The 141,917-nt window shown below is 41.8% G+C and overlaps 3 protein-coding genes across 6 annotated transcripts; 2 read left to right on the plus strand and 1 right to left on the minus strand.

The window, feature by feature from the left end:
* Positions 1–7,401: 7,401 nt before the first annotated feature.
* LOC116872105 (olfactory receptor-like protein OLF3) lies at positions 7,402–8,355 on the minus strand. The gene has a single exon (XM_032865159.1). The coding sequence runs from the start codon at positions 8,353–8,355 to the stop codon at positions 7,402–7,404; it is 954 nt and encodes a 317-aa protein (XP_032721050.1).
* A 32,436-nt stretch (positions 8,356–40,791) lies between these two features.
* On the plus strand, positions 40,792–85,150 carry TCAF1 (TRPM8 channel associated factor 1). 4 transcript variants are annotated; one of them, XM_032866893.1, is made up of 9 exons: positions 40,792–40,935; positions 61,267–61,900; positions 76,097–77,091; positions 77,360–77,457; positions 78,956–79,169; positions 79,482–79,721; positions 80,721–81,058; positions 82,352–82,602; positions 84,824–85,150. In XM_032866893.1, the coding sequence occupies exons 2-9, from the start codon at positions 61,281–61,283 to the stop codon at positions 84,831–84,833; spliced, it is 2,766 nt and encodes a 921-aa protein (XP_032722784.1). In that variant the 5' UTR covers positions 40,792–40,935; positions 61,267–61,280; the 3' UTR covers positions 84,834–85,150. The 4 variants fall into 4 exon arrangements, with proteins under 4 accessions (XP_032722784.1, XP_032722809.1, XP_032722801.1 ...); XM_032866918.1 differs by having other exon boundaries at positions 82,352–82,628; positions 84,824–84,868; XM_032866910.1 differs by lacking the exon at positions 40,792–40,935 and adding an exon at positions 52,021–52,180.
* A 10,878-nt stretch (positions 85,151–96,028) lies between these two features.
* On the plus strand, positions 96,029–113,007 carry LOC116873232 (TRPM8 channel-associated factor 2-like). Its single transcript, XM_032866968.1, has 7 exons — positions 96,029–96,651; positions 105,307–106,283; positions 106,577–106,674; positions 107,741–107,954; positions 108,499–108,738; positions 109,592–109,929; positions 112,535–113,007. The coding sequence occupies exons 1-7, from the start codon at positions 96,029–96,031 to the stop codon at positions 112,781–112,783; spliced, it is 2,739 nt and encodes a 912-aa protein (XP_032722859.1). The 3' UTR covers positions 112,784–113,007.
* Positions 113,008–141,917: the final 28,910 nt, after the last annotated feature.

The following is a 141,917-nucleotide window of genomic DNA, read 5'->3' on the forward strand; positions in this document are numbered from 1 at the left end:
ACCTGTTCTTTCTCATCCTCCTCAACCACAGTAACCTCCTAAAGCCAAAGGTCATTCTAAAAAGCCAAAGATTCCAGATATCTAAGGTTCTAGGATATTCTATAGCCCAAACCTGACATTTAGCATTCATGCCCCTATTCTACTGAGCAGTGATTAGGTCTGCAACAAAACTTGTGAAAAAACAGTCATCCCCTTTGGCTCCAGAATACCCTCATCTCTCCTTATGAACACAGGAACACTGTGCCTCACTCCCAGGATTTCTACCAAACATTTAAAGAAGAATTAATACCTATTCTCCTGAAACTGTTCCAAAAAAATAGACATAGGAGGAAAACTTCCAAATTTATTTTATGAGGCCAGCATTATCTTGATCCCAAAACCAGACAAAGACCCCATCAAATAGGGTAATTACAGACCAATATCCTGATGAAAATGGATGCAAAAATTCTCACCAAAGTACTAGCCAATAGGATCCAACAGTACATTAAAAGGATTATTTGCCAAGACCAAATGCAATTTATTCAGGGCTGCAAAGTTGGTTCAACATCCACAAATCAATCAATGTGAAATGATACATTAATAAAAGAAAGAACAAGACCCATATCACACTCTCAACAGATGCTGAAAAAGCATTTGACAAAGTACAGCATCCTTTCTTGATCAAAACTCTTCATAGTGTAGGGATAGAAGGTACATACCTCAATATCATCAACGCCATCTATGAAAAACACACAACGAATGTCATTCTCAATGGGGAAAAACTGAGAGCTTTTCCCCTAACGTTGGAAACACGGCAGGGATGTCCACTATCACCACTGCTTATTCAACATAGTACTAGAAGTCCTCGCTTCAGCAATCAGAGAACAAAAAGAAATAAGGCATCCCAATCAGGAGAGAAGTTAAACTCTCACTCTTTGCAGATGATATGATATTTCATGTGGAAAACCCAAAAGACTCCACTCCAACACTGCTAGAACTCATATAGGAATTCAGTCAAGTGTCAGGATATAAAATCAATGCACAGAAATCAGTTGCATTTCCATAGACCAACATCAAGGCAGAAGAAAGAGAAATTAAGGAGCTGATCCCATTTACAACTGCACCCAAAACCATAAGATATCTAGGAATAAACCTAACAAAAGAGGCAAAGAATCTGTACTCAGAAAACGTTATAAAGTATTCATGAAAGAAACTGAGGAAGACACAAACAAATGGAAAAATGTTCCATACTCATGGATTGGAAGAACAAACATTGTGAAAAAGTCTATGCTACACATAAATCTACACATTTAATACAATCCCTATCAAAATACCATCCATTTTTTTCAAAGAAATGGAACACATAATCCTAAAATTTATATGGAACCAGAAAAGACCCCAAATAGCCAGATAAATGTTGAAAAACAAAACCAAAGTTGGCAGCATCACAATTCCAGACTTCAAGCTCTATTAGAATGCTATAATCATTAAGGCAGTATGATACTGGCACAAAAACAGACACATACATCAATGGAAAAGAATAGACAGCCCACAAATGGACCTTCAATGCTATGGTCAACTAATCTTGGACAAAGCAAGAAAGAATGTCCAATGGAAAAAAAGACACTCTCTAAAACAAATGGAGTTGGGAAAGTTGGACAGCCCCTTGCAGAAGAATGAAACTGGACCATTTCCTTACACCACACACGAAAATAGACTCCAAATGGATGAAAGACCTCAATGTGAGACAGAAATCCATCAAAATCCTTGAGGAGAACACAGGCAGCAACCTTTTTGACCTCAGCCGCAGCAACTTCTTCCTAGAAACATCGCCAAAAGCAAGGGAAGCAAGGCAAAAAATGAACTACTGGGACTTCATCAAGATCAAACGCTTTTGCATAGCAAAGGAAACAGTCAACAAAACCAAAAGACAACTGACAGAATGGGAGAAGATATTTGCAAATGACCTATCAGATAAGGAGCTAATATCCAAAATCTATAAAGAACTTATCAAACTCAACACCCAAAGAACAAATAATCCAATCAAGAAATGGGCAGGGGACATGAACAGACATTTCTGCAACAAAGACATCCAAATGTCCAACAGACACATGAAAAAGTGTTCAACATCACTCAACATCAGGTAAATACAAATCAAAACCACAGTGAGATGCCACTTCACAGCAGTCAGAATGGCTATAATTAACTAGTCAGGAAACGACAGATGCTGGCGAGGATGAGGAGAAAGGGGAACCCTCCTACACTGTTGGTGGAAATGCAAGCTGGTGCAGCCACTCTGGAAAACAGCATGGAGGTTCCTCAAAAAGTTGAAAATAGAGCTACCCTCTATTGAAAACTGAACTACCTTAATTACACTACTGGGTATTTACCCTAAAGATACAAATGTAGTGATCTAAAGGGGCACATGCACCCGAGTTTTATAGAAGCAATGTGCACAATAGCCAAACTATAGAAAGAACCTTGATGTCCATCAAGAGACAAATGTATAATTAAGAAGTGGCATATATGTGTGTGTGTGTGTGTCTATATATATATGTATATATACATATATATGTATGTATATATGCAGTAGAATACTATGCAGCCATCAAAATCCCCCTGAAATCTTGCCATTTGCAATGACATGGATGCAACTAGATGGTATTATGCTCAGCAAAATAAGTCAATCAGAGAAAGACAATTATCATAAGATCTCTCTAATATGAGGAATTTGAGAGACAGGGCTGGGGGTCTTGGGGGAATGGAGGGAAAAAAATGAAACAAGATGGGACCAGGGAGGGAGACAAACCATAAGAGACTCTTAATCTCAAGGAAGAAACTGGGGGTTGCTGGAGGGGATGGAAGTAGGACGGATGGTGTGCCTGGGGTATGGACATTGGGGAGGTTACGTGCTATGGTGAGTTCTGTGAATTGTGTAAGACTGATGATTCACAGACCTATATTCCTGAAGCAAATAATACATTATATGTTAATAAAGTAAAATTTAAAAAAAATAAAGGTAAGTGAAAATGTACTACCCTGGTACGGGATGTTTCTGGGGCAAAGCGAAGAGGGGGACAGGGAAGCGGTACTTTCTGCTCAACTGTGCTATGAATCTAAAACTGCTCTAAAGAACACAGTCTCCTTTAAAGGAAAAGATATAAAGTATTTGAGCATGTTCCAGCTTTCATTTAGGCTGTAAAAACCTGGAAAGAACAATGCTTCCCTCCTAAAACAAGTTAGTTTAAACCACAGAATCATAGCTATTCTCAGAATCATCAGAGAGCTGAGATTACAGGCAACCCAAAAGCATGAAATCTCAGGGAAGATCGGCACATCCATGGAGAGAGAGGATGTGCCCTCTTACTCACCCAGCCAGAGCCTGGTGGTAAACAAGAACAGCAAACGGGTCCATGAGAATGGCCTTAACAAATGGCTAAAGTTTGAGGGTGGGTTACTAGAAGCATAGAATGGCTGAGAGCCACAGCAAATAGAGGAGCGCCCACCAGTCCTCAAGATTTTCTCCACAGACTTGGGGCAGCACCGCAAGGATGTTCAGGGAAAAGTGGAGAGCAGAGAAAGCCTCCTTCATGGTGCAGGTTTGTTGAAGGCACCACAGCTGTGCAGCAGCAGAAGGCACGCTCTGGGCACAGGCTCTGCCTGCATCCTGAACAAAAGCCTGAGCCACTGGGGGAAGGGCAGCAAACTGCTTCCCTCAGAGACAGGTGGAGACTCATTACCAAGGGAGGAGAACAGAAAACTAAACAAAACACTCTTTCTCGAGGGTCCTTGGGACAGGAAACCACTCTGTTCAGTGAGCCATCTCCTCAGGCTGCAGAGGTGGAAAGAACACTAAGGAGACCCCAACCCTGAGACACAGGGGCAAAGGATGTGCCTGAGACTGAGAAAGAGCCAGCACAAAGGCACAAAGCCCCACCTTCCACCCCAGGCCCGCAGGATTGAGGAACAAGTCACAGCTGTGGACCAGGGGGCAGGAGCAGCCTGTGCACAGATGCTCTCTCTACATGCAGCGTCACAGCTTAGAACCTACAACTCAGGGTGGTTCAGCGACACTGGGAAAAGCCCTCCAAGCTCTGGACACCCCACATTAAGCACAAGTCCTGATACAGAAACTTAATTTGTTGGTAGAGGGGGGTGATCACAGCAAAACAAAACTCAAGCCCCACTCAACCCCTGAGTGCATTGCCTCCCACACTCTCCTCACCAAGCAAGACCACAGCATGGACAGAAGAGATGTGCCCATTTCAAGGCATAATGCTACGTATCTTAGTTTATTATTCTACGCTCAAAATACTCAGTTGCCCGTCCAAACGAGAGGTCAGAGGAAAAGGCAAAAAAAATGTCAGTGTCGTTGAACAAAGGAATTAACAGAACCAGAATCAGATGTACTTGGTTATAGGAACAATCACACAGGGGTTTTAAATAACTTTCACAAATAAGTTTAAGGATCTAGGAGAAGAGATGGACAGGGTCATAAGTGCATGAGAATTTCCATAAAGATTGATGCTGCACAGAGGAATTAAGTAAACAGGCTGGATATGAAGAACACAGAAACAGAAATGAAGTTTGCTTTGACTTGGTTGAGCTGAGAAACAATCAGTGAGCATGGAAGCAGAGGAGCAGGACCAGAGAGGTCACCTGGGCTGCTGACCTTGTGGCCAAGGGAAGGCAAAGGGATCCTGGGAAGAAAAGTGAGAAAGAGTCCAAACATGTCCACCAGATGCAGAAATGAGTGTACAGCATCTTCACACTTTCCTTCTTTGTGTGTCATGGGTACATTTGTATTTTTGACTGATTTTCTGCTTCTTTCATGTCTTTTTCCTACCATTTAAAAAAAAGATTTTATTTATTTGACAGAGAGAGAGATTACAAGAAGGAAAAGAGGCAGGCAGAGAGAGAGGGGAAAGCAGGCTCCCAGCTGAGTAGAGAGCTGGATGTGGGCCTCGATCCCAGGACCCTGAGATCATGACCTGAGCTAAAGGCTTAGAGCCTTTAGCACTGAGCCACCCAGGTGCCCCTCTCCTACCATTTTACATATAGTTGTTCATGGTGGTAAAATTTACACTTTACTCCATGATTTACATAATATTTATCCCAGGAGAATGAGGTTTTAGAGGGGGAATGTAGTCCATACCTCCTTCCATACCTGGAACTGCCATCCAGCAGAAGTGCAATGTCCCTCTAAAATCTCTTTTATTTTTTATTTATTTATGTATTTATTTTAGAGTTTATTTATTTATTTGACAGACAGAGATCACAGGTAGGCAGAGAGGCAGGCAGAGAGAGAGGAGGGAAAGCAGGCTCCCCGCCGAGCAGAGAGCCTGATGCGGGGCTCAAACCCAGGACCCTGAGATCATGACCTGAGCCGAAAGCAGAGGTTATAACCCACTGAGCCACCCAGCAACCCCTGAAATCTCTTTTAAATCATGTGACTTGGCTTGTCTTTTCTCTTTCATTCAGATTCCTCTAATGTCTCAATAGTGTCACTGGAGCAGTCAGCCAGCTGGTCTCCTGTCCTCTAACCTCTTCTTCCTCTGAATCATTGGCAAGAGTAGTAATTCTAAAATGTAAATTTTATCAAGTCATATCCCTGCTTAAAAATCCTTGCTAGTTACACATTGATATTAAATAAAGTTAAAATATAATTTGGCATTCAGTGCCCTCTGTTTTCTGACCCTCTTTACCTGCCTGTTACATTGTCACTATTTCCTCTTCTTTTCTGCCCTGCAATCATGGCTTTAGGGAATTTTTGAACTCTTGTGCTCTCGTCCAGCTCTGTATTTTTCACTGGCTGTCCTCTTTTGGGTTGTCGTCATTTCAATAACTGGTACTACTTTTCTGGTCTCCAGCTAAACCTTTTCTGGTTCTTTCATACAGGAAGACTTCTGCAATCACCCCCAAAGTCTTACTCTAACTACTCCACCTCACTGGGGTACAAGGACCAACTAGGGTCCTGTTGTACATGGGAGGAGAGATGGGAGAAGGTGTTCAATATAGAGACTAGAAGGAGATAGTGCATGGCTACCCTGATTCATCTAATGCATATAAAGTTTTATCTTTCTTTGGCTTTGGCTGAGGAATCTGTACTTTCTAAGATTCACTACTTCTTTTACATTTTATACATTATGTAAAAATTTATGTGTTATTCTGCATATAAAGTCTAGGAAAAGAGTTAATACTTATTTCAGAAATGGGATGGTTTTAACATTTAAGTAGTACTCCTTATATAATTCCTCTCAAACTGTTTGTAGTGCCCCAGATGTGGCTTTTCCATGGCTTTGCCTTGTACAAACACTTTTAGTTATATTCCTATCACTATAAAGCAAGATGTTCAGTTGATGCTCCTCTCCTGAGGTACCTTCCACACTCAGACAAGATGCTATGTGCACAGGCAGCAGGTCCAGCAAAAGGACATTTTAGCAGCCTTGATAGCATCTCTTTCCTCAGAACAGGGACTCACACAGTTACCGGATGTGGACACATATGTTGTGCAGTATTTGATTCTAAAATGGGAAAATGTGATTGTGGCCTTTGTGCTATGAACATTGGGATACACATGGAAAGAGCCAAGATGCCCTTCAACAGACAAATGGATAAAGAAGATATGGTCCTTATATACCATGGAATATTACTCAGACATCAGAAAGGATGAATACCCAACTTTTATATCAACATGGACAGGACTAGAGGAGATTATGCTGAGTGAAATAAGTCAAGCAGAGAAATTCAATTATCATATGGTTTCACTTACTTGGGAAGCATAAGGAATAACATGGAGGACATAAGGAAAAGGAAAGGAAAAGAGAATTGGGGGAAATCTGAGGGCGAGATGAACCATAAGAGACTGTGGTTTTGGAAGGGAGGTGGTAGAGAATGGATTAGCCTGGTGGTGGGTATTAAGGAGGGCACGTATTGCATGGAGCACTGGGTGTGGTGCATAAACAATGAATCTTGGAACACTGAAAAAATAAAATTAAAAAAATAATAAAATGTGAAAATGCTTTTCCCCCCAGTGGAAACGTGGTAACTTCATACAAAATTTGGATGAGTAAGAACCAGTGGTCCAAAGTAAGATCCATGAGTAGGTCCATAATTACAAACAATGTGTAACAAATCAAAACAGCAAACTGTACTCTCAGGCCATATGAATGGAGATTGAGTAAGGGTGGGAAGACCAATTACAGCTGTGCTCAACTCCACTGAACATGCTGCTTTGACATAAAAATAGACCCACACCCCACACCCCAATCCAACCTCCAGCTTCCTACCCAGCATCACCAGTATATGTATTGTCATCTCCTTCCTGGTTTCCAAGGCAATGCAGATGATGACTGCCATATCTGAGCCAAGTGGAAGAAAACACAGGCAAAGCTCCTTTCTCTAAGTGATGCTCAGGATTCATCAAGTTGCCAGTTTTGATGTTAACACAGATAATTGCCCTAGTAGTTTCTGCCAGGCCCCCTTCACCTCCTTATTCCTTACACTATAAATCATGGGGTTCAGCATGGGCATTAAAATGGCATAGAAGACAGAAATTAACTTCTCCTGAAGGACAGTGGGGCTGGAGTGAGGCTGGATGTAAGTGAAAATGGTCATGCCATAGCACAGGACAACCACTGTGAGGTGAGAGGCACATGTGTGGAAGGCTTTCTTTCTTCCCTCTGTGGATCGGATCTTTAGGATGGTGGAGATGATCTGGATGTAGGACAGGAGAACCAGGCAGAAAGGTGTCATCAGCAGAACAATGCTAGAAACCATGATTGCAATCTCATTGGAGGAGGTGTCCACACAAGCCAGTCTGACCACAGCTAGGAGTTCACAGGATATGTGATCAATATATTTGTTTGTGCACATAGGCAGCTGAAAGGTGATTATAGTCTGCATGAGAGAGTTGACAGAACCACTGATCCAGGATGTGATGGCCAACCTAATACAGAGGCCTCCATGCATGATGACAGAGTATCTCAGGGGGTTACACACGGCCACATAGCGGTCATAGGCCATCACTGCCAGTAGAACAAACTCAATCCCACCCAAGCCCAGGGAGAAAAATAACTGGGCTGCACAGCTCACAAATGGGATTGCTTTATGCACTGCAAGGAAATGCGCCAGCATCTGAGGAACGATGCTTGTGGCATAGGAGACATCAACAATGGAGAGGTTGGTGAGAAAGAAGTACATGGGAGTGTGGAGTCGGCTGTCCAGTCTGATGAGAAGAATGATGAGGAAGTTCCCCAGCACTGTCACCATGTATGTGATCAAGAAGAGGATGAAGAGGGACACCCGTGTGTCCCAGTCACTGGACAGGCCAAGGAGAATAAACTCTCTCACCCATGTCCGGTTGTCTGTTTCCATTAACAAATGTGAAGATTATTAGTCTGCAGAGAGTCAGAGAGAAGAGAATCTCTTGAATTAAAGAACATAAGAATAACTTCTTAAGAGAATGAACATCTTAATGATCTGCCATAGCTAGACATTTTTGATCATATGGGCCAAGATGATAGGCTTGATCCTGATACCCATTGTGTAAACATGGGCCAAAGTTCAAGGACAACCCTACCCATATTTATTGCACAAAACATGATGAAATGTATAAATAAATTAGAAAAGAAATAAATAAAGCTAATGTCTCATGGAAAAATCTGGAATTAAAGGACCTGCTTATGAATCTTATTTTAATGACTTAACAGAGATGAGATTGAGTTAGATATTTAAACTTCTACGTACAAAATGGGCAACATTGCATAACTCACAGGCATGTTTAAGTTCAAATGTAGATAACTATGGGGAAAGTACTTCATAAACTCTTCTGACAATAGCACTCCATTTATGGGTATGAGTTATAGCAGGAGCCCCACTCTGGCAGAGACAGAGTAACCATTTCTGTGTTCTCCTCTCATATCCTGTCCACAATTTCAGACTTAAAAAAGGAAGCAAAACCTTTAGTAGATTGGAAATCTAGAAGGTGGGAAAATAAGGGTCTTTTGAGAATTTGGTGTCTTTGGTCTTTGGAAGGAAAGGCAGAAGAGTGGTTGTTTCATCTTGTTCTTTTTATTTTGCTACCCTTTTTCCCCACTCATTCTGACTTGCTTTGTATTTTTCTACAACTCCAGCCCGTGTATGGTCTCAGTAAAAAGGGCAGTATGTAAATGGCTGCTTTGGCTTTCTAGTATAAAAAGGGGAAGAGAAAACAAATCTGTTAACTTTTGTTGACTATTTAGCAGATCTGCATAGGAAGTAGACATTTGTTTTTGATTTTTGGCAAATATCTCTAAGTGCCATCTTTGCCAGACGCTGGGATTTCAAGGGCAATATTACACTTTCCTGTTCTAATGCTCAAGAGGAAGAAAAAGACACAGAACAGATTGTCTTCCCATCACTGTCCCCCTGTTGTCTGTGCAAGCTGCCTGGACAACAGGCCAGCCTATGACTCACTCTGCTCCTCTCGCCCACCTTGCACATCTCTTTATTACAGCCTTTGTCTCATGACAAATGAGTGACAGTGTCACACCCCAGAGAAAGCAGGACCTTTAGAGCCTGGAAATTCTTGCTTTAAATCTCTTCTCTCCTGCTTACTGAAAGATAGAGCAAGCTACTTAGCCTCTTTCAGCTTTATATTTTTTAATTTGTAGAATGTGAGAAAATTTGGCCAACTGAAAGCGTCATTGGTGAACTCAAATGTCTGGCAAATCTACAGTAGTAGTAGTACAGTTAGTTGCCATTAGTGACTGAATAGGCAGGTCTCCATCATTTAGTGAGGATAGCTGGTTGACCTTTCATTTCACATTGATCACAATTGGGATCTTGATCCTTTGTTCATTCCCCTTTCTACCATCCTGGGTTTCTCTTGCTCCTGGTTGATTCCTTTTCCCTCATTATAGATACTCAATCTTTGCTACATAATTACCATCCCGATTCTCTCTTCCTTTCATACCCAGAGTTCTTACATGACTGGTATCCACTAGCAAGGTTTATTTCCTCACAACATTCATCCTTCAGGCCATGGAAATCTGGTTTCCATCTTCACTAGTCCATGAACGCTGCATTCTTGAAGGGCACTCATGGCTGTCTAATCATCAGATTCAGAGATCTTATTCTACTTTATTTCTTTATTGTTTAAACAACTGAACTATTTGTTCCTTCTAATTCTCCACTCTGTGATGCTCTTCTGTCCTGCTTTTCTTCCAAACTAATGGCTTTGTCTGTAGTCTATGATAATTATTTTGAACTCTGTTCCTGTATTACTGTGAGGATTTTCTAAGGTTCTGTGCACAGGGCTTGTACTCTTCCTATAGCTTCTGCTTGGAGGACTTGTATCTAATACTGGATCTTCCATATCAAGCCCACAATGACCTCCTAGACATCTCTGCAAAGTCCAGATGCTTCTTCAACAGCATAATGAATGATTCCTAAATATCTCACCATTCATTCAACTCATATGTCCACAAAATGTATGCCCTCCAGATTCCTTTATCTCTAGCAATAGACTAAAATTCCTCCTCTCTCCCACGAAATCATGTTTAATTTTTCCTTCTTCCTTACACTCCACAAAATAAGTCCTCTTCTTTCATTGTTTAATTACAATTCTCCCATCTATCCCTTCGACTTCATTTACACTGCTAATATAACACCACTGCCTTATCTCCCTCCATCTGGTCAGTGCAATTACTTGCTTTTGAATCTCGCTAATCCACCCATTGTCCACTGTTGCTAATACTTAAATATCCTTCATGGATACATCAGTTAATTAGTTTTAACCCATCAAACGTATATATATTTCTAAAAAGTCCTTTGCCTTGGATTTAAAATCTTTAAATTTTGGTTAATTGATATCCAAATATTTCTGTTTTCTACAGTGATAAAATCCATTCGAATACCTGGTAGATTAAGAAAATAAAAATAACATCTGTGTTTATTCTTTTTGTGTGGAAATTATCTTTTTTGTGAATTTTACAGCTGTAATTATTCTAAATGGGATTTTTAAAATATAAATTACCTGACCTTACTGGGACCATTAAAATAGGTCACATAATAGTAGAAAACTGAGACCCTTAAAAATGGAGGAGGGATCAGAAATGACACTGATATTATAGGGAAAATCAGGTCTCCGGAGTGAATGCACACAGCAGCTCTTCATTGTTAAAACAGAACCTTTGGCCCCAGTTAAAGTACCTCCATGTGCCATTATCCAGTTATTAATACAAACAGCAAATAGATCCAAAATTCTTTCTCTCTAGGACAGAGATATGCAAACAAAAAACAAGTGTTCAGATTCCTAATAAAACATATTTTATCTAACTTAATACAACTAATTAGAAAGCTCCACTTTAACCAGTTACTTTTTTTTATTTAAATAAAGAAAATTCATCCATTTCCCTGAAACTGACATGACCTTGGATTTTCGGGAGCTAAACAGTCTTGTCTGGGACAAGTGGAAGTTCCAAATACAGAAGCAGAACACATGAAGGCAGGTCCCACAACCTACAGATAGCTCTCTCACGCTGCTCAAAATAACTCAGAGCCATACCTTCAACAAGGTGGCCTGTCCATGGAAATGGCACTTTCATTTAGGGAGAGATTTCTCTGATTCATGACTGAAGTGTTGGTTGATGTGGGCACTGAGAACATCCATCCAGAACAGGAATGCTTACATCATACTAATGTATGAAAAGAGACAACCTATGGGTGGCTGGGGTGGCCGGTATCTCAAAGAGGGGTTTGACATCCTGAAAGAAAAAAAAAAAATTTTATTCTCTTTGTGGTCTTGTTAACTTCTTCTATCCAGATTTGGTAACCAGACTTTTCACTTAATCTGAGACTAATTACCAAGACCAAGTTTCTCAAACATGTATGAACCTGACATTCACTTTTGGTGACATATTTTATTATGGTATCATGTAAATTCTTGTCTTCTTTATACTTCTTATTCCCTGTGGCTAAGACGAGGGTTTTCATGGCAATATAGTTACCTCTGTCTGGCAAGTCTCCACAGTGCAATCTCGCAGCCAGTTCTAGAAAAACCAGCCCTGGAATGAGTTAGGACACCTGAATCTTACCTCCAGTTCAGTGCCAAAGATTTTTGAGTAAGTCCTTAATTGCCTTACATCTTCACTTATCTATTTTTTTTTTTTTAAAGAAAATCACAATATTGTGAGAGCCACTATTCAGAAAGACCTGAAATAGGAGGAGTTAAAGCAATTGATAATGTATCTTTTCTTGTCTGGAAATGTAATATTCTAATATTGCCACCACCTGCTAGTCAATATCAATATCTAACAAAAGATATCATCATACTTGTGGTCTTCTTCCCTCTTTCTTTCTCTCTCTACATCAGTACTAAGCTTTAGAATTAAGAATCCTGTTGTAAAATTATACCCAAGCTTCATGCTCCTGCAAAATACACAGTCATTTAATCACATTTGCTATAATACTTAAGATGAGAAGATTTCACCAGTCATATTTCATGCCTCCCATTCAAGTCCCTAACAAGTCACATCATTTCTGTCTCTGTCCCTGCCAAGGCCACACTCCCACAGGCTGTGGATGCCATTCAGATGTTCATCATGCTCACAGAGGAGATGTGTCTGCTTCCCTCTAGGTTCAAACTGGTCTCAAGAGCTCTCCCTCCAACACAGGGATGGACACATAGAAGAGATACCCCAAATTCCTTGGGTCCCCAGGGTGCTTCAGTCACCTGGGACTAGTTGCCATTGCTAGGGACACTACTGGGAGGACGCTGATGAGAGCTCAGAAACAGCTCACACACAGACCTAATGAGCTTTGGCAGCCACTGCATTTGCGGGGGCGGGGGGGCGGCGGCTGACACATTCCCCCCAGGAGCCTCCTGCGTGGCAGTGTTAATTGCTGCCACCATTCCCAATGCACAGGACAGGGTCTCCACCCTGCCCTTCTCCCCGTGGAAGGCTCTTCTCCATCCCTTTGCCTCTCACATCTTCATTATAGCCTTAGGTCATTCCAGACAGTCAGAGAAGCCAGCCTTCTGAGGTTGGAAGATGTCCTCCTAGAGCCCAAACCAAACGTTAGCCTTCAAGGCCCCAATCCAGGGAGCAGTGACTGAGGCTGCATCTAAGTCTGCTGGAAACACCAATTCTCCCCTTTTGGCTCCAGATGCCCTTACTTCTTCTGGAAACAGAAGAGATGTGCTTCCCTCCCCTGATGTATACACCATGTCCAGTGGGATTCTGTGATCATTGCAAGTCTGATGGATATCCTAGCACATTCCTCATGATACTATTTAAGCTCCAAAAATAAGAGCATCACATAGATAGATTTAAAAATCTAAATGTACAGACAGTTGATAAAGGAAGTATTAGCAACTACTGAAAAAAAATAGAAAAGAATTAAGATCATCCAAGATTGAAAAAACAGAAGAGTGAAACTTCTACCCCTCTTCAAACTTTTTTTTTAGGTTTCTAAACATGTAATTGACAAATAAAATTGTAAAATATTAAAAGTCCACAACATGATGTCATATATGTATACATTGTGCAGGGATTCAAAGTTTATTTTTAATTAAACATTGTACTTAAGATCATTATGGATATACATGCTGTTTTAGGAAATACTATGAGTATCCTTGTGCCTTTTCCCAGTTTCCCCATGGTAAGTAACATCCTGCAAAGCTACACTGCCATGTCAAAAGATAATATGATATATAAAAGCATATAACTATATACATATTAAATTTTAATGATATGCCAATGTGGTATTATAATGTCACAAGATATTAGCATTAGTATAGTTAAGAATACTCCATCACCACAAAAATCCCTCATGTTGTCCTTTTATAGCCATACCACTTCCGTGAGGCCCCTACCCTCTCCTTGACATCTGGTAACCACTATCTGTTCTCTATATCTAGAATTTTGGCAGCTCAAGAGTTATATATAAATGGAATCATCTAGTATATTTCTTCTAGAACTGGCTTTTTCATTCAACATAATTCTCTGGAGTTTCATCCAAGTTGTATCTATCAATTGTTTATTCTTTTTTATTGTTGATGAATATTCTATGATGTGTATGCACCACCTTTTACTTAATTGCCCACATTATGAAGGAGAACCAGATTGTTTCTGGATGGTGTTTTATAGATAAAGTATTTGTAAACACTAATATTTAAGTTTTTGTGTGAGAATAAATGTTCATTTTATTAGGATAAATGGCCAGCAGTGCTGTGGCTGCTCATAAGAGGATACAAATCAAACTAACATATATACAAATGGAATCCCAGAAGGAGAACAGAAATAAAAGAATAAAGAATAAATATCTAAAAATATAATGATGGGAGATTTTCCATAAATCACTAAGTACATCAAACCACAGATATTCAGAGAACACTAAGGAGGATAACTACAAAAAGAAGGAAACAAATTAAAAAAAAAAAAAAACTAGAGATATCATATTCCAACTGCTTTAAAGAAAAAAGATGAAAATCTTGGAAGTAACAAGAAAAACAGGTATGTTATATGCAAAAGAATAAATATATGAATTAAAAGACTTCTCTTTTACAATATGCAGGCTGGGGGCACCTGGCTGACTCGGTTGCTGGACTTTGTGACCCTTGATCTCGGGGTTGTAAGTTCGAGCCCTACACTGGGTGTGGAGATTACTTAAAATAAAATCTTAAAAAGTATAAGTTAAAAAAATGAAACAATGCAGGCTGGAAGGCAATGGAGTGATGATTAGAAAGTGCTGCTAAGAAAGAATAGTTGTCAACTCAAATTTCTATACCCAGAGAAAATATCTTCCGAAGATGAAGGAGAAACAGGAGTTCATCAGACAAACCAAAATAGAGTGTACTTCCAGAAAATCCACACTACAAAATATGTTCATGGAGATTTCTCAGACAAAGGGAACTTGATACCACACAGAATTTGGAAAGATTTCACAGAAAGATGTGAAAAGTGCTAGAAATGGTAAAATTGAAGATAAACATAATGCTCATTTTTTAAGGATTTAACAGACAACAAGATAACAGTGTAAAGTAGAGGCTGCTTGGTGTCAGCTCACAAGAAGGACCAGGAGCTGCACATGACCTCCAGCTTCAACAGACCAGACACAGAATGTGGTCCAGACTGGAGATTCAGTTTGCTTCTAATTTCATTTTCTTTTAATTTGTTTTGCTCCTGATGTAGCAAATATATAGTACAAAGAATATTTTTTAAAAACCAGGATATAAGGGGCACCTGGATGGCTCAGTCATCCAGCTCTTAATTTCAGTCATAATCTCATGGGTTGTGAGATGGAGCCCTACATTCCTCAGTGAAGAATCTGCTTGAGATTTTCTCCCTCTCCCTTTTCCTCTGAACCTCCCCCTCCATGCACTATCTCTAAATAAAATATATATACATGTATATGTATATATGTATATTTTTAAAATATATTTTAATAATCAGGATGCAAGTGGAAGAAAGGTAGTCATGAGAACATTTAGTGAATAATTGATACTTAGGATTTTTAAAATTTTATTAAGTATAATGATAGTATTTGGTTATAAATTTAAGAAGTTTTTATCTTTTAGAAGTTCAAGTAAGATATCACTTCAGAATGATTGAGGCAAGGGGAAATGGTGAGGTTGTATATAAAACAAGATTGGCCACGATTTGATCATTTTGAGGTTGAGTGTGTTTAAGGGGACTATACACACACATATATACTATGTGTGCCTTGAAAAAAAGACTGCAGTGGATGTGTGAAGAGATTTATAGTTTATAATGTACCCTTTGGTACTATTGGAAAAGTTTTGCCAGGAACAAGTAATTCAAAAAAAAAGTAATAAAGTAATAAAAATCAATTTTCAAAATCTTGGCTTTATGCCCTACTAGCAGTGTGGTCTTAAGGATGTTTCTTAACCTCTCTGTGACTCTGGTGACTCTTCTTTGAAATAGGCCTAATAAAAGTGTCTTCCCCCAGGGATAAAACTGAGCACCAAATTAGTTAACATGTGAAAGTGGTTCCTGCCTTGCTTATAAGAACTCAAATTTCATCGTTTTACTTGTGTTGTTGAGAAAAAGAAATAAGGAAATGGTCTAATGCTTGAGGATTCACAAGTCTCACCACATTAACACATTACTCAGGTAGAATAAATTGTTGAAGAGTTTGGACGTCTTCCACTGGGAAACAATAACTTGTGGGTTGCTTTGTTGTATATGCTCTAACCCAGTGGCTCTTCACTGGGAGGGGGGCAATTATATCCATTGGGGGACACTTGGTTCTAGTGGGTAGAGGCCAGGGGTGCTACCAAAGACCCCACAATGGACAGGACAGTCCCCTACAACAAAGTATATGGCTCAAAACATCAACAGCATCAAGGTTGAGAAACTGTTCTAATCTGTGACCAGCATGTGGAACTGTTTCTTCCAGAGCCAGAAGAACACTCAGATCTAGGTTCCGAACGGTAAATCAGAGAGTAGCATTTTTCATAGTTAGACCTGTCATGTCAAAAATCACTTAAATGTCTCCCTTTTAAGATTAAAAATCTACCAAAATCCTTTATTTGCTTTTGTATGCATAGAGAAAATAGATAAATCAAGTTTTTTGACTAAAAGACATGTGTTCACAGATGTTCTAAGATTCCACACATGTATTTAAGTACCTCTATCCTGGTGACTAATTACCCTAAAGCCCTGTGGAGATTAAATGTTATGGTCCAGCAGAGAAACAAGACAACCTTTCATACCCAGATGTCCCCAAAGGGCTTTTGTTTTACAGACAAACTTTAAGGATGCCTTTATGGTTATTAAATATTAAATCAGATTTTTATTCTCAAATATTTCTCAGTGCCCAACATTAAAAACAAGTTTCCCCTTAATGGCTCTAGTGTAGTATTTCCTCTTATGTTGCCCTTCATCAACAGCCCTTCCTCTCTCCTGTGTGTCCAGATTGTCCTTCATGAGCATCTACTAATCAGGAATGCCTGTGGTCTCCAGGTGGCCCACTAGGATTTAATGTATTGGCACTGGCTGAGAAAATGTTGCCCTGAAAAATATACAGTCAATGCAACGGAAAAGAGAAAAACAGAAATTTAACCAGTAGACTCTGAGGTACGTGATATGTTTCCACATACCTAATGCCCACTCTCAACATTTCTGCTTTCTCAAAAGGAAGACTAGATGACCCTTTGGGTGAAGAAGGTCAACAAGCTCTGCAGCTGGGGGAAGGTGAGGGATCACGGCATGGAAAGTGAACAGAAGTCACACTGTAACTACATTCCAATCACAAAATGGAGTGCAGTGTTTTCAGCTATTCTCCTCCTGGCTGTTGCTAATTTTCTTCTTTCATCTCCTTTCCTGTACCACTTTACACAGGCTATGTTTATAGTGTCGTGTTTTTCACATTAGTACACAGGTAGCAGACTGCCCATGCAGGACTTTGACATCCTAGAGGAAGAGTGGAGTAAACATGGGAGGAAGGTGATATGTTCATTTGGGCAGCTGAAGCTGTGAAATGTAAGCAATTAACCTCTCATGATTTTTTTTTTCAACCAGTGTCCAAACCTTCCTTCTGTGTTTGGGGTATCCTACCCCCCAAAAGAGGCTAACATGTTTTCAGCATTCCTGGCAGCAAGAGCACAGAGTGTGACCCAGGCTCTGTCACTCGGGGGTGTTTATGCTGGATTTGGGACAAGGAACCAACAATCCAAAAAGGGAGGAACTTACCAGAGTTAAACACTGTGAGGCTGGCACTGGAGGCAGAGCAAATGTCACTTCTAGAATCAGCAGTGGTACTGGTGCGCTAGGGGTATCTGCAGCACACACTACACTCTCAGACCCAGAAAAGGCTGGTGGTGTCTGCCAGGGACTACTTCCGTAGGATTTTAGACCATTTTTCGTAATGTTGGTCAATTCCATGCCTGATTTCAGAGAATCTGTGAGCTATTTAGTCCCCTTTAATAACTGTGTTTTCTGCTTACATTAACCAAACTTTTCCTCTACGGCTTGTAACTATGATCATTGGATGAAGATATATGGAAATTTGGTAAATAATAGGAATAGTACAATGAGTGGGTTTTTTTCCTTCTTTCCATTTTTCTGTTTCACTATCATAAGAGGAGAAGGGGAAAAAAAGGGTTTCCTTTTGTGTTTGCTTCTCTGCTTTTTCCTTTAAAAGCTTGGCTCAGGCTATAACCACAGGGAGGAGGCCTTCAAAGAAAGGTCATGAAGATTAACTCTTGAAGCTTCAAGGCACCAACCTCAACTCACTCACCTGCCATGACCTGTTTTGCACCAAGATGATAGCTTTGCCCTATAAAAGGATGACTCACCACAGAGAATCAGGAAAAGCACTTCAAGCTGTCTGTCAGCAATTGCCTCTCTGGACACCTTTCAAAGCCAGCCTTCTGTCCCTGGCAAGGTCAATTTTTCTAGCTTAAGCATTTAGAACTAATTGAAAAGATATATTTGGTTTGCTTTTCTAGCTACCTTTATTTTCTGGGAAAGTCTTTAGTATTTCCCTCCCTCTCAATCCTCTCAGTCTTTTTGTCCTACTCACCTGAAACCCAGAAGGTAGCTTGTTAGGTCTGTAGAGGCATGTCACTCCTCAGATCATGAAAGCACCTTGACTAGTTCTTTCAGTTGTAAAGGCCTTTAGGTTTTCTATTTCCTTTTTGAAGAAATGAGATGTAATTCCCTTCCCTTTGTCAAATGGATTTTTCTGACTATCCCTGGTTTAAAGTTCCTTGGCATTTATGAGTACTTCTCAAAAACCTTTGGAATTAATAACCAACAACTTCTGCAAATTCTTTACCATAGTTCTTCTATAAGAGATGTGTCTAAAAGTTTGGATCCCTCCCAAAACAAAACATTTTAGTGTAATATTCAAATACTATTTTTAAATTAGCAGATACAGTTTTAGCTCCCCAAATTTTCTAAGAACAGAAACTCATGAAAGTGCATCTATAAACCTTAAATAACTAATCTAGCACAATTACAGTCAGCAAAATAGCCATAATATGCAAACTGCACATTCACATGATAGGCAGCAGGGAAGTTTTTCTGGAAAAAATGGACTTAATCGCTGATATATAAAATATAAGCAGGAGTTAATATGATGTGTGTGGAGAGGGTGTCCTGGGGAGTGGAGAAGTGAAAAAGAACTTGATGTCTGTGAAAGAGAATGGTCTCTGTACAGCTCTGGCTGTGGGAGGTATCACAGAGCTATGTGTTACCACAGGAGCCTGGATAGGTGAGTGAAATCAAAACATAAGATATGAAAAATTTTAGTCTCTCACAACCCAAAAGGACATGATTATATGTGCCTGGCTACAGTGTGGAGAGAGGATTGTTGGATACAGGAATAGATAGAGGGCCAACCAGTTTAGAGGTATGGCCATCCTTGAAGAGCACTGAAAGAAGGCTGGACTTGAACAAGGTAGTGTCCATGGAGAAAAGGAAATGAATTTGAAATCTGGGAGGTGAAATTCATGTGGCTTAATTATGCATTGCCTTGATGCTCATCAGCAAATTCTTGATTCTTATCTTGGATGGTTCTGTGCAACTCAGCCACCCTTGTGACTTGACCTCATCTCCCTCACTCTCTCAGCACCTGCTGTTTTCTGACCATGTTTGGCACTTTCACCTCAGATCTTTGCCTGGGTTGCTCTCTTGACCAGGACCTTCTTCTCCAAATACCCACATGGCTCATTCAACATCTCCTTTAAAGATCTGCCCAAATAATTGCATTTTCACTGAGACAACCAAGATCTCCCTTTCCTCCACACAACTGATCTTCCTCCTTTTCTTTTTTCTATAGACTGATCATCTTTGAACATCTTTTAAAGTTAACATATCCTTTTCTTACTACTGTGTTTGCTAAATCTCTTCCCAGTCGAAAGTAAGCACAATGAGGAAAAAGATTTTAGTCTCTTTCACTCACTGATCTATCACCAGCTCCTAGAACACAACTAGAATACATAAATTCACAATAAGTATTCGATGAAGGAATGAATAAATGAAGAAGGAATATATTAATTATCACCATTGTTTTGATGATGACACCCACTAAATACCAAAGAAATCTTTTTTATTGCCTTCAAGTCTCATCTGAACTTTCTTAGCACGTTTGTTTCCAGGTTGCTGACTGTTATACATGCCAAAGCCAGCTGCCTATATTTTCTGAACTAAAATGACATAAACTCAAATTCTATAGCATTTTCAAATCTGCTAAATCCTTTAATCCACAGCTTGAAGAACATGGTAATAAAAAGCATCCTATAAGGAGAATTAAGGTCAAAATGCAAGGCCATCCATGAGTGAAGTCATCCAAACTCATTTTAAATGTGCATTTGCTTGGGGACTACATTGCAAAAACTGTATCACCTTGCTTTTCATGGTCAAAATCAAGACACACTTGAAAGACAACTTGTAGCCTCTGGAATCTAGAATATAAATGTTGACCAAAAGACTAATCATTTGCCTATAACTGATTACCTTGAACATTCTAACCTAATATGCTCAGTGGCTTAAGGATTAATATTAGCACAGTATTTTCTATCACTGTATGTTACTTTTTAAAAATGAGATATGGAGGAGTCAAGATGGAGGAGGAATAGCAGACTGAGATGACATCAGGTAGCAGGAGTACAGCTAGATAGATATCAAACCATTCCGAGCACCTACAAACCCAACAGGAGACGGAAGAGAAGAAGAGCGGCAATTCTAGAAATAAAAACTGACCACTTTCTGAAAGGTAGGACGTGCAGAGAAGCAATCTGAAGCGACAGGAAGATAGACCACAGGGGGAGGGGCCGGCTCCCAGAAAGCGGTGGAGCAATGGAGCACAAAATTCAAACTTTTAAAAGTCTGCCCCACTGAGGGACATCACTCCAGAGGCTAATCGTGGTGGAGCCCTCACAGAGACAGTGTGGTCTCAGGTCCCGTGGGGTCACAGAAGGATCGTGGGTGTCTGAGTGTAGCAGAGCTTGCAGGTATTAGAGCAGGGAAGCCAACTACAGAGACGGAGACGAGGAGTGAGCTCTCAGCTTGGGATTACCTTAAACTGTGTTCTGTGACACAATCAGTCCACTGCTCTTTGAGCAGGGACCCCACAAGTAGCAGACTGGGGAGAGCCACAGGAAGAGCAGACCAGGAGGAATCTGATGGGTTTGGAAACTCCAAATGGGGCTCTGTGCCAGAGACAGAAATGCTTGGTCACAGGTCAGGTGAGCTCGGAGTGTGGCTGGAGACCAGGGAGATGGGAGTGATTGAGCGCTCTTCTCGGAGGCCGCACTGAAGAGTGGGACCCCAAGCTCTCAGCTCCTCCTGGCCGGAGATTGGGAGGCCAGCATCTTCATTTCCATCCTCCAGAACTCTATGGAAAGTGTTCAGGGAACAAAAGCTCCAGAGGGTGAACTCAAGCAGATTACTTAGCCCGGCCCCTGGCAAGGGCAGGGCAATTCTGCCTCAGGCAAAGACATTTGAGAATCACTACAACAGGCCCCTACCCCAGAAGATCAGCAAGAACATCCAGCCAAGACCAAGCTCACTGATCAAGGACAGCAGAATTCCAGAGGAAGGGAAAGCAAAGCATGGAATTCATGGCTTTCTCCCCATGATTCTTTAATCTTACAAAGTTAATTAAATTTTTTCATTTTTTTTTCTTATTCTAATTTTTTAAACTTTTCCTCTTTCTTCTTTTAACATTTTTAAACTAGTTTATCTTAACAATGCCTTTCTTTTATATATTTATATATTTATATTTTAATTTCTTTCCAGTGTAACAGTATTCATTGTTTTTGCACCACACCCAGTGCTCCATGCAATACACGCCCTCCCCAGTACCCACCACCTGGTTCCCCCAACCTCCCACCCCCTGCCCCTACAAAACCCTTAGGTTGTTTTTCAGAGTCCATAGTCTTTCATGGTTCACCTCCCCTTCCAATTTCCCTCAACTCCCTTCTCTTCTCCATTTCCCCATGTCCTCCGTGTTATTTGTTATGCTCCACAAATAAGTGAAACCATATGATAATTGACTCTCTCTGCTTGACTTATTTCACTCAGCATAATCTCTTCCAGTCCCATCCATGTTGCTACAAAAGTGGGGTATTCATCCTTTCTGATGGAGGCATAATACTCCATAGTGTATATGGACCACATCTTCCTTATCCATTCGTCCATTGAAGGGCATCTTGGTTCTTTCCACAGTTTGGTAACCATGGCCATTAGTGCTATAAACATTGGGGTACAGATGGCCCTTCTTTTCACTATATCTGTATCTTTGGGGTAAATATCCAGTAGTGCAATTGCATGGTCATAGGGAAGCTCTATTTTTACTTTCTTGAGGAATCTCCACATTGTTCTCCAAAGAGGCTGCACCAACTTGCATTCCCACCAACAATGTAAGAGGGTCCCCCTTTCTCCACATCCCCTCCCACACACGTTGTTTCCTGTCTTGCTAATTTTGGCCATTCTAACTGGTGTAAGGTGGTATCTCAATGTGGTTTTAATTTGAATCTCCTGATGGCTAGTGATGATGAACATTTTTTCATGTGTCTGATAGCCATTTGTATGTCTTCATTGGAGAGGTGTCTGTTCATATCTTCTTCCCATTTTTTGATATGATTATCAGTTTTGTGTGTGTTGAGTTTGAGGAGTTCTTTATAGATCCTGGATATCAACCTTTTGTCTGTACTGTCATTTGCAAATATCTTCTCCCATTCCGTGGGTTGCATCTTTGTTTTGTTGACTGTTTCCTTTGCTGTGCAGAAGCTTTTGATCTTGATGAAGTCCCAAAAGTTCATTTTCACTTTTGTTTCCTTAGTCTTTGGAGACATATCTTTTTATTTATTTATTTGTTTGTTTATTTATTTATTTGACAGAGAGAGATCACAAGTAGGCAGAGATACAGGCGGGCGGGGTGGGGGGGAGCAGGCTCCCTGCTGAGCAGAGAGCCCGATGCAGGGCTTGATCCCAAGACCCTGAGATCATGACCTGAGCTGAAGGCAGAGGCCTAACGCACTGAGCCACCCAGGCGCCCCTGGAGACATATCTTGAAAGAAGTTGCTGTGGCTGATATCGAAGAGGTTACTGCCTATGTTCTCCTCAAGGATTCTGATGGATTCCTGTCTCAGGTAGAGGCTTTTTATCCATTTCGAGTTTATCTTTGAGTACGGTGTAAGAGAATGGTCGAGTTTCATTCTGCTGCATATAGCTGTTCAGTTTTCCCAGCACCATTTATTGAAGAGACTTTTTTCCACTGTATATTTTTTCCTGTTTTGTCAAAGATTATTTGCCCATAGAGTTGAGGGTCCATATCTGGGCTCTCTATTCTGTTCCACTGGTCTATGTGTCTGTTTTTATGCCAGTACCATGCTGTCTTGGTGATCACAGCTTTGTAGTAAAGCTTGAAATCAGGTGACGTGATGCCACCAGTTTTATTTTTGTTTTTCAATATTTCCTTAGCAATTTGGGGTCTCTATGAAAGACCCACAGCAAATATCATCCTCAATGGGAAAAAGCTTACAGCCTTCCCGCTGAGATCAGGAACACGACAAGGATGCCCACTCTCACCACTCTTGTTCAACATAGTATTAGAAGTCCTAGCAACAGCAATCAGACAACAAGGAGAAATAAAAGGTATCCAAATTGGCAAGGAAGAAGTCAAACTCTCTCTCTTCACAGATGACATGATTCTTTATATGGAAAACCCAAAAGACTCCACCCTCAAACTACTAGAACTCATACAGCAATTCATTAACGTGGTAGAATACAAAGTCAATGCACAGAAATCAGTGGCTTTCTTATACACTAACAATGAAAATACAGAAAGGGAAATTAGAGAATCGATTCTATTTGCTATAGCACCAAGAACCATAAGATACCTGGGAATAAACCTAACCAAAGAGGTAAAGGATCTGTACTCGAGGAACTACAGAACACTCATGAAAGAAATTGAAGAAGACACAAAAAGATGGAAGACCATTCCATGCTCTTGGATCGGAAGAATAAACATTGTTAAAACATCTATACTGCCTAGAGGAATATATACTTTTAATGCTATTCCGATCAAAATTCCACCGGTATTTTAGAAAGAGCTGAAGCAAATAATCCTAAAATTTGTATGGAAACAATGCCTTTCTTAAAAAAAAAATCTTTTTAAACCTTTATTATTATTGTCATATTTATTTGTGTCTAACTTTATTTTTTGTATACATATGGGGTTTTTCTTCTAAAAATTTTTGGGATACAACACTTCTAATAGATCAAAATATACCCTAAATCTAGCACAGGGCTTTGTTCTAGTCTCCAGCCTGAGAAAATTCTCTCCACTTTATTTTTCTTTCTTTTCCCAACCAATTTATCTTATCAATTCTATTTTTAGAATTTTTAGAATTTAAAATTTTTTAAAATTTTTCATCTTTACAGTCATATTCCATCCCTTCATCATGTTTATTTACCCTTATTTTTGTATATACATAAGTTATTCTTTCTTTAAAAATTTGGGAGGTAGTTCCTTCTAAGAGACCAAATACACCCCAAATCAACTGGGTAGCCCTATTCTAGTCACCAGTCTAATATATATAATATATATATATATATATGTATATATATATATGTATGTATGTATGTATGTGTATATATATATATATATATATATATATATTTTTTTTTTTTTTTTAATATATCCAGAAGGCAACCAGAGGGTGTAAAGAGGCAACCAGAGCTGGATTGGAGAAGGAGAGGGCCAAGGTGGAGAAGGCCGAGGAGGTGCTGGCTGGAGAGGAGGCTCCCACGGAGAGGGCGGAGGTCGAGGCGAGCATGGATCTTTCAGTCCCGGTGAACGGCGGGGCCATGTCCCAGAAGGGGGAGATCATGGAAGACAAGGAGCAGGAGGAAGGACAGAATTCCGAGGAGGGGCCGGGGTGTGGCTCCTCTGAAGAGCCATTACACAATGACTTCTCTTTACACCCTTTACATCTTTTTCTACCCTGCCATATTATCCAGATAAGAATATTGAATGAGGGAATAAAATACTAAAAGGGTGGCAAAGACCCCAGAAAAACGTATGCTAAACAAATCAGAAGAGACCCCCAAGTTGGAGGAAGAAGACAGGGTGTAAAGAGATGTTTTACACAGTGACAGCTCACAGGAGGGCCCCGAGCTGGACATGTCTGGGAAGGAGCGTCAGGAGCACACGAGGGGGCGGATGGACTTGGAGTCCCTGGACTCGCAGGACAGCTGAGCCCTGGCGGCCAGGCCTACCCGTCCCACGTAGATGCCCCAGGCCTGCCCCGGCCCCCACCCACCACCCACGGAGCAGAGACCTGTTGGGGAAGCACCGTGCTGTCCCTTTGTATCTGTCCCCTGGGTTGTTTTTCTGCCTAACTTCTGTGATTTCCAACCAACATGAAATTACTATAAAGGGTTTTTTTAATGAAAAAAAAAAAAAAAACTCACCACACAAAAAGGAACAAAAGGGAGTACCAAAGGCTAGGGACCTAATCTATATGGAGATTGGTAATATGTCAAATCTAGAGTTCAGAATGACAATTCTCAATGTGCTAGCTGGGCTCAAAAAAGGCATGGAAGATACTAGAGAAACGCTGTCTGGAGAAATAAAAGCCCTTTCTGGAGAAATGAAAGAACTCAAATACATGGAAGACAAAGAGCATCCTACTAAAGAATGAATGCATCAACCAGGAACTTAAAGAAGAAATGAAAAAATTCTTGGAAAGAAATGAAAATGAAAACACAACTGTTCAAAATCTTTGGGACATGAGGCACCTGGGTGGCTCAGTTGGTTGAGCGACTGCCTTGGGCTCAGATTTTATCCCGGACTTCTAAGATCAAGTCCCGCATAGGGCTCCCAGCTCCTTGGGGAGTCTGCTTCTCCCTCTGACCTTCTCCTCTTTCATGCTCTCTCTCACTCATTCTCTCTCAAATAAATAAATAAAATCTTAAAAAAAATATTTGGGACACAGCAAAGGCACTCCTGAGAAGAAAATATATAGCTATACAAGCCTTCCTCAAGAAACAAGAAAGGTCTCAAGTACACAACCTAACCCTACACCTAAAGGCGCTGGAGAAAGAATGGCAAAAAAAGACTAAATCCAGCAGAAGAAGAGACATAATAAAGATCACAGCAGAAATCAATGAAATAGAAACCCAAAAAACCACATTAGAACAAATCAACAAAACTAGGAGCTGTTTCTTTGAAAGGATTAATAAGATTGATAAACCCCTGGCCAGACTTCTCAAAAAGTAAAGAGAAAGGACCCAAATAAATAAAATCATGAATGAAAGAGGAGAGATCACAACCAACACCAAAGAAATGCAAACAATTATAAGAACATATTAGGAACAACTACATACCAGCAAATTTGACAATCTGGAAGAAACAGACATTCCTAGAGACATATAAACTTACCAAAACTGAACCAGGAAGAAATAGAAAACTGGAACAGATGCATAACCAGGAGGAGATTGAAGTAGTCATCAAAAATATCCCAACAAACAAGAGCCCAGGGCCAGACGGCTTCCCAGGGTAATTCTACCAAGCATTTAAAGAAGAATTAATTCCTATTCTCCTGAAACTGTTCCAAAAAATAGAAATAGAAGGAAAATTTCCAAACTAGTTTTATGAGGCCAACATTACCTTGATCCCAAAACCAGACAAAGACCCATCAAAAAAGAATTACAGACCAATATCCTTGATGAACACAGATGTGAAAATTCTCACCAAAATACTAGCCAATAGGATCCAACAGTACATTAAAAGGATTATTCACCACGACCAAGTGGGATTTATTCCAGGGCTGCAAGGTTGGTTCAACATCCACAAATCAATCAATGTGATACAATACATTAAAAAAAGAAAGAACAAGAACCATATGATACTCTCAATAGATGCTGGAAAGCATTTGACAAAGTACAGCATCCTTCCTTGATCAAAACTCTTCAAAGTGTAGGGATAGAGGGTACATACCTCAATATCATCAAAATCATCTATGAAAACTCCATAGCGAATATCATTCTCAACGGAGAAAAACTGAGAGCTTTTCTACTAAGGTCAAGAACACCGTTATCACCACTGCTATTCAACATAGTACTAGAAGTCCTACCCTCAGCAATCAGACAACAAAAAGAAATGAAAGGCATCTGAATTGGCAAAGAAAAAGTCAAACTCTCACTCTTTGCAGATGATAGGATACTTTATGTGGAAAACCCAAGAGACTCCACTCCAAATCTGCTAGAACTTGTATAGGAATTCAGTAAAGTGTCAGGATATAAAATCAATGCACAGAAATCAGTTGCATTTCTTTACACCAACAACAAGACAGAAGAAAGAGAAATTTAGGAGCCAATCCCATTTACAATTGCATCCAAAACCATAAGATACCTAGGAATAAACCTAACCAAAGAGGCAAAGAATCTGTACTCAGAAAAATGATAAAGTACTCATGAAAGAAATTGAGGAAGACACAAAGAAATAGAAAAATGTTCCATGCTCGTGGATTGCAAGAACAAATATTGTGAAAAGGTCTATGCTACCTAAGGAAATCTACACATTTAATGCAATCCCTATCAAAATACCATCCATTTTTCTCAAAGAAATGGAACAAATAATCCTAAAATTTATATGGAACCAGAAAAGACCCCAAATAGCCAGAGGAATATTGAAAAAGGAAGCCAAAGTTGTTGGTATCACAATTCCAGACTTCAAGCTCCATTACAAAGCTGTCATCACCAAGACAGTATGATACTGGCATAAAAACAGATGCATAGATCAATGGAACAGAATAGAGAGCCCAAAAATAGATCCTCAACTCTACCGTCAACTAATCTTGGACAAAGCAAGAAAGAATGTCCAGTGGAAAAAAGACAGTCTCTAAAACAAAGGGTGTTGGGAAAGTTGGACATCCCCTTGCAGAAGAATGAAACTGGACCATTTCCTTACACCACACACAAAAATAGACTCCAGATGGATGAAAGACCTCAATGTGAGACAGGAATCCATCAAAATCCTTGAGCAGAACACAGGCAGCAACCTCTTTGACCTCAGCTGCAGCAACTTCTTCCGAGAAACATCGCCAAAGGCAAGGGAAGCAAGGGCAAAAATGAACTATTGGTACTTCTTCAAGATCCAAAACTTTTACACAGCAAAGGAAACAGTCTACAAAACCAAAAGACAATTGATAGAATGGGAGAGAATATTTGCAAATGATATTTCAGATAAAGAGCTAGTATCCAAAATCTATAGAGATTATCAAACTCAACACCCAAAGAACAAATAATCCAATCAAGAAATGGGCAGGGGACATAGACAGACATTTCTGCAAAGAAGACATCCAGATGGCCAACAGACACATAAAAAAGTGCTCCATATCACTCGGCATCAGGGAAATAGAAATCAAAATCACAATGAGATACCACCTCACACCAGTCAGAATGCCTAAAATTAACCAGTCAGGTAATGACAGATGCTGGCGAGGATGTGGAGACAGGGGAACCCTCCTACAGTGTTGGTGGGAATGCAAGCTGGTGCGGCCACTCTGGAAAACAGCATGGAGGTTCCTCAAAAAGCTGAAAATAGAGCTACCCCATGACCCAACAATCACACTACTGGGTATTTACCCTAAAGTACAAATGTAGTGATCCAAAGGGGCACGTGCATCCAAATGTTTATAGCAGCAATGTCTACAATAGCCAAACTATGGGAAGAACCTAGATGTCCATCAACAGATGAACGGATAAAGAAGAAGTGGTATATATATATACAACGGAATACTATGCAGCCATCAAAAGAAATGAAATCTTGCCATTTGCGATGACGTGGATAGAACTAGAGGGTATTATGCTGAGCAAAATAAGTCAATCAGAGAAAGACAATTATATGATCTCCCTGATATGAGGAATTTGAGAGGCGATATTGGAGGCTTGGCGGTATGGAAGGAAAAAATGAAACAAGATGGGATTGGGAGGGAGACAAACCACAAGATACTCTTAATCTCACAAAAGACACTGAGGGTTGCTGAGAGAAGGGGGGTAGGGAGAGCGTGGTTGGGTTAAGGACATTAGGGAGGATATGTGCTATTGTGAGTGCTGTGAAGTGTGTAAGCCTGACGATTCACATACCTGTACCCCTGGGGCTAATAATAATTATATGCTAGCAAAATAAATAAATAAATAAATAAATAAAAATGAGGTATGACTTTTGTAGAATAAAATGTATAGATCTGAATGTTCAGTGCTGTGAGTCTTGACATATATACCCACATAAGCTGCACCCGAATAAGATATAAAACATTTCTAGAAACACCTTTTGTACCTCTTGCTCCTTTGTAGCCCATATACTCCCTCAGGGGCAACCTCTTTCTGGTCTTTATCACAACAGATACTAGTCTTCCTGTTCTTGCAATTCATTAAAATGAAATCTCCAGTGTCTAGTCTTTTGGGTCTCACTTTTTTCACTCATCACCTAACATATTTGTTTATTTTTAAGAATTGTTTATTTTCTGTCTCTTCTCAATAAAGCAGGGATCTGTATTTGTTCAACACTGCATTCTGGGTGCCCTAAACAGGGCCTGGCATATGGAAAGTACACAAAATTATAATATGTTGTTAGGGTGCAGGTAGTTATAAAAGGGTAGGATAAGGGAAGCTTTGTGGTGGAGTTCTGTATCTCGATCACAATCAAGATACACAAGTCTACATGTGTGATGCAATGGCATAGAGCTGTACACACAGACACACACACACACAGGAGTGCATATAAAACATGAAATCTGAGAAAAACTAGGTGAAGGGTACACAAGACTTCCGGTACACTTTTTTTTTTTATGACTTCTTGTGAATCTATAATTATTTCAAACTAAAAACTTTTTCAAGTTGTTGATTTGATGAATGAATTCAGCACAGCATGCAGCTGTGTTTTTTAAAATTAGGGGCCGAAAAAAGAAGAAAATATTTAATAATGCTAAGAGTAGCTTTCTTTGGACCTTGTTATGATGGCAGACTTATTTTTATCTATCTAGATATTTAAGTTCCTAATGGAAAAATAATTTAACTTAGGGTTTCATTTTTTTTGTTTTGTTTTGTCCTCCTTTACATATTCTTCGAGTCTCCTGGCACAGAAAGAAAGAGGTTTCAAATAATCTTTGAAATGTAAAGACCTCAACCCTGCCTCACTCCCAGACCCCTAAGCTGAACTCCCAGGTTGCCTTAAGGTGAGAATATGTCCCTGGAACAGAGGGAACCACATGGATGGCTAACAAAGCTATTTTGGGCTTTAAAAAACAATGGTCTCTCCAACCAGCCTTCCTAAACTGCTTGTGTCTTCTGGCACCAGAGTAGTCAATTTGTATTATTTGGCATTGGAAGCTCAATGAAAGATCAGATTGGGTTCGTGGCTTTTAGGTAGTTTGCCTAAAGGAAATATTTTCTCCTTGCCCCTCCCACCTGAAACAGAAAGAGAAGTTTTGTGAGCATGTAAGGGCACAGGGCTCCTAATGCCACTGGAAAGCCATGCCCATGACTCATTCTTTCCATTCCTAGAAGGCAGCTCAGCTTTTTAATTTGTAGTTCTTTATTTTAATGCAAAACAACCTCCTTCCTTCTTTTTGCTTCTTTACCAGATAGCCCCTTGGTAATAATTCTCAGAAGCCTTTTGGAACTAGCAACCTCTAATTGTGCAAAATGTCTCTGACAGCACTTCAGTGAGAAAGGTGTGTCAAAACCAACAGCTAAGAAAGAATTAAATCCTTTAAGAGGAAAAAAGTCACATTTTAACGAGACTAAAATATTTGTAAGTGGTTTTGTAATTTCTTTTCACCCAGCTCTGTGAATTCCTGAGCCTAGGAGCTCCACAAGCCACGTCTATAAATCTTACTGAGTCAGGAGCATCTCCACTGCAAAGCTCCAGCCCCTCAGGCCCCCAGTGAAGCCCAGAAGGAAGAATGGGGGCTTCCATGGACAATAATTCTCCTTTTCACTCTCTTTTCCTACTTTAAAAACTCTAGGCTATTTTTCTGTCCTTAGCATTTCTCTGAGTATGACCCTACTTCTAAGCATGTTCTGAACTGAAATTGTAAGTAGTGTAGACAAGGGAGTTTTTACCTTTCAGAGTTTCTGGAATATGCAAGATCAGCTTACCAGGCATCGAGGATGAGAGGGCAGGAGGACCTTTCCTTGGGCAGAGCGGCAGGGAGGGGAGCGCAGTCAGAACCAGTGCACGTGGTTACAGTGGATCTTTGTGAACTTGTGAGGATAGGAAGCTATGTCTACAAGGTAAAGACTTTCTTTGAACCCAAGGGGGCCAAAGTTTTCTTGAGGATTATCTTTTTCTATTTTACTTCACTTGTGTTATGCTCGTACCTTATTTCTCATCTCAGAATATCATCATCCTGACACATTCCTTTTTTCTTTAGCTGTGTTGAAAGAAATTGTCTCTGTTCATTTCCACGACATGAAAACTGAGCTCCAGGGAAGAATGAGGATGGCTCAGCGTCACGCAACAAATTAATGACAGAGCTCACGCCCAGCTCTCCAGGTTCTCTGCCTCCACGTGGTTTTCCATTGCATAAGCCCTGAAGCTAAGCATACTCACTCACCAGCTCCACATGCTGGCAGGACAGACAAGAGTGACCCACCAGCCAGCACTTACACACTTGGCACCCAGGCTTGGGTGCAAGCTTGATTCATGACCCTGGGTCCGAGCTTGATTAACGACAGCAGATGCAGACACTGCCCTTTTTCTCCCAACCACTTTTGTCATCCCACCTTCTCCTTACCCTCCCATCAAAAAAAGCAAACAGAAATCTTCTAAATAATCAAATAAAAAAGGCTAACATGATACAAAAACTATGCCAATATGAATAAAGCCAGGCCAGTAGCCTGAGGTATACCACTGTTACCACATTTTGTAATAAGTGAATTTATGGGGTTATAAAATGGGTGCACTAAATTAAAATAGCATTGGAAGACTGTATTACAGGGGAGTTAAATGAGAGATTTTGCTAAACTGCTTGGCAGACATCACCTTAATCAAGGAATGGGCACGAACACATTTGTAATGGGAGAGGTTGAAATAATGTGACATCTGATAGGATGAAGAATTCCCTGTTGCTTCTGTGATACTCTGGCCAAAATGCATAACCTGAAACTCAAGATAAGGAAATAGCCGAGAAATTCAAATTGAGGATACAGAAAGTAACTGGCTGTAGTTGTCAAAAGTGTCAAGGTCATAACATGAGGGAAAGACTAAAACAATGACAAATATAACAAGTATGATACTTTGGAATGGGCACCGCCAAGTCCTTCCTGGGGTTCATGGATCTCCAAAGGTCAGGAGGGCTGTGGGATCAATAATGAGTCAGCAAGACTCTGACTCAAATGTCCAACATCTTTCTACCGAAATCATCCAGTTGGTTATTAAGACATTTTGTTTAATTCAACATGAGAGTAAAGTCCCTCCAGGAGAGTAAAGTTTGTGATCTCCGGACCATTGGGTTTTCATCAATAACAAAAACTGAGGCGTCCTTTCTACCTCATCCTCCCTGGGGCAACATGGGTTTTGCTGCCTCTCGGGGCTCTCTGTCCTTAGAAGAGTAGAGCCACCTGTTCAACCTGTCAGCTCGTTCATCATCCTCCAAGACGTGAGCCAGGGTCCAAGATGCAGTCTCAGCTGTTCCATCCTGAGTCTTGTAATTCTCCCTGGCTCTGCTTTCCTCTTCTGCCTCTTCCATTACACATCAGCAAAAAGAATTCCAGGCAGTTCTCAGGCTGGTTTTGCAAGCAGAGTCATGAGTCAAGCTGGACTCTGTGCTTGCCTGAACCAGGCCATATTTTTGGGGTCTCGATTATTGCCTTACAGAAAACTTTTTGTAATCTCGTCCCCTGACAGACAGTCAGAAATCTGGCATGCATTTATTCAGCCCTCTCTACCCTTCCACAGACCCTAAGACCAATATCTAATAATGCGCTAAGCTATTGCTTTCACAGCTTTCAATTCAGGCATCACCTTTAGATTCTGCCTGCCATTAAGTGTCCTTTGTCTCTCTAATGTATTTGTTCCATAGTTTAAACTCCTTACTTCTGCCCTGCCTTTCTGCACCTTATAAACACCCTTGGCTTTCTGTACTGGTAGAAAGATGTGAATGTGACCCCAGGGGGATGTGATTGCTTGTCCTGTTGCCCATCATAGACCCAAAGCCCAGGATTCTCAAAATGAAACCAGCAAATCCCATTCTGTTTGGATTTGTCATATTATCCATTGATCTAATGTTTTCCTCCAAAATATGTTAATTGACATCGAACCATCCTCACCAGCACACATCGCCCACCAAGCTATGAGCTATCATTCCCTGGCATCTTTCACAACTCAGAATAATCCTGACTCTGAAATTGAACCATCAGTTTTAAATTATAGACTTAATTTTTAGAAATGAGAGCGTGGCATCCTTTTTTGCCCTCAGAACACATTTTAAGTACCATTATCACTTTCAGAGAGTCTACTTCAGCTTCTTGAAACTATTTTTCCAACAGTTTAGCTGCCATGGTTAACCAATGCCATTAGCTCAGTTCTATGACCTGATGGTATTCAAACACTGTAGGGTAAGGCACAAAAAGAGAACAGCCTTCATGTTACCCAATCCAACTCATAACTCATAATCCCAGAGAAAGACTAATCATTTCTTATTAGTCTTATTAGTCTATTTTGGTACACTAGAAATAAAAATATATTTCTTTAACATGATACGTATTATCTCTCCATTTTAAATCAACAGCCAATATCACACTTAATAGTTTCTTTAAAGAAAAGATCAGTAGAGAGGCATCTGGGTGGCTCAGTGAATGAAGTGTCTGCCTTCAGCTCAGGTCATGATCCTGGGGTCCTGGAATCCCCCAGAGTTGGGCTCCCTGCTGAGCAGGAAGCCTGTTTCTCCCTCTCCTTCTGCCCCTCCCCACTGTTTGTGCTCTCTCGGTGTCTGTCTCTCCCAATAAATAAATGAAATATTAAAAAAAATTCAGTAGCACTCCTTCAGACCAGTATGATCAGTTAGGAAATGTAATAATAATAAAAAAAGATATTTTAGGTGAACAAAATACATCAGCTATAAATAGGATTTATATCAGTTCTAATGTCAAAACCTCACATAATCACAGTGATTACATACCTGGGTTTGTGCCTGACTTTTTCAGCCCTGCTGCAATTGCCGATGAAAATACACCAGTCCATTTCTTGAGGATATTTTTCAGTAATCCAACAGGTATCCAACTTTGTGGGCATTTTAGTTTTCTATCTACAAGCAAATAAAATGTAGGGGCTATGGTTTTTTTGTTTACTCTTTGGCAGGAGCAGAGGTTGAGGACAGGCCCCAGTACCTTCCAGGTAGGAAGACATCACCAAGAGCATCTCCTGGCCATCGGCTAGACCTCCTCAGGGCTTCCAGATCAGAAAGAGGCCTAGAGTAGGTTAGGGGCAGAACTGGCAGTTAGCTCAAGGGGTGTGATTGGGTTGAGCAAAGAGGTTTCCTCACACCCAAGGATCTGTTGGAGTCTATTTCTTTTCAGAATGCATGAACCTAGGTCAGCTTCCAGCCTCTCTGGGGCTTCCAGCCTAGCATCTAGGCCGTGGAAGAAAAGGGATGAGGAGAACATCTGCCAGGCTGAGGAGGGGTGGATGGGCTGGGAGGCTTCTGCTGCCCCTGGCTCTGCTGCGACCATCTCCTAGTGTCTTCAGGATATGGGAGCTTCCTCCACAAATGGCCAGCCTGAATCTGACTTGCCCAGGGGTTATACACTTGAAATCCAGGCCCTGGATCTGAGGGAATTGGGGCCCAGCAGGAGGCTAGCTGAAGGAAATGGGTGGCTTTGGAGGCTCTGTTAGTGTCATCACTAGGGAACACCATGTAAGCCAAGGAGGGTCTACAAGTGCCCCCTAAGAGTGTCTGGGCCTGTGTCAGATCTGTCAAGACTTGTTTCTGGATCCCTTAAAATAGCTTATTTTTCTTCATTTAGAAGGATGATAGCATATTTTACTTTTCTTTCTCCACACCACCCTATTTCAATTTCCTAAATGGGATTAAAGAGAGACAGACAAAGGGAGAGAAGCCACAGATTTAGGGTGTGGAGGCTATATATTTCAGTGACCAGGAGAAAAAAGCCCTATGAATTTTTTTAAGTTAAATGTAAAAGCTGAACATTTGATAATTCTATAAAGGAAAACAGGGGAAATCCTTCCAGGAACATGCTGGTTAGCATAAATGCTGGCTTCTGTTAGAAGGCAGAAACAAGAATTTCCCTATAAAAATGGCAGAAGGAGGCCAGATCACAAAATTCCCTTTCATCAATATCTACTGAAATTAGTTTGAAGAAAATTGTAAGAGCAATCAAAACCATACTGAGATACCATTTCACATCAGTCAGAACAGCTAAAATTAGTAACTCAGGAAACAACAGATGTTTTTGAGGATGCTGAAAAAGGGGAACTGTCCTACACTGCCGGTGGGAATGCAAACTGGTGCAGTCACTCTGGAAAACAGTATGGAAGTTCCTCAAAAAGTTAAAAATAGAGCTACCCTATCACCCAGCAATTTCACTGCTAGGTATTTACCGAAAGGATACAAACATAATGACCCGAAGGAGCACTGCACCCCAATGTTTATAGCAGCAATGTCCACAATAGCCAAACTATGGAAAGAGCCCAGATTTTCATCAACAGATGAATAGATAAAGAAGATGTGGTATATATACACAATGGAATATTACTCAGACATCAAAAATATAATCTTAACATTTGCAATGCTGTGGATGGAACTAGAGGGTATTATGCTAAGCGAAATAAGTCAATCAGAGAAAGATAATTATTATATGATTTCACTCATATGTAGAATTTAAGAAACAAAACAGAGGATCATAGGGAAAGGAAGGGAAAAATAAAGTAAGATAAATCAGAGAGGGAGAAAAACCATGAGACTCTTAACTGTAGGGGACAAACTGAGGTTACTGGAGGGGAGGTGAGTAGGGTGATGGGGTAACAGGGTGATGGGCATTAGGGGGGCATGTGATGTATGAGCACTGGGTGTTATGTGCAACTGATGAATCCCTGAACTCTACCTCTGAAACTATACATTTTATGTGAATTAATTGAATTAAAATAAAAAAAAGAAAGTTGTAAGAGCATAAAAAATATACTTCTTAGTATAAATCAAAGAGGGAATGGGGGTATGACATCATTCCATAAAACCTAACAGTGAATATAATTTAATAAATGCACGGCATTTACTGAGACCTTCTACGTACCAGGCTCTCTTCAAGCCCTGTCTTATATAAGAATGGGTATTTGAAGCCAGGATGCTTGGCTCCAAATCCTCTGCAAAAAAATAAGATTCTTCATCTTGGAAGGATGTTTAAACACCATCCCCCGCTAGTTCTGCCTAAGGCTCCTTCACAGCCTGAGAAACTGTACTAAGGGAAGAAGGTGAGTTGATAAAATGCTAAGAATTCTTGCTGTTATTGGCCAATCCTGAGATAATGGACTGATGAGGTGGGTAGCCCTGGAAAAAGAGTAAAATCCTTCAAGGTAAAAATGTCTCTCTACCTCCAACTTAGTCTGTGGAGACACCATAGAAAGCTGCAGCACTAGCAGCTTCCTGGGGTTCAAAAGTGCTGCAACCCAAGAAGAGAATACATCCAATCAAATGCAGAAAACTCAGAACACTCTGCAATATTTCAAATATTCATGCTGTGGAGAAGCGTTTACCTGAGCAATTCTTTGGTATCTCAGTTGAATCCAAATTAACTTAAAAGTTACACGGTTGGGATGTCTGGGTGGCTCAGTAGGTTAAGCATCTGCCTTCAGCTCAGGTTATGATCTCAGGGCCCTGGAATCAAGCCCTGGGAATCTGTTTCTCCCTCTCCCTCTGCTGTCTCCCTGCCCCCAACTTGTGCGCGCGCTCTCTCTCTCAAACAAATAAATAAAATCTTTAAAAAAAGAAAAAAAGTGACACTGTTGTGGACTGAATGTTTGTGGCCCTCTAGAATTCATATATTGAAATTCTAACCCAACCTGATGTTGGTAATATTAGCAGAGAGAGCCATGGGGAGGTAATAGGTCATAAGGGTGCCCTTGAAAGGTGATGAAGAAATCCACGCTCTCTCTTTCTGCCATGTGAGAAAGTGCTCTTGCACTTCCTAGCCTCTAGAAAATTGTGAGAAAAGACATATTTGTTCTTCAAGCCACCCAGCTACAATATTTTTGCTAGAGCAGCCCAAAGTGACTTTTTAAATTAAAAATAGCATGTGCAGAGGTGCCTGGCTGGCCCAATCAGTGGAGTGTGCCACTCTTGATCTTGGGGTCATGAGTTCGAGCCCCATGTAGGGTGCAGAGATTACTTAAATAAGTAAAACTTTAAAAAATAAAAATAGCATATACACTTTAATCCTTCCTTTTTTCTTGTATTCCCATCTATTAATGCACTGCATTACTTTCACAAAAATAAGTCATTGTCCTTAAAACAGAAGACAGCACTTAACTGTTCTTTAAAAAAATCTCCTGCTTTACCAGTCTTCCCTCAGTTTTCCCCCATTCTCCCACTGTTCCTATTTTGATTCTATTTATCTCTCAATGAAGTTCCTACACTTGATTTCTAAACACAAAATGTTCCAAGCATAAGCTTTAAACATGTTTTTGTTTGCACACGTGTTTGTAATAATTCCATTTAAAAAATTGATTTTAGTCCTGTTAAAGCCCACAGGGAGGGACATATGAGGACATGGGGAGAAAATGCGGAGAGATGGAATCAACCATAAATGCCCCCCAGTAGCTGATTTATTTTCCTCGAGGCTTTTATCACAGACTACAGTGAAGAGTTACTTTCAGTGTTCTAAAATGTCCCCCTCCCACACTAGAAGTCCCTTTGTTATGCAACATAGTGCTTTTAGGGGTGGTGAGGAGAGGAAAAAAAGCTTAGGAAAACACACAAGGAGCAAGGCCTGCCTGATAAATAAAGAAAAGCCCCAGTGAGGGGCTACAGATAGGTAAATCTGTATAGATAGGGATAGAGGACATTGATTTATTGCAAGGAGTTGGCTCAGGCGATGGCAGAGGCCAGGGAGTTTTGAGCTCTACAATCAGCCAGCTGCAGACAGGAGAGCACATGGTGGAATTCCAGTCCAGAGGCCAACAGGCTCAAGATTCTGGAAAAAGGACAGGAGGATCCGTTCAAAGGAAGGAAGAATTCTCTGACTCAGGAGAGGGTCAGCCTTTCTGTTCATGGGTACAACCACTGTCCCTTTCTCCCTGGAAATCTGCAAGCTACCTGTCCTCTTCTTGCCTCCCTGTGGAAACCTAGCCTCCCTCAGAACTGCCCCACCAGGCCTGGCCACAGATGGAGGGCAGATGTGGGGTTCAGTTCTCAGAGGTGTCTAGAAATGAGCAACTGGCTTCCCGTACACAGAGGGGTAGTTTCTGACTAGAAAGTTCTCCGAGGGTGAAAGACAGAGGCAGCATCCGGGGTGTCTGGAGGCTTCTATGGAGGCAGACTGGGTGTTCCTAAAAGACCCAAGGTGCCTTGGCCTTGAGCTTTCTCTCTTTCTCATTCTCTTTGCCAAGGCAGCTGCATTTCTCTCTTGCCATATTCCTCCTCCTCTCAGAAATTCAGAGTCAACAGCACACATGCCTGCCCTTCCCCACTCCCTCCCCTGACACTCACAAAACCCACCATTTTTAGTTTTTTTTTTTTTTTGCTGTGCAATTGGTCACAGAGTTTGGGAGCTAAAGCATCTTGTCCAATCTCCTACATTCTTAAAAAGGAATACTGAATGCAGACAGAAGAAAGGGTTAGCACAGGTGGAGAAGGTGCATGACCTTGACATTTCTAGGCTTTGATGTGTGTGTGTGTGTGTGTGTGTGTGTGTGTGTGTGTCTTGGGGGAGACAGGGCGGCAGCAGCCTGCAAACCTCCTCCGCCCATACAGGCAGACATCACCTACCTCGGCCAGCAAATTCCCTGCCAATGGGGGCACCCAGCCGTTTTCCTCAGCTTCTCTCCTCTCACAGCTGCCTCCCTTATCCCCCTCTCCTCGCCCCTCCTTCTCTGACGTCACCCACAAGTTCTTTGAGGACTGGCTCTGGCCCTGGAAGGAAAGTCAGGCCTGGGGTGAGGAGTGGGAGAAGAAAGGCAGAGAGGTGGGGTACTAGGACTGACAGGCCTCAGAGTCAAGAATGCCAGTATCACACACAAGGTATCGTGTGTGTTTCCACAACCCCAAAAAGCAGCAGAGCTTTAAGTGGTAGTAAGAGAGCACAACCAAGTATTCTGTTGACAAGGTGCTCTACCCACTACACTTTCTACCTGCAAAGAAGGAATTATCTTCTTTAGATGAACAAATTCAGAAGAGAAGATGAACAGAAAGAGAAATAAGCATAAAAAGGGAAGTGAGATTCAGAACTGAGGGTGGTCTGTGGGGTCCAGGGCGGAAAGGGAGCTAACAGGTCAAAGTCGCTCAGAAATAAGTGAAAGAGAAGCAAGAGAAATAGGAGGACAGGCAGAGAGATCCAGGTGGAGAGATGGCTGGCTTTGAAGATGGAACCCCAAAACCAAAGAATTTGGGCAGCCTCCAGGAGCTGAAAAAGTCAAGGAAATGATTTCTCCCCCCAGGTCCTCCAGAAGAACACAGCCCTGTCAATACCTTGATCACAGCCGGTGGCTTCTGAGCTACAGCAGTATATGATAATAAATGTATTCTTTCAAGTCACTAAATTTGCGGGGCATTTGTTGCTGCAGCCATAGGAAAGGAATGCACTTCGCGGATCCTAAGGAGGAGCCCTGCCAGACGCTTCAAAGTCTAGGTTTGTAACAGCCACAGCTTTCTTTCTCTCATGCCCAGTGTCTGTCACCTATTGTTGATTAGCAAAATTTTTAACACCTTCCTCTTTTTTTTAACTTACAAAACAATATATGTGCTATTTTAAAATAATTCAGTGGTTTTTTTAAAAGATTTTATTTATTTGACAGACAGAGATCACAAGCAGGCTGAGAGGCGGGCAGAGAGAGAGGAGAAAGCAGCTCCCTGCTGAGCAGAGAGCCCGATACGGGTCTCGATCCCAGGACCCTGAGATCATGACCTAAGCTGAAGGCAGAGGCTATAACCCACTGAACCACCCAGGTGCCCCAATTCAGTGGCTTTAAAAAAAAAAAAAAAAAGATTTTTATTTACTTATTTGACAGAATATCACATGCAGGGGGAGCAGCAGAGAGAGAAGCAGACCATCCACTAAGCAGGGAGCCTGATACCTGGCTGGATCCCAGGACCCTGAGATCATGACCTGAGCCAAAGGCAGACACTTAACAACTGAGCCACCCAGGCGCCCTAACTCAGTGGTTATGAAGGTAAGTATCAATACCCAACTCCTCTCTTAGCTCTGCCCGGTGTATAAGCAATGTAAGATGGTTTTCTTCCTAAAGAATGTAATCATATGCTCCATTCTAATGCAACCTGACGCTTTTAATTAAAAATATCTAGGACCCGTAGTAGATTTACTTCGTCTTTAAAAATAATCCCTTATTATCGTCTATAAAAAATATATTATATCGATTGCTCACTTGTTCATAAATTGTCTCAGATTTATTTCTCAACAAACTGCCCTGCCGCACTCCCCGGATGGATGCTGGAGTCCCCATCCCAGATCCAGGGCCGCATCTCCCTGCAGAAATGGATACAAAGCGAGGCTTCTACGGTCCGGGGACTGAGGGCTAGGCTCCGCCCCAGCGCTACAGCCACCAATCAGCTCCTGGGTCGCCCCCTGTCCCCCGCCCCGCTCGCCCCCCTGTCTTCCTGAGACTTTCCACGTCCCCAGCCTCATCCGCCGCCCACTCCCTTCTCACCTGAGAAGCTCCTTGCCTTAGGGAACGGCCGCGGCCCTTCCGAGCCAGTCCTCTCCGCCCCGAACCCGCGCTGCAGAAAAAGCCGGGCAAACGGTAAGTGAGAGTCAGCGATGGATTCTGGACCCAAGGAGGCCTGGGATCGACAGAGGCCACCGCCCGGAGCGCTGCGACCCAGGGGTGGGGTGGGATGGGGGAGACCCGGAGACAGAGGGAATGCCCGAGGAGACCGTGTGTGCTGTGGGGTAGAGAAGAATGGGGACTGGTACGGGGCCTCCGTTTGTCCCCAAGGGGAGGATGGCAGACGTGTTTAATAGAATTTCTTTCTGTTTACCTCTCGGATCCTTCTCTGCTGTCTCCCTGCAACTCGGTCTGTGTTTTCTTCTTGCTGCAGTGTTTGTCACCCTTGCTTGTCAGGAGGCGATGAGCTTCCCCCTACCCATTTTCTTGTGCTTTTTTTGTGCGTGTGCTCTGCAAGGAGCTATTGAGATTTGAGCTAAAAGGAACCCTGGAGGTAATGTTACCCATCTCCTGGGGCCTGGCTCTTAAATTATCTGGGTGTTGCTGGTCTCTGCAGGACTACTCCCACCGCCCCCCAACCCCCAACTTTGACCCTTGAAAGGTCAAAGTCCTGACATGCTCCAGGGCTCTAGGTGCCCAAAGGCTCTGAGTGTGTCTGCGGTGGGTGAGGGAGGTGCGCTGGGTGAGGGCGGTGCGGGTGCTGGAGGGGTGGTGGTGGTAAGAGTAGGTGCAGTGAAACCTGCAGAACATTTAGTCTGGAATGTGTTTGGCCTGAAGCTGTAAATACTGGATTCTACAGTTCCCAGGTAAACCGCAGGAGCTGGCCAATGAGTTGGGTAAACCTGCAATGGAAGGAGAAGGCTTTAATTATAGGAGAAAAAGACTTATGAATCAGATAATAATTAAACTTCTTGAAAGAAGTGCAAGTTCAATTAGACATAAAGGACCGAATGACCTGTCTAGCAAACCATGCATGCATGCATCCATCCATCCATCCTCCATCCATCCATCCATCCTTTCATACTCCAAATTATTTATTTGTCCACCGACTTCATTCCAGTATCTTGTTTTCTTTTTTGCTTTGGTTTGGTTTTTTTAAAATTTATTAGAAAGGGGTATATAAAACATCTAAACAGTCTAAAGAATAATGAACAGAATGCCTGACCATCTCCTAGACTGAAAAAATGACATTGCAGTACCACAGTAGCTCCTTAAGCCCTTCTCCCTTCCATGAGAGGTGACAGCTGATTTTTGGATTAATCATTACCTTGCTTTTCTTTATAGTTTTGTGATTTGTGTGTGTATTCCAAAAACATATACATGTTTGCTTTCCCTATTTTTTAAGTTTTCATATTAATGACATTATACCGTAGATACTCAAGTTTTTGAGATTCACCCTTGAGGATTCCTTCATTTTCACTGTTTTGGTAGGAGTACACCATAACTTATCCATTCTACATTTAGGTTTTGCTAGTTTGGGAAATGTATTAGTTATCTATTGCTGTGTGACAAATTATCCCAACACTTAGCAGCTTAAAACAAAAACCCAATATCTCACAGTTTCTGTGGGTCAGGAATCCAGGAGGAGCTTGGCGGGGAGTGTCTGATGTAGTATCTCTCACTGGCTGTAAGCAGCATTGGCTGGGACTACAGTCTTCTCAAGGCTGAGAGTAGAGGGAACCCCTTCCAAGCTCCCTCAAGTAACGGTTGGCAAGCCTCTTGGCCTCTGGCTTTGGTTGGACACATCATTTCTTTGCCAAATGGGCTTCTGTTTAGAAACCAGTCAAAACATGGCAGCTTGCTTTCTCCAGGATAAAGGCTCCCTGAGAGAAGAAGAGATAAAGATGAAGGTCAGATTCTTGTTGTAACCTAATCTCAAAAGTGACATGTGATCTTCTGTTTATTAGAAGTGAATCACTAGTTGTAGACAACACTCAAGAGAAAGGGCTTACACAAAACCATGAATATCTGGAGGCAGGGATTATTGGGGGCCATTTTAAAGGCTGCCTACTACAGGGGATATTAACAAATAATGTTCTCTAGCATTCCTACACGTGGCTTCTGGTTCACATCCACAGGCTCACTCTGGTTCCCTCAATTGCACACTCAGGCATAGAATTACCAAGTTATAAGATTTGTGTATGTGCAAATTTATTAGGTTATTTCCAATCTGTTTCCGAAGTATTGAGCTGGTTTTTACTCCCTCTTGCAAGACATGAGAGTTCCTATTACTCCACATACTTGTTATAACTTGATATTATCAAATTTCATTTTTAGCCTGTCTGGTGCACATGAAATAGTGTTCCACTGTAATTTTAATTAGCATTTCTCTCATAACTAATGAGGTGTCCATCTCTTCAGACATTGGTGAAATATTGTGGTTTCTCTCTGAAATCCTGATTCCTGTCTTTTACTCATTTTCATATTGGGTTGTTTGCTTTTTTTCTTATTGCCTCATTGGAATGCTTTCCTTATATAATGTGGATGATAACCAATTCGTTGTCAGCTATATATGCTGCAAATATCTTCTTCCAATTTGGTGCTTAGTTTTTCTTTCTCTTTATGTCCATTTCTTTCAATGAACCAAGTTTTGAATTTTAATTGCAAGTTACCAATATTTTCTTTTATAAAATGAATACATTAATTTTAGTACATTTACCTCTTAAAGCATTTATAGTTTTGCATTTGGCGATTTGTCTTAATCTACCTGGAAACTGATTGTTATATTGTTTATTCAATATGAATAATCAATTGTCCCAGCACCAGTGATCGGCAAGAATTCAGATTTTCATATACATGAATTTGTTTTAAGTTTCCTAGTCCTGTAGTTATCTATTTCCTTAATGATTCTAGGTTTATAAGAAGTCTTAAAATATGGTAGTAAAATTCTTCCCATTTTTTTATTCTTCTTCAAGAGTTTTTAGCAATTCTTGGATCTTTGATCTTCCATATAAATATATTTTTTAAAGATTTTATTTGTTTTAGAGAGAGCACGTGCAAGCAGGGGGAGGGGCAGAGGGAGAGAGAAAGAGAGAGAGAGAGAGAAAAATCTCAAGTAGACTCTGCACTGAGCATGGAGCCTGATGTGGGGTTCAACCATGTGGCCCTGTGATCATGACCCAACCAACCAAGAGTCAGACACTCAACCAACTGAGCCAACCAGATGCCTCCATCTAAATATTTAAATAAACTTATCAAGTTCTCCAAAACAAGGAACAAACGTGTAAACAAACCTGTTGGAATTTTGGTTGATATTGCATTAATTTTATATATCAGTTTGGGGAGACAAGTCCTCTTTAAGATGTTGCCTTTTTCCATCTATGAACTTGGTACATAATGCTATTTATTTAGTTCAACTTCAATGTTTTTTATAATATTTTTTATTTTTTTTCTGCTATGTTTATTAAATTTATTTCTAAATACATTATATTTTTACTGTGATTGTAAATGTTTTCTTTTATAAAATTATATTTTGTAGCTTATTGTTCCTGGTGTATAGAAAATCAGTTGCCTTTTATATATTGACTCTATATAAAATGTGACAAACTCTATTAGTAATTCTAAATTTACCTGTATAGTCTTTCAGATTTGTTACACAGGCAGTCATATCACCTAAAAATTGGCAGTATTGTTTCTTCCTTTCCAATCCTTATACCTTTAATTTCTTTTTCTTGTCTTAACTGCATTGGCTAGGACTTTCAGTATAAAGTTGAATAAAGGTTTTATCCTTTTTTTATCCTTAAGATAAAAAGAAAGATTTCATTATGTAAACTTTGGCATTTGCAATGGTTAGTTTATAAATGCCTTGTTCAATAATAAGAAAGTTTGATTCTTTTTCTGGGAAGCACTTATTTTAAATGAGTAGATATTTTATTATAGAATGCTTCTTCTATAGCTATCGATTTTCTCATATGTTTTTTCCATTTAAATATGTTAATATGATGAAGATAGTCTTCAGTCTTAAATATTTAATCAACTTTGCATCCCTGGAATAAACTGTCTTTTGTAAATATGCAATAATTTTTACATAATGATATAGAGATAAGCATTAGATATTTGCAATTATATATGTGAATTGAGATTGGCATGCAATTATCCTCTTTGGTTCTAACTTTATTATTTGTTGATGTCACCTCATAAAATAAGATGGGTAATATTCTCACTATTGCTATTCTGTGGAAGAATTTGGGTTAGGTTGGAATTATCTGGTCCTTGAATATCTCCTCAAATCACCAGCAAAACCCCAGAGTGTGGAGTTTATGTTATCAAAAGGTATTAAACTTATTGGTTCAATTACTTTAAGGATTATAGGACTATCTAGGTTTTCTTATGAGTCAACTTTCATGAATTTATTTTCTAAGATATTTAACTGTTCTATATCTATATCTATATCATATATATTTCAAGCTTAATAGAATAAAATTGCTCATAATATTCTCTCACTATGTTTAGTTTATCATTATTATGACCTGTACACTTTCTCATTTTGTTTTGACTAATTTTGCCAGAATTTAGACTACTTTATTAGCTCTTTCATTTACTTATACACACATACGTAAAACTTAGATTTTTTCCATTGATATTTATTTTATTAGTTCTTCTTCTTTGAATTTTTGTTATTTATTTTCTAAGCTTTTAAGGTATATGCTTAGCTCATATGCTTAACTCATTAAGCTCTTAAATTTGTGTCACTGCTTTTTAGCTGTATCTCATAAGTTTTGATATGAATATTTTGCAATCATGTAGCTGTAAGTATCTATAATTTTCATTATGGTTTCTTATTTAAGCCATGAATTTTTTTACAACAATGTATTTTATTTCTAGTTACTCACATGAAAATTCTTTTATTATCTTGCAGTAAATGTTGCCTAATTCATTATGTAGTCAGAGAATGTGTGATATCAGTTCCTTTGGACTTTTGAAGCTAGCTTTATGACCTAGCACCTGGTCCATTACATTTGTGCACTTGAAGATAATGTGTAGTGTCTAATTAATTAACAAGTGTGGCAATTATACAATCCAGATCTGCCATATCTTACCAATTTTTTATCTGTTTGAATTGTCAATTACCAAAAAAAAAAAAAAAGTATGTTACAATCTCTCACTGTGATGGTAGATTTTGAAATTTCTCATTGTAGATGTGTATTGTTTTACTTTATGTATTTTGAGGCTACGTTATTAGTGAATTGGAGTAAATTGAAAAATTTAACATTATGTAACGATTCATTATTATGGCTACCTATTAATGCTTTTAGTCTTAAACTCTTAATTTGCTCAGCTATAAAGTCAAGGTTTCTTTGACTAGTGTTGACCCTGACTGGTGATTACCTTTAAGAAAGATTTATCTTTTGGGCTCCTGGGATCGAGCCCCACATCCGGCTCTCTGCTCAGCGGGGAGCCTGCTTCCCCCTCTCTCTCTGCCTGCCTCTCTGCCTACTTGTGATTTCTGTCTGTCAAATGAATAAATAAAAAAAATCTTAAAAAAAAAAAAAGAAAGATTTATCTTTCATCCTTTGACTTTAAATCTTTCTAAATCTGTTTTAAGTCATATATAGGTCACAAACTTACCTGTAGTTTTTCATTGCCGGTTTTGAAATTATTGCTTGAGTGGTGCCTGGGTGGTTCGGTTGGTTGGGCATCTGACTCTTGATTTTGGCTCAGGTTATTATCTCAGAGTCATGAGATTGAGCTCGGCATCAGGCCCCACACTCAGCAGAGATTCTGTTTGAGAGTCTCTCCCTTTCCCTTGACCCCTCCCCTTCCCAAACAAATAAATCTTAAAAAATAAGTACATAAAATAAAAAAATAAAATTAGTGTTTGACAATTTATAACTTACCATTGAATAATTTATTCCAATTACATTTATTGTGATTAGTAGTGCAAACAGATTTATTTCTGTCTCTCTCTCTCTCTTTTTTTTTTTTTTTTTGCTAATTATTTTTTTGTGTGCTTTATCTGTCTCTTTTATTCCTTTGTTTCCCCATTTTACTACTACTCTTATTTGGAAATTATGTGTTGTAATGTTTTAGGCTGAATGTTTTAGGAATACTCTAGTTGTATAACACATTTAATTCATAATATTTATTGGGGTATAATTGAGAAAATTTTCATATATATAAGATGCACAATGTGATGTTTAGATATATGTATACATTGTGAAATGATTACCACATCAAGCTAATTAATATATTGATCACCTCACACAGTTTACCTTTTGTTTGTGTGTGTGTGTGAACAATTGAGATGTATTATCTTAGCAAATTTCAAGTATATAATACGATATTATTAACTATAGTCCCTGTAATATACATTAGATCTCCAGAACTTATTTATGTTACATACCTTAATTTTGCAGCCTTTGATCTATACTTCTCTTCATTTCTCCCACCTCCCAGCACCATGCTATTTTCTGCTTCTGAGTTTGACTATTTTAGATTCTACATATAAAGGAGGTCACACATACTTGTCTTTGAATTATTTTGAAACTTTGAAACATTATAATGCCCTCAAAGTTCATCCATGTTGTCACAAATGGCCAGGTTTTCTTCTTTTTTTATGGCTAAATAAATTCCATTGTATATACATACAACAATTTATTTATCCATTCATTCATTGGATAATGACTTAAGTCATTTTCATTTTTCATATCTTGACTACTGCAAATAGTGCTGCAATGAACATGGGAGTGCAAACATTACTTCCAGATCCTGATTTCATTTTCTTTGAATATATACCCAGAAGTTGGGTTCCTGGATAATATGGTAGTTCTATTTTCAGTTTGGGGAGGAACCTCTATGCTGTTTTCCATAATGACTTTACCAATGTACATTCACATCAACAGTACATAAGTGTTTCCTTTTTTCCCTTACCCTCACCAATACTTGTTATCTTTTTGATAGTAGTCCTTCCAACAGGTGTGAGATAATATGTCATGGTTTAGATTTGTATATCCTGATAATTAGTGGATTTGAGTACTTTTTCGTATACCTATTGGCCATTTGTATGTCTTCTTTTGAGAAATGTCCATTTAGGTCCTTTGCTCATTTTTTAATTGGATTATTTATTTTCTTGCTAGTGAGTTGTTTGAATTCCTTATTTATTTTTTGTATTAACCCTTACTGGGGATATAAAGTTTACAAACATTTTCTCCCATTCCATAGGTTATCCCTTCCTTCTGTTGATTATTTCTTTTGCTGTGCAGATGCTTTTTAGTTTTAAGTAGTCCCACTTGTGTACTTTTGCTCATTACCTGTGTTTTTGGAGTGATATCCAAAAATGTGTTGCCCAGACCAATATCAAGAAGTTTATTCCCTATGTTTTCTTCTAGTAGCTTTCCAATTTCAGATCTTAACATTTAAGTCTTTAAGACATTTAGAGTTGATTTGCATATATGCTATGAGACAAGAGTCCAGTTGCATTTTCTGCATGTGGATATCCAGTTATTCCAACACCATTTATTGAAGAGCCTATCCTTTCCCTATTTCTTTGTACCTTTGTTGACAGTGAGTTGAATGTAAATGTGTGGGCTTATTTCTGGAGTCTTCATTTTTTTTTCCCATTGGCCTATGTGTTTGTTTTTATGCAAGTACCATAATACTTTAATTCCTATAGCTTTGTAATATAATTAGAAATCAGGCATTTGTAATGCCTCAAGTTTTATTCTTCTAGCTGAAGCATGCCTTGGCAATTGGAGTTCTTTTCTGGTTTATATGATGTTTAGGATTTCTTTTTTCTAGTGTTGTAAGAAATGCCATTGGAATTTTGATAGGGATTGTATTAAATCTGTAGATAATTTTGGTTAGTATGAACATTTTAACATTACTAATTCTTCCAATCCATGAACATGGAATATCTTTTAATTTATTTGTGTCTTCACTTTCTTTCTTCAATGTTTTGTAGATGTCAGTGTAGAGATCTTTTACTTCCTTGGTTAAATTGGTTCCTAAGTATTTTATTGTTTTTAATGATATTGCAAATGGGATTGTTTTCTTATGGTTTTCTATATATGAGTTTTATGAATTTTCATCCTATAGTGAAATTCTCCAGCCTTGCTTCTATAATTTTTCAACATATTGACTCAGTTAAAGTCAATCCCTAAGAATGCAAATGTCCAAATCACCCATGAGTCTATTTCTATTATTTGTTGTTTCTTCTGAGTTCTTGGCAATGTAATCGGATTTTTAGCCTCTCCCTAAATTTTTTATTGGGTAAAGGACATCATGAATGAAAAATTATAAAGTTATACTTGATGTTATTGTTACTCAAAGAGGATTTTTTGGGGGATGAGAAATGATAAAGCACCAGAAGATTACTTTTATGCTATCAAACATTAGTTTTAAGCTTTCTTAAAACTGATGCATTTTAAGTTTTTACTTTACTCAAGACCATATTCTTTACTCCAAAGGTGTCATTATTTTGATATGCCATGAATCCTCTCATGTCTCAACTGAAAGCAGAGTGTGTTGACAAGAGTATATTGTTTTTGTTGGACTTGACCTCCATTGCTTTATTCCCAGAACAGTATAGCTACTGAAATAACTGCCACCTGTTTAACATTTAACCACCGTTTTCAACAAGTTTTGGTGGATTTTTGGAGGTAGCAGTCCCTCTCTGTATGTGCATAGCTTAAGAGTCAGCCAGTGACAAATTAAGGGGAATTTGTATATAGATTTTTTTATATTCAGTTCTCAGAGATACCTTCTCGTCTGAAATTTTGCCCTATGAGTTCAGTTGGTTTGAGAATCTTGAATCACTAAGACTGACACTTTCTGCTTGGCCTCACATTATCTGCATTGTGAACTAGAAAATGCCCTAAATGGAAAATCCCCAGCAGATGTGGAGCTCATGTCCTGTGTGTTTCTTCCCTTGGGATTATAGCTTCTCAAGTTCTCCTTGTGTTGTTTGCTCTTCAGAATCTTCCTTTGTCTCCTATATTTGTCCAACTTTTACTGCTGTGAGTTTTCAGTGGAAGGGTTGTTCCAAATAAGGTATTCTCTCAATGCCAGATTTAAAAATCTCTTATCATTTTGTCTTGCATTTCAGGTAATTTATCTAAGATTATTGTATTTCTTCTTGAGATACATCCTTTAGAATTTCCTTAAAAATCTTTTGAAAATAAATTCTCAAATATATCTGAAAATAATCTTATCTTTGTTTTTAAGACACTTGTAATGGAAGATAGTGCCAGGTCAGCACTAGGGGTAAGAAAGAAGGGAGGGTAGTATCCAGTTTTAGATTATTATAGATGCCGCTGCCTTGAACATCCTAGTATGTGTCTTTCTGTGATGCATATATATACATTTCTTTTTGGCATAAAACTAAGAGTGGTATTACCAAATAGTCCTTTTTACCTCCAAATTATATTTGTAATATCTTAAAAATACAAAAAGTTTAAAGAAAAAAATTAGTAGCCAACCCTCTCCACTTCCAGAGGTAACCAAATATGTCCATATTTTTCCTGCTTAGATAAACATAAAAGCTCAAGAGAAGCATTACAAATTTTTAGCTGAAAATATATATGGAGAGCATTCCTCAAGATATGACTTGAGCTTGTCCTTTTTAAGAACTGCATAATATTTTATAGTATGGATTTTTAATAAATTGTTCATGCCGATTTAGCTGAGTATTTATAGAACGTAATATTTCAAAAGTTATTTCATTACATTCAGGATTTCATGGCAATCTCATGGTAGAAACTGGAAAAACAGAAACTCTAGAAGGATACAGGATTTAAAATGGTGCTAGTGATGTGAAGTCTGAAACAGAGAGAGGCTAGAACTAGCTGAAATGTTAGCAGATACAGGAAGAAAGCGAAGTGCTTATTGAAGATTAAATAAGAGAAGATGAAGAAAAGGAGAAAACCTACAACATAGGAAAGCTGTGATTTGATTCATTCTCACTGTTAAGCTGCTCTTTGTCTTGTTGAGGAGTGTGCTAAGAGTTCCTCATCCCACATTCATGTATCTTGTCCATCCATCCACCAAACAGACATTACCAAACACCTGTTCGTGGCCACATGATGAAGTGGAGAATCTGAAGAAGAATAAAATAAAGTTCTTGACTTATGTTTAGTCTAGTTTGGAGACTTTTAATGAAACCCTGAAGTGATACAGGATATAGGAATCTATCCCCTTTACCACTGAATCCACACTCCTGTGGAAGGTCCAGCCTGGACACTGTTTTGTGGTAGGGGACCATTTTTAACGGTCACTTCTTGAGAATAGTTTGGTCAGGGACACCTTCTTCTTAGGCACCCAGAGAATAAGGGCCAGTGCAGTGATTGGTGAAGGGTGAGGAAACAGCAGAATGTACAGAAGCCACACAATCTTTCAGGCCTTTGGGACCGGCCATAAAAGGGGCAAGTGGTTTTTCTCCCAGCTTCTAAAGTTGAGCTCCCCAAGCTGGATGAGAAGACATGGATTCAAGGCGGGACCATATAGTCAGCTTATGGCTCAAAAGTCAGGTGTTATATCTTGCTCTTACTTAACTAAAATGAGACAGGACTAGGGACAAAGTTCAAGAATTCCCCACACAGAGAGAAATCATATTTATGGATGTGTCACTACCAGCTATTTGTGCAAGGATATTTCATCTATTTTAGTTCATTAAATTTATCCATTTTTGTCACAAAATAATATATATTCCTACTGAAATGTTAGAGGTGTATGAAGAAAACATACTTAAAACTAATCTACTCGTAACTCTCTGAAGTAACTGATTCTAACAGTTTGATGTATGTTTTCCATATAACTTCTGTGTTTATATAAGCATATGTAATAAATTTTTCCCTACAAAAATGTAAGCTATTTTTAATACCTTGTTAAATGTTCATTAAAAATATAAACATAGATACAGCCTAACTCCTAGCACATATATTCAACTCATCCTTGTAAATAGTTATGTATCGTTTTATATACAAATCTATATTTCTCAACCCCTCCCTTGTTGGTAAATAGTTTACGGATTTATTTTTTAACAAATCGCCCCGTAGCACTCCCGCACTCCCGGAGCCCTGCCGGGACTCCATCCAGGATTTGGGGCTGCATTCTCTGGCAGAAACAGACACAAAGCGGGGCCTCTGAGGTGTGGGGGCGGCAGGCCAGGCTCCGCCCCCCGCCGTAGCCGCCAATCAGCTCCCGGGTTGTGCCCCTCCCCCCCAGACCCTCTGCACTGCAGCCCATCTACCCCTGCACGCCTCCCGCCGCCACCTCCACCAATTACCGAATCCGCAGGCTGACTGCCCTGTCTCCTTGTCACGTCTCTGCAGAGCAGTCCCTTCCCCCTTCAGAGTAGCCCGGTGTGAAAACTGCTGGATAACGGGTGAGTAGCGTCCAAAGATGGTTCCGGAACCGGAGCAGGCCCCGGCGTGCGGAGCAACTCCGCGCAGCCGGAGTGGGAGAAGGAGCGACCCAGACGAGGTCCAGAGGAGCGCGGGGGAGGGGCGCCTGTCGGGCTGCGAAGGTAGTCAGGGTCTGGGCCTGAGACCGCTTGGGCCTAGGGAGGCAGATGTTTTCCAAAGATTGCCTGTGGTGTCTCCATCTCTGTGTCTGGTTCTTCTGGCTCATATTTCTTGCGTGCTTCATTTTTCTCCAGGAATTTCAGCCCTTTTACAACACTTTTCATGATGAAATATTTCGAACCTGCAGATACATAAAGAAAATAATATAACAGAATTATCAGATGCGGACATTATATTACCTTTGCTTCAGCACACTTGCTCTCCCTGCCCTCCACCCCGTGGGTGTGTATGTGTGTCCCCCCCCCCACCACTGGTATGTGTGTGTGTGTCCTCCTTTCTAAGAAACAAAACCTGACAGTTAAAATCCTTTCCCTGTCAAATTTCATCTCCATCCTCAGATGTAAGTTAGGGTCTATCCTTCTCACGTACATTTTTGTCTTTTTATTATTTCTCTTTATGTAAGCAATAGGTGCGTTTTTGTTTTGCATTTTAAAATTTTCCAGACAACTCAGTATTTGGGGGGTTTGCCTTGCAGTGCTATTATCTTGTCATTTGAGACTGGAGAGGGGCTTAGCAAGCAAGTCTCCAGTCCTCCTTGTTTATTAGCTCAGAACCCTGAGCTCTGTCAGGAGGGAGTTAAAGGACTAAAGGACATGCTCACTGTCACTCAAGTGGTCCTTCACTGGGCAGGACCCTGAAGGTTCTCTTGATTTCTGTTCCTGTCATTCCCTCTGTGTTTTATGCCATTGAGCTCACCAACCCACATCCCCTATTGGCTATTAATTATATGATTCAGTTTGGGGAAAGATTTGAAAAAGAAAGGAAAGAGGAAAAGGAGGTAGAAGGGGGCTCCAGAAAGGAAATATGACTTGGATTTGGACCAAAATTCTAGCCAGTATATTTAAAAATATGCATTTTCCTGGAACATGAAGTATTGAGTCTTAGGAAAGCCTGAATGTTTTATTTAACAGGCACTGGTCCAGTCTTACTGTATGCCAGTCATTGATCTAAGAACTTTACAAGTATTCAGTCACCTAATTTAGGCTTTACAATAAATCTGTAATATAGGTACTAATTTTATCATTCCCATTGTACAGGTAAAACTGAGTGCAGAGCAATTAAGTAACTTGCTGAAGCCACTCAGCCTATAGATTGTAGCATTGAGATCTGAACCCAGGACATCTGGTGACAGTCTGAGTTTTTAACTGCTGTCCTAGCTTGCATTTCACATGCTAGATCTAGCATCCGAGGACAATGAAGTCATGGACAAAGTAGAACTCACAGTTCACAGAAGGGAGGCGCGGCTGTCAACTGGTGATCAGAGAAGACTTCAAGAAAGAAATAGGAATGGAAATGTACACAGAAGGGTAGACACTAGCTACCTATTGTCTATTTGAAATGTAATATTCTTAACTTACAAAAGTAACATAGACAACAATGCAAACAATGCAGAGCTATATAAAAGTTGCCGTGTGCTCTTCATCAGGTCAGACATTAATGGGTAGAGATGTAGCCCTCCTTTCTCCCATCATAGTACAAATATGTAAAGGGCGATTTTTTATTATAAAAATGAAAGCAGAGCTAACAATTTTGTATAATTTTTGTCCCCCTTCCGCAGTATGTCAAATATACCCCGTGCCCACAACCAAATGGAGATCTAAGCTTTTCCTAAGAATTGAATAATATCGCACAGAAGGTGTCCTATCCTATATTCAGCCTTTCCCTTAGTAACGAATAGTCAGGGAAGTTTGTCTGTAATAGAACGGCCGTCCACTCTGCCAGGATGGGGGCCGCTGCAATGCCAAGCCAGCAGGGCCAGCGACACAAAGAAGCGCTGTCCCCTGCCAAGCGCCGCCCCCTGGGCTCGCTCTCGCGCCCGGGAGGAAGTGGGAAGGAGGAACCCCTCCTTACCCCCCCTACCCAATCCCGGCTGCGCCTCCTCCCGGCTGCTAGCTCGCTCGCCCGCGCGCCGCGGGGCTGCCTGCAGGGAAGCCCCTTCCCCACCGCACCGTGCGTCCGCACTGCGCCCCCAGCCCTGCCCCCAGCTGCCGCCGAGACCCGGTGAGTGGCCCTCTGCGGAAGCCCCGCAGGCGGGAGAAGGGGTGGCTGGCGGGGAACCCGGCCTGGCTCTGGGGGAGGGCGGTGCCGGAGGCCGAGGGGGCGTGAGGGGGCGCGGGCGGACCTGCGGGACCTGCGGGACCTGCGGGAGGGGCGCGCCGCGGGCCCGGGGGCGCCCGGATCTGGGACGGGTCCCTCCATGATTGTGTCCTAGCCCCCGTTGCTGACTGTTTTCTGCTCTGGGCTCCGCGTCGCCGCTGCCGCATTGCTGCCCCTCTCCGGGTTCTGACATCTGATGTTTGTGTTTGCGTGCTTTGTGTGGTCGAGATTCGTACAGGCCCGACCTCTAGAACAGCATCTCCTCCGCAGCTTCGTCGGAGCCGAGGGAGGAGGCAGGGCTTGCTCAGGGTCACACAGGTGGCTGGTGACAGAGCATCACTTCTGTCCTACTGCCCTTTGATCTTTGCAAACACTGGCTCTGGGTCTGACTTCCCTTACCCACTCTCACTAGTCCCCGGAGACGTGTGTGTGTGTGTGTGTGTGTGTGTGTGTGTAAGTAAACGCAAGAGGCGGCAGTGGTCTGTGTACCCCTACCTCACCCAAACGGTGCCAGTGGGTCTGGAGCATTCCCTGCCAGGCAGAGCTTTTCCGCTCTGCTCCCCTCCTCCCCCTACTTCCCTCCCCACCCCAGGCCCCCTCCATTCCTCCTCTGACGTCACGGACAAGCTCTTTGCGGACTGGCTCTGAGCCTGTGTAGGAAAGTCTGGCTGGGGTGAGGGCCTGGAGAGGAGCAGAGGATCCCACACCAGAACTCAGTATGGACAAACCCTCGAATTTAAGAACGACCTGTGTCCCGCGTTGTCCATTTCTTAGGACACTGTCCTCTGGGAGGCAGGCTGGTCAACACTCCGGAGCCTGTGCTCCCCATGATGCTGTTCTCCTCGGAGTTCCCTGGACAGAGAAATGAGCAAATGCGAGTGAGAGGCCCTGGGGGATTCAGGAATTGAGAAGGGAGTGTAGTAAGATAGGAATAGGGGAATAGAAAAACAGCATTTTAAATCATGCTTACTTTTATGGGAATGGGGGGGATTGGAGAGGACCACAAGAAGGTCTTCAAAATTATGGGTAATGGTCTTTTTTAAGCTGGGTAGTAGGTATATAAGAATCTGTTTAATTTTTTTAAAGTATTGTTCTGCCATATGTATTTCATTTTTTTTAAAAGATTTTTTAATTTATTTGATAGAGATCACCAGTAGGCTGAGAGGCAAGCAGAGAGAGAGAGAGGAGGAAGCAGGCTCCCTGCTGAGCAGAGAGCCCAATGTGGGACTGGATCCCAGGACTCTGGGATCATGACCTGAGCTGAAAGCAGAGGCTTTAACCCACCGAGCCACCCAGGTGCCCCTGTATTTCATATTTTAAAAAATATATTAATTAAACCATTTTTTCAATGAAAAATAAGATTGATCTGGGAATATGTAGAATACCAAAGAAGGGTGAACCCACCCCAATTCTAGCGTAGTAGAAGTTGATGGACATTGGACATGGTATTGGATGTATACGGAAAAAGAAACAAGGGGTTCATGGAAGAAAATGGCAAGAAGAAGAGAAGACCTATAGGACTGGATGTCTGTGTGAGTAATCATCTGTCACGGCCAGGGCAGCTCTTTACTGAAGAAGTGATCCTAGGTCTGTTCTTGACACCATCCATCACTCCCCGTTATCCACCACGGAGCACCTCTTCATTCTCCTGGAGAATCCGAAGAACCACACATACCCCTGATCTCAGATACTTACTCTACTTGGATTTGAAATCAAACTATAAAGGAGGATGTGGTGCAGTACCCAAGACAGGCCTGCTACCCTCCTTCCCTTCCAAATACATCTCTTAAAGGGAAACCCCATTTAGGTTGCATGGGGCTCTTTGTGGCAGGAGTAGGGGATTTGTAAAGCTCTCTGCCTGAGTTCTAGGTTGTGCCTGAGGTACCTTCTGCTTTAGAGGTGTCTTGAGTTCCAGCAAGCTGAAAGAGGCCAGAGTTGGCACAGAGGAGAGAAGGCAGAAGCCATGGAAGGAGAACCAAGGACGAAGAGAGGGAGAGAAATAAAAGGGATCTCCCCACCCCACCGCACCCCCACTTCAGGCTGTGTTCCTCTGCAGTCCCCAAGCTGGAGTAGCAAACAGGGATTCCAGCATAAACAGGAAGCATTCGGTTAAAAATTCAAGTGTTGGAGTCATGGATATAGCTGGTTAAAGTGGGAACAGAACCAGCTGCAAAGTTCAAAGAACCCCACAGAGAAGGAAATCAACTTTTTTAGTAGATAAATGTTCAACTGATGATAAAATGCATTTTAGGTAAGATACGATTAGTTGAGCAATCCATTAATGTATATACTCCATCATTTAAAGTGTGTTTACTTGCTTGTTTGAAGTTCTATTACCTGTGGTATTTTTAACTGTAACAGTAATATATACAACAATTCAAAGGATGCAGACCTGGTTAAGGAGAAAGAATACTGTTCACCTCTTCCCTTCCTAATGCAGTTAATGTTGGCATGTTGAAATATGGCCTCCATAGATTTTTCTCTTGTGTATGAAATCCTGGTCCTTAACAGGCTTATATATTTCTGGTACTTAAGAATGTGGACTCAGTACAAGATTTTCTGGGTTTGAATCCTGGATCCACTACTCCACACTTGTGTGACTTGAGCAAGTAACACATTCTCTGGCCATCACATTTTTTTGTTTTGTTTGCTGTTGCCCACCTATAAAATAGATAGTGATTGTACAAACTCACAGGTTTGTTGTCAGGAGTAAATACTTTATGAAAGAAACTTATAATAATACCTGGAACCTAGAAAGCAGTGTATTGTGATTACTCCTACTAAAATTACTGGTACTATTGTTACTGTCTTTATCTCTACAAAAATGGGCTTGTGTCCTAAAATTACAATGATGTGAGGTTTCTACTTAAAGTATATCAAGGGTTGTCTACATAGATGCAAAATAGATTTAACTCATTCTTTGTAATAGTGATGTGATATTCTATGATACAGATTATCATCCTTTATCCAAACATTCTCCCTCTCAGATGTTGACTTGCTACGCATGCAGCATTCGTATCAGGCTGAGGCTGCATTGCAGTTCCACTTGTGGAGCAGGACAGGGGAAACTGGCCAAGAGGAGGGGAACCTGAGTGTTCCTTACCAAACCCTGGCAGGTAGAAGGAGGCAACTCCACAGGAAAAGCCCTCTTCATTCTGGTGCCCTACTTTTCAAATCTCCAGGCCAACTTCCCATCCCTTTGTCACTTTTCCACAGACAGCTTCCCCATGAACTGGCTTGAAATACAGTTAGACAAAAAATGTGAGTTCTCTGCTCTGAGTGTTTCTGGAGTACCAGCCCTGGCAGTGTGACTAGGGCTCAGAGAGGAGGGGTCTGATGTGTGGAGTACCAGCCCTGGCAGTGACTAGGGCCCGGAGAGGAGGGGTCTGATGGACAGCTCTTTAGGGGGTAGGTATGCATGGCTGGCTAGGGACTATGCCCCAGGGTCTTATGTTGTAACACTAGGCTGTGGGGTGGGGTAGCATGCAGAAGTGGGATAGGTATGGCTTTGGGTTAGAGGGTTGCACCCACAGAAATCATAGATGGTTCTGGAAGACCTTCCTTGTCACCTATCTCCATTTCTAGGTTTGCATTTATCTGTCTCCAATTGTAGTTTTGTGTGGCAGTGAGCATCCTTGTACATATGTCTGTAAGAAAGGTAATCAGAAGAGGGATTGCTGGTCTGAGGATCTCACCTCTGAAGTGGGGCTGCCCACTGTTGATTGCTCTCAGCGTCTTGGTCCTTCCAGCAAATTGTTGTCACATCCTCCTAGCCTTTTGGACATTGGGCATTATTATCTGCCTTTATCTTCTTCACCTTCTCTTCCTCCTTCTCCTTCCTCCTTTTTGATAATCTTAGAGGCAACATCATGCATTCTATTTTCAATTGTCTGACTAGTGAAATTGAGCATATTTTCATAGACTAATTGGCCATTTAAATTTCCTCTTCTATGAATAACTTCTCTTAGAAGGATAGGATTTCAACAGGTAGAAAGAGGTGGGAGAGGGAACAGGAAGGAAAGAGCATGAAAAGAGACTCTAAAATGAAAGCAGGGCATGTCCAGGGATGCCAAGTGTTCTGGAAGCTGCAGAGAGGTTAGGTAGCCAGAGACATGGCTGGAAAATGTTAGGAGCAGCCAGCCCAGGACACCTCAAACCCCAAGATGAAGGTGTCAGATTTAACCCTGTGGGGAAAAGCAAAGCTCTGGGAGGGGGTTCTCTTCTGGGAAATAATACATCAGTGGCTTTAGAAGAATAGAGGCAAGATCAGGCCCTGGTGACTCAGAAACTGGGTCAGTTTAGTCGAGGAATGAATTACTGAGCATCTGAACTGGGTTCCTGGCACTATGGTTGGAAACCATGTATGATGACATTGACGGGACTGTAACCAGCTGGATATGGGACAGGAGGGAGAAGGGCACAACTGTGACTCTGTGCAGTTTGCTGTCCTGGCTATTTGTGGACACTAGGAAGAGCAGGGAAAGGACAAGCTCTTGTGAACCAACCGCCTGTTCTATCATCTCAAAACTTCTCTGAAGTAAATGTCACCCTCTGTAGCAGCTAGGGACATTGAGCTCATGTAATGTGCCTAAGAAGAGCTAGTTTGGAAGGAAAAGACTAAATTTAAGACTTCTTTAGTTTTAGAGACCACTGCAGTGGTAGAGTGCTCTGTCAGCGGGGGATCTTGAGTTTATTCATTACCTCAGAACCAGGGCCTTTTCGTCTGTACCCGAGGAAGGCACAGTGCCTGTGCCCAGGACTTTCTCAAGGACCCATGGAAACACTTCAGAACTAAATGTAATCATAATTAATATTACTGTTAGCATTGGCTCCAAAATGTGAAAACTATAAAATCGGAATCATTAAATGTTTAGTTCAGTATTTACAACATCTGACATTAGGTTTGGTTTTTGCTCACTTTATAAGAATTCTCTATGGGGTGCCTGGCTGGCTCAGTTGGTTGAGCGTTCGACTCTTGGTTTTGGCTCTAGGTTATGATCTCATGGGTCATGGGATTGAGCCCCATGTTGGGCTTCATATTCAGCTGGGAATCTGCTTGAGGATTCTCTCCCTCTACCCCTCCCCCCACTCACTCGCTCACTCTCTGTAAAATAAAATAATCTTAAAAAAAAAAAAGAATTCTCTCTTATGCACATTTGCAAATTAAATAACTTACTTTTACCAAATAATTATATGTAAATACACACACACACACACACACACACACACACAAACTCATATATATAATAAATAATTGAAAGACATTTAACCTGTTATTTCCTTTAATCCTTGGGACAGCCTTATGTGCTAGACACTTTTGTCCCTAATTAATGAATGAGGAAATGATGTCTGAGATGTGTTGCCCTATCTCACAGTTAGTAAGCAAACAAAGCTAAGATTCAGGCCCAGATAGCCTCCCTCCAGAGCCAGAGCTTGTAACTGCTTTGCCTGTTATCTTGGGAATGAACATATTTTCTGACGAGAAATAGATAGATGTTAAGAACCAAAGATAAAAACACAAGAAATATCTGCATTTTCAGAAGAGGTCAGGGAAGGATAGAAAGTGAGTGGGTCAGCAGATTGAAGATGATGACGTTGGCTCTGGCCATAACATTACTGGTGGTGAGAGTCTCAGGGAACAGGACAGCAGTATAAGCCAGTGCCACTGAGTGGTCAGTGAGAACGCCAACCACTAGATGTCCCGATTATGAAAACACATCTGCTCTCGGGGGAACTGCTTCAGTAAAGTGAACATAGTAGAGGTCAGACGTTGAGCATCTGAGCAGGGAGCTCATGGTGAAGAAGCGGAGGATTTATATGAGGTCACATCCACAGACATACACACCTTTCTCCAGGTACAAGGTATAAGGAAGAAGAATCTGCCATAATTCCTGGTTGATGGAGACCTGGATTCAAGCCACAGAGGACTTATTTTTTCCTCTTCCCCAACCTATGACTGCGACCAAAGAAGATCCTATAAGGACCCAGACCTTCTAGACCGATATTCTGGGATTCCACAAGCTGGGATGAATAAGATCAACGTGGTTGCTGAGGTGGACAAGGGGCAGCATGAGGCACCACTGTGTTAGTTTCTGGTGGCTGCTGTAACACATCACCACAAATTAGGTGACTTAAAACAGAAATATGCTTCTCTCACAGTCGTGGGGGCACAGAAGTTTGAAGTCCAGGTGTTACCAAGGCATTCTTTCTGGAATCTGAAGGAAAATCTGTCCTACGCCTCTTCCAGAGCTTCTGGAGCTCACCAGCAACCTCTGCCTCCCTTGGCATATAGACGCATCACTCCAGTTTCTCTTAGTGTTCTCCCCTGTGTGTCTCTGTGTCCAGATGTTTCTTAAAAGATACCAGTCATTAAATCAGGGCTCATTCAAATCCAGCATGACCTCATCTTAACTTGATTTTACCTGCAAGGACACTATTTTCCAAATAAGGTTGCATTCACAGGTACTAGGAGGTGGATTTACAGGTAACTCTTTGGGGGCACAATTCTGCCCACATTCTCCACTTCTGTTTGTTTCCTTCTGCAATGGAAAAGTGTCAAGCTCTTTCCGTTTGGTCGCAAGAGTTTAGGAGGACCGGGAAGGGTGTGATGAGGTCTCCTGGGTTGGATACCTTGACAACCCTGGTGAGTCCCTGAGTCAGTTCACAGAGTCTGTCTCATTTGCATCGCGGGAAGAATTGCCCCTGCTAGGGGAGGAGTGAACCGTTTGGCTCCTTTGTTTATTTGTTTATCTATTTTTTACCAAACTGAGTCTTTGCTTTCCTCTTACAGAAGTTGATCCAGCCATGGCGACTCCCTCTGCTGCCTTTGAGGCCCTTATGAATGGAGTGACAAGCTGGGATGTCCCTGAAGATGCCATCCCATGTGAATTGCTTCTAATTGGAGAGGCCTCCTTCCCAGTGATGGTGAATGACATGGGCCAGGTCCTCATTGCTGCCTCTTCCTATGGCCGAGGTCGCCTGGTGGTGGTGTCCCATGAGGACTACTTGGTAGAAGCCCAGCTCACTACCTTTCTCCTCAATGCAGTGGGTTGGCTCTGTTCTTCCCCTGGGGCTCCCATTGGTGTACATCCATCCCTGGCACCCCTGGCCAAAATCCTTGAGGGTTCTGGGGTGGAGGCGAAGATTGAGCCGGAAGTGAAAGACTCCCTCGGGGTTTACTGCATTGATGCCTATAATGAAACCATGACGGAAAAGTTGGTCAAGTTTATGAAACGTGGAGGGGGCTTGCTCATTGGAGGCCAGGCCTGGGACTGGGCCAACCAGGGCGACGACGAAAGGGTGCTTTTCACATTCCCTGGCAACCTCGTGACCAGTGTGGCCGGCGTGTACTTCACCGACAACAAAGGGGACACAAGTTTCTTTAAAGTCTCCAAGAAGATGCCCAAGATCCCAGTCTTAGTTAGGTGAGTGCACTGCCCCAGTGGGGATTTGGTCCCACATTAAAAAAGACACGGTTCTTGTCTTTAGGTTGCTCCCAAGCTAACAGACGAGCCCTTGGCACTTAGGCATGGATTCCCCCTAAATCAAGCAGAGTTACCCTTAATCAAACAGATCACCCTGAATCAATTAAGGTCCCCATTGCTGCTGCCTCCCCAGACCAGACCACTTAGCTCTTTGAGCAGAGAAACTTCTTAGTGACCTTTATGTTCCCCAGCGTCTAGCTTAAAATATGTTGCTGAATCCCAGAGCTGGTGTTGCTATTCCAGGAAGGGTCACAGCAGAAGGTTGCTTTGAAATGAAATGTGAGGAAAACGAAAACAGACATAAAGGGGCCCCATAAGACAAAGTCTAAAGAGCTGTGGAAAAGGCTTTGAAATGTCTAGCCAGATGGGATTGGGATGGAAATAAGAACTAGAGGATTCAGAAGGTGATATAGAAGAAAAGATGGCATGAGTTGTTTGTGCTAAATCTAGGAGTTAGGGGAGGATTTTATGTCTGCAGGCAAAAGACCTGATGTTGGAGAATGTGGGAGACAGGTGATGGGTATAGAGACAGGCTACATGGAAGTTCTGTAGGAGCATTGCCCAGTCTGTTCTGTTCACAGTGTCCTCCAGTATCTCACACAGTGCTGAACGTGGAACAGGTGAGTAGGTGCTCAGGAAACACTTGTTGGCTGATGACTGGATGGATGGATGAATGGGGGAGATAAGAGCTGGAGTAATGGAAGTGTACCAAGCCATGCCCTATTGTATGTTAAAACTCACAGCATCCCTGGAGTAGAGAGCTTTGGAATTTCTGATTGGTGGAAGCAGAGTAAAGCAGGATTGGGTGAGAAAGGGATTTCAGGGTCAGTATAGACAAACAGGGAATGGGCCACGGCCTCTTCTTGGCATGGGACATTTGAAAGAAAACCCCACATGTGGAATGAGGAAAGACACACTTGTTCTGAGGCATAGTGATTGTGCCTCAGTTGCGATAGTGATTGACCAAACTGATCAAATTTTCCGCTTACCAGTGATCTTCATCCTAAGGAATAGAGAGGTAAGACCTGACCATAATTCTATTTCTAAACAATCTAATCCCCCTATTTGCATCCACAGATGTTTTTCTCTACCAAAACCATAGCTCTTTTTTCTTTGGTTATACCTAAATCATCTCTCATCATGAATGATTCTCAACTTGGGGGGTTAGGCTGTACGTGTGTGTATGTGTACTCATAGATATGTGTGCACACATGTAAAATCACCTTGAAGACTAACATCTGAGAAAAAAAATCAGAGTTTATAAGGGAAGTATGCAGACTCTGTTGTGGAAATTGTGGGTTATTAGTATTGGTTATTTACTAGGTAAGACTGCATCACAACTCTTGACTGTCTTTGCTTATACAGCTAGGTATAGCATAGCATTGCCCATATCTTAGGTGGGTCATTTTTTGACTTGTGGTTGGATTGAAGATGGCAGTAGTGATTTTCCTGAGCTGACTGGCTGACAGAAGTATGGGGTAAAAAGTAAAAGGCAAAAGAGGGTGTGTGGGTGTGTGTGTGTGTGAGAGAGAGAGAGAGAGAGAGAGAGATGTGAAATACTGATCAAATGCATGGGTTGAGATTAGTATGGAAAAAGAGAAAACAAAAAACCCTCTCCTCCTTACCCCATAGTTTTAATATTCACTCTTACTGGGGCACCTGGGTGGGTCAATGCGTTAAGCATCTGCCTTCCGCTCAGGTCATGATCCCAGGACATCAAGCCCTGCACTGGCTTCTTGCTCAGCAGGGAACATGCTTCTTCTTCTCCCTCTGCTCTACCCCCCAGCTGTGCTCTCTTCTTCTGTTTCTCTCTCAAATGAATAAATAAAATCTTAAAAAAAAAAATTCACTCTCACATAGCCAAAGCTGAAATGTAGACATTGAGCGATCTTTCTCCCACCTGATGTTGTGGTTGCCAAACTGTATATCAAAATCCATAATTATAAACCTTAATCAAGTGAATTTTACTTTATGTGAATTAGGCCTTAATAAACCTTTAATATGTCTTTTAATAGGACTTTTAAAAAGAATAAGATAGATTCATATACAAGGATATGCAATTCAGCATTATTTGTAATAGGGAAGAATAGTATATCTAAATAAATTATAGATTTAATAACCAACCATTCAAACTATGTTTCCAAGAATAATTAAGGCATGAAAAAAATCTTTTAGGGGGTATTATTAAATGAAATAAAATAGGATGGTAATCTGTTATTCACTATGTTCCTACTTTTGGTAAAAAAAATACAGCTATGTGCAGAAAATATTATAGAAGGAAAAGGTCAAAATATCATTAATGGGTATAACTCTGGGTCATGGAATAATGGTAGATGATTTTTACTTTTAAACTTTTACTTTCCAGAATTTCTATGAAATTTTATTAATAAGGTGTATATTTCATTAGCTCAGTTCACATTTAGGAACACTAAAAGACAAAAAACTAATTCATGTCATATTAAACACCTTCCAATCTGTCAGTGCATAAATACTTTTTATGACATAAACAGAAAACATAAAACCAAATTTAACTCTCCTAATGATTCACTTTTTGTCACTTACCTTTTAAAAAACTCCGATATACATATAAATATGTCTATGTGTGTATGTGTTACCAATTGCCAATACTTTTGAATTATGATTCTACTTTTAAACCACTTTTCCAATATTTTTCAATATATCCTATTTTTTAAATGTTCATTTTTAAAAGTAATAGGTCATAAACACACAACAAAGCTCTTCATTTTTGCATATTATTTTCCCCATTCATCCATATTTTACATTGTTATCATCTTAGAATACATACTATTTTGAATTCCACTCACAAATATTTTTCATTCTATATAATCTTCAAAGTTATATTTGATTCACTTCATGAGAATGCCTGATTTATTTTATCATTTGCCTGCTGTTGAGCATTTGGATCTTTCTCCACTCTTGTAATAGGTAGTACTATACAGAATAACTTCAAAATGTTTTAGAAACATTTGACAATGCAAGATACCAGGATGCTTCTATTAGAATTCAGGAAGGAAGATCATTTCCATCACATGCTTAGCAAAGTTCAGGTTGAAAACCCCTGTGGATTTAGTTACTCTGTCAAAGGATCTTATTTATTTTTAAACCCTCATTTAAACATGAGAGCATGAATTAAGATAACTTTGGTAGACAGATTATCTTATTACTTGCATATTTCTTACTAAATTCTAAATAAGATCTTGGGATCCTCTCACCCTTCTAAGACTAAAGTGTGGCAGATCTTACCAAGATGAATCAAATTTTTATCAGAGGAAGTCCATTTTATGATCAGAAAAACAAATCCCTAAGTAATAAAACCATATGATCTTTTAGCCTGGTGAGAATACCCACGGATGTCAGGACATGAGCCTCCTACTTGCTGCCCTCATTTCCTGCCTGGAAAGCGTCATCATCTGCATTTAGAATGCTAGTCTCCATGCCCACTGCAAGACCAAGCCACCTGTAGTTTGTTCCCCAGGTGATTTCTACTCTCTTATCATCTTCATCCTCAGTGTCTCTACTGTGCCTCCAGCTCTGAGGTCAGTGGTGTTGTACTTTATGTGCAGAAGGAGACTTACCTTCTATTAAGTATTTCATTTGACAAAACACTGAGTCCATTGTCATAAACTACCCACAATCTCATTGCAGGACTCAGGATTCATATAACCTGGAAAAAGCACAGATTTTAGAGAAGGAAGGCTTCAGTAAGTTCCCAAGCTCTGTCTGATACATGCTCTATAACCTGATGTCACAGTCACCCTCCCTAAGCCTCATCTCTGAAGTGGGATTAATAATGACTACCTTTCAGGACGGTTGTGAGGATTCAATGAATTAAGAAACACCCTCAAATACCTAGAACACTTTAATTATTTCCACATCCAGCCTATGGTACATAAGAGTAGGATGTCATGAATATCATTCCCAATCATTGACACTTACCTGGCGTTCATCATTATGGTTGTTTATGTTGTCCCAGTTGTATTAAGAATTGGCATGTTAACTCCTGTTTTTACCTACTTCCTCCACCAAACCGAGACAGCATCATCATGACTAACTGCCACATTTTACCTCTTCGTACATTTAATAAAACAAGTACCAGAGACCGAATTGGCTCCACCAATTAGACATGTGATGCAGATTGTGTCATTAGTTGATCAATCTTAGGGAGGTTTTACAAGAATCAACCTGAATGGTTTTTCTAGTCCTCTGTGCAATAATAGTCCCTTGTCTCATTTTTACCCAAATCTCGAGCTTCTATTAAAGAGTTTCAACTCTGTATTTTGTTCATCCATTTATATAGCCAGTATTTACAGAGTATATTCTATATCCCAGGCATTATTTCTTATGTCAAGAAAATAATTTCCAAAGACCTGAGAATGAAAAGCACATAAACATCTCCAGTAACCAGACCTGGAAGGAATTACAAAAACTGAACAACTGTTGTAGGAAGAGGGCTGTGATACTGAGTTTCACTGGAACCTGGAAACCCGGGATCTTACTCCCAGTAAATGCAGCATGACCTTGGCATATCCTTCCACCTCTTTTTCCCTCTAAATGGAAAGTACTGGAGTGAACATCCTTGTCCTCCTTTTTGCTATATGTCATTGAGACTGGTTTTCCGTCTACAGTGATTCCCATCTATACTCACAGTGATCAGAGGTGCATAGAGAAGAATGTTGTACAAATGTCTGCATGCTCCAAATTCCTCGGCTTGAAAACACCCCTGTGAAACCTGAATTGACGAACATTACACACTGATAACAATTTATACTCTCTTCATTTTGAAAGATCATAAGAGGATATTATACACACAAAGTCTTTGAATTCCAGATCATTAAAATTTCAGAATTTTGAAAATTGAGTAATCTACTTGAAATTAATTCAAATGAAGCAAGAAAACTGTCAGTTTATGGAAGATAATCATGACTATGACTTCCCAAGCAGTTTGGAAAGCCAAAATATCTAAGTGGATATTAATCATAAGCTTATTTATAACAAGGATCCACAAACTGTTGGAGGTCATTGCTTGTTACATGTTAGGGATTTTCAGAATGCTAACTATAGAATTTTATGTCAGGATCATGGCCAGGTGTTGAGGGGGGTGGTAAACATAGTGCCCTAACTGCTACTCGACCCTTCTCACTTCATGCTTAATTATGTAGACTAAAATTGCATTAGTTGGTTCTCAAAAAATAAGAAGTTTTAGAGAGCAAGTCCAAGTGGGAAGACAGAGCACTTCAGAAGAGTAATTGCTAAATCACAATTCAGATTTCTTTGCCTTTTTATGAACAGTTTCCTTACTTCAGTTTCAAAATATATGCTTGTAGAGTTCGCTTTGGCAGCACATATATCAAAATACATGCTTGTTGAAAAAGAACTGAAATAATCTATAAGTATGCAAAGTAAAAAGTAAAAGAGCTTTGTCTCCACCTCTCCCTCTGCCTGCACTAATTCATTCTTTTCCCCAGAGTTTGGACTCTATCTTTTCTGACTTTTCTTCCGTGTGTGTGTGTGTGTGTGTGTGTGTGTGTGCGCGCGTGTGTGTGCGTGTGTGTTTGCATGTGTGTTTGTAAGTGGGTGGGGTGGTAGAGTTGGGGAAGCAGAAAGAGAAACAGAGAGAGATCTGCAACTTGATTTTTCACTTAATGTATCTTGAACATTTTTCCATGTGCACCTGATAAACATACATCATCTTTCAGAATAGCTGTAGAGCATTTCATAGTTGGATTTTTTTCATAAGTTACTTACCATTTACCTATTAGTATACAATAAAGTTATTTTCTAATATATCTTGAATATCTAAATATTTATAAGTTAAAAACTACATGAATCCCCTACAAGTCAAAAAAGAAGTTACAAAGGAAATTAGAAAATATTTTAACCTGAATAAAAATGAAAACACAACATGTCAAAATTTGTGTAATGCAGTTAAAGTCTTGCTTAAACAGAAAAGTATGCCTTATATAAATGCTTTTATTAGAAAAGATTAAAGTTTAAATTCAGTGACATAAGTTTCCCATATCAGGAAGCTAAACAAAAATGAAAACCTCACCCAAAATTTGTGGAAAGAATAAGAAGATAATAAAGATGAGAGCTGAATTCAATGAAACAGGAAATAGAAAACAATAGGGAAAAATAGTAAAATCAAAAGCTGGTTAGTTGAAAAAAAATCAATAAAAGTGATAAATCTCTCTATATAATGATCACAAAAACAAGACAGATTATGCAAATGAAAAATTCTAGGAATGGAATATGGTTGATTAATACAGATCCTACATACAGTAAAGGATAATAAAAGAATATTATACTTGTATGCCAATGAATCTGACAACTTAAATGAAATGGACAAATTTCCGGAGAGAGACAAACTACTAAAATTGACACAAAAATTAACAGAAAATACATGTTTAATGAGTTGGAATTGTATTTTAAAACATCCCAATACTAAATACAATGTGGTTTCCTGGTTTGGATCTTAGAAAATGTTGGTGGGAAAACTGACGAAATTTGTCTAAAGTTTGGAGTTAATAGCATTTTACCAGTTTTCACTTCTCAGTTTTGGCAAACATACCACAATTGTTAACATGCTAACATTAGGAAAACTGGGTGAAGGGCTTATATAACTTGGTACTATAGTTGCAATTTTTATGTTTTTTTTAATCTTAAAATAAAAATTTTATTTAAAATCAACAACAATGAAAAAAAGTCCCAATAAGGAAAACTTCACATCTAGATAGCTTCACTGATGCATTATATCAAATATTTAAAGAACAAATAATACTAACTTAACATAAACCATTAAAGAAAATAGAAAAGGAGGAAAATTTTTGCAACTTGATTTATTAGAACAGTATTTCTCTGATGCCAAAGCCCAAGAAAGACACTGCAAGAAAACTAAAGAACAATATCCTTCAGGAACAAAGATGCAAATATTTTTAATAAAATATTGTAAAAAGAATTAAAGCCACTTTGGAAAACAGTGTGAAGATTTCTTAAGAAATTAAAAATAGAGCTACCCTATGACCCTGCAATTGCACTACTGGGTATTTACCCCAAAGATACAGATGTAGTGAAAAGAAGGGCCATCTGTACCCCAATGTTTATAGCAGCAATCGCCAAACTGTGAAAAGAGCCAAGATGCCCTTCAACAGACGAATGGATAAAGAAGACAGTCAACAAAACAAAGAGGCAACCCACAGAATGGGAGAAGATATTTGCAAATGACAGTACAGACAAAAGGTTGATATCCAGGATCTATAAAGAACTCAAACTCAAGGCACACAAAACAGACAATCATATTAAAAAAATGGTTAGAAGAAATGAACAGACACTTCTCCAATGAAGACATACAAATGGCCATCAGACACATGAAAAAATGTTCATCATCACTAGCCATCCAGGAGATTCAAATTAAAACCACATTGAGATACCACCTTACACGAGTTAGAATGGCCAAAATTAGCAAGACAGGAAACAACATGTGTTGGAGAGGATGTGGAGAAAGGGGAACCCTCTTACACTGTTGGTGGGAATGCAAGTTGGTGCAGCCACTTTGGAGAACAGTGTGGAGATTCCTCAAGAAATTAAAAATAGAGCTTCCCTATGATCCTGCAATTGCATTACTGGGTATTTACCCCAAAGATACAGATGTAGTGAAAAGAAGGGCCATCTGTACCCCAATGTTTATAGCACCAATGGCCACGGTCGCCAAACTGTGGAAAGGACCAAGATGCCCTTCAACGGATGAATGGATAAGGAAGATGTGGTCCATATACGCTATGGAGTATTATGCCTCCATCAGAAAGGATGAATACCCAACTTTTGTAGCAACATGGACGGGACTGGAAGAGATTATGCTGAGTGAAATAAGTCAAGCAGAGAGAGTCAATTATCCTATGGTTTCACTTATTTGTGGAGCATAACAAATAGCATGGAGGACAAGGGGAGATGGAGAGGAGAAGGGAGTTGAGGGAAATTGGAACGGGAGGTGAACCATGAGAGACTATGGACTCTGAAAAACAATCTGAGGGTTTTGAAGGGGCGGGGGGTGGGAGGTTGGGGGAACCAGGTGGTGGGTATTAGAGAGGGCATGGATTGCATGGAGCACTAAGTGTGGTGCACAAATAATGAATCTTGGAACACTGAAAAAAAATTACAAAAAAAGAAGAAAAAGAATTAAAGGGATCTATAGAAAGGTTACTATATCATGACCAAGTATGGCTTAACCTAGAAATACATGGCTGTGTTAACATTCTAACATGGAAGTAAATCACCAAATTAACAGAACGAATGAGAAAACTATATAATTCAATACATGCACACACACACACACACACACACACACACGAACAAGCATTTGACAGCATTCAATACCAAATCATGACAATATCTTATTTAGAAATAAAAAGGAACTTCTATCATATGATGAGCCATCTTTGAAAAAGCTATGGATAAGAACGTGCTTAATGGTGAAATATCCTAAGGTTGAAAACAGGACAAGGAAGGATACTTGCTCTCACTGCTGTTACTCAACATTGTACCAAAGGTCCCAGCCAGGGCAGTAAGGCAAGTAAAAAAAAAAAAAAAAGGGGCACAGAGATGAAAAATTAAGAAGTAAACCTATGTCTATTTGCAGAAAACAAATGTAAAATCTATGTAAAAAATTCCTTAAAACTACAAAAAATGCTATAATTGAATTTAGCAAGGTTGCAGGATACAAGGTCAATATAGAAAGATCAACTACATTTTTTAAAAAGATTTTATTTATTTATTGACAGAGAGAGAGAGAGAGAGTGTGTGTGTGTGTGTGTGTGCGCACAAGCAGTGGGAACAGGAGAAGGAGAAGCAGACTCCCCACCAAGCAGGGACCCTTAATGTGGGGCTTGATCCCAGGACTCAGGGATCATGACCTGAGTCAAAGGCAGACACTTAACCAATTGAGCAACTCAGGTGACCCAATCAATTACATTTTAGTATACTAGCAGCCAAAAATTGGTAATTGAAATAAAAAAATACAATATCAGTTAAAACAGGATACAAAATTGTGAAATACTAATGAAATTAATAAAATATAAGACCCATACCCTGAAAACTATAAAAAGTCACTGACAGAAATTAAGACCTAAAGAAATGGAGAAATACACCACATTGATGAATCAGAACACTCAGTACTTTAAAGATGTCAGCTTTCCCCCAAATGATGTATAGATTCAATAATGCAATAATCCCAACCAAAGTTCAAATGGACTCTAAAACTAATGCAAATGAAAGGAACTAACATAACCCAATTTTAATGCTTATGAGAAAGCTAAAGTAATCAAAATACTATGGTATTGGTATAAGGATAGGGATACAGATCAATGAAACAGACTACACGATTCAGAAATAGACTCACAGATCCATGCTCAATTATTTTTTGCCAAAGGTGCCAAGGTAATTCTATGAGGAAAAGATAATCTTTTCAACATATGGTTCTGGAATAAATGGACACCCTTATGGAGAAAAAGTGAATCTTGATGCTTATCCCACTCCATACAAAACAAATAATTCAGAAGATCTGGACCGAAATGCAGAGACTAAAATTCAAAAACTTTTTTCAATTTTTTTGTTTGTTAAAAACTTCTAAATGAATGTACAGGAGAGATTATCTGTGACCTTGGGGTAGGCAAAGATGGTCTAGAGAGGACACAAAAAGTACAAGAGCCATAAGAGGAAAAGATTGATAAATTGAGCTTCATCAAAAATTTTTTTAATAACTTCTGCAAATCAATAGACAGTATTAAGAAAACAAAAAGGCAGTCTACAGACTGGAAAAATTATTTGCAGTACTTATATCTGATAGTGGACTTGCATTTAGAATACATAGAGAACTCTTACATCTCAATAAGAAGAATAAACAATCTAGTAAAAAAATATTTTAACATGCTTTACAGAAGATAAATGATGAAAGGACAATAAGCCCACAAAAAGATTCTTAACATCATTAGTCATCAGAGAAATGCAAATTTAAATCACAATTAGATACCACACACACACACACACACACACACACACACACACACACCAGAATTGTCCCTAAAATGACTCACAAAGAGTTTGCAGAATGTGGAGCCACTGGAAATCTCCTATGTTGCTGTTGGGAGTGTACAATGATACAACTACTTTGGAAAACAGTTTGGCAATTTCTTAAAAATGTAAACCTACTCTTACCATACTACTCAACCATCTCATTCCTAAGCATTTATCCAGAAGAAAGGAAAACATGTCCACACAAAAATTTTGTGTATGAATGTTCATGGTAGCAAGCCTCACACTGGAAGCTACTACCTAAATATTCATCAACAGATGAATGGATGAACAAAATGTGGGATGTCTATCTACCTAGCGGCATACTACTCAGCAATAAAAAGGAATGGATTACTAATGGGCTTAATAACATGGATTGCTCTCAAAAATGTATTCTGAGTGGAAGAAGCCAAACATGAGAGGATATACTTTATGATTCCATGTATATGAAACTTTAGAAAAGGCTGATCTCATTTACACTGAAAGCAGGCACGTCAGTGGTTGCCTGAGGACTGGATTGACTGAAATGGGACAAAAGGTAGTTTTCTGTGGTGATGGAAATGCTATATATTTTTATTGTGATTATACAAGTGTAAAACTGTAACAAAATCTCATCAAGACATAGACTTTAAATGAATTTTACGTGTCAATGAAGTTGATTTTTCAAAATTGGCATGTTCAACACAGTATTAGAGAACAAAGTTGGAGGATGGACACTATCTAAGGCTTACTATACAGCTACAGTAATCAAGAGTGGTATTTGTGAAAGAACAGACGAACTGAACAGAGTAGAGAGCCCAGAAATAGACACACATAAGTATGGTCATCTGATCTTTGACAAAGGAGGAAAGGTCATAAAATGGAGCAAAGGAAGTCTTCAAAAATGATGATGGAACTGGATATCCACAAGCCAAAAAATGAATCTAGACACAGACCTTATAGTTTTCACAAAATAACTCAAAACAGATCACAGATATAAATGTAAAACAGAACTATAAAACTCCTAGTAGGTAACAGGAAATAAGCCCTAGATGACCTTGAATATGGCTACGACTTTTTAGATATAATACCAAAGATCTATGAAAGAAATAATTATAGGCTGGGCTGCATTAAAATTAAAAATTTCTGCTCTGCAAAAGACAATGTCAAGAGAATAAGAAGGCAAGCCACAGACTGGGAGGAAATTTTTGCAAAAGGCACATCTGATAAAAGATTATTATCCAAAATATACAAAGAAATCTTAAAATAATAATAAGAAAACAATCCAATTAAAAAATGGTCCAAATACCTTAACAGACACCTCACCAAGATGTACAGATGTCAGATAATCATATGAAAAGACATGTCACATCATGTGTCCTCAAGGAAATGCAAAATAAAACAACGAGATGTCAGTAAACTGAAAATTCAAAACACAGATACCACCAAATGCTGATGAGAATGTGGAGCCTCAGGAACTCTTCATTCACTGATGATGGGAATGCAAAACGGTCCAGCCACTGCAAGACAGTTTAGCAGTTTCTTATAAAACTAAACTGCTCTTACTATAGGATCCGGCAATCACACTCCTTGCTATTTATGCGAATGAGTTACATCCACACAAAAACTTGCTTGTAGCAGTTTTGTTCATAACTGCAAAAACATGGAAACAACTAAGATGTCCTTCAGGAAGTGAATACATTTGTGGTATGTTCAGACAATAGAGTATTATTCAGTGCTAAAAAGAAATGAGCCAATAACCCATGAGCAGACAGGTAGGAACATTAAATGCATGATTCCAACTAGACGATGTCTGGAAAAGGCAAAACTATGGAGACAGTAAAAAGATCAGTGGTTGCCAGGGATGGGATGAGAAGATGAACAGGCAGAACACGGAGTATGTTTAGGGCAGTGAAGATACTCTGTGTGATACCGTAAATATGGATACATGTCATGCCTTTGTCCAAACCCACAGGATGTACAATAGGAGTGCACTCCATCTATCACTATTACTTCGTTGGGGGTTGGTTTTCTCAGGTTATTTTGGTGCTTCTCCTTCATGCTGTTACTTTTCATCAAATATTTGCTGACTCTTGTTTAATTAAATGCTAAATGGCATTGAAATTCTAGGTTGATTATTATTGGTTATGGAAGTATATTTTCTCAGTAATAATTATCTCAGTATTTTCTCATAATCCCTATTCTTTTTTTCTTGATCTTTTTCTTTCACATATATGCAGTTACAGATTCTTCTGTGCTTATGGGTTTCTGATCAGTCTGATTCCATTTGATTTATATTTTCAATAAATTGTCACTAACCCAGTTTACTGATTGTGCCCTTTTCACAACTCAGTGCAATCATGGATTTATTCTGATTTTAAAACTTCTGTTTCATATCAGAAGAGAATGGGAAAGAAAAGTAAACAATCCAGTTCAGATTTTTTTTTCAGAAAAAAGTTATTTTTTATGAAATCATTTTTTTATGAAACAAAAATTTCTCTTCCCCTGTACCAAAGTCATAGCTATTAGAAATAACATGGCTATTAGAAAACAGATGTTTTTGAGGGTGCCCCCAGCTAAGCATGAAAAGGACCTCACCTAAGGTCATTGTCTAAATGATATGCTAGTGATTTGGTGTCTGGGCTTCAAGTTTGCCCATTCAATATCACCCACCTTATCATAATAGGTTAGTGTATAAACCTTGATGCCAGTGTATTAATCTAAAACATAGTAGATTACCTTTTCACTGACTTGGTTGTCAAACAACTAATTGCATGAAATTTATAAACAGAACCCCTTATGAGAATTAAAACACATTTTCTTTTAATTTTGTATACAGGTACAAAGTAATAAAAATTTTTAAATTAGTATTTTTAAATTTAGAATCACCAAATTAAAGATAGACTGTGCAAGATGTTGCTTGAGAAATAGATATGTCACAGAACTAGAACATTCTACTTGACCTGGCCCCTGACTTCTTTGTGTAGGCAGATGATCATCAGAAGCGAGATTATCATCACAAGGTGGTTCAGTAAACTTGAATCAGAGCAAGAAGAGCCAGTTGAATGATTTCAGTGGTTAGTGCTTCGAGGAGCAGGAGAGTCACTCGTAGGGTGATACCTTTGTCTTCAGGAAAGGATCATACCTACTAAGAGCACCACAGTCTCCCTTCAGTTAACTGGGATTCTTGCAACCACAGAGAGCACATCACAGACACACAGTGATGCTGTCTACTTGACTCCCATCATCCAGTGTTTGCATGCACTGCCTCTGGCTGTATGTTGCCAATGTTTACCTAACAAAAGTGGCATAGCCAGTTCTGGGATCTCCAGGTTTTAGAGGTCACTCTACGTCTTCCCCACTAATGATCCCACTAGGTACCCAGGGCTACATCTCCCATTTGGGGGATATGGATGTCCTGAGGTCTTCTTACAGGGGTTTGGTGCCCACAGACAGCCCAAATGGACTGAGAAACACCTTATAGCATGGATATGAGCCTCCCGTAAGCCATCCATGAATGGGTGGAGTTTGGGTGTAGATAGTCAATCCTTTGGGTTCAGGTAACAAGAGGGTCTCCACTAGAGTTGAAGCCAACCAGCTCCCCTGCCCCACCTTTTGAAATAATAGTGATTCTTCAGTGGTGCCACCAAGTCAGCCCTCCGTTGACTTTACTTGAAAATTGGCTGCATAAAATTTATAAATAATCTTTATAAGAATGAAAACATGATGACCCATTCAGTTATTTATATAATGCCCAAAAGGCTGAAATGAACGCTTAAATCTAGAATAGCTAAGACACGATACTGGGTAAACACAGCAGGGCTTCCTATGAGATTTCCTTTGGAGGATTTGCATTCCAAGAAGGAGCAGAGCAGAATGGATTGTCCCTCTGTCTTCCCTCAGACCAGCCTGCCTACCCAGTGAGGTCAGATTTGTCTACTTTGCTCTCCCAGCTCTCCCTCGAGAGCTAAAGGTGATCATATTAGTAAAGCTGACACTTGCTGTATGCCGGGAACTCTTCTCAGAGCTTTATGTGATCACTCCTTTAATAGAGAACACCTGTATCTTTTGCAGCTGTGAAGATGATCTCTCCGAGGACAGAGAGGAGCTCCTGCATGGGATTTCAGAGCTGGACATCAGCAACTCAGATTGCTTCCCCTCCCAGCTTCTTGTGCATGGGGCTCTAGCCTTTCCCCTGGGGTTAGATTCCTATCACGGCTGTGTCATAGCGGCTGCTCGCTATGGCCGGGGCCGGGTGGTTGTGACCGGCCACAAGGTATTATTCACCGTGGGAAAACTGGGCCCCTTTTTGCTCAATGCTGTTCGCTGGCTGGATGGAGGCCGCCGAGGCAAGATCGTGGTGCAGACGGAACTCAGGACACTGAGCGGCTTGCTCGCGGTCGGGGGCATAGACACCAGCATTGAGCCCCATCTGACCAGTGATGCGAGTGTCTATTGCTTTGAACCCGTGAGTGATGTGGGGGTCAAAGAGCTGCAGGAGTTTGTAGCTGAGGGTGGGGGATTGTTTGTTGGAGCCCAAGCCTGGTGGTGGGCCTTCAAGAACCCAGGAGTGTCTCCTTTGGCTCGGTTCCCAGGAAACCTCCTCCTCAACCCCTTTGGCATCAGCATCACAAGCCAAAGCCTTAATCCAGGGCCCTTCCGTACGCCTAAAGCAGGGATAAGGACCTATCACTTCCGCACCACATTGGCCGAGTTCCAAGTCATAATGGGCAGGAAAAGAGGGAACGTGGAAAAGGGCTGGTTGGCCAAGCTGGGGCCAGATGGTGCAGCTTTCCTGCAGATCCCCGCTGACGAGATCCCTGCATATATGTCTGTGCATCGGCTCCTGAGGAAGCTGCTGAGTCGGTATCGGCTCCCAGTCGCAACCCGAGAGAACCCTGTTATCAATGACTGCTGCAGGGGGGCTATGCTTTCCCTGGCCACTGGCTTGGCCCACTCTGGAAGTGACCTCTCTCTGTTAGTGCCAGAAATTGAAGACATGTACAGCAGCCCCTATCTGCGCCCCTCTGAGTCTCCTATCACCGTTGAGGTCAACTGCAACAATCCAGGTACTGAACGGGGAGGGGAAGAGGCGCTCAGTGTGGGGTGCCCTGGGGGCGGAGGGCTCAGCGCGGTGGCTGCGGGAGTGGGGCCTGATGACTTCGGAAGGCCATCTCCACTCTTGGCCATGCACTTTCAAGGAGATGGGGGTGGGGGCTTTAGGTAACTGTTGCAAGAGTTGAGTCAGGACAGTATGAAGGGAGAGAGCTGTGCAGAGCTGGATGGAGATGGTGTCACAGAGGAGGGATAAAGCCGGCCCTTCCCGTGCTTTGGCAGGCACCAGATATTGCTGGATGAGCACCGGGCTCTACATTCCTGGAAGGCAGATTATAGAGGTCTCACTGCCTGAAGCTGCTGCCTCTGCTGATCTGAAGGTAAGGCCATACCCCATCTCCACTTGATGCAGAACCCAAATGTTCCTGCTTTTACGGTCACCGTCTTTTTTGATCCTCATAAAAACCCTATTGGCAACCTTGGGCATGTACTTTTACCCCATTTTAAGGATGAGACAACTGAGCTGCGGGTGTAGGTAGATTGAAAATATCTAGTACACCTGAAACTAATGTTAACATTGTGTGTCCACGATTACTCCAATCAATCAGCCAATAGATAGGATACATTTCAGAGCCCAGGACTTAAACCTAAGCAACTCCTGGCTCTTAAGTTTTGTGCTTTTCTCTTATGTCCCAGAGTGGAGAATAAGAAAGGCACCAAATGGGTGCCTGACTGGCTCAGTCAGTAGAGCATATGACCCTTAATCTCAAGGTCACGAGTTCAAGCTCCACTTTGGGTGTGGTGCCTGCTTTAAAAAATAATAATAAAGGGGCGCCTGGGTGGCTCAGTGGGTTAAAGCCTCTGCCTTCGGCTCGGGTCGTGATCTCAGGGTCCTGGGGTCAAGCCCCACGTCGGGCTCTCTGCTCAGCAGGGAGCCTGCTTCCCTCTCTCTCTCTGCCTGCCTCTCTGCCTACTTATGATCTGTCTGTCAAATAAATAAATAAAATCTTTAAAAATAATAATAATAATAATAATAAAATGTTTTCAAAACTAAAAAAACAAGAGGCACCAAATGGAGAGTGCCCTGGCACGCAGAAGTGTTCAGCCCATCTCAGTTCCCTTTCTGTGCCTGTCCAGTCCCCCACTGGAGAGCAAGATCTTTCTTCCTCTTTCCTATGACACTGAAGACTATTCCTTGCTCCCCCAGTCTCCCTCCAGCTCCGTCACTTTCACACCCATGCACACACTCTGTTCGAAAATTAAGTAGCCATCCTGCTCTGTCCCCCTGGAGAGTCGATGTGACAGGTAGGGTCTGTTCTGTGCTCTTGTTCTAGAACCTGTTTAGCATAAACCTGGGAGAACAATTCCAGGACTCCACCCAGTACAAGAGCCACTCCATGGGCCCAGGAATGGGGGCCTGGCCAATGGGAGGAACTGAATCCTCCCTCCAGTTCATGAGCCTGTCACACTGCCTCCCCCTGGGGCCTCTCTCCAGTCAGCAAAGGGCTGAAGTCCGTAAGACCCCTCTGCCCCATTCCCAAGATGACCAGTCACCACAACAAAGTAGGCAACCCAGGATTCTGTGGGTTTCAGAGACACCTAGGGGCCCTGTGTGGGAGTCAGCCCTCCTCAGTATTAGCCATGTGCTACACCTGGTGTCTCTCACTTCAGCGTCTCAATACGACTTTGTGTGGAGCTGACGCTCCTGGGAGGACGTTTACACACGATTTGGTCCACACAGCCCCGAAGAATGATGGAATGGGGTGGGCTAGCATGGGGTCATGGCCCAGTGACCTTTCCTGTCCCCACCTCCTGGAAGCCCTCCCTTTCCACCTACACACACCCGAGGTGACTTTGGGGGGAATCTCTCTGCTCCAGATACAGATCGGCTGCCACACGGATGACCTGACCAGAGCCAGCAAGCTGTTCCGAGGTCCGCTCGTGATTAACCGGTGCTGCTTGGACAAGCCCACCAAGTCCATTACCTGCCTCTGGGGCGGCCTGCTCTATATCATCGTGCCACAGAGCAGCAAACTGGGCTCTGTGCCCATCACTGTTAAGGGGGCTGTGCATGCCCCATACTATAAGCTGGGTGAGTGGGAACTGTGCGGTGAACCCCAAGGGAGTGGGAGAGCTGGGTCAGGAGATCATCTGGGGCTGTTTGCTGTAGGAAGAGAGAAACTCCTGGCTGGTAGAGGGGAGGAAGCTAAGTTTCCTTATTTTCAGCACTGGGGCCAAGGAGATGAAGACCAACCCACAATCTTGGAGATTTCCTAGAAGAAGGATAAAAGGGGCGATATGGTCACTTATGACCTCGGTGTTCTCTTCCTGGGGTTCAAGTTGGATGTTTTAACATAAGGGATTTGGGAAAGTGAGTTTCAAGGCCTATGGCCTCTCTTCCCAGGGGAGACCTCCCAGGAGGAGTGGAAGAGGCGCATCCAGGAGAATCCAGGTCCCTGGGGAGAGCTGGCTACGGACAACATCATCCTGACAGTGCCAACCGCCAACCTCCGAACGCTGGAGAACCCCGAGCCGCTGCTTCGCCTCTGGGACGAGGTGATGCAGGCCGTGGCACGGCTGGGGGCCGAGCCCTTCCCTCTGCGTCTGCCTCAGAGGATCGTTGCTGACGTGCAGATCTCAGTTGGTGGGTGCTCTGTGCATGCTGCCCCTAATGGCCTTCCCTTTTTTCAACAGCCATGCAGCAGGCAGCCAACATAGTAAAAATGTTTTTCTAGCAACACATAGAAGATATAAGTCTTGAAAGGGGGGAAATATGTATTTAAAAAAATAGACTCAGCCAGATCCCCCAATCAAAAAATTGGAAACTACCTAAGTGTCTAACAGAATGGAATGCTTAAGTAATATATCATGTGCACCTCCAACAGACACTTTCTAAAGTAATATTTTGATGGCATAAGGAAATATGATGGGATTATGGGACCAGAGGAAAGCAGGCTGTGGAAGGTGCGTGAGTAGTATGTGAAATTATGAACAATCTAAGCTGGCATGTCAAGGGTTGTCTTCCAATAGCTGGAATAGCATAGGAACAGAGTGCTAGGATTTCACAGGGATCCCATCGGGGACTTCAAGGAGAAAGTAAAAGGGGTGGGGGGTCTCGCCCCAGGTCACAGTTGTTGGACACAACATTGAGAAGACACGGGAAGAAGAGTTCTCTGCCAGTGGGTCAAGAGCCTAACAAATCAGGGGTGTGGAAATGAGAAAATGGTGGAAATGAGAAAATGATGGAAATTTCTTTAGACCACAGTTTTCTTGCCTTATACAGATGATTACAATAAAATAGCATCAATGTGGGCAACACTGTATCTAGTAATGAAAAAGGAAAGCCACCATCCAGGAGTTCTCCCTATTGAGAAAAGAGTATAATGAGACAGGTTCCCAAGACAAGACACCCTCACAAAAGTGGAAAAGCTGAAGAGTAATGTGAAGGATTGTTTGTAACGTGCACCAGTCCCACTCCTCTCAGGTCAGAGTGAAGGGGAGGCACAGTTACAGAAAGAGAAGATGGTGGAGAGCCCCGGTGGGTCAGTGTGGATTGCCCGTCTGAGCATTACAGGGTTCTGGTAGTCTTGGTAAAGGCAGGAGGGTGTGTTCTAACCCCTCTTCCTCCCTCCTGCATTCCCAGGCTGGATGCATGCGGGGTACCCCATCATGTGCCATCTGGAATCTGTGCAAGAGCTCATCAATGAGAAGCTGATCAGAACCAAGGGGCTGTGGGGACCTGTCCATGAGCTCGGCCGCAACCAGCAGCGGCAGGAATGGGAGTTCCCCCCACACACCACCGAGGCCACCTGCAATCTGTGGTGTGTTTACGTGCATGAAACAGTCTTGGGCATCCCTCGAGGTCGCGCCAATATTGCTCTATGGCCCCCAGTTCGAGAGAAGAGAGTCCGAATCTACCTGGGCAAGGGTCCCAATGTGAAAAACTGGAATGCGTGGACTGCCCTGGAAACATATCTACAGGTACTGGGCAAGAAAGGATGGGGATGGGGAGACCCCACTGTGGGGACCCCAAAGTGGACTTAATTGTCCTGGCCATACCCTCACACGATGATTTTGAAGAGATTCATGAAAGGACCAAAGCAGAGGCAAAGATAGTACTATACAGTTACCATGGCTGGCTTTAAAGCCAGACTTACCATAGACTGAAGCCAAACCCCGTCATGGAATAGCGATCTCACACCAAACATCCTGCCCATTCCCCCCACCGCCCCAACCACACGTCACGGGATGGGACCCATTTTTTTCCTTAGAAACTGCCTAAGTTTCTCCCTCAGAAGCAATCCAAGATGCCTCACTGGTCTCCACATGAGGTTGCCTCTGCCTTTGAATGACTGTCCGGCACCCCAGTTCCCTCACCCCAGTCCCTGGAGCAGCTCCCAGGCCACCATGCAGAGTCTCACCACCTGGGATTCTGGAACTCACTCTCCAGCTGGGTTCTTCCACCTGCCCAAATACCTCTCTGTGTGTACCCACTGCCCTGGGAATGAGAGTGAAACTGCCCGGAGACTCTAATCTCCTCACTGGGCCATTTCACCCCAGGGACAAAAGCTGCTCACCTGTGAAATCCAGCTAAGGGTGTTTCAGAGAACTGCTAGTGTCGTCCTAACTGTAAGGAGCCATAACTGGGCCTCACACGGGCTACTCCCTGTGGCCTTGGGACAACTGCTTTTTCCAAAAATCTGTCTTACTTAACGTCATTCTGTCCACCTAGACTGTACATCGTCTTGTGTTTCTACCGAACTCACATTTTTTTCCGAGAGGCCACACCAGTAGCCTCGCAGATTGGCACAGACCTGTGACTGATGCAGGTTATGTCAGGGTAAGGAAGAGAGGGACAGTTCCCCAGTTTGGGGGGTTTAACGTTGCAGCTGTGAAAGATACAAGGATTTTTTTCACTTTGGCCAGCTTTAAATCCTTGTGTGCTACCCTGCCGACACTTTGACGATGGAGTGAGCTACATGAATAATGACATAGGTGGTAAATACTGATAATAATCGTAACAGGTATTTCCGCAGCCATCCTTTCTTGAGTGTCTGCTCTGGGCTGAGCACCGTGCTCGATCAGACGCCCTTCTGAGATAAGGCAGAGCGAGTAGCCCATGAGGCCAGCAGCGAGAACTGCAGAGACGGCCACTGACAGAAATAAAGCCAGTGCTTTAGGGGTTAAATACATTATATTAGTTGATTACAGTGTTTGTTGGGACTTCCTTCTGTGGATTAAATGTCTTTTTCTGCTGCTGCTTTCTCTCCCCAGCTACAGGAGGCCTTTGGTTGGGAGCCATTCATCCGTCTCTTCACTGAGTATAGGAACCAGACCAACTTGCCCACAGACAATGTGGACAAAATGAATCTGTGGGTGAAGATGTTCTCCCACCAAGTGCAGAAGAATCTGGCTCCGTTCTTTGAGGCCTGGGCCTGGCCTATCCAGAAGGAAGTGGCTACCAGCCTGGCCTATCTGCCTGAATGGAAGGAAAATATTATGAAATTATACCTCCTCACACAGATGTAAGGAGTGCCCAGCGAGGTGGCAGGTAGAGAGGTTTGGGGAGGTAGGCAGAGATGGGGATTCACTCCTCGACCTCTGTCTCTTAGGGTTCTAGCCTTGCCCTCATGGCTCACTGCCCCCATATCTTAATACCTGATAGCTCCATCTCTAGAAAGTGGGTTAAGAACACAGCAGAATGGGGAATCAGAATTTCTTAGGAGACAGACCTTCTGTTTATGAGTCTCGTTCCTCTGCTCTCAGCTATCAGATTCCTTCCTGGCCCCATACTGGCCTGGTTCTGAGAGCTCTGGCATCTGCTTCTATGCCAGCTCTTGGTTCACCACTGTGGGCCATGGCCCTTGGGGGTGGTGCTCATTCTGACCTGCCGAGGACTCTCTGGGCTTTTGTTTTTTGACGAGTTTTTCCAAAAACCTGACCATAGAATCCACTGAAACACAAATTTACCAGGATACTCAGTTCCTCGATATTCTGTGTCTTGGGCAGTACTCAAAGAGCTTGAAAAGCAGTCTGGTATAGTAGAAAGAGCCCATAGCTAGCATTAGCTCTTGGGAAAGTCATTGTTATCTCTACTCACATTTCTTTCTCTGTGAGATGAGGACAAAAATGCCTTCCTCTCAGGGTTGTCCTGAAGACTCAGACTGATAGTTCTGAAGAGGGTTGTGATTGGAGGGATTCTTCTATGTTCTGCTGGTCCACAGAGCAGTGAGCTGAGTACAGCCCTTCTCTCGCCATAGCCTGGAGGTTAGGACCATCATCTCTCACAGTAGACTCCCAGCAGACTCCCAGCATCCAAAGCCTGGTTCTTTCACCTCTTGGTCACATGACTCTGGACAAACTCCTTATAAAATGGGATCTATTTCGTAGAATTATTGTGAGGATTAAATATAAGTTCCCTCTAAAAGGAATTAGAACAGTGCTTGGCCGTTGGTAGGTATTGAGAAAATGCCTGCTGCCATTATTACTAATTAACATTAATCAGTCATTTCAGAGCTAGACTGTCCTTTTAGATGGCATTCACAGACGCAATGTGATCCATCCATCCCATCCTACACCTTATACATCAGCTTCTGGAAGGATTGGGGTCTGTTGCTTTATAAGCTCTAGGATCGACAGGATCTACAGGCTCTAAAATCATACTGGGGGTCTTAATAGCTACTTGGAGTTTGGTCTCTTTATTCAATTCCATCTTTCAGGTAGAATTCCTTCTTTGATTAAATCATAAGTGGAAGTCACTTGAAAAAATCAGAACAAATCCAGGAGAGCATTTGTCTTTAGAAACAATGGGCATCCGGCTTAGGCATGGTGTTTATGTTTCCATGGTGACACAGACTCCTAACACTGCCCAGAGTTTCTCTCCAGTTTGGCAGATGAAGTCTCACACACAGAGAGAAATCTTGACTTCTGAACCAGATAACTGGATAAGACTGACCCAAAATTTTATTTGAACTATACTCCTTGTTTTATATAGATTGTTTAATTTAATCTTCACAATAGTCTTATGAGATGGAAATTTATTGCTCCCGTTTTAGGAATAAGTAAACTGAGTTTTGTGGAGATAAGTAAATTGCCTAAGTCTACTCTGCTAATAGATAGTAGACCTGGGATTTGAACCTGGGCACTCTGATTACAGAATGGGTGTTTGTAACTACAGTACTCTGCATGTGCAATGAATGAGTCAGTGAAGAAACCAGCCAGCAAACAGAAGGATCTTTATGTCCGTACTTGCCAGCTCTTTGCCTGCTTGTACTCACCCCTCATGCAGTTTTACCAGAACAGAAAGTCCCTTTGATTCTCCCAAATGCCAGTTCAAAGAAAGAACTTGAGGTAGGCTCCTAAGGTACTTTGCAAAGACAGAGACCACTTTAGCATCATCAGGTCTTTTAGATTCCGGTTTCTTCAGTTTTCATTTATCATCACTAGCACACCATGAAAGCATTCTAGTAGTGCACTGGGATTTGAATGATGGGTCATTTTGATAAAGCACCTGACTCCCAGAAGAGACACTGCAGGTTATCAGCAAGGAAATTAGATTTTTAGTGCTCTAGAATAATATTTGTAACCGCCCTGACCCTCTTTAGTTCATTTTTAGCATTATGGCCCCTGGGACCTTTTTAAAATAGGAAGCTATTCATGTCACTCCCCTGTTTTAATGCTTCCAGTGGGACTTTGAATATAAGATGATGAACTGAGCATATAAGTTTACCTCCCCTCCCTCCCCAGGCCCCACTGAAATTGAAGTCAAGAAATGCAAAAGAGAAGTGAAAACATCTCGGCAAAGAAAACTGAACAGATTTGATTATAAGTGAAGAACATCTCAACACATTTCTGAAAAAGAAAGTGGATGAAGCATGACAATGAATGAAAGACTGAAGGTATCTTTCAGATAGAATAGAAGCTGATCTGAACAACATAATCCCAAAGAAACGTGAGCACCTGAAAAGTCTATAAAGAGTTATACCAGTTGTAAAAGTGAAACCCATCCTACCCTGCCCCAACCATTGTGCTTAGAACACAGGCAGACCATTACTGGTATCCATTAAAAATCTTCTTGTTATTGTTTGTATAGAAATTGAATAAGCTGCCTGAGGAGAGGTAGGAGTTGGTGTCCCAGAATAAAATTTGTCTTTTTGTCGAAATAAGTGACCCCCTAGCCTATCAGCTAATTCTCTATGGAAACCCCTGCTCAAGTGACCCAAGTGCATCTAGTCCTAGAAGAGGCTTATTGGTGAAACAGACCCAACCATACACTGGCAGGGGACACCCATGCCACCCCTGTAACAGTTAACAGTTACTTGATTCTTAAATGCAAATAGTCAGCTAGGAATCCCCAGTCTCTGGGCATCGGGGGTTGAAGGGAGAGGACACGGGAGGAGCAGGTAAGAAAAATTACCAGTTAGAATTTGGAGACTTGAGAAATAAAACAAACTCTCGAGGAAACAAAGTGAATGTGGAAAGAATAACTTTAAAATCTGTATCTTCAGAGAGATTGCAGGTGTAATTGTAAGATGAGTTCAGAATGCTACAAACAAAGGAGAAACTGAGAATAAAAAGAGCCCTTGAAAGTGAAATTAAACTGCCAAAAATATCCAATAGGTAGGCTGGAAAATAAAGTTGAAGGAAGCCCCTTAGATATAGAACAAAAAGAAACAGCAGAGAAAATGAGGAAAGGAAAAGATCTAGACAATCAATATCTAAGCATTAGGACTATCTGGAAAAAAGAACACACAAAATATAGGTGAAGAAGTAAAATGGACAAAAAATGAAGAACAGAAAGAACCAAGTCTCCAGATTGATGGGTCCCAACAAAACCTATATCTTGACAGAATCTTGTGAACTTTTGGAATATTAAGTATACAGGGAAGATATTAAAAGTGTCCACAGAGAAAATAAAATTAAGTCATCACCATTAGCTCAACCAAAAAAGGAATTAGAAATAGACTGGCAGCAGATTTTTCATTAGCAACACTGAATGCTAGAAGCCAGTGGAGCAATTTCTTCGCTTATGGAAGATTTTTGTACTCAGAATACTATTGAAAGCCAAACTGCCTCAAGTAGTGTCAAAATAAAGACATTTTCTGACATGCAACTTTTCAGTCGACCGACTTTGAATCCTTTCTGTGGAAGTACATTGAGGAAGTTCTCTGACAAAATGAAAAGGAAACCCAAGGAAAGAGGGAAATATAGAATCCAGAAAACAATGGTTCTCACCCAGGATGTCTCACTCTAGAGTGACAGTTGTCCAGCAGGATGTGTCATTCTAGCAGACCCATTTGAGATGAGGGTACACCGTTTCAGCCTCTTTGGAGAAAGTATGCATTCTGTTCCATAGGATCCTTGAGAAGCTGGAATGTTCGAGAGTATGGAGACATACATTCTTTACTCAGCAAAAAGAAAACGGAAATGTGTCAAGACGTTCAGGTCCAATTGTGAAACAACAAAAACTCATGGGATGTAAGAAGAGCCTCATTTGGACATTGGCGGTAGATACCTCTCCTTACAAGTGGCAGAGGCTCATGAACACTGAATATGTATGGGAGAAAATGTCCTAGTTCCTACTCAGCTCTCAGTAAACACGATTTACTTAGCCAAAGTAATGCAGATGCTGTTTGCTGGTATTCAGTGTTCTGATCAGCCTAGAGACAAAACATGAATGGCTTACTGTTTTGTTCAGAACTGAAATGGAACATAATTAATCCTGACAAGTTAAGAAACAAGAGAGCAGAAAGAGGTTGAGAATTGGTTGGGGAAGAGAAGTGGCAGCAAGACTGGGGCTACTTAGATAGTCACAATAGGAATGAGAAGATAAAGTCTGCAGTTAATGGGACAAGAACTGGAGGATAGTATACTGTCCAAAGTTATAAATTAAATCAATAGAAGTATAAAAATAGCATATCTATCAAAATTTGGGAAAGGATAAGCAAAGGAAAGCCAGGGGTAGTGTCAGTTAAATCCTTATCTTTTGTAATGGGAAATTATTAAAGATTGTCTAAAGTTAATAAGTCAAGAATTGTTGTCCAGACATATTATTTAATGTTAGCAAGTTAGTCAACAGAAGATCTAAAAATAGAAATTGTTAAATGCATTGCCTCTAGGAAATGGGTCTAGGGTTAAAAGGGGTGGGGTGGGAAACTGTGTTTTTCATTTCAAGTCCTCCTGTACTATTTAATTTTTTACCTTGTGCATGTATTTGAAAAATTTTTAATAAACTCAAATAAAAATCTCCAGTGACCTCATATTGACTAAGATATGCCCCAACCAAAATCCTTCAAATGGCTTATGATGCCTTCCAGTATTGGGAACCACCTGTGTCCAGGTTCATCGTATCTCCACATTACTCTCTGGTTCTAGCCATACTAAATATCTTCCAGCTAATCATACTTCACGTTCTCAATTCTTCATGTGTTCCACAAAAAGCAAAGCCTGTCCCTGATCTCACCATGTATCTGAGATTAAGCTTACTCTCTGCAGATTTTCAGTATTTGTTGAGTGAAGGAACACTGAAAAGGAGTTGCCTGAAGTTGGCCAACCAGTTTTCTTTCCCAAAAAGGTATATGATATTTGTCCCAATTCCAAGAAGCACTTCAAGATCATAATGGGTTTGTATGTTTGCCTGCATTCTTATTCATTTACAATTTTAGAAAGTTTTAGTTCTATATGAGACCAGATGGTGTCTGAGGATTTCTATCCACTGGTCAGTCTCCTTGTTACGTTCTTTGCCACTTTGCCCGAACATCATAATCTGCTTTCTGCTGTTTAACCCCTCTTCTCCCACCATATTTTGGATAAGCAGTCAACTATCTAGGGGAAATCTTCAGGCTCCCAGATTTCTTGTGTCTTGCTATTCATAGTATCTTGGTGGTTCTTTCTTCCCCATCTGTTTACTTTCTTCCATTGTCCAAATCCAAGGCCAGATAGAGCTCCCTAAGGAGTATTGGCCTTACGTTCTCACATACTGACCTTACAGATTACTCTGATATATTTAGTCCCTAAACCAATGTGCCCCCCGATATCCCAACCTCTCCTAATGTATGTGCTTAGCAAGCCAACAGATAACCAAATAATGTCTTAGATGTTGACTATTTTTGCTGACAGTAGTAACACATGCTATCCCTTCTTTCAAGACTACATCACATCTATGCTTATTCTTTTGAAGATTTTGGTCCCCTGCTCAGCTTCCATTTTGAAAAACATTTCTTTCTTTGACAATCATCCTTGAAGTCAATCTTCCAAGTGTGGTAGACAAGGATCTTCTACTTTTCAGACATATTCTTTTTGTTTGTTTATTATGTTATGTTAGTCACCATAGAATACGTCATTAGTTTGATGCAGTGTTCCAAGATTCATTGTTTATGCACCACACCCAGTGTTCCATACAATAGGTGCCCTCCTTAAAGAATACCCACAACCAGGCTCACCCATCACCCTACCCACCTCCCTTCTAAAACCTTCAGTTTGTTTCTCGGAGTCCACAGTTTCACATGGTTTGTCTCCCCTCCTATTTCCCCCAATTCAATTTTCCTTTCCTTCTCCTAATATCCTCAATGTTATTTCTTATGTTCCACATGTAAGTGAAATCATGATAATTTACTTTCTCTGCTTGACTTATTTCACTCAGCATAATCTCCTCCAGTCCTATCCACATTGATGCAAAACACGGCATTCCTCCTTTCTGATGGCTGATTATTACTCCATTGTATATATAGACCACATCTTTATGCATTCGTCTGTTGAAGGGCTCTTTCCACAGTTTGGCTATTGTGGACATTGATGCTATGAACATTGGGGTACGTATGGCCTTTTGTTTCACTGCATCTGTATCTTTGGGGTAAATAGCCAGTAGTGCAATTGCCGGGTCATAGCGTAGCTGTATTTTTAATTTTATGAGGAATCTCCACACTATTTTCCAAAGTGGCTGCACCAACTTGCATTCCCACCAACAGTGTAAGAGGGTTCCCCTTCCTCCACATCCTCTCCAACACATGTTGTTTACTGTCTTGTTAATCTTTGCTATTCTAACTGGTGTAAGCAGGTATATCAATGTGGTTTTGATTTCAAATTCCCTGATGGCTAATGATGATGAACATTTTTTTCATGTGTTTTCTAGCCATTTGTATGTCTTCATTGAAGAAGAGTCTGTTCTTGTCTTTTCAGACATCTTCTAATTACATACACACACACACACACACTCCACATCCAATTCAAGAAAGCTATAGAAATTCTTTTTATACATTTGGATTATTGTAGATTTGAATAGTATAAAGAAGCAGCATTTCTTTGTGAGGAAAGGTTGTGTAGAGTAAGTTATTATTAATGTTCTATCATCATGTTGGATGTTTAGTTTTATAGGTATTCAGTATATTAGAAAAAATGGAATAAATGAATGAGTAAATTAAAAATAAACCATGCATTGACCAATGATGACAGTACCAGAAGCCAAGGATTATATTAATACAAATATGTGTACATGAGGGCCATTGCATGTTACTTCTATTCATCTGGACTATAAAAGAATTCAAACATACATAATTAAGAAATGCATGTAGGTGCCAAAAATTTCTTTGCATGAATGGGCTAAATTTTGACATAAAATTCATTTTCACAGAGTTCCAAAATTATTTAATATAATTTGAGATCTGAAATAACATAGGTGGGAGGCAGACAGTAAGGGGTAAGGGTGGGAACCAGGAGGGCAAAATGATCAAAGGTACAACATAAAAACAATGAAATCACGCAGTTCAGAAGAGACCGCACAAACACAGAAGACATCCCTCCCTTCCTCAACACAACTTGTAATCCAGGGCCAAGTAAACGTAATGGGTTATATCAATGCCTTTTCCTGTTATCTACAAAGTGTCTGGGTTTTAAGTAGGGGCCACGTACCTGACAGAGTTCTAAACTATTCCCTTAGCCTTATCAAGATATGGAGACAGAGGCAACGCCAAATTTTTGCTTTTTGTTTTTTGTTTTAACATCGAGTTTCTCCTTTTGTTCTCACTGTCAGAGCAGCCTTGAGACCAAACTGGTACCAAGGAAACAATACTAAGCCTCAACCAAGGCTTTGGACATTCATTCACAAGAACCTGTGACACTGTGAGTTTGACCACTGGTAGCAAACAATCAAAATGCAGAACGGACTTAAAACTCAATCCTCATAGGAAACTGAAATGAAACTATAAAAAGGCAAACAGCTGAGTCGTGTCAGTACTGTTGGAGCGACCATCGGATAACACTTGGTGGTTCTCTGGTACTGGATAAAGAAGAGCGTCTAATGGGATGGGGAGGAGAGAATGTCCTCAGGTATAACAGATAATGGAATTCCTGCCCTCCAGCCAGAGCCCACCAGCAACACAGCTATAGTTCAACAGGTTAGATTGCAGCGAGGGTTAAATACAGCAGGAACTGGGCATCTCAGTAAAAGGGTGTTAAAAGAAACTACTAGAGAACTGGGGCTTTGGGTGGATAATTTTGGGGAGAGTCTAAGGAAGAAAAAGCAATTCTACGATCATCTCAGTAAATCTCATCTGTTGGTGGGGCTAACTGAAGTCCCCATAAAGCTATAATTGCTTCCTGAAAAAAGTAGCAGGTCCTCATTTCAGACAAGAAAGAGGGATTTGGTCTTGTGTGGTTGTCCAGGGATTTTGCTCTTGTCTTGCTTCATCATGGTCTCAAGAGTGCTCTTGTTTGAGGTGGATGTTCTATGAAATTGTTAATGCACAAGGGATTGAATAACAGTGCCTCGCTGTGAGTGTGTCAGACAAGCTCTTGCATGTCCACAGCTGCTTCTGTTTTCTTTCTCACCCCAAAAGAATGGATGAAGAGCCCCTGTTCCTCCTACATGATATAAAATATGCATTCCTCTTGACTGAACACAGGGATAAATTAGGGAAAAAAATAATCTCACAAGGTACCCAAGAGTGACCCCTGAACAGGATGACTCCCTAATGCTCCCCTAGACCGGATGGAAGCCTTGGTTGTAATTCAAGATGAAGATGGGACCACAAGTCAATACTGATGGGTCACTTACTTACTGTCTGAAACATCCCCCCGTGGGACAAGTAGATTCCCTGAGCCCTTCTCAGGAGGAACAGAAAGTAGGCACGAGGGCAACAGTTTGCTTTTACCTAGCAGGAATAACGCAACAACAATATACCTTCACAGTCTATTTAAATGCACTTGCTAATTGAGCCATACAAGGGGGAAAAAAACAACTGGAATTTAAAACAGAAACTAAAGATGCCTGTACATTAGATACATAATGCTTTGATAAAAGGGGTATCAGAAACCATTTTCTCCAGTGATCTAACTCCCCCTTTTGCATTTACAGTCTCTGTGAGACAGGGAGTAAGGTAATAAAGATCTGTGGCCTCACTGAATTTTAAATATTTTTTAACACTAAAAGCTAGCTGAAGCCACTAGGAAAATATTTTTCCAAGTTAAATTAAAATCCCTTATGTTTTATCTGCCCTCTTTTAAGAAATGATCATGGAAATGTTGCCTAAACAGTCATAAAATCATAAAATTTTTATAAAATCTGTAAGATACATGTCCCAAATTTGGGCATCCCTTTCCAATCAGGTCATTGGGTCACCTATAAATTCATTCAATCGACATTTATTGAGCAGGTACTACAATGCCAGTTCCTGTTATAGAGGGAAATACACAATAAACATAATAAAACATCTGTCCTCATAGTGCTTATTTCCACTTTGAACATTAAAATGAAAAAAACAGAGGCTCTTGGGTGGCCCGCTGATCAAGCATTTGACTCAGGTCATGATCTAAGGGACATAAGATTGAGCCCCGTGTTGGTCTCTGTGCTGGGTATGGAGCTTGCACTTTACAGGAGATTTTCCCTGTGGAATTTAGGAGTAAGAGGGGCTCATCTCAGTGGATGCTGTGTCCTCTACCAAAGGTATTGAATGAAGATGTTCCTCTAAGTTCTGGGCCCCTCATGATGGCGACATGGACCCAGTAACAAGTGGAATCTGGAACCACATTTATGTGGAGAAAATTGATGTGGAAACTACTGATTAAATTTGCACAGCAGTGGAGGTCTCAGACTTACATATGGCTGTCCATTAGGACAGATGTGCAGAGAGTCATGAGAAACAGCTTCAGGTATCCTTGGCTTCTTACTCCATTTTCCCTCTTCCCCAATTAAGCTGCATAATTCAACCTCAATCAAAATTAAGAGACACTTAGATCACAAGTCTCAGCATAAAATGAAAAGCCTTGAGAAGAAAGACCTTGATGTTATAAAACTCTGGAATAATCCATTTGGAAATAATTGTTTATGTTGTAGAGAAACATAAAAAATAATGTTGCTGGTCCCACAGGACTAGTAGCTTTGAGACTCTGTAGGAATTTTGTTGTTGAGAGATTGGCCTTCACTCACTCCCAACTCCCAACACGAGCCCCTCTGACATCCTGACAACATGTGTGGGTTTGTGTGTGAAGACATCTAAACCACACTGGTGTGCGTGCAATTGTACAAACTGGGTCTGTTGTGTACCTACCCAGTGGCTCTGATATTTCAGAGCCAGAGGAAAAACATCCACACTCAGCCTTGGACTAAGTTAGCTCCCCTGGCTCCCAGACAACTGAACTCTCCAGTCAAAAACCAAACGTTATGTCTGAACTGGAGATGGGAGAAGTTTAGAAACAAAAGAAAACTCCTCGCTTGTTCCTTTTTGCAATATTACGCATTCCTACCATATGTGTTCCATACACTTTTGATCCAAAAAGAAAACAGAGTTCCAGGTTAATTCCACAAAGACACCAAAGGAGAATATGAAACATTCCTGAGTGTGATTAAGTACTGGCCACCTGTCAACAACAGCAGCAAACTATAGCTTCATTGCTTTAGATAAACAGGCAGGCAGGAACTTGCCCTAGAGAAAGACCATGTCGTAATTTGAGCAAAGGTTATCATAAATGTACCAAAGAATGAAAATGTAGTAAGTGAGGCTTCTCTAAGTGCTCTCAAGGGAATGACGTTCCTCTTCACTGCCATTATAACACAAATTTAATACATGCACTTGAGCACGTGAACTTCAGGAGATATAACTGTAACACTATATGTGTTAGCCTGGACCCTCCAAGGAGCAGAAGCCACGATGAGATCAGATGTGCAAGAGACTTATTAAGGGAAACATCCCTGAGAGAAAACAGAGAGGGAACAGAGGAGGCTGAGAGGGCCAAGAGACACTGAGGTAGTTGTACCTCTCATGAAGAAGAGAGGGAGGGAAGGAAAGGCTCACACCGCAGGCCAGGTCTCAGAAAGTCTCATCAAAGCCAGTAGGAGGGAGTCCCTCAGCCATAGTCTCCCATCAGAAGAGTCCCGTCTCTCCCACAAATGGGCCTGCTTCCTCCCCTTAGTCCCCTTAATCACCAGCCAGGAGAAGCCAGGAGAGTCCCAGCATGGCCCCAGCACCAGGATGCAGAGGCACCAGCTGGGGCTGTCTGTCAAGTACATACTCGCTCCCCGCAGTTGGAGATCTGAGCGGAGCATTCTCATGGCCACCACAGTACTTACTCTTAAGACAGCTGTAGGCACCTGTTCTGGGTCATCTTAGTGACTTAGTAAACCTCTCCAGTGACTCATCCCAGCAAACGCACATAGGTGGATGCCACCACCCTGATTCCTAAAGTAGATGCTGGCTAATCCCTCCCAGATTCTTGGGGCCCTTCAGGGAAAGGATATGTGGGACCACATTAAGTTTAACTCATAACTAAAAATAACTGAAGAAAGCCCATGACTCTTAATGCTAGCCCATAATCAGAAAGCTTATGTATGAAGTTACCCCCGCATTTGGCTTAGTGAGAAAGTGGAATCACTGCAAGCATTTTCGTCTGCTTGAAGAAAATGGGCTGATGTACCACAGGAACAGTTGTGATTTGTGTATGCCTCTTGCTGAGGCCCGACAATTATCATATTGTTCATTTTTATTTATTTTGTATGACCCAGAAAGAGCCAGTCGTGGCAGTACGAAGGAGAGAGACTAGCATGCTTGGCTTCAGCTAATACATACCTACCCTTGCAACTGGATCTCGTAAGGGTCAAGTAGATTATCTGAACAAAACTGGGATCTGCTTAGAAAGGGCAGTAGAGGTGAGGAAGGGAATAGATGCTGAAGAGGGAAAGTCAGTGTTTACTACCTGGCATTTCTTAAATACTTCCCTCCAGACTACAAATTCCAATCCAACCTTCTGGCATGTCATCCTAATTCGCTCCTACAAGCGCTGTTACCAAGTTTCGGTCACAATGAACATTTGCATGTTTTTCTCAAATCAAACTTCACACTGACATCTCCATGCTGTGAACCTTAATGTGGTCTCATGGTGTAATGCCCTCCACTCTTATCTTCCCGCACACAACGATGCAAAGTGAGATAGGCGGCTGGCTGCGAATGGAAACAGGAGAGAGGTGGGAAGGAACCAAAGGTAGAGGAGAGCTTTGGTGTCTCAGTTTAGTTTCTTCCCCCAAAGTGAGGGCTGCTACAGGGACTTGAGTCGGGTGGTTTGTTTGGGAAGTGGGCCCAGAATGCCAGAGTGAGGAGGTGGGGAGGGAGAGGGAGAGAACAGGAAGGAGGGAAAGGCAGTGAAGCGTGCATGGCTGAGCCTTTTACCACTGCGGGCAGCTGAATCTCAGCTTCTCCTGTGAGGAACTCCAGAACGCACCTGAAGTCCACCACCATGGCGTGTGTCCGCGACACCCCCCACTTCCCCCAGGTGTCAGCTCCTCACCACTTCAGAGCTGCCCCTCTGCACCTGCACCAGGGTGGAGGCATCTGAGCGCTCAGGAAATTCCTTCATGGCGACTGCTGAAGTTAGAAGTCAGGTGACCGGAAGGGACAGGGGACCCAGGACATGGCCCTTGTCACTTGGGGAAGCTAGAAAGGTCAACATAGGGGCAGACCCATGTGTTTCTTCCACACTCACTGTGTACTCACAACAGGGTGTTTTTCTATGCATTCTCTTAACCTTCAAAAACAATCCTCCCAGGGGTGTACGATTCTCTTTTTATAAATGGGGAAACTGAGGCTTAAGTCATTTATCCAAGAGGAGCTGCTTTAAGGGAACAATAAGCTCAATTTTAGGCACACTGAATTTAAAAGACCTCTGAAAACCACAGAATGCTACCCACATACAGGTTATTGCAGACATGATAAATCGGGAGGTGTTTCAACTCCCCGAAATGCAGTTTCTGAAAGGTCGCCTGATCTTTTTGTCCACAGAGATGCAGTACAATATTAAGTCAACTTCTGCACACCAGTTCTGCAGCCCTGCAGCCCTGAAGGACCCAGCCCCTGCCTCAGCCACTCAGGTCCTGCCCGGTGCTCCCCACCCTGTCTGGTGCTCTCCCACCACCCTGCTTGGTGCCCTGAACCGTGCCCTGTGCTCTCTGGGTGCCCTGCGCGGTGCTCTGGGTGCTCTCTGCCCTGACTGGTGCTCTCCACCCACACAGCTCGTTGACCTTCACCCTGCCCGGCTCTCCGTGGCCGCCCAGCCCTGTGCTTCTTTGGACTGGGTGTGTTCTTCTAAAGCAAATCAGTTCTCAGCTGAAATGTTATTTCAAGCTTCATGGTCACGTCCTCATCTAGGCTTTCCTGTCCTGCAATCTACATTCTCTTCTGCCTGATAACGTATCACTGGTTTATTTTCATCATAACAGTTACTAATTGCTGTATTTCATTTATCTGTTTATCTTCCTATTTACACATTGTCCTTCCCCTTCTGAAATATCAGACTCATGATAGTGGGGCTCTTATCTGCGGTGTCTTGCTGCAACCCCAGTGGTTGGCACACGGTTGGAAACCGATAAATGGTTTTCATTTGCATGCTTTTAGTTGTGTTTCCACTCAGTCCTTCATCAGCTCTGACCAAGCTGAGTCTTTGATTTTCTCTGCAGCAGCTAGTTGAACCATGGCAACAACTCCGGCCAGTTCTTTCGAGGCCCTCATGAAAGGAGTGACCAGCTGGAATGTCCCTAAAGATGTCATCCCGTGTGAACTGCTTCTTACTGGGGAGGCTGCCTTCCCAGTGATGGTGAATGACAAGGGCCAGGTCCTCATTGCTGCCTCCTCCTATGGCCAAGGCCGCCTGGTGGTGGTGTCCCATGAGGGCTACCTGCTGGATGCTGGCTTTGCTCCATTTCTTCGTAATGCGGTGGGCTGGCTCTGTCCCTCACCTGAGGCTCCCACTGGAGTGCACCCCTCTCTGCCATCACTAGTAAGTATCCTGCAAGCCTCTGGGGTTCCGGCACAAGTTCAGCCAGAAGTAGGGGCCCCCGTGGGAGTTTACTGCATCAGTGCCTACATTGACACGATGACTGCCAAGCTGATCCAGTTTGTGAAGAGTGGAGGCGGCTTGCTCATCGGGGGCCAAGCCTGGTATTGGGCCAGTGAGCACGGTCCTGACAGAGTGCTGTCCCGGTTCCCCGGGAATGAGGTGACAAGTGTGGCCGGAGTATACTTCACCGACATCTATGGGGACATAGACTGCTTCAAGGTCTCTAAGAAGATACCCAAGATCCCACTCTACACCAGGTGAGTGGTATTTCCCAACAGAGAGTCTAACACATGTTAACAATAGATTCAATCTCCCTCTTGAATGTCCTTTTTCTTTTTTTTTTTTTTTTTTTTTATTAATGTTCCATTCCCAGTGTGGAGCCCAACACAGGGCTGGAACTCAAGACCCTGAGATCAAAACCTGAGCTGAGATTAAGAATCAGACACTCAGGGGCGCCTGGGTGGCTCAGTGGGTTAAGGCCTCTACCTTCAGCTCAGGTCATGATCCCAGGGTCCTGGGATCAAGCCCCACATCGGGCTCTCTGCTGGGCAGGGAGCATGCTTCCCCCTCTCTCTCTGCCTGTCTCTCTGCCTACTTGTGATCTCTGACTGTCAAATAAATAAATAAAATCTTTAAAAAAAAAAAAAAGAAGAAGAATCAGACACTCAGGGGGGTGCCTGGGTGGCTCAGTGGGTTAAGCCTCTGCTTTCAGCTCAGGTCATGATTTCAGGGTCCTGGGATCGAACCCCACATCAGGCTCTCTGCTCAGCAGGGAGCCTGCTTACCACCTCTCACTGCCTACCTCTCTGACTACTTTTGATCTCTGTCTGTCAAATAAATAAATGAAATCTTTAAAAAAAAAAAAAGAGTCGCACTCTCAGGGAACCCTGGGTGTCTCAGTCAGTTGATTGGCCATTTATTGGTTTCGGCTCAGGTCGTGATCGCAGGGTCATGGGATCAAGCCTGGCATTGGGCTCTGCACTCAGCATGGAATCTGCTTGGCTCTCTCAATCGTACGCCCAACTAACTGAGCAACCCAGGCACCCGTCAGGGTCCATTCCTCTTTTTTTTTTTTTTAAGATTTTATTTATTTCTTTGACACAGAGAGCGAGAGATCACAAGTAGGCAGAGCAGCACAGAGAGCGAGCTTGGGGGTAAGCAGACTCCCCGCTGAGCAGAGAGCCATGTGGGGCTTGATCATGACCCGAGCTGAAGGCAGAGGCTTAACCCACTGAGCCACCCAGGTGCCCCCAGGGTCCATTTCAATACACATACTTCTCCACTCTGTTTTGGAACCACCACAAGCCCAAAACAGGACTCTTAAAATGCACTGAGGCCCAAAGAGGGCTGAGTTCTGACTGCTACTCCACCCTGCAGCCAAATAGAAAACCTTATCTCATTGACCTCTCTGTTTCCCGAGTCTAGTGCCTGGGTTGGTGAGAGTGCGTATCTGTGTCTCTCAAACAGATGAAAGAACACTGATTTATCTGTGTGAGCACTACCCTGGGCCTGGCCCCATTCAGTGGGCCAAGCCCTACTACCTGCTCATTTATACTCCAGTGGAGAGTTAGGCAACTGAGGAAACGAATAAATAGAAAATCTAGCAGGTGTTGATAGGAGCTACAAGGAAAGCACAACAGAATAAGTGGTAAGAGTAACAGGGAAGGGAGTGGAGGGTATTTAGGTCATCAGGAAAGGCTTATCTGTCACACAGTCAGGACCAGCTGGTGTTCCAGAGGGACTTAGTACAGGAAACTAACTAAGCATGATTCAAAGACTGAAAACCCTTAGGAGAGACAGAAGGGTACCCAAAGGCTTAGCAATAGGGCCACCTGCAGAGGAAAGTGGTAGTGTCACTGGAGCCCAGGAGCTGCGTCACCTGGTGGACACTGGTGCCTTGCTAGGACACTCCCTAGGACCTGGGGTCTCAGAGGAAACATAGTGATTGTCAGAAACACAGCCTGAAGGGTGAGACAGAGACCTCAACTCCTTCTCTCTGCCTGCCTGTCTTCAGGCTTCTACCCATAGGATGGGACACAATGTCTATTTCTCTCACTGTGATATTAGCAGTCATTAATCATCATTGCCTAGCCCTAGATCTGTTAATTCATTAGTGGATATAACATGGTAGGTTTAAAGTTCTAGCATTTTTTCATTTAATATTTAGAATACTTCTATAAAAATGAACTTCCCTGGGATGCCTCAGTGGCTCAGTTGGCTAAGCACCTGCCTTTGCTCAGGTCATGATCCCAGAGGCCTGGGATCCAGTCTCACATCAGGCTTCTTACTCAGCAGGGAGCTTACTTCTCCCTCTGCCTGCCACACCCCTGCTTCTGCTCTGTCTCTCTGACAAATAAATAAAATCTTTAAACAAAAAATGAACTTCCCTTCTTCCACTATTAGCTTGCCCTGTGGTACAGTCTGTGTAAGGAAGGCACAATTAAATGCTGGATTCTCCCTCTTCTCCCCTTTTTAACCAGTGTTTTCAAAACACTGGTTGGAGTGGATCCCTGGAATCTTCCAGAGGTCTCCACTGTGAAAGCATGGATCGAAACACTCACATAATAAATGTGTTTCATTTATTTTTATCAGTGCTACTGATGAAGTAGCTGTGTCGATCATCTAATGTTTGGCCATTGTGAGCCGAGTCACAAAAAGGCTCCCGAACTCCTGAAATTTTTGACCCAACCCTAATGGACTTCCTTGTATAGGTCTCACATTACACATTCCTGCCCCAGACCCAAGATCAGCCATTTCTCCAAGGAGCCTGCCCTTCTTTGAGTGGGAAATGGTGTTTAGGAGCCAAAGTCTGCTGAGGTGCTCACTGCTCCTGGGTTGATCATTGCTCTCTGGACTTTTGAGATATTTGTATGTCATATAAATTAATGAATACATAAGTGAGTACACATCTAAAACCATAAAACCATAAAAAAGAAGGGGTGGCTTAGTATACAGTGTTAACCCCACAGTTAACTTCCTGTTAAGCAGTGTTTTGCCAGGAGAGCTCAGCCAAGAAATGAGCTGGAGCTGGTATACCGGATCAGCTCAAAGTCTAAGAAGGCCCAGTTACTTTAAGCCCAGGCCCTCAGCTTACATTCATTCTTCTGCCACCTGGCATCCCCCTAGGGGTTTTGTTTTGTTTTATGAGTTTATGTTTTATTTTGCTTTAAGATTTTATTCTTTATCTGATAGAGTACAAGTAGGCAGAGTGGCAGGCAGAAGAGGAGGAGAAGCCGGCTCTCCAATGAGCAGGAAGCCTAATGTGGGGCTTGATCCCAGGGCCCTAGGATCATGACCTGAGCCAAAGGCAGCCAGTTAACTGACTGAGCCTCCCAGGCACAATCCCTTAGAGGTTTGGGGGGAACGTTCCTGCCAGCAAATCTTGGTCAATGTTCCTGGACTGACCCAGCAGGTTTGCTAAGTTCAAATTCCTGCTGGAGACAGGAAATACGCTGTCTGCCAAGGGGAGGGGCATTCTCTAAAAGCCAACAGAAGATACTCTCCCTGTCCTGTCCCCAAGGGCAAGAGCTGACTGCACACCTATGCTTATAAAGCTGAGGAGGACATGGCACTTGCGTTAATATGCAAAGTCAGATCCAAAGGCTCTCAGACGCAGAATACCAAGACACAGAAGAGTCTAGGAAAAACATCACTCCTAGAACAACGCCTCAATACATTTACATGTGGCGTAACCTATAAGGTGGAGAATATGTTAGGAATTGCTTACAAAGAAGCGAACATCTGCCAGCAGCTTATGCGTCTCTTGAAGAGTTCATGTTCAGTCACGTGATCCTCACCACAGTCCCAAACAGTCTCCACGTTGTGTGAAGTGAGGCTGGACCCTGGAGTTGCCATCTTCACCGATCTGACCAATGAATGAACAATGCTGAGTAAAGAGCTGAAGGTGGCAGTTGTGAGGCTGACAGGTACATGGCAGGTATGCAGCATCGCCTGACCCCACCCCCACCCCAGAGGCGAGAAAGAAGTGGAAACCACAAATCCTAGAACTATCATTAATGTCTTCTCATGTTCTAGAAGAATGAACACATTGGGTGAGATTCCACACAAGCACAAAAGCAGCAAAGCTACTTCAGGATTTGGTGGAAGCCGAAAAGGATGCTGGAGCTGCCATCTTCCCCGCACGGTGGTGGCTGGAACTCCTCAGGTGTGCTCCACCCCTGGTGGGTGGAGTAGGTCTACCTCTGGTCCCCAAAGAGTGGAGGGACTAGCCCCCAGCGAGCACAGCAGTGGGCCCAGGTGACCTTTGTCTTTCAGTTCATGCTACAACCCTCAGGCCACAAGGAAGTGGAAAGCAGAAACACATCAACCTCCATGTTATCTGGGAAGATGGATGGATGTGGGGTGTGCGTACAAACACATGGGTCCTGGGCAAGTTAGAAAGCACAGGAAGGAAAAACTTCCTGCAGAATGTGGAAAAGGTCTGCTGACGCGAATCAGGGAGAAAAAATCCATACACTGACTCTATAAATAAACACTGCAATAAATTTAAAAGGGAAGCAGAAGAGAGACAGAAATTTAGTATGGAAAGACAACAGAATCAGTCATGCCTGAAGAAACCCGTGACCCAGTGAGCAGACGCAGATTTCCTGAATGTTCGGTTTAGACCTTTCAAAAAATAAATGTTAATTAAAAGAAGTGGCAGAATAAGATGACAAGGAGGATTTTAGAGCAAAGAAAACAAATTAAGAAACAAACACTTCAGGAAAAATAAGCCAATTAGGCACCATGAGGAATAGAATAGACAAGGCCAAGGCATGGTGAAGGGGATGGTGACTCACTTCCCACCGAGCCTTCTTGTCATAGCTATCATGACTGGGAGAGCTCTTAAGCTGCATTCACAAAGCCATTCCCTGCATCACCTGCTTGTTCAGGTGTGCTCTGGTAACTTTTCTGAACACCACTGCCTCTCTCTTCCCTTCTCTTTCAGTGGCTCCTGCACTGTCAGCTTTGAAGGGACATATATGTTTTCTTTTCCATAAATACTGTATTATTTGCACCTTCATACCTATTATTTTAAAAATTTATTTATTTATTGGGGGTGCAGAGGGAGAGAATCCTCAAGCAGACTCTCTGCTGAGCATGGAGCCCAATGCAGGGCTCAATCCCAGGACCCTGAGGTCATGACTTGAGCCAAAATTCATAGCCAGACACTCAACCTACTGAGCCACCCAGGCACCCCAACCTTCACAACTATTTAAAGCCTCCTTTGCACAAACTATATGCGTTGCCTGCCATCTACCCACTTGTGGGCTTACTCCAAAGACTCAGTTGAAGGAGACTTTCTGCTGTGTGGACAACATTGGCTTTAAAGGCAAACCACCCTGGATTTGCTTCCTGTTCCCACCAAGTATGAGCTAAGAACCATGGAGGAAGCTGCCCAACTTTTCTAAGCCTCGTTTGTAAAGCAAGAACAATATATTTCAGGTTTATCATGATTAAGAGAGAGAATCCATATGTGTAAGTGCCTACCATGTATCAAGAGTCTTATTAAGTAATAGCTACTCTCATTATTTTTCAGACCTCAATATGCAGACAGATAGTATACAAGGTTTTAAATATTGGTAAATAAATATCTAAGATCACTAATACTGCCCTCATAACATTGTCAATCGGTTGAAAATTACTTGGTGTTTCATCTACTATGCTCTGCTATGCTTGCCCTTCCTTCCTTCATTTTTCTTTTGAGAAACATCCCGGTTTTTTACAAAAGTATTTCTAAAGGAATGCAAGGCTTTCAGCAAAAACATACAGTCAATGGAGAAATATATAGAGAAGAATGGCAGGTTGTCTTCCATCCCACACCACCATCCCATTCTCATGCCACTGGATTATTGGTAGCTACCACTCTGAGAAGCTTGATACAGATCATCTAATCTGCTCTTCTGTGCATGTCTGTGAGCTGAAAACTGACATTTTACTTAATGTATCATGTTTGAGAAAGTCTTTTTCCCCCTATATATTTATGCCACAAATTGGTGAAATACAGCATTATGATTCTCTGTTGCCATCAGAGTCTGGGAGATGTTGCACACATTGTCCTTTGGTTCTAAACAAATTATTTTTCATTCTGCTCCATCACATCTACCCCCCCCTTTTTAATATAACTGACCCATTGGATGCTGAGACAGCCATTACCTTCCCAAACACAATTATGAGTTCATCAAATTTTAATTTGCTTTTTAGTGGTTTTTGCTTTCAGCACTTCGCTTTGATGAAAATGATATCTTTAGTAAAGTGTAACTTTTACCCATGGAAAATATTCATCCTTGTGTGTTTTAATTCTTTCCTCCTCGAATTCAGTTGCATCTCATATTAATACTGGCACTTCTGCTTTCTTTTTGCTGTGTTTTCAGATACAGTTTTATTGATATGTAGATTACCTCATTTTCAGTCCTTCTGTGTCAGTTTCAAGTCTGTCTTCACAGGCAGCTTATACCTAGATGATCTTAGCCCAGTCCAGGAGCCTCTATTTTTTCATATAGAAATTTAACCCATTCATATATAGTGATAACTTCAGTCTATCTCTTACTCTTGCCTTCTTTCTTATTTTCTGTTTTTATGCTTTCTTTCTGCATTCTTTCTGGACTGAGTTTTCTCTACTCCTTTAATTCCCCAACACATCTGTAGATCATACATTTTATTTCTATTTTTGAAGCAGTTACATTTTAATGTTTTAAATTTAATTTTTAATTACCTGAAAAATTATATTCATATATTCTCCTTATTTAAAAAGAAAAAAGAAAAACAACCAATGAGGTATAAGCCCCTTTGACTATCTCTTTCAATACCAATACTCTCTATCCCACAGTCTAAAAGTTAATTGTGGTTTAACCTGACATTCTTGACATTTACACTAACATATATTAACTTTGGTTATTTTTGTCTTACATAAACTGCATCATGAAGTTCTGCTATTTTAGAAATCTTTTTGCTCAGTAGAATGTTCTGGACACCTGTCTGTAGTAATTCAAATGGATCTACCTGTCATTTTTAACCAATAAGTAGCAAGCCACAGTCTGACTGATGCCTGTTTTTTACTTGCTTCTCTTTTATGATGAAGAGAAATTAAGGAGAAACTGTACAAGAGGTACTTTTTCCATTAATGTTTGCTACTTGAATGAATGAACTATTTTTAAGAATATTTGGTTTTTATTATGAGACAATCAAGTTTTATAAAGTTAATTAAAATAGCCTATAATCTCAGTAGCCAAGAGGGTCACTGAAGGCATTTTGATAAACATGCTTTAGATTCTGCTTCTATGTCAGGTTTCTGTGTTTTCTATTTTTTTGTTTTTGTTTTTGTTTTTGGTGCTTTGTCTCATGAATTGTGGTTTATTTAAGGTACAGTATCTTGGAATCTGATTTTTAAATGTTTTCCATTAAGCTTTTTCCAATATTATATTAAAATTACATTAATTACCATATGGTATGCCATCTATAGTTAACCTGTAACTTACTTAAGCAATCTCATGTTGTTTGACGTATAGAGGATCAACAAATTGGAAGGAGAGAAGGGAGTTGAGGGAAATTGGAAGGGGAGGTGAACCACGAGAGACTATGGACTCTGAAAAACAATCTGAGGGTTTTGAAGGGGCAGGGGGTGGGAGGTTGGGGGAACCATGTGGTGGGTATTGGAGAGGGCACGGATTGCATGGAGCACTGGGTGTGGTGCAAAAACAATGAATACTGTTACTCTGAAAAGAAATAAAATATTAAAAAAAATTAAAATAAAACTGAATAAATAAATAAATAAATAAAATTTAGCCCTAACAATTGCAAAAAACAAAACAAACAAAACAAATTGGCTTTATTTTAAAAAATTTGAAATACAAAACTTTTTCTCAATTTCTTACATTTAGACTATTTCTCAATAAAAAGTGGTAAATATTCTTATCACATTTAAGTGACCATTTTAAAAGAGTATTTGCATACATGTTTAAGTGTAGTATTAAACAACTTACTTCATTTCTAGCTCAGAGCTAGCAATTTGATGTTTTTACACCTTTTTTTTTTTTTTTTGCCAAAATTAGCTCTGAGAAATGTAGAACTACTTTCTCTAGGAATGGACTACTTTTTTTCTGACTTACTTATATGGGTATTTACTTAAATAGACATAAAAGTCAAGCCAGAATATCCACCACTAGGTTGACTAGCATATGAAGAATTCCTGAAAACGGTTTACTTGGAGAACATGGATTTTAAGATTTGCACGTAAGGCCACTACCATACTCCTCAGTAGCCCATCAAGTCTGTGACCTTGTCAGTTACAAGAAGCACCGTATTCTTATGTGTCACAAAGAGCAAACACTGTCAATTAGACAGGAGTATGCCATCAGTTAGTTGTTAAAAGGTGAAAAAATCTGCCTTAGATGAAATAAGTCAATCAGAGAAAGACAATTTTCATATGATCTCCCTGATGTGAGGAATTTGAGAGGCAAAGTCGGGGGTTTGGGTAGTAGGGAAGGAAAAAATGAAACAAGATGGGATCAGGAGGGAGACAAATCATAAGAGACTCTTAATTTCACAAAACAAACTGAGGGTTGCTGGGCGGAGGAGGGTATGGAGAGGGTGGTTGCATTATGGACACTGGGGAGGGTATGTGCTATGGTGAGTGCTGTGAAGTGTGTAAGCCTGACGATTCACAGACCTGTACCCCTGGGGCAAATGACATACAGTGTATGTTAATTTAAAAAAATTTAAAAAGATGTTCCTTAGACTCGATAAAGTAAATGGCATCACATACTCCAACCCTAGCAGTTATTAGTGAGAACAAGGAGATGGGTATGAACAAGGTCATCTTTGCACCCCCACACAGATTTCCCCAACCAGTGAGCTTGCTTCAGTGGTTCTCCGATTTGACTGTAGCCCCTCTGTCTCCTGTCACTTTGCAGATGTGGGGAGGATCTCAGGCAGGATCAGCAGCAGCTCCTGGAAGGGATCTCAGAGCTGGACTTCAACACGGATGCAGTCCCCTCACAGCTGCTGGTTCATGGGGCCCTTGCCTTCCCTCTGGGGTTAGATGCCTCACTCGGCTGCTTCCTGGCAGCTGCCCGCTATGGCCGGGGCCGGGTAGTCCTGGCGGCCCATGAGGCCATCCTCTGTTATCCCAAGCTGGGGCCCTTTCTGCTCAATGCTGTGCGCTGGCTGGCCAGAGGTCAGACAGGTAAACTTGGGGTGACCACAGGTCTAGAAACCCTGTGTGCCCTCCTGTCGGAGCATGGCCTGGAGTGCAGTCTGCAGCCCCATCTGACGCAGGACTTGTGTGTCTACTGCTGCACGGCTTACAGTGACAAGGAGGCTAAGCAGCTGCAGGAGTTTGTGGCCGAGGGTGGGGGCTTGCTGATCGGGGGCCATGCCTGGTGGTGGGCCAGCCAGAATCCAGGCCGCTCTGCTTTGGCTCATTTCCCCGGTAACATCATCCTCAACTGCTTTGGCCTCAGCATCCTAGCTCAGACTCTCCAGGCAGGCTGTTTCCCTGTCCCCACTCCCGAGATGCAGAGCTACCACTTCCGCAAGGCGCTGTCTGAATTCCAGGCTGCACTGAGCCATGGGGCTAGGAACTTGGAAAAGCAATGGCTGGCAAAGCTGGGAGCAGATGGTGCAGCCTTCCTACAGATCCCAGCAAATGGAGTCCCTGCTTACAAATCTGTGCACCAACACCTGAGGAAGATAGTGTGTCTGTCGGGCCTCCCAGCTGTGAGCCGGGAGCACCCTGTGGCTGGCGACTCCTTTGAGGCTGCAGTGCTCCACCTGGCCACAGAGCTGGCACACTCTGGGACTGACTGTTCCCAGCTGGCACTGGAACTTGGAATCTGCACCTGCAGCTCAGGACACCCCATCACTGTGGAGATCGATGGGAACAACCCAGGTACAGAGTGGGGAGTGCATACAGAGCATCAGAACCTGGGGGAAGGTGGGGTTCCGGGCTCACAGGACATTGCAGGTACTGAAGCTCCGGTGGGCCAGCTTCATTGTCTATGGTGTACTTTGGGGAAGACAGGGTTGAGGTTCTGCTGAGGGCTTTCGAGGGACGCATGCCCAGAGCGTGGATGAGTTGAGGTAGGCAGGGCAGGGGCTGTGCCTCCGGGAGGGGCTCTGAGGCTCCAGGAGCAGCAGAGGCAGGTGAGTAAAGAACTCAGTCTTTCCTATGGCTTTTGTCAGGCCACTGTGATGCCTGGGTGAGCACGGGGCTCTACCTCCAACCTGGAGAGAGTGCAAAAGTCTCGCTGTCTGAAGCTGCAGCCTCTGCCGGCCTGAAGGTAAGGCCAGACACCCCACTGCTGACACCCCAGATCACACAGCCACTTCCTTTTCCTCAGCCCTCAGCAGTGCTACCAGGAGGCCAGGAAGGGACTATTCGCCCATTTCAGATTTCATAGGCAAAGCAGCTCAATTTCAGGGAGCCTAAAGGAGGGACTGAATGCCAGAGTGAATTTAGGTACTCCAAGCTAAGCCCTTCGATTTCCATGTGAGGATGATACCTCCCCGTGGTGATCTGAGGAGGGCCAGGAGCACCTGTCACAGCCTCAGGACATCACCGGCTTGGCCACCAGCACAGGGCCTTTCTGCATGGTGTGTCACTACCTTCACGCCTGAGGGGTGTGCTGCTTCTGGTCACAAAGATAGGTTCTAGAGGCAACATTAAAGTTGTCCTCCCTTAGCTCTGAGGGTCACTTCCTATTACAGGGTACCTTCCATGTCAGCCTCTTGTCTGGAGCTCGCTTACATTAAACCTAAGAAAAGCAACCTCAGGACTCCAGACAAAACAGCCCTCAACCCATCTGACCAGGAAGGGGAGTCCTCGACAAAGGCAGAAGCAGGAATCAGTCCCCCCCAACTCAGGCCAGATCCTGCCGCCTCTGGATGGGTGGTCTCCTGGCTGTGCACAAATGGTGACCAGGATCCCCTCTGGCTCCTCCTGCCTTTGGAATCAGCACACTGGCCTCAGCCCTGCCACAAGAGCCTGGATTCCACCCAGTACAGGGGCTTTGTGGGGTCCTAGTAGGTAACAGCCTCAGGGTTATCCTGTCTGGTCTGTCTGTCGACAGTTCTTTGCGGAGCCATTTAAATCCCTGGTTCCATATACTTTTCAGTCCCGATGACTTTCAGAGTGCTAAAATTTCATAGGTTTCCATGCATAGTTCATCGAGGAAGAGAGCTGGTATTCTTCTAGTACCTACCATTCACCCAGCACAACACAGCCACCGACCCCACACACAGAGCCCGCTGCCCTCACAGAGCATCCCACACACGTACCCCCACCGCCCCCACACACACACCATAGGGCCCTAGTTCCTCCTACATATGGTGGAATCTCCTCCCCAGGTACAGGTTGGCTGCCACACAGATGACTTGACCAAGGCCAGCAAGCTGTCTCGAGCCCCTGCGGTGACTCATCAGTGCTATCTGGACAGGACCAAACAATCCATCTGCTGCCTCTGGGGTGGCCTTCTCTATGTCATCGTGCCAAAGGGCAGCAAACTGGGCCCCGTATCTGTCACCATCAAAAGGGTTGTGCCTGCCCCTTACTACAAGCTGGGTGAGTGGACTGAAGGAATATTTTGAAGGAATATTTCTGTTTCTCCCTGAAACAAGGAAGAGATAGCTCGTTGCTATCTGTGAACTCCTAGTAGCACTATTTTTAATATCATTCTACCATCCTGTGAAATCTTACCTTGTAGATATATAAATGATCCACCTTTTCATATGGGAACATCTTTGCACCCCATCAAGGTCTATGTCTGTTACGTCTCTATATCATCGTGCCAGTGCTGAGGGAATGTTGAGGGAAGAGGATGCACTGGGGATGCCACCAGAGTAATGGGTTCAGTTGCTAAAGAAGGGTGGGGTAGGGATTTGCAGACAGAAGGGGAAGAACTGTTCAAGATGTAAGCAGAGGCAGGAGCTGTGGAATACCATGTCCATGGAGACTTCGGGCAGAACTGAGGGGAGGTCTGGAGGCCTGTGCTTCACTTCATAGAATGCAGACCCACATGTTAATAGTTCATTATTTCAGTGTCCTCCTCCTGGAGCTCAAGGTAAGTTGGGGAAAAGCGAGATAAGCCCGTGATATTTATTCCCAGGTAAGACATCTCTGAAGGCGTGGAAAAAGCGTATCCAGAGGAGCCAGGTTCCCTGGGGAGAGCTGGCAACAGACAATATCATCTTGACGGTGCCGACGGCAAACCTGCGAGACCTGGAGGACCCTGAGCCTGTACTCCGCCTCTGGGATGAGATGATGCACGCTATAGCCCAGCTAGCAGCCCGGCCTTTCCCCTTCTGCTGTCCCGAGAGGATTGTTGCTGATGTGCAGATCTCAGCTGGTGGGTGCTCCTAGTCCGCGGACACCATTTATTCATTCTTTTGTCTTTTTTAATGCCCCACACGTGAAAGGCATAATCTCACCAGTAAAGGAAAAAGACATAACAGACATAGACCTTGATGGGGGTGCAAAGATGTTCCCATATGAAAAGGTGAATCGTTTTTATCTACAAGGTAAGATTTCACAGGATGGTAGAATGATATTAAAATAGTGCTACTAGGAGTTCATAGACAGCAATGAGCCCTCTTCCTTGCTTCAAGGAGAAACAGAAATATTCCTTCAAGTGTAAGTCAGAGCTGGCAACGGAAGGAAAGACGTTTATGTTAAGTATTGATGGGTTTACAAAAAAAAAAGAAAAACGGAAACATAGTTCTGACATAGAGAACATTGCTTTGGACCTCAATTTTTTTCTCTTTAGAAAAGGAGATTATCTGTGCTAAAGAGCATAAATCTGTACAACAGTGGCTTACATGGCAGAAGAAGAACTGACATTGCTCTAGTCTCAGGGATCTCAAACCTGGACACAGGACATAGTGTCACAGACTCACATGAAGCAAAATCACAGAAAATGAAGCCCTGAACTGTAGTGAGAATAAGTGTATTCATCTTGCTCAGGGCCAGAGCAAGGAGGAGGGCATAACCCTGACATGAAAGGCTGGGAAGGGGCGTGGGGACCATTCAGTTCCTGACTAAGCAGAGCAAGCCATCTCCTTTCCAATCACCATGGAGATTCTGGCATTGCTGGGGGCACCCAGGATGGTGAGGAAAAGTGACTCAGTAGAGAGGCATGAAGGAAGATGGTTTGTGTCCCCTCCTCCTCTGCCATGCCTCATCTCTACCTTCTGCATTCCCAGGCTGGATGCACTCAGGATACCCCATCATGTGCCACCTGGAGTCAGTGCAAGAGCTCATCAATGAGGCCAGCATTAGGAGCAATGGTCTGTGGGGACCCATCCATGAGCTGGGTCACAACCAGCAGCGAGAAGAGTGGGAGTTCCCGCCACACACCACTGAGGCCACCTGCAACCTCTGGTCTGTCTATGTGCATGAAACGGTCCTGGACATTCCCAGGGCTAAGGCCCACCCTGATCTGAGCCCTCCAGAACGAGAGAAGAGAATCAAAACGTACCTGGGAAAGGGAGCCCCCCTGAATGACTGGAATGTGTGGACAGCTCTGGAAACATACCTACAGGTACGGAGCAGAAAGGCAGGGAGGTGAGGGCCAGCAGACCCCTCCATTGCATTGCATCCTGGACCCCATTCGCCACCCCCTCCAACCTGGGCACGGTGGGCCTGACTGCATGGTAGAACATCCATAAGTTGGAGGAAATAACACCTGTCTCACTGGCTCCTGTACTTTGTGTTGTTAAGTAAGAGGAAATAAAAAATATCTAGAAAACAAGTAGAGAAAATACAGCCTACTGGTCCACCCGTCATGAACGGAAGTTCCGAGTTAGTCTTTCCTGAGGCTGGAGCCCAGCGCTTCCACTCACCAGTCTTGACCATGGCCTCCTAATAAGTGCTTCAGAAGTGGGTGTTGTTTTGTTGTGCTTTGTTTCTCTTCACCTTAGTTCTGTGATCAAGTGAGTGTTGCATCCCTTCATCCCTTCATAACAGTGGTGTGTCTCTGGGACAACTAGATTACAAGAAGCTTTTTAGGAGGTAACTGTAGTCAGGGTTTTCTGAATTCAGTTACCCTACATGACCCTGAAATGTTTTTAGAGCGAGTAAACAAATAACCAACCAACCCAATGGGAGAATACCAAAGTCCTGAACCATGCGGGCTTCCTGGGAAATATGCACAAAGCCCTGGCCCCTCCCCCAACCTGTTATGACATTAATGTTTCTGAGTTGGCAAAGCTGTTCCTCAATTAGGATCTCCTGTGCAGTCTACCACAGCCCTACAGGAGAGTGGTGTGGCCCACTTTTCACAGAGGCAAATGCCAGATTAAGGATTTTCAGCAGCCTGTCCCATATCACTCATTTAAATGATGGACCCAGACCCTAAAATCAGGAATTAATGACAAGTCTTGGACTTTGGCACAGCCACACCATCTCAGTATTGTTCTTTCTGGTATTTTCTAAGAGTGAATGGAGACAGCCCCAGTCAATGAGATGACTTTGCATTGTCTCAGTTCTGTATGCCTAAGGAGACAGTCGGAGGGTCCACTGGAAAACAGACTGTAAATGGCAGCTTGCCACTGAAGTGTAGGTGAAAGCCACAATTGTGCCCGCCTTACTCACTCACTCATTCACCAGGGAGCCCTAAAGATCATTTTGCAGAAGCTGTGGAGACACCCATCATCCTGGAGTCTGAGAGTCCATCTCAGGACAGGCAGACACCTTCTGACCCTCCACCTGATCCCCACCCTACCTCCCTCTGTTGCCTTCACGCAGGTTCTCACTGCCCTTCTCTCTCTTGGGGAGAAACTCCTAGTTATTCCAGCATCTTGCCTCAACCCCACTGTCCATCTTCCACTTTAATTCCAAAATAATCTTACAATTCCATGTCTAAAACTTTTAAAGTGGTCTCTTCCACATACAGAGTGAAGTCAAAGCCACTTGGCAGGGTGTAAAAGGCCCTACATGGCAGGTTGCACCAGCTCCAGCTCCCGTTCCCGGTCCTCGCTAGTTAACCTTCCCTGCTTCCTGCCATGACACATCCTCTGCCTCACTGTCTTGTCCCCGATCCACCATGTTTCCTTCTGGTGGCTGAAGCATGCTGAAAGCAATGCCTGTCAAGTCGAGTCACCTGGCACAATTCAGCTCTATTGCCCTCTTCTCCTGACATCACATTCTTGATAAGCCTTCTTTTTTGGGAATTTATTTACACATCTGTCTCTCCCACTGACCCATGGGATCTGGAAAGACAGGAGCTCCTAATCACTTTTGTTCAGTGCAACACCCTGCACTCTGTCGATATATAATAAATGTTGTGTGTGTAACAAGTGTTCGATGTGTTGATGTACTAATTAACAGTGATGCACAGGAGGACTGGCAGAGGCCGAGGCAGTGAGATCAGAGGGAGGCCTGACGTCAAGGTGTCAATTGTCCTTACGATTTATACCACAAAGTCAGAATTCTCCTCCAAATACGGCGAGTGGTATGGGACACCCCAGGATCCCTGCTCATTCTGCACCTCTATTATCGTAGCTGACAAGGGCCTCCTGCTTGTGGCTTTCTGGTGGGCTATCCCTCCACGAACAAGAGACTCTCCTTCTGAGCCCCTTGTAGTGTGCCTGCTTCTTCCTGGTTTTGCCCCAAAGGGAATGTTCCACAGAACAAAATAGTAGCCTTGAAAATCATTACCGATCTGAGGTGGCTGTATAAAAACAGTGATTTTATTCTGTCTGAAATGTGTTGGACGTTCCCAGCCTTTAGGGTCCCAAAGACCAAACGTGTGAGATATCCAGGTTTCCCATCTCAATCAGACTCAGACCCATCTGAAAACACTTCAGAAAACACTTGGAACCTGGGAATATAATTTTTTAAGTTAGAGGTAATTATAATAACTGTCATTTGCTGAGAATTTATGTCTCTTCAGATATTCACTTCCCTGTAAAGTCCCCTAAAAAATTCAAGGCATACAGGTTCTGTGGTCAAGAGATGGATGGAATGAGCCAATGGGATTGTCTTGATGTGCAGGGGTAGAGTGGAGACACAGGGGCAAATCATGGAAGGGACGCTCATGAATGATCAAGGGGAGAGAATCACTATGACTGAAACACGCTGGAAGTGCGTATCGCAGGTACTTCCACAAACTGGTTCCTCATCCTGTCCCTTCTTTCTCTTCTCAGCTCCAGGAGGCCTTTGGGTGGGAGCCATTCACCCAGCTCTTTGCTGAGTACCAGACGCTCTCTGGCATCCCCAAAGACAACACTGGCAAGATGAATCTGTGGGTGCAGAAGTTCTCGGAAAAGGTGCAGAAGAATCTGGCTCCATTCTTTGAGGCCTGGGGGTGGCCTGTCCAGAAGGAAGTGGCGACCAGCCTGGCCCGTCTGCCCGAGTGGCAGGAAAACCCCATGCTGGCGTACATGCATCGTTAGGAGGAAACGATGTGCAGCAAGGTGGTGGGGGAAGAGGCAGTTAAGTCATAAAACAAAATGACACCAACATTCTCAGGAAAATCCCTTGTTACTGTTCGCCGGTTTATACTTTTGCTCTCAGTGACTTGTTTCAGCATCCTAATCCTCCAGGAGAGGATCTTACATCTGTGCGTCTTAAGGTCCCGCGGGCTCTCGGTTCCTACTTTTGACCAACAGTGTTGTTGTTTGTTTTTAAGATTTGATTTATTTAAGAGAGAGAGAGAGCACAGGAGAGCAAACATGAACAGGGGGAAGGGCAGAGGGAGAGAGAGAAGCTGACACCGCAAGAGTAGGGAGTCCGATCATGACCTGAGCCAAATGTAGATGCTTAACTGACCAAGCCACCCAGGCGCCCCCTGACCAACAGTTCTAAAGACTATGGCTTTACATAATAATGTGATCTCACCCCTGCCAGCCCTAAACATGGCTGTTAATTGCTTATGTTTTGGGAACTTTTCTAATAGCAAGAGAGACAGGCTGGTATAGAGAGCCCTGAACTTGGCTTTCGTTCTATGGAAAATCTCTTAAAGTCTCTGTGCTTCTGTTCTCATCCATGACATGAGAAGGGGATAAAAGTCTGCTGTTGGATAACGGTAAACGTGTTTGTCCACTGCAATATGCATACACACGCAAGGGTATTCTTTAGCTTTTGCCAGGGCCCGTGGTGGCCTGTCTCTCTGGACAGCCTGCAAACCGGATCCCATTTCAGAGTTGGCCCCCTGGAGGTGGGCACGCACTCGCTGTCTGTGTAAGAGTTTTAACGCATTATCAGTGTTCTTCCAGGCATGACCGTTACTGAGATCCTAGCCTGTCTTATGTCCCTTCTCCCACTCTGGAAGGATTCTTAGGTGAGACCTAACCCAAATAATTGTGTAAACTCAAAAGAGACGGTATGAAGAATACCTGGGTGTCTAACTCTTGATTTTGGCTTAGGTTGTGATCTCAGGGTCGAGAGATCAAGCCCCGCATAGGGCTCCACACTCAGCACGGAGCCTGCTTCTCCCTCTCACTCTGCTCCTCCCCCTGCTCACTCGCCCTTTCTCTCTCTCTCAAATAAATAAAATCTTAAGAAAGAGAGAGACCCTATAAACTCACACTGGATGGCACAAAGCCTCTTCATCTTCTCGCTTACTTCCATCTTCTAATACTTTTGTTTCAACCAAAAGTAAACGTCACAGTAGCAAAGCCTATCAAGTCCACCAGCCTGTTGGTTCTTTGCACAGAAGAGGCGACTGACCCCTCTGGTCACCACAGAATCAAGGCAGTGTCTGGTGTTAAGAGCAGCCGCGATGAGAAGTCCGCCTGCACGACAGGCCTCACACGGGACCAGGATTATTCTGGACGCAGCAGACCAAATTAACTCACCATGCAGCCTCCCTGAGCTTTCACATTATCCATTCCAACCCATCCCAACTCTTTGCCTAGATGGAGTTCTCATTCGGGCTCTGTCTCCAGGATTAACCATGGGGTGTGACCATTTTTCTCTAGCTTGCTTTTAAACCATATTTTTGTCCTGTTGACTATCATTTCATGAGCTGCATTCAGCAGAATAGCTGCTCCGAAGGAGAAGTGACTTACAGAATGTCTTTCTGAATCCCTTCCTCCTCCTCCTGATTCTACGATAATTTCCTTTTATTCCACTATTATCCTTTGCTGGGGGCTTTTCACGTGGGGGCGCTCAGTAAACGTGTGAATGGAAAGAACAGTGATGACACCTAGCACGCGATGACAGTCAGTCCCAGGCATTGTGTGTGGTGTGTTCTATGCGTTATCCCATGGAATCCTCACAACAGACCTTGGAAGTAGCTACTACTATTATCCCACATCATAGTTGAGGAGACGGATGTTGAGGGAAAGTAAATAACTTCAGAAGTAACGAAGCGAGTAAGAGGAAGAGTCAGGGCTTGAGTGAAAACCCCAGCAATTAGAAAAATCCTCCACGAAGACTTCGAATTTAAACAAAAATTCACCTAGAAAATGGAAGCTCACCAAACTTCTGACTTATCTCATGTGAACTACGGAATTTTTATTAAATATCAAGTTCAACCTCCAAAGATACTGGTACCTGATTTTGCTGGTTGTCTCAGCATATGATTAGCCTCCCTATAGGCAGAAGAAGGATTTGAGCCCAGGAAATTCAACTTCAGAACTGGAGTTCTTCACCAGGATGTTAAGGAGGAGCGCATGGATGGCTAATACTGGGTTTAAGAGGTTGCCTTAGAGACAAAGCCAAAAACCTGACTCCTCCCCACACTCTCTGTAGTGGAAACTGGAGCCTTCCCCTTCTTACAAGTGGTTCTACTGCCTGTTTCAAAGTTCACAGTTTCTTGTCACTGTGACAATCTCAGGGCATTCTGTATTCCAGAGTATATTTGCTCACAAGGATGTGAATGTAGCCACAGTGAATTATCAATAAATGCTCTTTGCCATAAAATTTAAAAAATAATTAATTAAATAAATGCTGATTACCAGGAACTGTTTTAAGTGTTTTTATTTATTTATTTATTTATTTATGCTCACAACAGTCCTACAGAATAAGTACTATTACTGTCTCCCCTCTGCAGAGAAGGAGGCACAGATACAAAGCTAAGTGGTGAAGCCAACCCTGTTCCCTGGGACTCCAGAGCCCACACTTTCCGCCAACACACGATACAGACTTACTGCATCTGCTGCAACCTGAGCTCTACTTGCATGAATCTTACGTGTATATGGCTACGGACCACAAATGGCCAACCGGATTCAAACTGCTAAAAACCCAACATGGTATTTCACATCTTAGAGTGTGGGGCAAGGAACCACAAATGCTCTTATAGGCTATTCAATCCAATATCTGAAATACCCACGTTCCTAGAAAACTGGATAAATTCCAAAGGAAAGACATCACCCTGGGGTAATTTAGGAAAGAGTAATGGCTGCCTAGCAGTTTGGTTTTTTTTTTAAGATTTTATTTATTTATTTGACAGACAGATATCACAAGTAGCAGGCAGAGAGGCAGGCAGAGAAGGGGGAAAGCAGGCTCCACGCCAAGCAGAGAACCCGATCCGGGGCTTGATCCCAGGACCCCAGGATCACGACCTGAACCAAAGGCAGAGGCCTTAACCTACTCAGCCACCCAGGCGCTTCCAGCCTAATAGTTTTAAAGGCAATAAGAAGGACTCTGCTTATATCTCCCCTCAGCACTACAGAGCCACGGCCTTATTAGAAGAATGGGCAATTAATTTCAAAACCACTGAAGCTCTAGTGGTTGGTCACACTGAATGCACCATAAAGACCCTTACTTCTGGCAAATATTGTTAAAATGAAATAACAAGCCCCGCTAAAGGGAAGTAAAGTAATTTCTATCTTGAATGGACCTTACGCAGTGTAGAGTCTGCGGTCACCTAGATCGCTCTTTGTCTCCACCTTGTGGCTATGCGGAAGCATTACAACTACTATCCTTGTAGTGGCAAACTCTGTCCCTGCCCTAGTTCTGCTTTGAAAGAGCTATCCAGGCTCCTCTTCCCATAAAGCAACTGACAGTCGACATGCTCTTCATCTTTTAAAAAATATTCTATGAATTTTTTATAGCCAAGAAATAAAACTTTTAGAAGAGGACAAATACACCAATTTCCTCAAGGTGTAATTGGAACCTACCATCCAAATCTTTAAGGCCTTTGAGAGTTTATCTTTATTACCAAGGCAAATGTCTCACCAAAAGACCCCATGGCTTTTGATCTTTGAATAGAGATACACAAAGGAAGTCATGTTTTGCTTGTCTTATCCATGAAAAGTCTCCCAAATCAATTCACTCCTACTCAAATAGAAACAAATTCTTTCTATTGTTTAGCTCGGAATATTGTTAGAATGGATTTAGATTCCTGGCATACAACAGAGTCACTGCCTTTATCAATTACACATACGAAATTTTAATTAGTACCTCTTATCAAATCTATGACTTTCATAAAATAGATGATCATTAGAACAAGCCCAACAACCTTCCCAAAAGATACCATTTTGGCCATAGAGGTATCTAGACCACAGAGAAATATCCTTCCAAAGTAAACACTACCTTTGTCTCACTTAATCCCCCCCTTCTAAGAAAGAGGTTTAGAGATGAGTAGTCTTTTTAACTGATGGAGTTAATCCATTCGACATAGGGCAGCCTTCTTTAGCCTAATCATTTAGGACATATTATGAAACAGCAACCACCCACTGGGGAAAAGAAACAATAAGATACTCTTCGGATCCCAGTATAGTCTGCCTTTCCACTTGGCTCATACCACACAGAGAAGGAAACTTGGCCACTTAGTAAAAAAAAAAAAATACACCCAAAAGAGTATCAAGTGGTACAAACTACTTACATCAAAAAATCAAAAAATGAATAATGATACAATAGTCAGTCGCAAGATAGTTAAGACTAACAAGAGTCTGCCAAAAAAAAAAACCAAAAAAACAAAAACCTTTTTAAAAGGCATAGTAGGAAATAAAACTCAATTTACCAGATATTTCACCCATACCTGGGTCAAAATCACGTCACCAAATGGGGCCGCAATCAGGGAAGTCTGACTCTACCCTAAAAACCAGAGTCTCATGAATCTTTATTTCTTTTGAATCTCTGTTCTCAAGCTTCCTGTCAAGGATTCTGACCCTGCTGTAGGACTAAATGAGGGCTCTTAAAGGCAGCAACTAGGTCAGGCCTGAAGATCTTGAAGGGCTCCAGGATAAAATGCTTAGTGCACAGAGAACTCCTGAACCACTTCCAGTAACTTGGCCAGGGTCAAGCTCTGGGCCATGGGAACTGCTATACTGGATCCAAAGTAATACAGAGCAAATCAATCTGAAAACAACTGGCCAAATAACCAGATGGAGTAAAATTTTAGTCTCATATATTGATGACAACCGTGTGTGTGTGTGTGTGTGTGTGTGTGTGTGTACATGAGGGTTTTTAAGACTCTAAGCAGAAGGGTTGCTGTCTCATTGGGAGCTCTAGCTACTCCTGTAATGGCAGGAAATTGGTTTATGAATGTGGATAGGTGGATGCCCTTCAAGGATTAGAGCCAATGTATCCCTTTCATTACATCTAAATCCTACATTCAGCAGGGAAAAAAAAGAAAAGAAAAACAGTGTTTGGGGAGATGCTACCCTATTTTTCTCTGAAAACACTTGAGGCAAGATTCGGCACTTCCGAGTTGCAAGTAATAAGTGACTTAATTTAAAAAAAAAATAAGTGACTTAATTTAACGTGACTAGGATATTGTGACTTTTCTGTCAAAAAGATTCCATCCTCCTGGACCCTTCCAGAGATAATGAGATCTGCGGTTGGAGTTGGGACACTGTCTTAAGGCTTTTAAAGATCGAATTCAAAGGAAACATGGACGTTGTCTGAATCCCTGCTAAACCCAGACAATTTGACAGAAGAAGCAACACGTTACAACTCAGAAGCAGGCAGAACTTTGAACTTTACTTGCCATAATCCATTTGTTATAACACAGACTTTAAAACTGAAAAAAAATAAAGTCGTTTTAGGACCACCGTCATGTTATAATCTACGTAGTTAGAATGTGCGCTAGTAACCGAAATTGGGTCTTTTAGAGTCAGAAGATGCAACCCCACAACATTCTTGCTATTTTGGAATATGTCATGTTCACCAAAAAAAGTCCGTAAGAGATATGTACAATTACATATGTAATGACTGTAAAGTGAACCTTCAGGCTTAGCACCAGGCTGAGAAAGAGAGTATGTATCACCAGGAATTAAAGCCCCTCCCGTGTCCTTCTAAGAACAAAACACCTCCCTTGCCTCAAGGTGGAACACTAACCCTGACATCTGTGATCCTCCTTTGCTTTCCTTTATAGTTTTCCTGCCCTTTATGCACAACCTTCAAGAAAATGGTTTACTGGCACCTGGGTGGCTCTGTTAGTAAGTGTCTAACTCTGGCTTTGGGCTCAGGTCATGATCTCAGGGTATGAGATCAAGCCTGCCTCGGGTCAGTGCTCAGCGTGGAGACTGCTTAAGATTCTCCCTCTCAGGTGCCTGGGTGGGTTATTCTATTAAATATCTGCCTTCAGCTCAGGTCAGGATCCCAGGGTCCTGGGATAGAAGCCCTCAGTGTGCTCCTTGCTCAATAGGAAGCCTGCTTCTCCCTCTCTCATTCCCCCTACTTGTGTTCCCTCTCACTGTCTTTCTCTGTCAAAGAAATAAATAAAATCTTAAAAAAAAGAAATACTCTCTCTCTCCCTCTCACCCTACTCCTCCTCCATCCCCATACACACATGTGTGCACTCAAAAATATATATATTATACTTTAAATGATTTTGAAGTTTATGTAAATATAATAAGATTATATTTTATGTAACCTTTATGGCTTCCATCTTTTATACAATATTATGTTTGTGAAGTCCATCTGCACTGATATCTATAGCTGTAGTTTATTTTTATTTCTGCCTAATACTCTACTTTATGAATACAGTATACGAAACATAATCTGTTTTGCTGTTGATAGCTATTTGATTGGTTTCATTTGTGTCCATTTACTACTATGAACATCTATGTGTCTCTACACATCTGAAAGTGTCTCTCTGGTATTCTGTAAGAATGGAAATGCCGTGCCATAGTATTTGCACAGGTTCAACTGTACTAGATGAAAACAAGTTACAAACAATGGCGAGTTCAAGTTGTACCATTCTGAATATACGAGGAGTTTCCATTGCCCTAGATCCTATGGACACTTACTAGCACCGCCCCCGCCCCCATTTTTTGCCAAAATGAGGGTGCGTAATAGCGTATTAGAGTGGTTTTAATTTACGCTGTCCGAGTTATTAACGTTAGGCAGCTTTGCATAGATTAACTTCACATTTGGATTTTGTTTCTTCCTCTTGTGCATTTTTCTGTTGGATTTTCTGCATGTCATGATATTCTGTTTATATAACCATGGTCAGTTACAGGTGTACCGATAGCTTCTCTCACTCTGGGTTACCCTTTCTTCTTCTGGTATCCTCTGATAAACATTACTTTTTCTGATAAACATTATAAGTCAAAGTTGTTAATCTCTTCCTTATGGTTAATGCTACTAGTATCTGGATTAAAAATTATTTTGTTTCTCCAAACCCCATGAAGTTATTTTTCTATATTATCTTCAAAGAGTTTGGCAATTTTCCTTCCAAGTTCACATGTTTTTTGGGTCACGTGAAATAGAAACACAACTTTATTGTCTAAAAATATGGATTCCCAGTTATCATAGCACTGTTCATTGAAGTCTACTCTTTTCTTCTCATCTGCTGGGCCAAGTATCTGTATACGGTGGGTCTTTTGGAGGGTCTCTGTTTTTTTCTACTGATTTATTTTTCTATCTCTGTGTCAGTGCTACAATATTGTAATATTTTTATATTTGTTCTTCCTTATTTTTCTTCTAGAACACTATTCATGGTTCTTTGTTGCTTCTATCTCCATTTTAAAGTCAGTGGTGTTCTACCGAAACAAAGAAGCAAACAACTACTACTACAACAAACCTTGCTGTGATTTGATTCTAAGCATTTTTAAAAAATTAGATCAATTTGTGGGGAATTGACAACTTTCAAGAAAGTAGTGTTCCAGTCTATGACCATGCTTTACCTCAGCATCTCCTTAGGTACCCCCAGGGATTCTCTGTATACTTTCCTAATTTTTCCCATAAAACTGTAGAACATTTTCTAGATATGTTACTTCATTCTTGAATCCTTCATAATTTCTTTAAAGATTTTAATTATTTCTTTGATGGAGAAAGAAGCAGTGAGAGAGGGAACACAAATGGGGAGTGGGACAGGGAGAAGCAGGCTCCCCGCTTGCCCCATGTGGGGCTCAGTTCCAAGACTGGCATCATGACCTGAGCAGGAGGCAGATGCTTCACGACTGAACCACCCAGGTGCCCCCTGAATCCTTCATCATTTTTAGTGTAAGTGGATTTTTCCATTATTCCAAATGAATATTCATTTTGCAACTGGAATATTGATTCTATATAGGAATACAGTTAATGTGTATATGTTAACTTCAGCAATATCACAAAATATTAATATTTGTGTTAACTCTAGCAACACTGCTAAACTCCACAGCTTTCAAAATGAGAATTTTCCACATGCACACTCATATCACCTGTTAGTACTAAACATTTTAAAAAGGTATTTCCAGTCCTTATAACACTTATTTGTCTCTTTCTTTATTATTTGTTTCTTTATATATTTTCACCTTAGGGGTCTGTACTGGCTAGGACTTTACTGTTGAAAAAAAATGGTACCAGTGCACATTCTTCTCTTGCTCTGATCTCAAAGGGAAATGTTTCAATATTTCCTCACATAATCAATGTCTAACAATAGGTTTTGTACGTATCCATGATCAGTTTAGGAAACTTTGTTTTCATTCCTTATTTTCTAAGACATTTTTACTGAATGAACTTGGAGTTTAATAAAAAGCATTTGTTCAACTACTAAAATGATGGTGTACCTTTTCTTTTTTCATCTGTTAACCTACGTGAGTTCATAAATTGAATTTCTAATGTTTAACCAATACGGGATCCTGGTATCAACCTAACTAGTCATGTCCATTATGATAGGACATGGAGGTCCTTACTAACACGTGAAGAAAAATAGACAAGCTGAAAAAGGAAGAAACAAAACAGTCACTATTTTCAGAAAATACAGCCTGCTATATTTTGGGGCTGAACTTAAAAGACTTGCCTGAGGAATCAGATGTGGCAGGGACAGGGAAGAGAGATCAAGCATGATACCTGGGCTCCTGGCTTAAGCCCTCAGTGTTCTTCATATCTTTAACTGTTATAGTGGGAAATGGGAGTATGGGATTAAGAAAAGTATCAACTAGGCAGTCTGATAGAACAGAAGAGGTCAGGTCTGGAATATAAGTTTAGAACTCATCAGACTATGGATGGTATTCAAAGACTTAGACCACACTGAACTCCTTAAGAAAAACATTGAGAATGCTACCAGCCAACATTTTGAGACAAGCAGATGAGACTGGGAAGGACTAGCCTGGTAAGATAAGAGAAAAACCCACACTTCTTCTAGTATCACAGACCTACAAGAAATTTAAAAAAAAATTTTTTTTTAAAGCAGAAAAAGAGGGAGATATCCACAGTCATGGGGTGTTGACTGCTCATGAAAAAGTTGTGTAAAAGGAGGGTGGAGAGGTGACTTTGGGATCAGTCCTGGTGGAGATGATCTTGTCAAGGGAGGTGGTGGCTGAGTCAGAAACCCAAATGCGGTAGCTTGAAGGAGTGGGAAGTGAAGAATTTGACACCCTATATTCAAAATGCTCTTGGTAAATTTTTCTTGATAAAGAAACAAAGAAAGAGGTGACAACTGGAGGGATAAAAGATTAAGCAAAGAGTTCTTTTGTTTTGTTTGATTTCTTAGTATGGGTCACACAGGATGTTGTGTTGGTTTCAGGTGTACACCATAGTGGTTCAGCTTCTCTATACCATATGCGGTGCTCACCACAAGTGCAGGCGCCATCTGTCACCACACAACACAGTATCACCGACTGCATTGCTTATGCTGTGCCTTATTCCAGTGACTTATGCATTTCATACCTGGGAGTCTGTACCCCCCCATTCCCCTTCACCCATTTCACCCATCACCCCTTTGCCCATCCCATAACCCCTCTCCCTCCTGCAAGCATCAGTTTGTTCTCTGTATTTGTAGGTTTGAGCCTGATTTTCATTTGGTTTATTTATTTGTTTGGATTTCTGGATTCCACATGTGAGTAAAAGCATGTGGTATATGGCTTCTCAGTCTCGTTTATTTATTTAGCATAATACCCCCCAGGTCCATCCATGTTGTGGCAAATGGCAAGATCTCATCCTTTTTATGGCCGAGTAATATTTCACTATATATAACAACAATAAACAGAGGGCTGCATATATCTAACCAAATTAGTATTTCTGTTTTCTTTGGGTAAATACCCAGTAGTAAAATCACTACATCATATGATATTTCCATTTTTTTAGTTTTAGGAAAGCCCCATTCTGTTTTCTACATGGCTACCCGCAATTTTTGTTTCATTCCCACCAAGAGCACACGAGTGTTCCCTTTGTTCCACATCCTGGCCAACACGTGTTATTTCTTATCTTTTTTTAATTTTAGCCATTGTGACAAGTGCAAGGTGACATCTCACTGTGCTTTTGACGTGCATTTCCCTGATTCTTAGTGATATGGAGCATCTTTTCATGTGTCTAAAGAGTTTTTTTTAAGACAATGAACAACTAAGAATATTTGTATGAAGATGTCACTAATGCAGTACGGAGGGAGAAAGGCTGTCTTTAAAATTATGTGTTTCAAAGGGGTGGAGAAATAAATTCATTTGTTTTTATATGAAATTATAAACTAGTTTTCATATAAAGGGAAAGAGATTGGACAGAACATGATCCACAGCACAGCCAAACTGATTTTCATCTTGACTGGACTTAAAATTTCTTACATGCTTGCTGCTCAGGAGACTAATGTGTAAAAGTTATTTTTTCTTTCAAAGACATATAATTAGCTCAGATGATCTCCATGACAATAAATATCTGGGGATATTCCCCCTAATAGTAGTAACACCTTACTTCTCAATGTATCCTTGGGTATCTAGAATGAAGCCATATTGACAAGAGACTTACTAATTATTTCTACAGATGAAGAAGTGGAAACCTGACCAGATTCATACAGATTGACTATTTATTCTCAACTCATTCAGTGCTGTTGAATTTTAAACAGACACAGGGGATGTTTAGTTTTGGGGGTTTCATTTTGTTCTGACTGATCAGCATTCGGATCCTGGTTCTGTCTGGGGTCCCCCTCAAACTGTCTATGTCTGAGTGGAGGATAAGGTCCTCCTTCACAGTACACTAGGTAAAAATGCCAAATACCTATCTCTCTTCCTCTCAACCCTGAAGCTAGAGCAGTCAGTCATGTCCACTGGGACATTGAATACCAAGTGGATGGCACCAGGGGAGGATAAAAGTATGGAATTAATTCTGCTGGTAGCATCCGGTGGCTAGTGGTCACAGCAGCTGCACCCTAACCAAACTTCCTGAGGTAGAAATTGTGCTGCAGTACTGAACATCTAGCTCCTGGCTCTCCATACGCACCATTAATTATGACAGCTGCCCAAATTACTTCCTCTGAATCCCCTTCCTCCAGGAATTAGCCAAGGTTTCCTTTCCATTACCTTACAACAAAGATTCCTGAGTGCTACAGTAGATACACTCCCAACTGTAGCATCCTCTAGACAGCCTGACAGCCTCTTCCTCCAAGAATTCATCCAGTTCTTGGAATCTCTGCAAGCCCAAATGTACTCACAGTTTCTCCTGTGCATTAGGTCTCATTTGGCTCACAAGGCCCTAAATCTTGGCCACCTAAGGTTGGTCTTGGAGTCAGACAGAGGAAAAAGACTAAATGTGTCAGTGTAAGAATACTTATATCCTGAGCACACATCTAAGAATATAGAATTCATTTTTGTTTTGGCTTTGTGTGCCATTTTCCTCAATGGATAACCAGTGCAATGCACATCGGTTTTCAGTGAGTAATTGTCAAATAAGTAAATCCAGGAAAAAAATCATAAAACAGTACAGAAGCATGAAGAGAAAGCTGAAATAGGGTCAGGAAATAATGTTTTCTCTTCCTTACTCTATAATCTTGAGGTCCTCGCTCTGGCATCACTTTCCTTATTTGTAAAATGAGGAGACAAAGTAGCTGAGTATCTTTTAGACCAGGAATTCTTTGTTTGGGAATAAATATACTTAAGATTGGGTTCTAGGACTCAGAGCTCCATTGTACAAGTTTTTTGTTTGTTTTATTTTACTCTTTCTTTAGTGAGAAAAAATGGGGTCTTATTTATTTTTTCTCAGCACTCAGCAGAATAAATGTAGGTTTTATTAATTAGGAAGATGGTAACTCACAGAGGTGTGATGTTCACAGAGGTGTGAGTTCCCACAGGAAGGTGCCGAGAACCTGCCAGGAGCTGTACACCTATTGAAATGTTACCTCCCTGGGGACCAGGACACCCATATTCCCACAGCACTTCCTAAGGTTAACCTGTCCTTATCAGGGTTAAACTCACTGCCACAAATTGCCCAGCTGGGTTTTAATAAAGTTCTGCTCCTACTTTCCCTAGAGTTTTTCTATCATATATCCTTCTCTCTCCTCCTTCTCCTTAGTTACGTCTCTCCTTTCCCTTAACTCCATCCACATAGGCCCAGGGTGAAGACAGCAAACAATAATGAGGCCCCAAGAACTGGCTGAAAGCCTGCTGTAGGGGCACCTGGGTGGCTCAGTGGTTGAAAGCCTCTGCCTTCAGCTAAGGTCATTGACCCAGGGTCCTGGGATCGAGCCCCATATCGGGCTCTCTGCTCGGCTGGGAGTCCGCTTCCTCGCCCCCTGCCTGCCTCTCTGTCTACTTGTGATCTCTGTCTGTCAAATAAATAAATAAAATCTTTAAAAAACAAAGAAGTCTGCTGTAAAGCTTTCTAAATTAAACCCTCGAAATTTTAAGAGTCAGAATTAGAATGCATGATTTGAAGTAAACTAACACAAAGCTGACATAACCCTATGCCCGTGGGTCTCCCGGGCTCTGGGTGCTAAAGCCTGGCAAAGAACTATTTTCCACCATTGGCCATCCTGTCCTGAAAACGGGCAATGTTTTCCTTGAACCTTTTAGGAAGGGTCCCAAATTCTCCTCTTGTTGAACAGTTAGCGTGTGTTTAATTTTCCATTACTGACATCAGTTGCTTTGATGACTATCTATAGAGATAAGTCTTAGCATCTGTGAATATTCCCTCAAAAGATTCCTAGAATTGGAATTAGAGGTTGGAAGGGCAGAAATATATTAAGGACTCAATATAGAGGCCAAATTCCTTTCTTCTTACTCATTCATAGAAGCAAATATTGATTGAACATTTGTATTTCTCAGGCACTCCTCTGGGTGCAGGAGTACAGCTGTGAACAAGAGAGACAAGTCTCTGGTCTTATGGAGTGTCTGCTCTAGTAGTTAAGGAAGACAATAAACAAATAAGAAAAAAGTACATGATATAATTACAAATGATAGTAAGTGCCATAAACACATTAGGTGGGATGATGGAGAGTGAAGGTTGGGTTCTTCCCTTCTTTTATACCCCAATACAATTATCAGCATATTTGGTCAGTTTTATCTCCCAGACAATCAATTCAAGCTCTCACACTACCTTCTTGCTACCTCCCTAATGCCAGTCATCACCACCTTTTGCCTGGACTTTCCCAATACCTTCCTTGGCCTCATTTTACCCCTCTATGTTTTGTTCTCCCTACAGCAGCCTGATTGAGTCTTTAAGGGATATGCCATAGGACTAGATAATATGCCTTTTCTTGTTCTTCATTTTTATCACTGACATAGATCAAGAATTAGTAGAGGGGAGGAGGAGTCAAGATGGCGGAGAAGTAGCAGGCTGAGACGACATCAGGTAGAAGGAGCTCAGCTAGATAGCTTATCTAAACATTGCAAACACCTACAAATCCAACAGGAGATGGAAGAGAAGAAGAACAGCAATTCTAGAAACAGAAAATCAACCCCTTTCTGAAAGGTAGGACTGGCGGAGAAGTGAATCCAAAACGACGGGAAGATAGACCGCGGGGGGAGGGGCCGGCTCCCGGCAAGCGGCGGAGCAACGGAGCACAAAATCAGGACTTTTAAAAGTCTGTTCCGCTGAGGGACATCGCTCCAGAGGCTTAACTGGGGTGAAGCTCACGCGGGGTCAGCGTGGCCTCAGGTCCCGCAGGGTCACAGAAGGATCGGGGTGTCTGAGTGTCGCAGAGCTCGCAGGTATTAGAACGGGGAAGCCGGCTACAGAGACAGAGCCGAGGAGTGAGCTGTCAGCTCGGGGTTACCTTGAACCGGTCGCAGACTCGGTCAGCTCAGAGCATGGCCGGAGGCCAGGGAGATGGGAGTGATTGGGCGCTGTTCTCTGAGGGCGCACTGAGGAGTGGGGCCCCGGGCTCATGGCTCCTCCGGAACTCTACGGAAAGCGCTCAGGGGACAAAAGCTCCCGAAAGCAAACCCGAGCGGATTACTCAGCCCGGCCCCTGGTAAGGGCGGTGCAACTCCGCCTGGGGTAAAGACACTTGAGAATCACTACAACAGGCCCCACCCCCAGAAGTTCAACAAGAAATACAGCCAGGACCAAGTTCACCTACCAAGGAGTGCAGGTTTAATACCAAGAAGAGCAGTGGAATTCCAGAGGAGGAGAAAGCAAAGCACGGAACTCATGGCTTTCTCCCCATGATTCTCTAGTCTTGCAGTTAACTTTTTTATTTTTTCATTTTTTTTCTTCTTCTGCTAAAATTTTTTTTAACTTTTACCCTTATCCTTTTTAACTAGTTTATCTAATATATATATTTTTTTTCTTTTTTATATTTTTTCTTTGTTTTCTTTTTTTAATTGTTTCTTTTATTTTCTGAACCTCTTTTTATCCCCTTTCTCCCCCCCCCCCACGATTTGGGGGCTCTTCTGATTTGGTTAAAGCGTATTTTCCTGGGGTCTTTGCCACCCTTTTAGTATTTTACTTGCTCCTTCATATACTCTCATCTGGACAAAATGACAAGGAGGAAAAATTCACCACAAAAAAAAGAACAAGAGGCAGTACCGAAGGCTAGGGACCTAATCAATACAGACATTGGTAATATGTCAGATCTAGAGTTCAGAATGACGATTCTCAAGGTTCTAGCCAGGCTCGAAAAAGGCATGGAAGATATTAGAGAAACCCTCTCGGGAGATATAAAAACCCTTTCTGGAGAAATAAAAGAACTAAAATCTAACCAAGTTGAAATCAAAAAAGCTATTAATGAGGTGCAATCGAAAATGGAGGCTCTCACTGCTAGGATAAATGAGGCAGAAGAAAGAATTAGTGATATAGAAGACCAAATAACAGAGAATAAAGAAGCTGAGCAAAAGAGGGACAAACAGCTACTGGACCACGAGGGGAGAATTTGAGAGAGAAATGACACCATAAGAGGAAACAACATTAGAATAATTGGGATTCCAGAAGAAGAAGAAAGAGAGAGGGGAGCAGAAGGTGTATTGGAGAGAACTGTTGGAGAGAATTTCCCTGATATGGCAAAGGGAACAAGCATCAAAATCCAGGAGGTTCAGAGAACCCTCCTCAAAATCAACAAAAATAGGTCCACACCCCGTCACCTAATAGTAAAATTTACAAGTCTTAGTGACAAGGAGAAAATCCTGAAAGCAGCCCGGGAAAAGAAGTCTGTAACATACAAGGGTAAAAATATTAGATTGGCACCAGACTTATCCACAGAGACCTCGCAGGCCAGAAAGAGCTGACATGATATATTCAGAGCACTCAATGAGAAAAACATGCAGCCAAGAATACTATATCCAGCTAGGCTATCATTGAAAATAGAAGGACAGATAAAAAGCTTCCAGGACAAACAAAAACTGAAAGAATTTGCAAACACCAAACCAGCTCGACAGGAAATATTGAAAGGGGTCCTCTAAGCAAAGAGAGAGCCTAAAAATAGTAGATCAGAAAGGAACAGAGACAATACACAATAACAGTCACCTTACAGGCAATACAATAGCACTAAATTCATATCTCTCAATAGTTACCCTGAATGTCAATGGGCTAAATGCCCCAATCAAAAGACACAGGGTATTAGAATGGATAAAAAAACAAAACCCATCTATATGTTGCCTACAAGAAACTCATTTTAGACCCAACGACACCTCCGGATTTAAAGGGAGGGGGTGGAAAACAATTTACCATGCTAATGCACATCAGAAGAAAGCAGGGGTGGCAATCCTTATATCAGATCAATTAGATTTTAAGCCAAAGACTATAATAAGAGATGAGGAAGGACACTATGTCATACTCAAAGGGTCTGTCCAACAAGAAGATCTAATAATTTTAAATATCTATGCTCCTAACGTGGGAGCAGCCAACTATATAAACCAATTAATAACAAAATCAAAGAAACATATCAACAATAATATAATAATAGTAGGGGACATTAACACTCCCCTCACTGAAATGGACAGATCATCCAAGCAAAAGATCAACAAGGAAATAAAGGCCTTAAATGACACACTGGACCAGATGGACATCACAGATATATTCAGAACATTCCATCCCAATGCAACAGAATACACATTCTTCTCTAGTGCACATGGAACACTCTCCAGAATAGATCACATACTGGGTCCTAAATCAGGTCTCAAATGGTATCAAAAGATTGGGATCATTCCCTGCATATTTCCAGACCACAGTGCTCTGAAGCTAGAACTCAATCGCAAGAGGAAATTTGGAAAGAACCCAAATACAGGAAGACTAAACGGCATCCTTCTAAAGAATGAATGGGTCAACCAGGAAATTAAAGAAGAATTGAAAAAATTCATGGAAACAAATGATAATGAAAACACAACAGTTCAAAATCTGTGGGACACAGCAAAGGCAGTCCTGAGAGGAAAATATATAGCGATACAGGCCTTTCTCAAGAAACAAGAAAGGTCTCAAGTACACAACCTAACCCTGAACCTAAAGGAGCTGGAGAAAGAACAAGAAAGAAACCCTAAACCCAGCAGGAGAAGAGAAATCACAAAGATCAGAGCAGAAATCAATGAAATAGAAACCAAAAAAACAATAGAACAAATCAATGAAACTAGGAGCTGGTTCTTTGAAAGAATTAATAAGATTGATAAACCCCTGGCCAGACTTATCAAGAAGAAAAGAGAAAGGACCCAAATAAAATCATGAATGAAAGAGGAGAGATCACAACTAACACCAAAGAAATACAGACAATTATAAGAACATACTATGAGCAACTCTATGCCAATAAATTTGACAATCTGGAAGAAATGGATGCATTCCTAGAGACATATAAACTACCATAACTGAACCAGAAAGAAATAGAAAGCCTGAACAGACCCATAACCAGTAAGGAGATTGAAACAGTCATCAAAAATCTCCAAACAAACAAAAGCCCAGGGCCAGATGGCTTCCCGGGGGAATTCCACCAAACATTTAAAGAAGAACTAATTCCTATTCTCCTGAAACTGTTCCAAAAAATAGAAATGGAAGGAAAACTTCCAAACTCATTTTATGAGGCCAGCATCACCTTGATCCCAAAACCAGACAAGGATCCCATCAAAAAAGAGAACTACAGACCAATATCCCTGATGAACACAGATGTGAAAATTCTCACCAAAATACTAGCCAATAGGATTCAACAGTACATTAAAAGAATTATTCACCATGACCAAGTGGGATTTATTCCAGGGCTGCAAGGTTGGTTCAACATCTGCAAATCAATCAGTGTGATACAGCACATTAATAAAAGAAAGAACAAGAACCATATGATACTCTCCATAGATGCTGAAAAAGCATTTGACAAAGTACGGCATCCCTTCCTGATCAACACTCTTCAAAGTGTAGGGATAGAGGGCACATACCTCAATATTATCAAAGCCATCTATGAAAAACCCACCGCAAATATCATTCTCAATGGAGAAAAACTGAAAGCTTTTCCGCTAAGGTCAGGAACACAGCAGGGATGTCATTATCACCACTGCTATTCAACATAGTACTAGAAGTCCTAGCCTCAGCAATCAGACAACAAAAGGAAATTAAAGTCATCCGAATCGGCAAAGAAGAAGTCAAACTATCACTCTTTGCAGATGATAGGATACCATATGTGGAAAACCCAAAAGACTCCACTCCAAAACTGCTAGAACTTGTACAGGAATTCAGTAAAGTGTCAGGATATAAAATCAATGCACAGAAATCAGTTGCATGTCTATACACCAACAACAAGACAGAAGAAAGAGAAATTAAGGAGTCCATCCCATTTACAATTTCACCCAAAACTATAAGATACCTAGGAATAAACCTAACCAAAGAGGCTAAGACTCTATACTGAGAAAACTATAAAGTACTCATGAAAGAAATTGAGGAAGACACAAAGAAATGGAAAAATGTTCCATGCTCATGGATTGGAAGAACAAATGTTGTGAAAACGTCTATACTACCTAAAGCAATCTACACATTTAATGCAATTCCTATCAAAATACCATCCATTTTTTTCAAGGAAATGGAACAAATAATCCTAAAATTTATATGGAACCAGAAAAGACCTCGAATAGCCAAAGGAATATTGAAAAAGAAAGCCAAAGTTGGTGGCATCACAATTCCGGACTTCAAGCTCTATTACAAAGCTATCATCATCAAGACATCATGGTACTGGCACAAATACAGACACAATGGAACAGAATAGAGAGCCCAGAAATAGACCCTCAACTCTATGCTCAACTCATCTTTGACAAAGCAGGAAAAAATGTCCAATGGGAAAAAGACAGCCTCTTCAAAAAATGGTGCTGGGAAAATCGGACAGCCTCATGAAGAAAAATGAAATTGGACTATTTCCTTACATCACACACGAAAATAGACTCAAAATGGATGAAGGACCTCAATGTGAGAAAGGAATCCATCAAAATCCTTGAGGAGAACACAGGAAGCAACCTCTTTGACCTCAACCGCAGCAACTTCTTCCTAGGAACATCGCCAAAGGCAAGGGAAGCAAGGGCACAAATGAACTATTGGGACTTCATCAAGATCAAAAGCTTTTGCACAGCAAAGGAAACAGTTAACAAAACCAAAAGACAACTGACAGAATGGGAGAAGATATTTGCAAACGACATATCAGATAAAGGGCTAGTATCCAAAATCTATAAAGAGCTTAGCAAACTCAACACCCAAAGAACAAATAATCCAATCAAGAAATGGGCAGAGGACATGAACAGACATTTCTGCAAAGAAGACATCCAGATGGCCAACAGACACATGAAAAAATGCTCCACATCACTCGGCATCAGGGAAATACAAATCAAAACCACAATGAGATATCACCTCACACCAGTCAGAATGGCTAAAATTAACAAGTCAGGAAATGACAGAGGCTGGCGAGGATGCAGAGAGAGAGGAACCCTCCTACACTGTTGATGGGAATGCAAGTTGGTGCAACCACTCTGGAAAACAGCATGGAGGTTCCTCAAAATGTTGAAAATAGAACTACCCTATGACCCAGCAATTGCACTACTGGGTGTTTACCCTAAAGATACAAATGTAGTGATCCGAAGGGGCACATGCACCAGAATGTTTATAGCAGCAATGTCTACAATAGCCAAACTATGGAAAGAACCTAGATGTCCATCAACAGGTGAATGGATACAGAAGATGTGGTATATATACACAACGGAATACTATGCAGCCATCAAAAGAAATGAAATCTTGCCATTTGTGACGACGTGGATGGAACTAGAGGGTATCATGCTTAGCGAAATAAGTCAATCGGAGAAAGACAACTATCATATGATCTCCCTGATATGAGGAAGAGGAGATGCAACATGGGGGGGTGGGTAAAGGGGGTAAGAGAAGAATAAATGAAACAAGATGGGATTGGGAGGAAGACAAACCATAAGTGACTCTTAATCTCACAAAACAAACTGAGGGTTGCTGGAGGGAGGGGGGTTGGGAGAGGGGGGTGGGGTTATGGACATTGGGTATGTGCTATGGTGAGTGCTGTAAAGTGTGTAAACCTGGCGATTCACAGACCTGTACCCCTGGGGATAAAAATATATATGTCAAGACGTTCAGGTCTAATTGTGAAACAACAACAAAAACTCATGGGATGTAAGAAGAGCCTCAGTTGGACATTGGCGGTAGGTACCTCTCCTTATAAGTAGCACAGGCTTCATGAACACTGAATATGTATGGGAGAAAATGTCTCTCCCATATGTTTCTACTCATCTCTCAGGAAACACGATGTACTTAGCCAAAATAATGCAGATGCTGTTTGTTGGTATTCAGTGTTCTGATTAGCCTAGAGACGAAACATGAATGTTTCGTTACTGTTTTGTTCAGAACTGAAATGGAAAATAATTAATCCTGACAAGTTAAGAAACAAGAGAGCAGAAAGAGGTTGAGAATTGGTTGGGGAAGAGAAGTGGCAGCAAGACTGGAGGCTACTTAGATAGTCACAGTAGGAAATAGAAGATAAAGTCTGCAGTTAATGGGACAAGAACTGGAGGATAGTCTACTGTCCAAAGTTATAAATTAAATCAACAGAAGTCTTAAAATGACATATCTATCAAAAATTTGGGAAAGGATAGGCAAAGGAAAGCCAGGGGTAGTGTCAGTTAAATCCTTATCTTTTGTAATGGGAAATTATTAAAGACTGTCTAAAGTTAATCAAGAATTATGGTCCAGACATATTATTTAATGTTAGCAAGTTAGTCAACAGAAGATCTAAAAATAGAAATTGTTAAATGCATTGCCTCTAGGGAATGGGTCTAGGGTTAAAAGGGGTAGGGTGGGAAACAGTGTTTTTCATTTCAAGTCCTTCTGTACTATTTAATTTTTTTTACCTTGTGCATGTATTCAAAAACTTTTTAATAAACTCAAATAAAAATTCTCCAGTGACCTTATTTTGTCTAAGATATGCCCCAACCAAAACATTTAAAGTGGCTTATCATAAGCCATTGGTATCATTGATATCTGATTGATATCATAAGCCCTCTGATACTGGGATCCACCTGTGTGTGTCCAGGATCATCCTATCTCCCCATTACTCTCTGGTTCTAGCCATACTAAATATCTCCCAGCTATTCACACTTCACCCTCTCAATTCTACAGGTGTTCCACAGAAAGCAAAGCCTGCCCCTGATCTCACCATGTACCTGAAATTAAGCTTACTCTCTGGCAGATTTTCACTATTTTTGAGTGAAGGAACACTGAAAGGGTGCTGCCTGAAGTTGGCCAACCAGTGTTCTTTCCCAAAAAGGTATATGATAGTTGTCCCTATTCCAGGAAGCATTTCAAGATCATAATGGGTTTGTATGTTTGCCTGCATTCTTATTCATTTACAATTTTAGAAAGTTTCAGTTCTATATGAGACCAGATGGTGTCCGAAGATTTCTATCCATTTGTCAGTCTCCTTGTTATGTTCTTGCCACTTTGCCTGAATGTCATAATCTGCTTTCTGCTATTTACCCCCTCCTCTCCGACCATATTTTGGATAAACAGTCAACTATCCAGGGGAAATCTTCAGGCTCCCAGATTCCTTGTGTCTTGCTCTTCGTAGTCTCTTGGTGGCTCTTCCTTCTCCGTCTGTTTACTTTCTTCCATTGTCTAACCCCCAAGGCCAGAGAGAACTCCCTAAGGAAGAATGGCCTTATGTTCTTACCTTTTGGCCTTACAGATCACTCTGACATATTTAGTCCCTAAACCAATGTCCCCACCTGGTGTCCCAACCTCTCCTAATGTATATGCTTAGCAAGCCAACCAGTAACCAGATAATGTCTTAGATGCTATTTTTTGCTGACAGAAGTAACACATGCTATCCCTTCTTTGAACACTACACATATCTCTGCTCTTTATTCCTTTAAAGATTTTGGTCCCCCGCTCAGCTTCCACTTTGAAAAGGATTTCTTTCTTTGACACTTGTCATTGAAGTCAGTCTTCCAAGGGTGGTAGAGAAGGAGTGATGGGATCCTCTACTTTTCAGACACCTTTTCCACACACACACCAACAGACTACACATCTAATTCAAAAGAGCTATAGAAATTCTATTTCTGCATTTGGATTCTTGTAGACTTGAACACTATAGATGCATTTCTTTGTGACAAATGGTTGTGTAGAGTAAGTTCTTGTCAATGTTCTATTGTCATGTTGGTGGTTAGTTTTGTAGGTATTCAGTATATTAGGAAAAATAGAAAAAATGAATGAGTAAATTAAGAAGAAATTATTTTTAATAATTTAATCATTTATTTAATTAATGATTTAATAATACCTAGTTTTATAGGTATTCAGATTGTTAGGAAAAATAGATTAAATGAATGAGTAAATTAAAAAGAAATAAATTAAAAATAAACCATGCATTGACCAATGATGACAGTACCAGGAGCCAAGGATTATGGTAATACAAATATGTGTACATGACGGCTATTAAATGTTACTTCTATTCATCTGAACTATAAAAGAATTCAAACATACATAATTAAGAAATACACGTAAGTACCAAAAATTTCTTTGCATGAACGGTCTAAATTTTAACATAAAATTCACTTTCACAGAGTGCCAAAATTATTTAGTATAATGTGAGATCTGAAATAATACAGGTGGGAGGCAGACAGTAAAGGTGGGAGCCAGGAGGGCAAAATGATCAAAGGTACAACATAAAAACAATGAAATCACGCAGTCCAGAAGAGACCGCAAAGAAGACATCCCTCCCTTGCTCAACACAACTTGTAATCCAGGGCCAAGTACATGTAACGGGCTATACCAATGCCTCGTCCTGTTATCTACAAAGTGTCTGGGTTTTAAGTAGGGGCCAAGTACCTGAAAGAGTTCATAAACTCTTCCCTTAGCCTCCATCAAGATATGGAGACAGAGGCAACGCTAACTTTTTGCTTTGTTTTTTAACATCGAGTTTCTCCTTTTGTTCTCACTGTCAGAGCAGCCTTGAAACCAAACTGGTACCAAGGAAACAATACTAAGCCTCAACCAAGGCTTTGGACATTCATTCACAAGAACCTGTGACACTGTTTGAGTTTGACCACTGGTAGCAAACAATCAAAAAGGCAGAGCAGACTTAAATCTCAATCCTCATAGGAAACTGAAATGAAACTATAAAAAGGCAAACAGCTGAGTCGTGTCAGTACTGTTGGAGCGACCATCGGAAAACACCTGGTGGATCTCTGGTACTGGATAAAGAAGAGCGTCTAATGGGATGGGGAGGAGAGAATGTCCTCAGGTATAACAGATGATGGAATTCCTGCCCTCCAGCCAGAGCCCACCAGCAACACAGCTATAGTTCAACAGGTTAGATTGCAGTGAGGGTTAAACACAGCAGGAACTGGGCATCTCAGTAAAAGGGTGTTAAAAGAAACTACTAGAGAATTGGGGCTTTGGGTGGATAATTTTGGGGAGAGTCTAAGGAAGCAAGAGCAATTCTATGATCATCTCAGTAAATCTCATCTGTTGGTGGGGCTAACTGAAGTGTCCATAAAGTATAATTGCTTCCTGAAAAAAGTAGCAGGTCCTCATTTCGGACAAGAAAGAGGGATTTGGTCTTGTGCGGTTGTCCAGGGATTTTGCTCTTGTCTTGCTTCATCATGGTCTCAAGAGTGCTCTTGTTTGAGGTGGATGTTCTATGAAATTGTTAATGCACAAGGGATTGAATAACAGTGCCCCGCTGTGAGTGTGTCAGACAAGCTCTTGCATGTCCACAGCTGCTTCTGTTTTCTTTCTCACCCCAAAAGAATGGATGAAGAGCCCCTGTTCCTCCTACATGATATAAAATATGCATTCCTCTTGACTGAACACAGGGATAAATTAGGGAAAAAATTAATCTCACAAGGTACCCAAGAGTGATCCCTGAAAAGGATGACTCCCTAATGCTCCCCTAGACCAGATGGAAGCCTTGGTTGTAATTCAAGATTAAGATGGGACCACAAGTCAATACTGATGGGTCACTTACTTACTGTCTGAAACATCCCCCCGTGGGACAAGTAGATTCCCTGAGCCCTTCCCAGGAGGAACAGAAAGTAGGCACGAGGGCAACAGTTTGCTTTTACCTAGCAGGAATAACGCAACAACAATATGCCTTCACAGTCTGTTTAAATGCACTTGCTAATTGAGCCATACAAGGGGGAAAAAAAACAACTGGAATTTAAAACAGAAACTAAAGATGCCTGTACATTAGATACATAATTCTTTGATAAAAGGGGTATCAGGAACCATTTTCTCCACCATTTTGCATTTACAGTCTCTGTGAGACAGGGAGTAAGGTAATAAAGATCTGTGGCCTCACTGAATTTTAAATATTTTTTAACACTAAAAACTAGCTGAAGCCACTAGGAAAATACTTTTCCAAGTTAAATTAAAATCCCTTATGTTTTATCTGCCCTCTTTTAAGAAATGATCATGGAAAAGTTACCTAAACATTCATAAAATCATCATAAAATTTTTATAAAATCCGTAAGATATATGTCACACGTTGGACATCCTTTTCCAATCAGGTCATTGGGTCACCTATAAATTCATTCAATCAACATTTATTGAGCACCTACTACAATGCTAGTTCCGATTATAGAGTCTGGAAATACACAATAAACGTAATAAGATATCTGCCCTCAGAGTGCTTATTTCCACTTTGAACATTAAAATGAAAAAAATAGAGGCTCTTGGGTGGCCCGCTGATCAAGCATTTGAATCAGGTCATGATCTAAGGGTCATGAGATTGAACCCCGTGATGGTCTCTGTGCTGGGCATGGAGCCTGCACTTTACAGGAGATTTTCCCTGTGGAATTTAGGAGTAAGAGGGGCTCATCTCAGCGGTTGCTGTGCCCTCCACCAAAGGTATTGAATGAAGAGGTTCCTCTAAGTTCTGGCCCCTCTTGATGGCCTGATGGATCCAGTAACAAGTGGAATCTGGAACCACATTCATATGGAGAAAATTGATGTGGAAACAACTGACTAAATTTGCACAACAATGGAGGTCTCAGACTTACATATGGCTGTCCATTAGGACAAATGTGCAGGGAGTCATGAGAAACAGCCTCAGATATCCTTGACTTCTTACTCCATTTTCCCTCTTCCCTCATTAAGCTGCATAATTCAACCTCAATCAAAATTAAAAGACACTTGGATCACAAGTGTCAGCATAAAATGAAAAACCTTGAGAAGGAAGACCTTGATGTTATATAACTCTGAAATAATCCATTTGGAAATAATTGTCTACGTTGTAGAGAAACATAAAAAATAATGTTGCTGGTCCCCCAGGACTAGGAGCTTTGAGACTCTGTAGGAATTTTGTTGTTGAGAGATTGGCCTTCACTCACTCCCAACTCCCAACACGAGCCCCTCCGACATCCTGACAACATGCGTGCGTTTGTGTGTGAAGACATCTAAACTACACTGGTGTGCGTGCAATTGCAGAAACTGGGTCTGTTGTGTGCCTACCCAGTGGCTCTGATATTTCAAAGCCAGAGGAAAAACATCCACACTCAGCCTTGGACTAAGTTAGCTCCCCTGGCTCCCAGACAACTGAACTCTTCAGTCAAAAAAACCAACTTTATGTCTGACCTGGAGATGGGCCAAGTTTGGAAACAAGAAAACTCCTTGTTTTTTTTTTTTTTTTTTTTTGCAGTATTACCCACTCCTACCATATGTGTTCCATACACCTTTGATCCAAAAAGAAACAGAGTACCAGGTTAATTCCAAAAATATACCAAAGGAGAATATGAAAGCCTTCTTGTGTCTGATTAAGTGCTGGCCAACCAGTCAAGAGCGGCAGCGATCTATAGCTCCATTGCTTTAGGTAAACAGGCAGGCAGCAACTTGCCCAGGGGAAAGACCATGTTGTAATTTGAACAAAGGTTATCATAAATGTACCAAAGAATGAAAATGTAGTGAGTGAGGCTTCTCTAAGTGCTCTCAAGGGAATGACGTTCCTCTCCACTGCCATTATAACACAAATTTAATACATGCACTTGAGCACGTGAACTTCAGGAGATATAACTGTAACACTATATGTGTTAGCCTGGACCCTCCAAGGAGTAGACGCCACGATGAGATCAGATGTACAAGAGATTTATTAAGGGAAACATCCCTGAGAGAAAACAGAGAGGGAACAGAGGAGGCTGAGAGGGCCAAGAGACACTGAGGTAGTTGTACCTCTCATGAAGGAGGGAGCGAGGGAAGGAAAGGCTCACACCGCAGGCCAGGTCTCAGAAAGTCTCGTCAAGGCCAGTGGGAGGGAGTCCCTCAGCCACAGTCTCCCATCAGAAGAGTCCCGTCTCTCCCACTAATGGGCCTGCTTCCTCCCCTTAGTCCCCTTAATCACCAGCCAGGAGAAGCCAGGAGAGTCCCAGCATGGCCCCAGCACCAGGATGCAGAGGCACCAGCTGGGGCTGTCTGTCAAGTACATACCCGCTCCCTGCAGTTGGAGATCTGAGCGGAGCATTCTCATGGCCACCACAGTACTTACTCTTAAGACAGCTGTAGGCACCTGTTCTGGGTCATCTTAGTGACTTAGTAAACCTCTCCAGTGACTCATCCCAGCAAACGCACATAGGTGGATGCCACCACCCTGATTCCTAAAGTAGACGCTGGCTAATCCCTCCCAGATTCTTGGGGCCCTTCAGGGAAAGGATATGTGGGACCACATTAAGTTTAACTCATAACTAAAAATAACTGAAGAAAGCCCGTGACTCTTAATGCTAGCCCATAATCAGAAAGCTTATGTATGAAGTTACCCCCGCATTTGGCTTAGTGAGAAAGTGGAATTACTGCAAGCATTTTCGTCTGCTTGAAGAAAATGGGCTGATGTACCACGGGTTCATAGGAACAGTCGTGATTTGTGTATGCCTCTTGCTGAGGCCTGACAATTAAGTATCATATTGTTCGTGCTTATTTCTTTTGTATGACCCAGAAAGAGCCAGTCATGGCAGTACGAAGGAGAGAGACTAGCATGCTTGGCTTCAGCTAATACATACCTACCCTTGCAAGTGGATCTCGTAAGGGTCAAGTAGATTATCTGAACAAAACTGGGATCTGCTTAGAAAGGGCAGTAGAGGTGAGGAAGGGAATAGATGCTGAAGAGGGAAACTCAGTGTTTAACACCTGGCATTCTTTTTTTTTTTTCTTTAAGATTTTATTTATTTATTTAACAGAGACAGACACAGCCAGAGAGGCAACAGAAGCACTGGGAGTGGGAGAGGGAGAAAGAGCTTCCTGCTGAGCATGGAGCCTGATGTTAGGCTCCATCCCAGGACTCTGAGGTCATGACCTGAGCCAAAGGCAGAAGCTTAAGGACTGAGCCCCCCAGGAACCCACTACCTGGCATTTATTAAAAACTTCCCTCCAGACTACAAACTCCAATCCAACCTCCTGGGATGTCATCCTAATTTGCTCCTGCAATCGCTGTTACCAGGTTTCAGTCACAATGAACATTTGCATGTTTTTGTCAAATCAAACTTTACACTGACATCTCCAGGCTTGGACCATAATGTGGTCTCATGGTGTAATGCCCTCCACTCTTATCTGTCTGCACACAACATTCATGTTCTTCCAAAGCTAAATGTTAGCGCCCCCTTCCCTGTAAGTTCATCTCTGATGACTAGAAACCACTCCTTCTTCCCTTCTCTTCCCCGGAACTTATTTTGCAGCTCATTTTCACACCTACATAAATCCTAGTGGTATTACAGTTCTATCACGTCTACTGTCTCCTGAGATTGACTGACTGCAGGACCATTTGCATCTCCCAGAGCACCTCACAGAACTCCTGCCCGATGAGAATATGCTGACCTTCATGGAGGAGTCTCTGTTTTCTCCAGGTTGTAGCAAGGGTCTGAGGGCTGCACCTACACACCCTTCAGTCAGACCCATGCTGGCCAGCATCTTTGATTTGCCACATCTTAAATGGACCTTTAAGAAAATAGCAGCCATGTCCACAATAGCCAAAATATGGAAAGAGCCCAGATGTCCATTGACAGATGAATGGATAAAGAAGATGTGGTTTGACTCAGTCATCAAAAAGAATGAAATCTTGTCATTTGCAATGATGTGGATGGAACCAGAAGGTATCATGCTAAGCAAAATAAGTCAGTCAGAGAAAGATAAATGCCATATGAGTTCTCTCATATGTGGAATTAAGAAGCGAAATAGTCAAACACGAGGGATGTAAGGAAAAATAAAATAAGATAAAGACAGAAAGGGAGGCAAACCACAGAAGACTCTTTTTTTTTTTTTTAATTTCTTTTCAGCGTAACAGTATTCATTGTTTTTGCACCACACCCAGTGCTCCATGCAATCCGTGCCCTCTCCAATGTGGGAGGCCACGATAAGGCTTGAGACGAGAACCAAACCAGGCCCTGACTTGTGCCTCCTTTAAAGGCTGAATAGCCAAACAAAAGGCTTAGGTTGATAAAGTCGAGTAGCCCTGAGAAAGGGTCTGTGCTCTGTGTTGTGCGCTCGCCCACGTGACTTCCCACACGTTTGCTAGTCAGATAGAGATGATTTGGCTGGGGTCAGAAATTCTTGGCTGGTCCTTGCTGTCCTTGCACGGGCTATAGACTACACCACTGTAAGACTGTGCTGTGCTTCATAAACTATGTCTTGAGTAGCCTTGAAGTCAGTACATATGGTGCTAGAATGTCTGCTATTGGTGCTTGGGAAATAGATAATGGGAAAGCTTGAAGGATTTTCTGTGCATGTTGCAAACTCTTTAGTAATCAGCTAAAAATAGATACTTTCTTATGATTGTTTCTGTTAGCTATATAATGCCTTGCTGCCTTAAATAAAATTGGCACTATTGGACATCCTCCTTGGTGCTCCTCCTGCCCCCATCTCTTTGTCTCTTAATTTCTTTTCAGCATCCTCTTACCCTCTCGAACCTGGTCGATTTCTCCCGCCAGCCGCAACACTCCGCAACACTCCACCACCTGGTTCCCCCAACCTCCCATCCCCCACCCCTTCAAAACCCTCAGATTGTTTTTCAGAGTCCATAGTCTCTCATGGTTCACCTCCCCTTCCAATTTCCCTCAATTCCCTTCTCCTCTCCATCTCCCCTTGTCCTCCATGCTATTTGTTATGCTCCACAAATAAGTGAAACCATAGGATAATTGACTCTCTCTGCTTGACTTATTTCACTCAGCATAATCTCTTCCAGTCCCCTCCATGTTGCTACAAAAGTTGGGTATTCATCCTTTCTGATGGAGGCATCATACTCCATAGTGTATATGGACCTTATCCATATCCTTATCCATTCGTCTGCTGAAGGGCATCTTGGTTCTTTCCACAGTTTGGCGACCGTGGCCATTGGTGCTATAAACATTGGGGTACAGATGGCCCTTCTTTTCACTACATCTGTATCTTTGGGGTAAATACCCAGTAGCGCAATGGCAGGGTCATAGGGAAGCTCTATTTTTAATTTCTTGAGGAATCTCCACACTGTTTTTCCAAAACGACAGAAGACTCTTAAGTGTAGGTAACAAACTGAGGGTCCCTGGAGGGGACGGGGGGGGGGGGGGGGGGGGGGGGGGGGGGGGG

This window comes from Lontra canadensis, unplaced genomic scaffold, assembly GCF_010015895.1.
Source record: "Lontra canadensis isolate GAN:19392208 unplaced genomic scaffold, GSC_riverotter_1.0 scaffold2, whole genome shotgun sequence".
Taxonomy (NCBI): Eukaryota; Metazoa; Chordata; class Mammalia; order Carnivora; family Mustelidae; genus Lontra; species Lontra canadensis.

Bases quoted from the DNA above. Each gene is read 5' to 3' on its own strand.
- LOC116872105 (XM_032865159.1), bottom strand. From the start codon at position 8,355: ATGGAAACAGACAACCGGACATGGGTGAGAGAGTTTATTCTCCTTGGC.
- TCAF1 (XM_032866893.1), top strand. From the start codon at position 61,281: ATGGCGACTCCCTCTGCTGCCTTTGAGGCCCTTATGAATGGAGTGACA. The intron at 77,092-77,359 runs GTACTGAACGGG...GTGCTTTGGCAG, and splicing joins GGTCAACTGCAACAATCCAG to GCACCAGATATTGCTGGATG. The intron at 79,170-79,481 runs GTGAGTGGGAAC...CTCTCTTCCCAG, and splicing joins TGCCCCATACTATAAGCTGG to GGGAGACCTCCCAGGAGGAG.
- LOC116873232 (XM_032866968.1), top strand. From the start codon at position 96,029: ATGGCAACAACTCCGGCCAGTTCTTTCGAGGCCCTCATGAAAGGAGTG. The intron at 107,955-108,498 runs GTGAGTGGACTG...ATTTATTCCCAG, and splicing joins TGCCCCTTACTACAAGCTGG to GTAAGACATCTCTGAAGGCG. The intron at 108,739-109,591 runs GTGGGTGCTCCT...CTGCATTCCCAG, and splicing joins TGATGTGCAGATCTCAGCTG to GCTGGATGCACTCAGGATAC.